The following is a 131,235-nucleotide window of genomic DNA, read 5'->3' as shown; positions in this document are numbered from 1 at the left end:
TTGTGTGGTTCATATTGTGTCACCTCATAAAAAATTACTTGTAGGACCGGTCATTCATAACATTTTATTTCGTATCGTAACTTTTATACTAAAAATTCGTAACTTTTCAACAATATGATTCGTAACTTTTTAGTAATAGATTTGTAACATTTTGGAATTCATAACATTTTGGTGTATTTTAAAAAGGGTGCACATGATACACACCCAAATAAGAGGTGTGTATTGTAGCACTTCCCAAACTTTCTAAGATCATTTGTTTTTACAAATGAAAAAAAAAAACCCCAAAAGCATCCAGTAGGGGCCTGTGCACTGGTTCCCGGCCATATGCCTCTGCCGCTATACTGAAGTATAGATCGTCTGTAAATAGCGCGCTATATGGTACCAACCTAAGATGTGTTAAAAAAAAAAAAAAAAACCTAAGATGTGTGAAGCCACGACGTTTTTAGAGAAAGAAAAAAAATAACTTTGTTAGATAAACAAAAAGAATTTGTGGGATATTTACTTGAGAAATGGGATGATATCGATCTGGAGGTCTACATTAGTCTCTCTAAAGGGTGATTGGCATCTTCTTCAACTTGAGAAGCCCTTTGAATGAGTACGTTCATATTAACGTCTTAGGAGAAGCCCTTTGAAACACGACTTTTTTTTTTTTTTGCTAAGAAAAAGAATACGGCTACTTCTTTTCTACTGCTACTCGTGCTTGTGGATGGATGGCTGTTTCTGAGTTAAACTTAGCAAAGATTTGTGGAGGTGGATGTAGTTATCTGGTTCTGAGAGCTTGTAATCTGTTTTTTGATCTCAGGATGTCATTATAAGGGTTGTCTCCTATCCAACTTCTGTTTTGGGTGTCGAGTGGCCTATGATTGTCACTGGGGTTGGTGTCAACCTAGTTGGGATTCTCTTTTGGCGATGTGATGCCTTTTGCTCTTCTCTATTTAATCTTTGTACTTCCTTCTAGAAATAAAAATCTCTTTATTTGGCTGTTCAAAAAAAAAAAAGAAAATTCTGTGATGACCAAATCTGGTTTTTTTTTGGTTCTTCAATGAATAACCCCAAAGCTTCCAATAGTTGCCCACACACAAACAACCATGTTTCTCTTTTCTAATAAGAAATTATTTCTTTGAAGATTGGTACAATACATGTCTCTTGGTCCATGAAACCGTTCATGAAAATAAATAAATGGTCTAGACTCACAATGATGTGAATTGAATCCGGACAATTCATTTCTTTTCATAGACATGCAATTTCATGGATCGGAAGTCATGTATCCAAACATTTTTCTATTTCTTTCAAGTAATAGGTTCACACGTGATCTACATCACTCTATGTGTTTTAGGTTCTTTTTGTGGTATAGTATAAACCAAAAAGTATTCCAATTTGATGAAGTTCATTAGCAAAACACAACTTTTGGACATAAAAATCAATAAAACGTATTTCAAAGATTACCTGAATGAGTTTCGTCGTTGGTGACAAGACTCGAACCTTGGTTACGTATTCAGCAGAATGGCTGCCACTGAATGAACAATTCGATAACCCTTGTGGTGAGGATCGAACATAAGTTGAAACAATCTGGTTTCTTCCAAAATTCTCGACGGACTCCACGAAAAAAATATGAGGAGCGTCACATGGGTCCTTGAATGACAGCTGATGGGTATTGAACAGGTAAAATGGTGGGTTCAAGCCCTTCCCCAAGGCCTAAATGTCTCCAGTGGCCTCTTCAAAATTGTTCTGGGGATAACCTGATGGGGAAAGTTTTCAAAATTCTCAAAGCTCTTTTAATATATAGTTTGTTTGATTTGCTATTCTCATCGGTACTTGTTGTTGACATGTAATTAATATAAGTTAACTTCTACAACACTAGTTTCCGCCCACAACGATTATTAATTAATATGGTGTACAATACGTGTAATTGTAAATGTCATTTTGACAATTGCATTAAAAGTGGAATATCCTTAATTATGACCCTAAAATTTGTAACAACATACCTTCTCGCAAATATGTGTAGAGTAGCCCCATGAGACAGAGAAGGACCAGTTGGTTGGCTTGTGGTAGCAGATGGTTTGTTGGAGTAGCCGCGACTGGTCCACTTTGGCAGATTTCATTAGGTGGTTCGCAGACTGAAAACGATCCATGGAGGGAAAGATTGGGTCCACCCTGTCAAAGTGGTGGAGGGACATCAATGGTGCTTGTGGATGAGATGATAGAAACCCTGATATGTCCCCCTTAAGATCTATCTGCATCCATTCAACAAATACTGTAATATCCGCAATTCGTTTTTCTTGAGAGATTTTTACGAAAGGATATATATTTTGTGCTTGTTTAAGAACAATTCTAGAATTTTACGAACGGATATTTTTAGGTTGGCCAAAAGGAATTTTTTTCAAAAGTACCTTGAAGTTTCACTCCAATGGCCCATAAACACATGAACTCATCGATTACAAGAATGTAAAAAAAAAAAAACTACATAGAAATATATTTTTTGGGGGATTTGAAAATGCACAGATTCCGGTATGGAACATTTAAAGTGGGACAGATGGAGTAATGAAAAGAAACAGGTAGACTAATTGACTAAGTACAAGGTCAAGCGGTCATGTATTATCATTTTGTGGTGTACTATTTTTTTTTTATTAGTAAAGAAAATTTTATTAATCAATGAACCAAAGTTACAATGATTAAAAGGAAACAGGATTTGTGGTGTACTAGTTGACTAAGTCAAGGTCAAGCGGTCATGTATTACCATTTTGTGGTGTGTTCTACTACTGATTTAACTAGCTAGCTATTAAAACGAAAAGAAGAGAAGCAAATTAAACAACTTAAGCGTAGTATAATTGGGGGTTTTATGTAGTAAATAGAATCTACCTAATAAAATACAAGGATGTGGGGGTCATACAAACACAAATTGAAAGAATGGTTGAGATTCATTTGATCTAAAAGCTGATGTATGCGCTCTAACTCTCTTAAAAAAATACCCACACTCTTACAAATATATTACAAAAATGCCATCAAATAATGGGTAGTGCCGTAGGCACGAATAAGCTCAAATAGTCTAATAAAACGAAAACCTGCTAAAGACATTTACGTACCTGATGAATGCCTCTCTCAGCAGAGAGAGGAACACCAAGCTCATCAACACAATACTGAGTCATCAAGTCAGCTGAAGTCAAGTTTGGATATCTCTTGAGACAACCTTCCAAATCTTTCACCATTGCTGAAACCAAAGGGTAACTCAATGCGAAACCAGCACCACCGAATCCCTGATCAAATGAGAACAAAAAGTTTGATCGAAGAGTCTCCGAATGCCCGCCAATGTATACGTACTTAGTGTGATTGTATTTTGCCAGAACATCCACCCAATTGTCAACAAAGAAGATTGAGTCATCGTCTCCCATCACATACCTGTTACAGAATATATATACAAGTAAGCTGATATAATCCAGTTCTACAGATTTGATGTGCTCATCAAATCGTGTGTGGTTGGTTGCGCGCGTGCACATCAACTATAGAATGATTCTGTTCGAACGCAAAACATTCGTCTCTCGACCAAATTTTTTATCTTTGCTTTCTCAATTACAATTATGCCCTTCAACGAAATTATTATATAAACCAGTAGAAGGTGGCGGCATGTGGGGAGTGGTGGTCGTGAGGGCGGCAAGTTTGGCCGGGGAAGTGGAGGGGTTAGAAGGTGGCGGGGACCTAGGACGGGGAAGACAATAGGTTGGAGGACATGAAAAGTTAATTTTGGTGTATTTGTGCATGTGTGTAGAGAAACATACAGGCAGAGAATATATTGCCAATGTACAGTAAAAAACCAACAATACCATCTCACTCCTTGATCTCCCTCTCTATAAATCTCCAAAATCGCGTGCACCATCCGAACCATGATAGGCGCCACATGTCCCGACTCTTGCACTAATTTGGAGATGTCATCGGAGACACGGAGCGGTGGAGATGCGGCCGACCAAGGGAGGAGCTCCTCCGTGGGGGCGGTGTCTAGGTATAGGTATCCGCGCGTCACGTTCAGGCGCCACCACGATTCTATGTAAGCCTTTCTGTGTCTCCATGCTTTGAGGGAACCCACCAGTCCAAAAACAAGGTGGCTAATGTTGGTGGCCGCCGGAGAATCATCATGGGGAGGAGGGGTAGTTTGGGAAGGTGCAAATACTTGTTGCAAGGGGGAGAAGAACTCCGAAGCTGACCAGTAGGATTGGGGGAAGAAGATTACGAAGGTTAAGTACAGAAATATCCCTGAGATTGCTAGGGTTTTGCCTAGACTTATCAGGCAATTAAGAGATGGACATCTGAGTCTGGGGTTCATGGTTAGAACTTCTGAAGGAAAATGTGGTGAGAAAACCTTATTGAACCATTTTATATATAAATAAATATATATAAATGTCAATACTAGCTCATTGTATTTATTTTAATGTAACGTGATTACTTGTACGTACGTGCTTGGATTTTTTGATGTTTTAATTTAATCAAGGACAGTATCATACCGCCTCCACTTCCGATTCTTGGTCATCTTTAAAAGGGAAAATTAGGCGTAAGTACGGTAAAATAGTTTTCATTTAGGGAAAGGAAGTGAGCAAAATAGTTTTCAGTGAAGATTCAACTTTTTGAGTTTTTTAACCATAAGGCCAAAACATGTTTAGGCATTTTCGTAGGGTTTTAGGATGCACTTTTCCTATTATAGAATTTTAGTTATTTAGATACTTTTATATGGTACCTTAGGGTTTTAGGCACTTTCATACGGTACCTTAGGGTTTTAGGCACGTTAATAAGTACATTTATCCTTATGTTTGATAGCAAAATATGCTTGTCCTTGAACTCAAAAAATATAAATATGATGAATTTTAAGCTAAGTCTCCCTTTTTAAAAGAGCATACTATAATCTTCAGAACTAAAGGTACGTAAATATGTTTATTTGTTCAACTGTGGAATTTTTGGCCCGACATGTTTGTTCTCTGTAAATCCCCCTCGGGTGGGATTCACGGCTGCCCGAGCGTTCAAATCAAGTTTGAACTCTAGTGTTCTATGAAAATCCTGTCCGGGTAGAAATCACGCGGTTTGACCGATTTTGGTTATATTTTTAACTTCTTATAGTTTGGTTTTGGACTCTGTATGCAAAGGAAATTAACATAATATTCCGGCAAGGATTCTGAATTTAAGAAACAGTGTGTGACTATTAAGATAATTTTGCTCTGATCTCATTAGGGTTTGGACTTCTTGAGTAAATTCCGTTGAGAGGCCCCTAGGTGGTCTCATCTGTAGAACCTTAGGGTTCGTGATGTAAGACGAGATTTGGACGTTTCTACATTTTATTTCTATTGCTTTAGAATAAGATTTTTACTAGGAGTATTTTCGTTTAGATTAGAATTATAGAAAATTTTCAAAAAATCTCCTAAACTTTCAAGAACTTTACAAAAAAATACCCGAATTTTAACTAATGACAAAAAGACACATAAACTTATCATTCCGTTAACAAAAAAGCCTCTACCATCCAATTCCGTCAATTTGTAACAGATGGAGTTAACAGAAGGCGTAAACCTCCTCCTTATTTTTTACTTTTTACTTTTAAAAATTACTTTTAACTCTTTCTTTTTTTAGTAGTAAATAAACAAGCAATAAAGTTCTTTTTTTCTTACTATTTATAAAAAATTACTTTAACTATATTTTTTACTATTTACTAAAATAACTTTAACCCTCCGTTAGCTCCATCCGTTACAAATTGACGGAATTGGACGGCGGGGGCTTTTTTGTTAACGGAGTAGTAAGTTTAGGTGTGTTTTTGTCATTAGTTAAAGTTTAGATTTTTTTTTGTAAAATTCTTAAAAGTTTAGGAATTTTTTTGAAATTTTCCCTAGAATTATTAACTTTCTCTATATGGTTTGATTTTGATTTCTAACTCTCTTCCAACTTTATAAGGATTCTTGACCTGCAAGAATTAGGATTTTATTTTAATTAATTAGAAATTATTTTTCTTTAATGCCACTTATTTTGGTATAAAAAGGGCCGTAACCAATTCAATTATTCAACTTTTACATCAATAATATTTCAGCTAGAATATGCACAGTAGCTTCCCGGTTATTGTTTGCTTAATTAGATATGCAAAATTCAACTTGCACACGGCTCTGCATGAAATTATTTACAATGAATTGATTAGAATTATTCACAATGAATTGATAATTTTTTAAATGATTCTCTTGCTAGTATATACTAACAGCTATTGTCAATTGACAAGAGCACATATATACCGAATTGAGGATGGTGTTGTGCAGTGGTGTGCATAACATTATGTTGTGCACCTCCGAACTATCGGATCGGATCTCATCTCGGTAATGAATGACTTATCGAATCAAATCTCATTTATGGCTCTCCATACCATAAATGATCATACAAATCATTATAATTGTTCTTCCTATTTTATCTTGCTGTGTGTACGCACTATAATGAAATTAATTAATATTGAGTCTCTCCGTTAATCCTACTTTATTTACTGTATCTTTTTTCATCTCTATCTTAGGTGTCACGCATTGGAATCTATTAATCGCATTTATTTTGCTCTTAATTTATAGTATGTCCTAATTAATAATCAATAATTAAAGTAGGTGGTGATGAAAAATTAAGAGTGTATATATACATACACAAAACTTTAAGTAATGGCGCCCTTATACCGTATTAAGTTAAGAACGTCCCTTTTCCAACCAATTTGCGATAATCCGAGCCACTCAATATGTTCAGAATATGATTTTAAGGGTAATCGCGAGAAATGAGCAAAAAAAAAAGACCGGAAAGAGTTTAATCCGAGCAGTTTTTGTTTGTATTTTATCGAACGGTTCAAATAAAAACTGCTCAAATCAAGCCCTTCCCGGTCATTTTTTTTGTTGAATTTTCACGAATACCCTTAAAATCACGTTCTGAACACATTGACCGACTCGAATCATTGAAATTTGATCGGGAAAGATGAGAAAAAGGGAACGTCCGTATTTTATTTAAAATGAGGGCTCGACTCTAACCTGAAGGGGACTCTCTCTCTCTCTTTATATATATATACACACACACTACCATTTTTTGTTGACGAGGAACGATCTGTGACTTTACAGAAAAGAAAGAGAACAAACGATTGTATTGCTGATAATTGAGATTGACTGGTTACAATGCTAACAAAAATTTAAATAGTGAAAAGTCTAGAAATCTATACCTAAAATAGAAGATTACAAAGAGACATTATTACGATATTATCACGATACGATTCTATGCCTAAAATACAAGATACGACGAGAGCACAATGCATAATACTTTCACACGATCTTCCCATTTATTTCATGAATTTAATTTCTTACTTGGCAATTGGCAGGTAATTAAGTTTTTTTTTTTTTTTTTTTTTTAACGGCAAAGACAATTTTTATTGATAGACAGGAAAAGTTCAATTGAATGGGCTTAGATAAAAAGCATCACAACGCGAAGGCAACATCAATCCCAACTATGTTTGTACCTTACCCCGCGACATTCTTTTTTTGGTCAAACGGAAAAGTGATGCATTAACCCCGCGACATTCATTTGCTACAAAGCCCACAAGTTTGATAAGAGTAAAGAGATTACTAAAAATGACGAGATACAAAATAAGTAGGGAGAAAATAACAACCCCATTAAAGTTTGTGTCAAGCCCTGATCATGTAACCCAAAGGACAGAGCTTTCTTGAATTTGAAGCTTCCAATAATTGAGAGTTATCCACTACCCCAGCTGATTAGTATTTGCCTGAAGAATGGAATGGCAGCAGCCAAATACTACCCTTTAGCAGCATCCAGTGACGCAGCATCAGACATCAGTTTTGATGTAACAAAACAGGCTAAACAGCTCCAAAAGATCCATATATGCATGAATTATAGCAAGACAGAAAGGAGTACAAACTGCAATGTTCCAATGAACAAGACCCAACAAATCACCTTTGACATAATACCCGATTTTACCAAAGATAAAATCAATTGTACAAGATACATAGACGATTTCCATCTATGAAGTCAGTTTACAATGTATCGCCTTTGACTACCGAAGATAAAATCACGCATGCTTAAAAAATTTCATGCTCAACCAATGAAAATATACGGCCACAACGAGAATAGGAAGTGTCAAGGGCACCAAGAAGCAGTAATACCTGTTGTAAAACATAAATTAAATCAGGCCAATATCTACAAGAACAATGGATTCCAATATGTTATTCCTACTAGAAATAATGAAATTTGGGTGAAGTGTGTGAACTGATCCATTCAAAGTTTGGTGACTTGAACCTAGGTCCACCTAACCCAAACCGAGCCACCTACCACAAGACCATCCACGTATCACATTTAAACTGAACATAAGGGAGTAAATTCGCGAGACCATTTCAGTCCACACTGGAGAACTTGGTCTCTCGGGCTAGGCTCTATTGGGCGGAGGCTCACCTTTCTTTACTAGAAGAATTACACGTCACATTCTGTATATCTTCTGCAAACTATTTTCCTTTTATACCAATGACGTAACAGATCATCTAGTTTCTAGGCTGAGCTATATAACGTAAATAGATGCTGTAAAAAGTCGTCTTTATTCTGCAATTCAAAGGCTCTTTCCATCTGCCAGGCAACTGGCTATGGAAAATCCCCTTGAGGTATGTCCCCTCCATGTGCACTGAAAGGTACAGGAGTTTACACATGGAGAAAAAATAAATATGAATAGTCATGCATGTAAGCTACCGAACATGGAGAGTGGTTGAGACGAATATGTTATTAATGACTCTTACAAACGTTTTATAATCAGTTATGCAAATAGAGATGGTTCCTATTGAACAGAAATTCCCTATAAGCTTTGGTACTCATAATAGTTAAGCAATCAGACATCCATATTCCATACTGAGCAACAGAGAGAGAGAAGCAATTGTTACACAATGGGAGTAAAATCTAAGGCAATGTCGTGTAAATGGGACTGACAAGAAATAGGATTCTCCTTCACCATCAGACACTATAAGGTATTGATGTCATGTTAAATATCACTTCCATTGTGTTTGATCATATACTGAATTCTTACAGAGATCAGGGAAGATAATAACAAATAAGCCCCCCCCCCCACCCCCCGATTGTCTTTGTCCCAACCCCCTTCAAAGTATATAACCCTCAATAACAAAAAAATTTTTTATCGGCACCCTCAAATAACATTTTGTTCCACGCATTTTAATCCACTTTAACAATGCTCACCTGGGCTAAAATTCGCAACTGCCGTTTCATGAAGCAAAGAGGCAGAGGGACAAATACACGTGTTCTTTCACTCAGTAGGCTTGTTCATCCAAATAGTCTAAAGGACGTATAAAAGATTCAACTTATACTTCCAAAGAAAAAAAATGTGCAAGAAAGCAATAATAGTTATATATCAAAACCCTTCTACAATTCTTTCGAATGTAAATGCACACTAATCATCCCACAGACAGGTAGAGTGACTGATGATATTTAGAGAAGAAACTATACACAGCTATATCAGTAGGTCAAGACTACTTAGCATTAAGCAACTGATGTCAATTTATTAGAGAAGTTGTAAACCAAAGACCATCCCGTGGAGGCCTAAAACATGACTTCAAATTGTCAATACTTTGGTGATATTTACAAGAGATGGAACATACTTACTGTCATACACCAAAAGGTTACCTGTCATTTTGTACGGCAGATATGAGAGCATTATCTGATGGTGGAAGAAACTTTGATATAATGGCAGCATAGAAGAACCCCAAGAAGGAAACACATCCAAATATGAGGAAAAACCAGCCCCGAAATTCTGTCCTTGGAGGCAACATACTGAGAGAAATTCTGCATTCTTTCACTGCATCAGTTCTTTGATCTAAACTCAATGACTGTTTTAACATAATTCTTGATCACAACACCATCCAGCAATCTTACGCTCTATATAACTGCCACAGAATTTACCAAAATAACTTAGCCACAGCATGAAATGAGTTTATTAGGTGAAAAGCTCACTGGGCTTCCTTGGCTATGTCTGAGACTTACATACCCAAGGAAGAACTCCAAGCATATACAATACACATCGTCCTACACTCACAAAGAGTGTTTCTACAGTTGTAAACTCTTTTCTGTTGAAATTATACCCATGGGCGGAGCCAGGAAAACTTGAGGGAGCTGAACTATTGTGCCCAGAAACTCACACAAGTACCCAAATAAACAGAGTCAGTCAGCAATTGCCTACTCCACGGGCAACACAATTCAACACTGAAGGGGAATTTTACAAAGGTTTTCGCTTACTGGAGACCAAAACAACAAAACCCACCCACCCTTTTCTGCTACAAGTTACAACTTGTGAGTTACAAGAAAAGGAGCTTCATAAAGGCAAAAGAGAATCACAAGTGAATCACCTATGTATCACGTGGATTCGCCAAAAGTCAACGAAGGAGGCACAATGAACCAGAGGCAATCCAAAACCAATCTTTTGGGATTTGCAGCAGCCATCAACACAATAAAAAATTTCGTAGGACAAGTTTCCAAAGTTAAAACTAGTCATTTGAGTTTTCATTTAATTTTGAGATATGTTTTCTATTATATCATCCAATGACACATAGTATCACTGTCCACCAGTGTTTGCTAACAACAATGCCGTATATCATACCAAACGTAACATTGGAGTTTGGACAATGGTTTAATTGCTTCAACGAAGATCAAATATTCTTATAGCAGTAGTTACAAACTATAATGGCAAATATCTCTATATTCATCCCAAACAATGAACCAGAAGTAGTTATTATTTTAAGAAATACTTTTTTTTTCCTTCATAATGCAGGTGTCTGGGTCAACTTACGTGCACCTCTACCAATTCCGGGCGACCAATCCTACCGTTCACTAGCAGCCCTTATTTGAGTTGATTGCAAGGTTTTTAAATCAGAATACATATCGTTTTTTTTCATTGTACTATTCGTATCGCGTATCGTACGATTTCAAAACCACCGGTTGATAGCACTTGGGAGGTTTTGGCCGGAGATGTAAGTCTAGGCCTTGACCACCAGGCGATCCCCTTGGGATCAAGAAATCCATTTGATATGATGAAAGCTATCCTAGTCTTAAGTACGCATCAAAAGAAATCCCCAAACAGCCTGTTTGGGAGAAGGAAATGGAAGGGGATATAGGGAGAACCCGGATATACATATCAGGGGTGCCTATATCCCTTGTTTGTTTACACTGTTGAAGCCGGATAAGTTTCTCCTGGGATTTCTATATCCCCCTGCAGTGGGATAACTTTTAACCCTCCAACCCCCCAGTTAAATCTTACCCCCTTCCCACATTACCAAATTACCCCTCTTCCTCTTCCCACATAACTTTGAACAGATTTCTGATCAGGCCAAATTTCAACAACTAGAAATATTTTTTTTCCAACAAATTACAACCAACAGATTTCTGATCAGACCAGTTCCGACCAGCCCAGTACTGAGTTCAAATCAGTGAAATTAGCCAGAAGCAGCCAAGCAAACTATGAAACCCAATGTACAGATTTATGAATGAAATTCCAAAACCATCTTCAAATCAGTGAAATCAGAAACCCAATTTACCTCATTCACGTACGGACCCACCGCCGCCCCCAGAACCGCAAACAGGAGAAGAGAGGAATTTCAAAACCCAGTATCGGCGAGGTTTTCAAACCCCATGCATCTTCATCTACATCTGTGTTTAAGCATCAGAATTAACCATGAAAAAAAGCGAACAGGAGAGAGAGAAACCTGTTGAGGAGGAGAGAGAATGGAGAAGTCTGATTTGAGGAGAGAGAAGCAGACCTTGGAGCTTCGAGGAGTTCTTTTCTTTTTCCCTTTTTCGTGGAGGAGTAGCCGACCGTGTTTAGTAAAGAACTCGCACTCCAGAGGCGCGAGGTTGAGGTTGTTCGGCGAAGACCTCGCATCTTAAACACGGGAGCTTAATAAAAACTACGACGTCCCGTTTTTCTTTGACTTCTCCTCTTGAACCTGAGAAGTCCATCAAAACGAAGTAATTGTTAAATTGCAAACTCATGCCTGATTATTTCTACAATCGAACTGTTCAAGTTTTAGATATTTGTCAATAATATAAACCTTGATATAAAAATTCTTAATTATTTACTAATTTAGACATAATCGAAGATGATTTGAGTGAATTTAATTTCACAAAAATAGGAACGGCCACACTTGATAAACGGCCAAACCCGTTCAAACGGCGACCTACCGAAACGATGTCTTAGTTCCAAGAACCATCAGACTGCAAGGACGTTTTCTACTGACATAAATTCATATTTCCATGATCTGAGACGTTCAGTTTGAAGATAATGTTAAACCATTTATCGTGTAAAAAATTCGTGTTGATTGGACTTAGATTATTACTTAATCTCGATGCATTTCTGTTTCTTAAAATGGGATTGGTTTCCACTGAATCAAAACCATCAAACACGTACAGGCCTTCTCAAAACAAAACCGTGGCTTTGCTCGCCCGAGAAATTACTAAAATCCCCCGTAATTTTTCGGTCTGGAATTTTTTTCCGTTATTGTTTTGTCATCATAATTTTTTAAAGCTTTTTGTCATGATATTGAGGATTAAGCATTCGTTTCAACTAGGGGAATCAGTAAAATATAAAAATGTGAATCGAAATTTAAAAAAGTTCATATAATGACAAAAATACAAAAAAAAAAAAGTTATTGAGTAATTTTTTTTGTCTTTTCTCTCCTCTCGTCAAGATGAATGATTAATCAAAAAAATTAAAAAGAATTCAACAAAAAAAATTAGAAAGACGAACAAATATAACAAAATCAAGGAGTGCCCCCCAAATTAATTCTCCAAACATTAAGTGATGATTCGTGAAAGTAAGCGTAAGCAACGAGTTAAAATTAGAATTAGGGAAAAAAAGAAACTAGATGAAGACTCAAATACAAATTCAACAAATGCAAAGTAGAACAAAATATTATATATAGTTGTTTATACCTATTTTTTGCCAAAAATTAGAAAATGAATTTATAGGTTTAAAGGTGGCCTTGAAGGTAGGGATGGCAATCTCGACCGAACCGATGGGTACCCGAACCGTAACCGCTTTTTTTCCCCGAATCATAACCGAAATTTTCCCCGTTGGTGCGGATATGGTGGAGGGTGGGAGATAACCGAACGGATTCGGTTCGGTTATGGTTCAGCTGATAACCGAACCGATACCCGAACCGAACCGAACCGATACTCGGACCGAACCGAAATAGTTTATTTACAAATATACCCCTATATATATATATATATATATACACACTTACGCCAGTTAGGTTTTCTCCTCAGACTTTAGTCATTTTCCTCCCCACTCCTCCACATCAGGTGAGACCAGACATCGCCAGAGAACCAAGAGGCGGCGATCGTGACTCCGTGAGAACTCTCTCTCTCTCTCTCTCATCGTCTTTGTAACTCTATCGACGGTCGACACTCTTCGGGGCCGATTTGAAGCAGACAAGCAGTCAGCTCTCATGGTCTCTGGTTTATCTCTCTCTCTCTCTCTCTATCCCTTACTGTGTGTGCGTGTGTTTTTGTCTCTGGTTCTCTCTCTCTCTGTGGCTGATTTATTTGAGATCTATGTTCGAAAATGGCGGTATATGTAGATAAATGTGCTCGAAAATGGCTAGAGGGTTTGAATCTGTATGCATCTGTTTGAATCAGTAGATGAATGTGTTTGAATCTGTAGATAAATGTGCTCAAAAATTGCAGAATTTGGTTCTCCTTTTTTCATCTGGTTCGATTAACTTCCACTGTGGCGATTTCTCTCTCCCCTGCTCTCTCCTCTCTCTCTCCGTCTTCGGTTACCCATTCGGTTCGGGGAATACCCGAAATCCGTTTGGTTCGGGTATGGGTAACCACTTCTCTTCCCGTTCGGTTATCGGGGCGGATTCGGGGTGGGTAATTATTTCGGGTATCGGGTACGGATATTCCCATATCCGCCCCGATTGCCCCAAATGCCATCCCTACTTGAAGGTCAGTCTTTGGCCTTGAAAAGCCTTACAATTAGTTGCCCACGAAATTAGGCCAGTTTAGAAGCCATTGACTGAATGAAATTTTGCGAAGGGCTTGGGTCAAATTGATATCTAAAATTTCGTTATCACAAGCCCAAGCCCAAGCCCAAGCTTGGCCAAAGACTTGAATTGACCCACTAAGCTTGAGCATTTTATCTAGGTCTGGCCTAGTTCTTAGAAGTAACATGGCCTACAAATAGGTCCAAATCAGTTAAAACTTGGGTTTTCTCACCAGGCTTGGGCTCAGAAGGCTTACAATGGACGAAAGCCCATGATTCACATTGAGTTTGGGCCTAAATAACAGATGGGCCTACTTCTTAAAGAAAACATCACCTATGGCTTTTAGTTGGCAGGGAAAAGGCCTTAAACTGCTCACAAGCAGCTCAAAAGCCTAGAATGTTCTTGTTGGGCAGATCTAGGTAAGCTGCTTACAAGCAACTCAAGGTCTGAGTCATTACTTTTTTTCAACATGAAGTAAGGCTTGAGACACATGACAGCTATGCATGAAGACATCCCAAACAGCTCACAAGCAACTTAGGCCTGCACAAGCAGCTCAAAGGCCTAGAAGGTTCTATCTAACATCACACAAGCTGCTCATAAGCAGCTCAACCAGGCCTGCGTTTTTGGCCTTGGTGGGCCCAAATATGGCTTTGTTATAAACATCCATGCTCATAAACAACTCAAAGGCCTCAAGCTGCGCACAAGCAGCTCAAAGGCCCATAATGTTCTTGCTTGGGAGACCTGGGTAAGCTGCTCACTAGCAGCTCAAGGTCTGAGTGGACCCCACCTTTCAACATGAAGCAAGGCCAAGAACAGGTGGCGTACATGCAGCCCTTGGAGCTGTTGGTGAATGACTCATACAGACCTAAGCAAGCTGCACAGAAGTTGTTCACTCAGGTCAGGTTAATCCTTTGTTTCTCGATTCTTCTTTCATAAGAAATCAAGTTTAGAGGAATTGAGGGTCCACAAGAGATAGAGGACCAATAAAATGATAGAAAGGCGTGGAGAAGTATTGGTCTTCAGCAGTGGTGGACCCAGAAGGAGTCCATTCAAGCAGTAACTTGAGTATTGAAGCAGCTCAAATGACCTGGATTTTGTAGGAGCTGAAATTCTTTTTGCCATTTTACAAAGTTTTATACAAGGAAGAAGGATTTCTCAGGCCTGCCGTTTTCTTGGAGTAAAAGGAACGTTTTGGTCAGGGAGCAACCCCTCATTGAAGCATATCGAAGCTACTCAAGCCTAGGTCTTTGCTAGAAGGCCACATGGCAGCCATGCATTGAAGCATTTGAAGCAATTGAGGGCCTGAAGCCCCTATAAATTACAGAGTTGAAGGCCTTGGCAAACGTCCCCGATCATCAAGCCCATGGCTTATGCAAATTTATTTTTCAATTATCTTCTATCTTAGGGTCCACGACCATCAAGCTAACGGCTTATCCAATTTATCTTTCAATTATCTTTACTTTCCCGTTCAATCTAGTCAAGCCTAGATTTTATTTCATTTCCTTGTAACCAGACTTTGTTAAACCGTTAATAAAGTCCTTTTAATTCTGTTTTAGGTCTTGTTCTACTTTTCTTTCCATTTTCTAACGGTTGGGAAATTCTTAGTCCTTATCCCAACAAGGCAAATCACAAACCTTCTCACGGTCTCCACCTTTAGGCAGTGCACTTTCGTCCAGTTAGAAGTCAGATTGAAGCTTCCAGGCCTTGATACAAATTCGGACAACAATCCTGTCCTGGCACGCCCATGATTCCAAGCCGATTTGGTTTTGACACTTTTTGTGGAGAAACAATAGTTTAAGCAGACTTTCGATATGACAAACCACTAAAAGGGTTATTTGGTTGCTATTGAATATTTTGACAATTGAATGAGATTGCGTTGAGTTTTGAAATTGTTTTTCCAGACAATGAGACTCATAATAGAAATAATACAAGAACAGAATATTCATAACTTTCATTGATTAAATTAGTTTCTTTAAAAATAATAATTTAAAGTTAATTTAACAATGTGGGTATATATGTGTTATAAAACCGAATATATATTGACCTTTCTAAAAATTATGGTCCCATTTCCCCCCTCATCTTCGTTATTGATATGACCTTTTTACTATTTTTTTTGGCGATGAAAGTGCTTGTTATGAGCTATTGAGTTTGAATGTTTTCGAGTTGGTGAGAACATTCTTTTCCGGGCCCCATTTGATAAACGGATTGGAGGTTAGGATTGGATTACTAAGGTGATGGATTCTAATCATTATCTTATCTCTCTTAAATTATTAATCTTATTTTTATCTCTATCTCTCGCCAATCATTACTCATATTTTTAATTATTACTTTATTTTTCTCTACACTCATTACCTACAAATCCAAATTTAAAATCCCAAAATGAACTGGGTCCGAAGGTTTCTCAACAACTAGTAATTTGTACACATCAAATCTTTTTCTTTCTTTTTTGGCTAAACATGTACTACTTGTATAACCTCAAATTAACGACTAATTATTCAACGTTTCCAGTTTGTGGTACTCCTAACAGTTTACGTAGCGACAAATTATACGGTAGAGAATAGTATAGTGACATTATTATTTACTGATTGAGAGACAAGAGGTGATCCATACGGTGTTGCGGCCAAATTTTGCATAAATTAGTCAAAGATACATAAAGAAAAACGGAACGTCTCCAATAAACCAATAAACAAAAGATCCTTGTATTCGTCCTACTCTTGCTACGTACATCATGATACAATCTTGTGTTGCTAACTTGCTATTATCAACAAATCTTCAATCTCGTAAATTGTCGACTATTTATTCTTGGGGCTTAGTTGTCAAGGGTTTGCAGGCTGCTCGTGCTCCATTGTGATACATCGCGCTTTGAATCCCTTTAATCTCTATAATTTGTTTCCAAAGATCGCATTGAAATTGGAATGCTGTTGATATAGTTTGCCAGTGGGCAGTAATGAGAATTAATGAGCTAAGGAAGAACTGGTTGAGGCGCTAAACTGCATTGAAGATTATCGATCGGGGCAAAATGCAAAGAAGCACGTATGGTTATAACCTTTCTCGATCGAATTTCAATCATTTGCACCTGCATAGACTTCAAGTCGAACCTTCAACCACCGGGCAGAGTAACTAGCTAGACTCAACACTAACGATTACCTCCCAAACCCAAATGGAAAAAGAATATATATATATATATATATATATATATATATATATATATATATACATACCCCAACCTTTTGTCGCAGTCCAACAATTGCCAATAATTCTCAATCCCGGAGCGAAGAAAGCGGGCTTTCGCCGCATCTACCGCTATCAAGTTACATACAGTTAAGAGTACATTCAACCAAGTATCTCATCATCCATGCAAGCCCTGTATTTGACCTCAGCTATGTTACTGTCACTCGCTTGTATAATGTCGCAACATTCACTTTGATCAATCTGTGAGAGAGAGAGAGAGAGAGAGAGAGAGAGAGAGAGAGAAGAAATAGAGACTTTCATAATTCAGATTCAATGCGCTATTAGAAATGGTAATTTGATTTTGACACCCTCTTTTATCCTCTGCATGTAGGCCACTTTTGGCATAATAATTCTCGAGTATTATTTTTCGTCTTTATTCAAATTTTTTTCTCATTTCTTACTTTTGCGTCAAATTTATAATCAGTTTGTACAGTGTGGTGCAGTATTCACACCCTTTGTTGGGACCTTTCTCACCTAATAACATAAGTTTTTCCAATGCAATTCATTTGCAGAACACAACTTTATGAAATAGGAAAAATAAAAAGAATTTCAAAGATTACCTGAACAAGTTTTGTCACTGGTGACAAGACTCGAACCATAGAGATGTAGTCAGCAGAATGGTTGCTGCTAGAACAATTTGGTGAAGAGGATCGAACATAGGTTGAAACAATTTGGTTCCTTCCAAAATTCTTGACCGACTCCATGAAGAAAACATGAGGAGCATTACATGGATCCTTGAATGGCGGCAACCGCGTGTTGAACATGTAAAATGGTGACGTCAAGCCATTCTTCCAAGGCCTAAATGTCTCCAGTGGTCTCTTCAAAATGCTTCTAGGAAGAACCTGTTATGGCAAAATTTATAAATTTCAAGAGATCTGTTAGTTTCAGTTTTGATGTTACAATATGCAAATATTGGTCGTTATATTAGGAAAGTAACACATTTATAAACTTTATCATCAAAAAAATAAGACAAGCATGGTAATCATGGCACTACTCCTGCCAAGAAAAAAAAATTCATGTCACTCCTCAATTTTTTAGGGATCGGATCGATCATCTCCGGTCCAAGTTTTGGGGAGAAATTAGTCTAAAATTTGGATCATATATTGGGATAATCACTGGGTTGGATTCGTTCAGAAAGTCTTCTCGGGAAGAGTCTTTGTACAAATCCGAACCATTGATTGTCAAAAAAGGACAGTCTAGATTTGGAATGTCTCCTCTAGCCCAAAACTTGGACACATGAGGATCCAATTGGAACTTTTTACTAACCTCTAGCAGACTCCTAATTTTTTTTTTCTTCATAATATGTGTACATTCCCCCCTAAACTTTTAAACATTCTTTTATCTTTCCTATATTTCTAAGTATTTTTTTCTTAAAAAATAAGTATGCCATCACTCCAGTACGTCTAATGATAGTTTGAATTATAAGGTAATTTTCAGAAAAAATAATGTATAAAAGAACTATATTAAAAGTGGAATATTGTTATTAGCAGAACTTTTGTAACAAAAACACCTTCTCATAAATATGTGCAGAGTAGCCCCACGAGACTGAATAGGACCAGTTGGTTGGCTTGTGGTAGCAGATGGTTTGTTGGAGTAGCCGGGATTGGTCCGCTTTGGCAGATTTCATTAGGTGCTTCGCGGACTGAAAACGATCCATGGAGGGAAAGATTGGGTCCACCTTGTCAAAGTGGTGGAGGGACATCAACGGTGCCTGTGGATGAGATGATAGCAACCCCGATATGTCCCCCTTTAAATCTATCTGCATCCATTCAACAAATATATACTGTCATACCCGTATTGAGTTATTCTTGAGAGAATTTACGAAAGGATATCTAAAATCTATTCTACAGCTATCACAGAGGATATATGTAAAATAGGAACCATTTTTTATTTTTTTTGAAATAGGAACCATTTAATTATCACTTTTTTTTTTAATCAATTTTGAAGTTTTAGACGAGGTCAATGGTGTTAACAATCTACCGGCTCTTAAGGGCTATCATCCATTATGAAAGTTTTACCAACATACCCTTGAAGTTTCATTTCTTAATTTGTCCCATAAACATTTGAACTCTTCGAAACCTCTATTTGATACCTAAAATTTTTTTTTAAACAACAAAAATAAATTTTATTAACTCATAACATGAGGTACCAAGATAATAGGAGTTTGGGTACATCGGTCTGACCACCTAAGATCCTCTTCTCCAAACCACACGGAGGAAACTGATTTAGGATCAACAGGCTGAGCCCACACAAGAAGGGAAAAAAAACCCTGAAAAAACCCGAAGGTTGTAAGGAACCAACTCAACCCAAAACAACACCTAAAAAGAAACCCTAATTCCTAACAATGTGCAACAGCCCCCAAAACCCAACGCCGCCGCTGCAACCCCTAAACCACCATTAGCAGCAAACCAAAACCCCGGCCAACACCCAACCGCCAACCAACAACCCCAAACCAACCACAAATCGCCATCATCAGCAGCCACCAAAGCCGAATGAAATGGATAACATGGCTTTGAATTATCGTGTCCCTTATTGGATTACAAGAATTAAAAATGCAGCACAATGATTTGGCACATATGTGATTGAGGTGGGCGCAGATCCAATTCCCTTTGGTCAAGTCTAGTCCAGTTTTGGGCCATTTGAAAGAAAAAGGACAAAACACAGACCGCTTCCAACAAAATTTCAGCTCGAATTGCCAAAAATGCTCCCCCTAGCTCTGGATCTCATACTGGCTAACAAAAAAATATTCTCCGATGAAGAAAAGCTGTCTATTTGGGGAAAATTTCCAATGGAGATGGAATAAACCAAACATCAAGCAAAATAAAAATGAGTCCTCTAATTTCTAGAAATGGTCTACGGCTCCCCAAAACCTGCAAAGTAAATTAAGTTTTTTTTCAACCGGAAAAAGGGACTTATTAATCTTTGAAGGGATTTGGGGCACGACTGCATCACAACGAGAAGTAAGCATTCCAAAAAAATGTTGCCACCCAAACTCTCGAAACTCACTCAATGAATTTCTTTTCCAATTGCAAAAAATATCATCGTTGATCTTTTACGATTAATGAAATTTTTATTCGTTGTTCAAAAAAAAAAAAAAAAAGTCTATGAACATGAAAACCTGCTACAGAACCTACAATGATAATTGGACCATTTCCTCGACACTTGTGTAGCTGCACTTCAGGAGCAGTGAAATTATGATAGTGAGTCGTCAGAAGACAACATACCTGATGAATTCCTCTCTCGGCGGAGAGAGAAACACCGAGCTCTTCAACGCAATACTGAGTAATAAGGTCAGCATAAATCAAGTTTGGATATCTCTTGATACAACCTTCCAGATCTTTCGCCATAGCCGAAGCCAAAGGGTAACTCAATGCGAATCCAGCTCCACCGAATCCCTGATCAAAGGAGATTTTAAAGTTTGACTGAATAGTCTCTGAATGCCCTCCAATGTATACATACTTAGTGTGATCGTATTTTGCTAGAACATCCACCCAATTGTCAACAAAGAAGATTGAGTCGTCGTCTCCCATCACGTACCTGTTGGTGAATTAAGTATAAGAAATATTCAAGTTCTAAATAGTTGTATAGTATATCATCGAAAGTGTTGTAATCTAGCAAGAATTTACACATATCTGTAGACAAGCAGTGCCGCCATCGATGACCACCACCAACCTAACTCGTCTCTTACCCTGTTCTCTTTCCTTGCTCTCTGTTTTTCAATGGTTTTCATAGATCTGGATCGAGTTGTTCGAGATTATGTTTAGGTTATTTCAGCATTTGATTCATTGACGCAATTCACTATTTCATTCGATAAGGTGATTACGACGGTTGCGACGTGGGGGAGCGGTGGTCGTGAGCTAAATCACATAATTTGCATGCGTGAGCGGGTGTGAAAGTGCGAGCGTGAGAGCGTCTGAGAAAAACAGCCTAACCTACTAAAGTTCGCGAGAGCGAGGATTAAGAGCGAAATCGCAAGACATACATTTTGAAGAATTATGTGTCTAAACTTGTGAGGGTGGCGAGTTTGGCCACAATTGAAGGGGCAAGAAGGTGAAGGTGCAGTGCGGCGGCCTACGACAGTGAAGGTTATACCTTGGTGCCTTGTAAACAAGAACATGATGAATATCTTGGTGTATCTATGAATGTGTAGAGAAATTTTTTTACGAGTAATTTCGTAGAGAGAAAAGATTAAGGTTCAAAAAGATTCACTTTGGAATATATAGGTAAACAATATATTTCGAAGTGTAATGTTACGGTGACCACATTAGTTGACCATGTTTAGGACCGGTTGAGCCCATTCCACCAATATAACAACTCACATAATATCCGAAACATGGTCACCAAACGTGATAACCGCAATTCTATTGTATATCGAACGTAAAGAAAAATTTCAACAATACCATCTCACTTCTGGATCTCCCTCTCTATAAACCTCCAAAATCGCGTGCACTATCCGAATCGGCACGTGTCTCGACTCTTCTACTGCTATTTTGGAGACGTCACCGGATACCCGGAAAGGGGGAGATGCGGCGGACCAAGGGAGGAACTCCTCCGTGGGGGCAGCGTCAAGGTATAGGTATCCACGCGTCATGTTCGGGCGCCACCACGATTCTATGTAAGCCTTTCTGTGTCTCCATGCTTTGAGGGAACCCACTAGTCCAAAAACAAGGTGGCTAACGTTGGTGGCGGGAGAATCATCACGGGGAGGAGGAGGGGTAGTTTGGGAAGGTGCAAATATGTGTTGCAAGGGGGAGAAGAGCTCAGAAGCTGGGCAGTAGGATTGGGTGAAGAAGAATACGAAGGCGAAGTACAGAAATATCCCTGAGATTGCCAGGGTTTTGCACAGACTTATCAGGCGATTAAGAGATGGAAATCTGAGTTTGGGGTTCATGGTTAGAACTTGTGAAAAGGAAAATGAATGAGTCAGTTCGTTATCAGAACAAAATGTGGCAAGAAAACCTCATTGAACCATTTTGTATATGAATAATAAATATGAAAATGTCAACGCTACCTCATTGTAATATTCTTGGTCATTTTAAAAGAGCATACTGTATTATTGAAGGATTTCTTTTAAAAATTTGTTTAGGTGGTTGTTCCCTCCTTCATGTGAGAAGGGGAGTTCAATTTGGACCATCAATTTGAACAAAACGAATGGATCTAGCTTGGCCATCAACCCAACTAATTTTCATTAATCCACTAATTGGACTTGATTTTTGATCCCAACGGTGCTACCGTGTACAAACCTCTTTTTTGTCCCGTTTTGAGTCTAAAAAAATGATCAGAACTACTCATTTTGTTTAAAATACTTTGTTTATGGCTCCTATGAAAATAAAGCTCAATCCGATATCGGTTAAAGTACCTACAAAACATTCAACTTTGTCTCAGAATTCAAACCTAAATTCTAGAGCAAAGTTTGGATGTTTCGTAAATGCTTTTACCGATATCAGATTGATATTATTTTTTGCAAGGAGCATAAGCAAAGTATTTTAAACTAAATGAGTAGCTCCGATTATTTTTTTTAGACCCAAAATGGGCCCAAAAATGGATTTGTACCCACTGGTACAGATTTAAAATCCGTACCATTAGACTTTCTGTTCTGATCCGGATAATTGTTACGGCCCACACGACACGTGTCAACTTCCTACAGGGCCTTGTGCCGAAATTAAGCGAGTGTCGAGTGTCAACAGCAGTTCAAAATATATGATTATAAATTTATAACTTATAATTGGTGTTAAAAACTTCTAAAAAATTATTTACAATATTGTTGTCTATATATGCTAGTGTTGTTTTAACCGAAAGTTGACGCGGCTCTGCATAAAATAAAAAATTCGCGATGGAGGGAGTACTACACGGTTTTAGTACAATATTCTTGCATGATTGTATTTGTTGTTGTTTTTTTTTTAATCAGAAAAGAAAGGGTTTTCATACCATAAATAATACAAAAGAGAAATTCTATAGTACTATAATACACCAGGGGGCATATATCAAATCGATCATTGTAATTGTTCTTCCAATTTTTTCTTCTTGTGTACGCTTGGAGTATAATGCAATTAATTAATGTCGAGTCTCTCTGTTTTTTTTTTTTGTTTTGATAAGCAAAAGAATTTTATCATCTCCGAATTTGAAAATTAGAAAAATAAAAGGACAAGGACAAATGAAAATGAAAATTACTTAATCTTCAAAAGCTACCCGAAACCCAAGTGTTGGTCAAGGACCAACAAAACCTTAAACAACCCCAAACCCGAACTCCTGTCCTAAACGTTGTGAAACCACAATCATGTTGTCGCCTTAACACCCTGAACCCTTAATAATATTATTTTGCCGATAAAAAAAAAAAAAAAAACACCCTGAACCTCAATCGATCAGGATCCGAAATGCCACGGCCGCCGTGAGGACCACCATGAACCCGACGTATGTCGTCGGTTCCAAAAACGCTCCGAGAGTACACGGTCACGCATTGGAATATATTAATTAATCTGTTAATCCAACTTTATTTATCTTTTTTTTTTCTTCTCTATCTCAGGAGTACACGGTCACGCATTGGAATATATTAATTGCATTTACTTTTCTCTTAATTTATAGTATGTCCTAATTAATTAAGAAAATCAGTAATCAAAGTAGGCGTGACCGTGTTTCATCCGTTATTTAATTTCGTTGACGAGGAACGATCGATCTTCCCATTTCATAACCCAAAAGGTGTTTCATCCTTTTCATTGAACGAGTCCTGTCTGTGTGTCCTGATCGAATGTTCGTTTGTGAGTTTAAACCTCTTTTGTGAATGCTTTCCTCCCTCCTTGAAGATGGCCGGCTACCCGTTCGACCGTTCTCAATGTATGATTTTTGTATCAATGAAAATATCTCAAAAGTTTGAAAAAAAAAAAAATTTGGTAAGCACCCCATCCCAGTTATATATTTAAAAAAAAAAAATTTAAATAGACATCGTATCAGAGTCATTGGATGGTTCTGCCTATTGTCTTGGTCAATGTCAATGTAAGCCCTTCATATTCCAATTGACTTGGGCATGCGTGACTTTGATCCAAAGACTCCGCACATACTTCTTGAAGTAGTAGTCTTTTCTGTCTTTTTCATTTTTGTCTTCCTAGCCTAATGTAAGTGTACAAGATCACTTTGCCTGTCTATTTTGGGCCCCATTTGTTTACTATTTTTCCCCCCATATACCAGGTAATCGCTAGGACTAAAACCAGTCATATATGCATCATTTTCAAAATGTATCTAGTCTTTGGGACCAATTAATTATAAAGCAGAAATTATGAGTGTATATCTACTTTATAATTAACCTCTTAATTTAGTTATTCTTTGAATTTGTAAATGAAAAGTATCTCATGTGAATCTAACTTTTGACCCCAGCAAACAAAATTCCTAGCTCCACCCGAAGGTGCAATGAATCTAATCTAATAGGCGACTCGTCGGCAGTGTCATTATTGTGAACTATTGCCCACTTAAAAACCCTTTTTTGCCCGAAGACAATTAGCCAAAAACTCATATCAAAACATTAGTTATTTAGGATTATAGCAAAGCATTTCCTTGTTTTTCAAAATGACTTTTTAATAAAGACATTTTACCTATACTTTTAAGAAATCAATTTTGTCATAGAACATAAACAAAATCAATAATTCTAATTCTAACGCAAAACCTACTATCACTTCTATCCCCACAAGTGTTATCAATTGAACCTCAAATGGTACTACGAAGAGAAACGTTATCATTACAGCCCACACTACGACAGTAACCAAAATGACATTCAAGGTTTATGAACTTATTGCTACCCTATGCGACCATCAGTAGGGGGAGGTCTCATAGCATAAGGTGGTGTATCATAATCCTTTCAGTGCAGGTTTAGGTAATGCTTCAGAATTGGAATGCTGTTGGGCAGATAGTTTGTCAATTTCTAGTGAGAGCCAATGGGCAGTACTGCGTTCTTGTAAACTTATAACTAGTTTGAAACTTATTTTGGTATTTTTTATTTTTCGTAACTTATTGTTTAGCTTTTCGTCGTAATTTTTGGAGTTAATTATTCATCTTGACTAGATGAATTGACCGATATTAAAAAAAATCAAATAAGATGACACTTTAGACAAATTAGACACCTGCTTGATATTTTTTTCGTCTTTAGTTAACTTTTTTTTTTTTTTCCTTTTGGTCAAAATTTTGTACTTTTTAAACCCTTTCCGCCGAGACGGATTGATTAATTCAAAAATTATCACTCGAATCTAACAAAAAATTTAGAAAAGATGAACAAAACACACAAAACGAAAAAAATAATTAAATTTACAAGAATGGAATTAATTTAGTAGTAATGAGTATTAATGAGCTAAGGAAGAACTGGTTGAGACGCGCGCCAGAGGCCAGGGGCAGCAGCGCCTGGGCGCCCTGGTTGCGACTCGCTGATCGGTTTTAGTCGATTTAGGCCTTAGAAAATTGTCACAAAGATTTCGATCAAACTACTGAAATGCATTGAAGATTATCGGGACAAAATGCAAAGAAGAACGCATGGTTATACCTCTGTCGATCGAATTTCAATCGTTTGCACGTGCATAGGCTTCAAGCCAAACCTTCAACCACCGGGCGGAGTAACTAGACTCAACACTGACGACTACCTCTCAAACCCAAATGGAAAAAGAATACATACAGACCCCAATCTTTTGTTGGAATCCAACAATTGCCAATAATACCAACAACTATCTATGAGAGTAATTGCTTTATTCTAAGTAACTTCTAAAAATATCAATTAAGTTACATACAGTTAAGAGTACATTCAACCAAGTATCTCATCATCCATGCAAGCTTTGTATTTGACCTCAGCTATGTTACTATCACTCGATTGTATAATATCGCAACATTCACTTCGATCAATCTGAGAGAGAGAGAGAGAGAGAGAGAGAGAGAGAGAGAGAGAGAGAGAGAGAGAGAGAGAGAGAGAGAGAGTTAAGTAACAAAGAGTTTCATAATTCAGATTCAATGCGCTACTAGAAATGGTAATTTGATTTTTGCACCCTCTTTTATCCTCAACATGACCTCTCTTTCGGCCTAATAATTCTTGAGGGGTATTTTTTTTTGTCTTTATTCAATTTTTTTTTCTCAGTTTTTAGTTTTACGTCAATTTTTTTTGGTGTGAATTATAATCAGTCTGTACAGTATGGTGCGGTATTCACACCTTTAGTTGGGACCTTTCCACCTAATAACATAAGCTTATGGGTTGAATTTAAAATTTCTATAGACTGTCTTGGGGATTTGTAAAATGAGTGGTGGGCAGAGATTCCCAAAATTTTCCAGTGAGTGATTGTTTATATTCTTCGATCAACTACTTGAGAAGCCCTTAAAAGGAGCTCAAAGGCAATTGGAGGATGATTAAATTATATAGTTTGGAGAATATTCCGTACTTTAAATCAAAGAAATGTTTCGAAATGGAAAACGATGTAACTAAAAATGCATTAAGTAATTCAGTCCAATGCAATTCATTTGCAGAAGCAGAAACACAGCTTTAGGAAATAAATACAAAGAAAAAAGTATTTCAAAGATTACCTGAACGAGTTTTGTCGTTGGTGACAAGACTCGAACTGTGGAGATGCAGTCGGCAGAATGGTTGCTGCTAGAACAAGTCGGTAACCCTCGCGGCGAGGATCGAACATAGGTTGAAACAGTTTGGTTTCCTCCGAAATTCTCGATGGACTCCATAAAGAAAACATGAGGAGCATTACATGGATCTTTGGATGGCGGCAACCGCGTGTTGAACATGTAATATGGTGGCCTCTGCGTTCTCCATGGCCTAAATGTCTCCAGTGGCCTCTTCAAAATGCTTCTGGGGAGAACCTGGTATGGTAAAATTTTCAAATATCCAGAGCTCTTTTAGTTTCAATTTTGATGTTACAATAAGCAATTGGTCCCTTTATTAGAAAGTAACACATTTATAAAATTTATCATCAAAGTAGACACGTAAATTTCCTTTTACTTCAGATTCAAATTCCAAATGCTATATGGTGTTCGGCCTTGTTCAGCTAAAAAAGCCACTATGGATTATTTTTTGTCCCTATTTGAAATTCTTTTTCATTTATTACTCCCTCCGTCCCTATTTAATTGTCCACTATGATTTTGCGTATATTTTCAACGACTTATATCTCTCAACGTATATTATGCTTTATGTTTTTGAAATCATTGTCTTATAGAAAAAATTGAGATCTATCAAACAAAATCTATATTGCATATTTTTAGCAATATACCTCGAAAGATATAAGCCGTTGAAAATGCACGCAAAACCGTAGTAGATAATTACATAGGAACGGAGGGAGTAATTTTTTTGTGGATTATTGCTTCGCCAGGATGGGAGAAATCTAAAAAGCAAAAAATTATGACCAAAACTCAAGGAGGTGTTCATGACTGGGACGATTTATATTTCTTCTCACAAACTTGAAGTTTTATTTTGGAAGTCAATTGGAAAAATCTGATTTTCTGTCACAATCTTACAAGTTAACTTTCCAATTGTGCTTTTATTATTTTTCTTCTGCCCAGTAAGGACAAAAGGAGCTTATTTCTTGTATTGGTTGAGTTATTTGGTTTTGGACTCTCACAATTGATGTAGTATCCAGGTTTGTATTTTGTACTTCATATATGATGATCTCTTCTATCGATTGACAAAAGAAAAAAGTCCAAGTTTATGGCTTCGTTTCAATGCACTATGGTTCATATGGCATCCGATACGCGTCACTGTGAACTTCATTTTTTGAATTTTTATCAGCAGAACTTGTGTAACAAAATACCTTCTCATGAATATGTGCAGAATAGCCCCATGATATTGAAATGGACCAGTTGTTTGGTCTATGGTAGCAAATGGTTTGTTGGAGTAGCCGTGATTGGTCCACTTCGGCAGATTTCATTAGGTGCTTCACGGACTGAAAACGATCCATGGAGGGAAAGATTGGGTCCACCCTGTCAAAGTGGTGGAGGGACATCAACGGTGCCTGTGGATGAGATGATAGAAACCCTGATATGTCCCCCTTCAGATCTATCTGCATCCATTCAACAAATATATATATTGTCATGCCCGTTTTGTGTTATTCTTGAGAGAATTTACAAAAGGAAATTTTGTGCGCGTTTACCAAAAATTTTAGGGGTCGATTTTGGGGCTAACTTTTTAAAAGAAATTATCAGTGTTCGTTAAAAATTCTTGTAAACTAGGAGTACAAAATGATGCAAATTAAATTTAAACATCCCCGTCGTAATTTAAACATCCCCTATCATTTTGCGTACATTTTCAAAAAAGAAAAAATATTTCCCCATATTATTTTTTTAATTTTCTTACACCAAATTAAAGTACTCAATGAGCACTTTAGAGAAACCTCCACTAGTGCAGTTGGTTGTCTACTTTTCCCCCTCCGTAGAGGCCTACTTTTCCCCCTCAGTGGAGGCCTTGATTCAAGCCCCGCGAGGGGCATGTTTTGGGGGCTAGGGCCATGAATAGCCTCTGGACCTCCTCTGTACTAACTCTAACACCTCCACTAACCCCCGCTAATGTATACAATATTGGCAATAAAATGTTGGACCCAAACTCTCGAAACTCTCACAATGAATTTATTTTCCTATTGTTAGATTTCATCGTTGATCTTTTATGATGAATGAAATTTTTATTCCTCGGTATATATGTGTATATCTCTATTATAAAACAGAAGGGTGTGGGGACAAGTTTGTTGGAACGGCTTAGATTCTTTTGATCCAAAGGCTGTAGTGCATCCTCCCATTTTCCGATTAAGTACCTATGATTTTCACTTAAATCACACAACTGCCATCCCATTCTAACTAGGATGCGTAGTGCCGCAGGCACGGGCTAACACTAGTATATATATATATATAGAGGAATTTTCAAGTGAGAGATCCCTCATTTTGTTAAAATGAGGGACTTTCATTTTCCGATCAAATTTTGAAAATACGAACATGAAAACCTGCTACAGAACCTAGATAATTGGACCAAAATTCCTTGACAGTTGGGTAGCTGCACTTAGGAGCAGTGAAATTAGAGTCATCAGAAGACATAGGTAAAATTATGATGGTGAGTCGTTAGAAGACATATATATACCTGATGAATGCCTCTCTCAGCAGAGAGAGAAACACCAAGCTCATCAACACAATACTGAGTAATAAGGTCATATGAAGGCAAGTTTGGATATCTCTTGAGACAGCCTTCCAAATCTTTCACCATAGCTGAAATCAGAGGATAACTCAATGCGATTCCACCTCCACCAAATCCTTGATCAAATGAGTTTTTAACGTTTGACTGAAGACTCTCTGATTGCCCTCCAATGTATATGTACTTAGTGTGATCGTATTTTGCCAGAACATCCACCCAATTGTCAACAAAGAAGATTGAATCATCGTCTCCCATCACGTACCTGTTGAAGAAATTAATTAAATTGGAATATTTAAGTTCTAAAGAGTTGTAGGATATTGTCGAAAGTTCTGTAATCTAGCAAGTACAGTTAGAACTTAAAAAGATTCATAAAACGAAGTTTACAGCTCTGCAAACTTTGAATTTACATTATACAACTGGCTCGCTTTAGTTTTTAAGCGATTTTCATTGTAAAAATGTGCGTATATTGCATCTTTTGTCATTCATATCAAAGTTGGCAATCATGTAAGCATCGGTACACGAACGAGATAAAGTTTTAGTAGAGTCTTATAGATAGAGTTGGTAAAATTTGCGGTGTGGCAAGATATGATAGGTCCATATTAGGGACTATCAAGATATCATACACACTACTCCATATCTTAATAGCCTATAATATGGACCACTGCAATCTAGCCAAGTCACAAACTTCACCAACTCTATCTAAAAGAATACTAAAACCAGATCCACATAATAGTTGGATTACATGATATTGCCGTATGGGATTTGTTAAATTTGTTGGAGACTTCCAACCTAAAATTAATTGGCTATAGGTTGAGTAGTTTCTAGATTATACTAACCAAATTTGCGCGACTTAGTTGAACGATGAGGGATGAAGTCTAACATGCCTCAACAGATGGTGTGCTTGGTTGTGAGCACGTGTTTGAATATACTAATATAGTTTGATTCTATTTCTTTGAACTCAAAATCCTTCCTCTTTTGACCTTTTCTTTTTTACTTTTTCAATTACAACTACGTCTTTTATTGAAATAAAAAATGCTAACCTCCGTCCATTAGGCGTGGTGCAGGATAATGGATTAAAAAGTGTATCGATATTCGAGAAAAGTATATTAATATCCGAACTTATGCATCATTATATACTTATTATCCTCTGTCTAGTGGGGAAAGGTTTACAAGACCGATTCAAATTACTGTTTACACATCCACATCCCTTATCACTGTTTAGCTTATTTCAGCACTATTACACATGCTCATTCCTTCAATCCTTGGTTTAAACTGAGTAAATGGAATGGTTGTGCACCTCAACTGATTAGCACCGTGAAATCTGTTAGTAATCAATATGGTTTTCATACATATTTCTGCATATTAATTGGTACGTTGATTACGACGTAAGGTGGCGGTGCCGGTGACCTACGACGGGGGAAGATATATAATAGGTTGGTGGGTGTGAAAGAATTTCAAAAGTTAATTTTGGTATATTTTTGGGTTTGTAGAGAAATTTTTATATTTTCTAACGGGTGTAGAAAGTAACTGCATGGGGCTAGACAGAAAAGATTAAAAAGGTTGAAATGTATTCACTTTTGAATATATATATCGGTAGAGAATATAGTTCAGAATGTAAAGAAGAAGTTCAACAATACCATCTCACTCCTTGATCTCGCTCTCTATGAACCTCCAAAATCGCGTGCAACATCCGAGCCTGGATAGGCGCCACGTGTCTCGACTCTTCTACTATTTTGGAGATGTCATCGAAGACGCGGTAAGGGGGAGACGCGGCGGACCAAGGGAGGAACTCGTTCGTGGGGGCGGCGTCGAGGTAGATGTATCCACGTGTCACGCTCGGGCGCCACCATGACTCTATGTAAGCCTTTCTATGTCTCCATGTCCTGAGGGAACCACTTAGTCCGAAAACAAGGTGGCTGATGTTGGTGGGAGAAGTACCATGGGGAGGAGGGGTAGTTTGGGAAGGTGCAAATATTTGTTGAAAGGGGGAGAAGAACTGGGAAGCTGGCCAGTAGGATTTGGTGAAGAAGAGTACGAAGGTTAAATACAGAAATACCCCTGAGATTGCTAGGGTTTTGCCTAGCCTTAATGATCTCAGGCAATTACTTGCTGGAAATCTGTGTTTGGGAAACTTCATTTGTGTTTGAACTTGTGAAGGAAAATGGATGAGTTATGATGAGTTCATGATCTCTCTCACAATAAAAATGAGGTTTTCTAACCTCATTGAACCATTTTTATACATAGCTGTTAATGTCGATGCTTACCTCATTGAGAATTTGTCATGTCATGTGATTACATGTATGTGCTTTGGAGTTTTTGATGTTTTAATTTAAAGTCAACCTTATGCTGGCATCAAAGAGAGTACTAAATCATCGGAACATAAAATAAATTTAAGCAGTTGTTTGTTGTAACGCCGAATGCAGACTATTGGCCCAATATCTTGATGATCTACAGCTTATATCACATGGCCCACGAGGTTTGTTATATACCCAACATCATCCATGTAAACTCCCGAGGTAGGACGGGATGTTACAATCTCTCCACCTTTAAGGTCTCACGAGGGGTTGAGCACTAAAATCACCAAACCAACAACCAAATCAAACCAAAGTCCAAGACACACATGGTGGTGTACACAGATTGCTCTGATCCACCTGCGATGCTCCAAGTAGACCATTAGCCCAATATCTTAATTTTGATCCACATGACTGAAAAGCTCAAGCCCAAGATATTAGTAGTAGCCTACAAAATTTGTTATATACCCGAGATCATCCATGTAAAGTTTCGATGTGGGACAAGCCCAAGATATTAGTAGTAGCCTACAAAATTTGTTATATACCCCAGATCATCCATGTAAAGTTTCGATGTGAGACGGGGTGTTATAGTTGTTCCCTACTTAAAGTGAGACGGGGGGATTTCAATTCGTCCCTTCCGGAAGGGATGGAGTACTGTTGTCAGGATATTTTACTGAGGCAGGATATTTTACTGAGGCGTGCCAGGATCATGACGTGGTCCAATTGTGAATAAGGGTTGATTATTTTTTCTTCAAAGCGGGAAAATGTGATGCAATAACCCTTGGGAAGATTGTGAAAGGGTTTTGTAATTGCCTTGCACGTTAAGAACTTACAGTAAAGAAAGCTACTAGAAATGGGAAATTTTTGGTTGAAAATTGGGTATAGTCCACGTGGTACCCAGCAATTCATCCGAGCCGTCCAATATGGCCCAAATTCGAGCAGAGAGAAAGAGGAGAGAGAGTGCTCGGATGAGCGCTGGGTACCACCACGTGGTACGTACCCAATTTGTATCCAAAAACTTCTCCAAAAGGGCAACGCGAACAGGATCACTAAACAGAACAAAAGCTAACTAATTCTAATATTAGAAGCTTGAACTAAAGGAAAATGAGTTGCTGGAATGGATAATTGTTTGAAATCTAAGAAGCTGTGACTGACTTGTTTGAAGGGATTTTTGGAGAAAGATTAATAGAGGTATGAAAGTAATAATCGGAGAGAAAAAACTAAAACTAATTGGGAACCGTGCAGGGGGGATTTTGGAAACCTAAATCGAACAAATGTTTAAATCTTGAGGCCCGAAGTTTTTGACCTGCCCTTTCTCAAGATCCTCTCATGTGATGCTTCCTCATGTGATCTTTCACGTGACATGAAAACGGGACCGATCACGGGTTTATTAGTAAGTGTCAATGTGTTCAAGGTCCATGTAAAATTACGTTCATGGGACATCGGTATCATTTTTGACAAATGATACCACGAGAAATAAACAGAGTCTAACCATTTATTTCTCTTCAAAAAAAATATGATTCAACCTAGCTTTTATCGATCTTCAATCAACTTGATTGCATTACATGAACTTTAAACACATCACGACCTACTAGAAGAACATCTCAGATTGTGAAAAATGGCAATAATGAGTTCCATTCCACGTCACATGAGGATTCACTTTAGGGATGATCATCACATGAGAGATCTTGACTCCACTCTATGGCAATAATGAACTGATCATCCCTTTATCGCATACTCAAATCCCTGTATCCTCCTCTCTTTCAACTCTTCGAAGTTTAAATTTAAAATTTCTCTTAGAAAGAAAGAAATGCATATTAGCTCAATGGAACAATTCGCAGGAATCGATCCAGATTTTGACTGTATAATTTCGAGCATTTTATTTTAGAAGGCTTTGATAACTATTGGCCGATGCATTGTATGACATTGTAAGTAGATATAAGTAAAGGGGTCAGATGGAAGACTAGCTTGATATAAGAATAGATTCATTTCTCAATCACCGAAGTCAATTCTTTCTCGATGTATCCTTTATCGAGTTTCTGATATATATATATATTTTTTTGGCCGATCAAAGAATAAAATGACCCCTCAGCTAACTATGTACGTGGAGCATAATACACACACTGGGAGGGAATAATATTTAATAAATAACTTGACAGGGATTGTTCACTGACTGAAAACCAGTTGAGTAAGTTGATGCAGTGCGTCTCAGCTGAGGTAGGTTGATCAGATGATCTGTACATGTCCTTCACTACTATTAGACGAGTATCCATCGGACCGTTTTTTTACCATCTCTCCTAAAACCACTTAGTGTTAGGGAGGATTTTAATTAAGTCTTTTATGACATTTGATATCGCACCCGCAAGTCTGTTTTTAGAGCTATCGCAGGGAGTAGCATTGTGTAACCAAATCCATTGAGGGACTCCGGGCCCAACGGTATCAAAGAAGCCACCTTGTGTTTGCAAATGTCATTATGTTTAATAAAATAGAACTTCCAACCCATTGCTAACAACGCATCTCGAACGAATTTTACGGGGTCTATCGAAGCCAATGGTTCCAGTATCGATGATTTAGTACTCAAGCTCAGGTTATGTCTTGTTATTTTATGTTATGTCTAGTTGAGCCCAACGTCTAACTAAGGATCATTCACGAGAGCCTTAGTCCACGTGTAGTACCCTCGTTACTTACTCCCAAAAAGATGGTACGTGATGGAGCCAGAATTTCAACCAAGTAGTGGCAAACACGTACACTAAAAACGAAAGGGAAAGATAAACTGCGCTAAAATTTATCGACTTGAAAAAGTCCATATAGAATAGTGAAATTACAGAATAAATGATGTATTCATAAGCAAGTAGAGTATTTAACTCAATCTATCTGCTAAATATTTAAATTGAGGCAGCTTAAAGTGTGCTCGACTCTCTTTTATGTCATCAAAAGCATCAATAATAGAATACCTGGATGAAGTATTTGTACCATTGGTTGAGAGGATGAGAGGGGTGAGGTGTCGCTTTGAAATAGAATTCAGGGTCAACATGTTAGAAGATGACAATGTTTCATTGTAACCATATGTGCCACAAAAGTGGATCCATGGAGGAGCAATTGCATTCACCTGGCGTTGCAAATCAAGTCTCAATCAAAGTTTCTTGCTAGGGCGATCAACGTCAAATGCGCGTTATTGGAGAACCAAACCAAGTACTTCAAAGCAACTGATATGCCAAAGAAACTCGTGTCCAAAACGTTCTTTCTCAACAGTAATTTCAAAACAACCTTTTTCATCTTGAAAAAGCTCCTTTAGCCATACACCTAGACGCATGTAATATTCATCTCTCTTTGACGAAGGGGACAGAAATAAATACCGATGATAGATCATGTCCAGGATTTCCAAGCCTTGTGCATTTTATTTGCGAGATATCTAACTCCATGAACAGCACCAACTGTCAGAAAACCAGAGACAGCTTGCCTGGCACTTGAAACCATAACCCTATGCCTCACAATCTTCCGCATGCATTCCGCTGCTTTCTCTCTTGAACCAATCACAAGTTCACGTGTGACTTGACCTGCTCCCATTTCGAGTCAACAAAGATCCAGATCCATAAGAGGGAAAGTATAATATTAGAAGTATGCCAACTAACCGATGCTTATTGTTTGGGAACTCATGGCTTGCAAAACCACCTATTTTATCAATGATTGCTGGATCAAATCTCCAAAGCTCAAAGATCATACCAGAATTACTCAGGGGTGTCTTATTCCCCAACTTTAATGCCATCTCGCTTCTGATAGCCGGAGGAAGACGAGAAACAAGGGAGGAAACTGCAGATAAACCACAATCCTGGTTTTGAGAGGTTAAAACATATCAGATATTTGGAGCGAAGTTGATAATGAACATGACATGCCACACACCATTGGAATACCGTAGGACCTAAATTGCATTGAGGATTACTCAGGACTCTTGCCTAGGTACTAAAAGACAAAAAAAACATCTGTCATTGACATGAAGAAGATAGTAGTGATACAAAACCGTCCTATAACACACTTGTTTGCCAAATTAATCAATTGCACAACGAGGTGATAAATGAAGTCAAAATAGCGTCAAGAGGCTTGAAAACTGTAAAAACCTGACACTAGTAACATTACATGCATTCTGAAGCAGCATGCTGTGAATGTGTCGGATCAGAACTTTATTTGTGGCTGTTCTAATACTCACCCTTGACGACAAGGGATAATTAGAATAACCGCTGCTTGTTTGGACCAAAACACATACTCACCATGGTCTAAAAGTGGACAAATTGTATCAATTAGTTTAGATTAATGTATCTTTACTGTATCATATCATGCATCATCACTATTCGACTTCAACATATATACTTCAACAAATGCACCCACAAATAGAGCACCTGCTGATCGGTGATCAAAGAAAACTATCGAGGACATGAGCTGGTAATAACTACGAAAAATCTCAACAATTCTCAGAACTTAAACAGGTTATCAATCAATCCAGAATGTTTCACAGCACCGGTCCCACACAGAGAGAGGGAGAGAGAGAGAGAGAGAGAGAGAGAGAGAGAGAGAGAGAGAGAGAGAGAGAGAGAGAGAGAGAGGAACTGAGAAACCCACATTAACAATGGTGGAATTAGTTGGCCTGTCACATAGAGAAGGCGGCAAAAGAGAATGAAAAGAAAAGTTTGGACAAGGCTACTAAGTAATCTATGAATCGCAGAAGTGGTTCAAGCAAAAACTGCATGCCTACACAATGCTTGTTTTCCACGGATTCCACACATCTTTAATTCAAAGCCATTAGGGGGTTGTGTTCACCTCTGAAGATTTGAAGGTAATGAGTTTCATTGACCGGTCAAGGTCATAATTAGTTTTATCCGATCGAACAAACCTTAGGTAAAACCATCTTCATAAATCCTGTAATATGGATGATGCTCATGCTAGTTACCAATGCTTCATGATTTTAATGGCTAGATTGGTAATTAGCTTCATGTTCATGCGTATAATATTAGCAATTCATGGCCAAGTTACAAGGGCAACAATATGGAAATGAGAAAAGAAGCTTTGCTTACAGATCTGGCCAGTACAAACCTGAGAAACGTTTGCTTGGTTACCAGCAGATGAAGTGAATCTCAACAAATTCTTGGCTGCAAATTCTTCAAGAATTGGTTTATACATTGATTGGAATAATGCAAATTGCCCTTGTACAATCTTGTTCACCTGTATTACAACCAAATAACTTTTGGCAAGGTAGACATGTTATCGGTATGACACCCACTTTATAGCACTTCACAAAGCAACCCTGCCTTCCATCCTATTCACCAACTTATACTCCAATCTCAGGAAGGTCTAAAAGTTAATCCCACTCCCTCGATCCATGGGTACAGAACTACAGATATCATACATTTTTTTCCTTCCCACTCAAAAGCCAATACTTACCTTATTCTTGTCCTCTGCAAATAACATTCGCAAGTCCCCCATGTACGAGAGACTACATATCCTGGCATATAAATCTTCCTGCATAATAAATCAAAGTTTCTTTAACCAATAACAAAATATATTGTAACTCTAATTTTGGAATGGAAAGAAGCAAACCTCTGAGAATTTAGATGGAGAAAGCAGCAGAGCAGCAGAGGTTGCCGCCCTCAAATTAACAGAGTTTATATTTCCTATATCCAAGTTATCCACAAGTACACAAACCTAGAGGGGAAATAGAGAAGAATAAAGAAGATGAAGAATAAGCTAGACATGACTACAATAAAGGACCCTACTACCACATTTGTGGAAACAGGAAACTATTAAAAGCAGAATAACACAGACAAAGTATGAAAGCGCACGAAAACTTTGGGGATAAGATAGCTTTTGTACCAGAAGGTTTTTTGTGTTTATCTCCGCACAAGGGTTACATCCCCTTGATGATCTTCAATAAAGTTGCTTGTTCAGAAAAATAAAAAAGAGATGCCAAAGAAGCAACTCGACTTCTCCAAATGAAAGAAGGGCAATGAAGAAATCCTCCACACCCCTACTGACATCTGCAAGGCTAAACCTATGAGTGATCTTCTAATGCTCACAATCAATTGTTACTATGCCACTTTGTATTTGCTGCTAATCAAACATATGCCAACTTAGCGGGTAAGATAGCAAAAAGGGTCAAGTAAGACTTCTATAGTTCTATTATCCTCATTCACGCCATATTTTTTACAATAAGATTAAAAAAAAAAAAAAGAAGAAGGAGAAATAGGAGTTCAGGGGAGACATACAGGTTTTTGTAAACGACCACTCAAATAGAACCTCTCCCAATTGAATATGTCTCGGATCAAGTCATCTATCCGAACCACTCCATACTTGAACATCTGTCAAATCATGCATAAACGTGAAATATCTCAAGGAGAAACCCACCATGCTAGGGTAGAAATGGTTGGATGGTCAGTACCTTGTCCTTCCTACTAACAAATGGGTTGAAGTGCACTCCAACACCAATTTTATCTGCAATGTCAGTCATCTGACATAACAAACCGAGAATGAAATCATTATCACTAGGTACTACATCCGTTAACTAGAAGAAGGAAAAAGGAAAAAAAGAAAGTGAGAGAGAGAGAGAGAGAGAGAGAGAGAGAGAGAGACCAGCTTTGCACCACCAAGGTGAACCATCCACGAGGCATAGTGATCTCGGTTAATTTTCAGATTCTGGGTTGTAAAAAAGGAACAAATATATTATCTATGCACGTTTCAGATGTTCTCTTGTATGCAAAAGAGTTCAAACACGAAACGTATGGGGGAAAAAGAGCAAAAAGAAAATGGAAGCAATTGCGATTCAACACTTGCCTCATTATGCCATTGCAAAGGATCTGCTACACCAAGAATATAATCTACCATTGATGACTAGAGAAAAAACCCACACGGACATTAGCAGTTGAAAAAAAAAAAGAAGCAACGCAATCTAAAGACATGATAAAAATGACTCTCTTTAAGAACTTAAACATGTATGAAAAGTTCAACCTTGTCACAATTGTTTGGATGGAGAGCTGAGCCATACACACAACAGAACTCTACAGGGGGAAGAACTTTGAGCAGTGCCGCAAGCTCAGGTTTCTTCTCAGTTTCCATTGCTACACTTGCATCCAAGCATGCTATATCACACTGAGAATTCGAGGGAGAAAGTTCTGCACAATAACTAGGATAGCTAAAAGCGCATTTTGCATAACAAAATTGCGAAATTTTGCAGCACAAATAATTACTAAACGGTAATTAAAAAAGATGAAATCACAAATTTGACAGCACACTGCACACACAAGCAAATTCAGAACTCTAGCAGCACCTTAATACTATGACAACTAAGATAATACTACCTCCGTCTCAAAGATAGCCCCGTCCACAAAACAAAAACTTAAAATTAACGCGTCTTTGTCGGGAAAAAAATTCTTACTTTTTGCCGGTATTACTAAATATCAATGAGTTCTTCCAACTTATCACACAAATTTTGAATTTTTTCGCCAAAATTGATACATTAGGGGTTAGAGGGGAATTTGAAATTTGTCGTGACTTTTTTTTTTTCTTTTAAGTTCTCGTTTTGTAGACCGGACAATCTTTCAGGACGGATGGGAGTAGCATCTAGGAACTAAAGAAGTAAGTGACAATAAGACTCCGAACTGATTTTCGAGTGATTGAATGAGTCCATCATAACCCACGTAATAAAAAGGCTCATAAAAACCAAATCATATCAAGAATCACAATGGGAAAGCTGCACAAAGGATCTACAGTCGACTTACAGCTAGGAAATCTCCAATTGTAATTCCCAGTTGGGAACAAATTCAAGCCCATAGCTATCAACGGGAAAACCTCATTGCAATCGGTGATATTCATCCATATATAAACATAGAGCGAGATAGAGACAGACCAGAGAATAGTGCATACCTGGTGCTGGAGGGGAGAGAGGAGGAGGAGGCGGGAAGGACGCTGCGAGTTGTGACGAGTCGACAACTCCGTTAGAAATTGGATTGAGAATTTTTGGCACCACCGTTAACTAGACTAGACTAGGGTGTACACCGGTCGGGTAGCCCGCTCAACCCATTCACTTTTTTAGGGCTAATGACGGGCCGGTACAGAAAATAGGAGTCCATTCGTTCCGGGTCCAGCCCAACTTCTAAAATTTTCCACCAAGGCACGCGCGCTTCACTTTGTACCAGAATTACCTGACTAATGGCGGATCAAGGAATTCTATATAGCGGAGCACCTATTATTCTTAATTTCTTAAAAAATATATCTCTATATGTATACCACTAAATTATCGCTCAACCATTAAATATTGATCACTTATTTTATTCCGCAACCGATTTTTGACAATCTTCATGGCTGAAAATACTCTTTCAACTGTCGCGGTAGCAACCGTAAGATTAATAGAAAGTAAATTAAAGAATTTAGTAATTTTATTTTCATAATATTTTGGATTGAGAGGAAAACACAAAAAAATAAGACGAAAATAGAGAAATAAATGAAAGAGGTAGAACAAAAATGGATAAATAAAGGAAAGAGATAGAACAAAAATAAATAAATAAAGAAAAGAGAGAACACAAATAGAGAAAAAAAAAAAACCAAGGATGGCATGCATGAGAACCAATCCCAAGTGCCTTGAACTTTGCCCAGCATATATAACCACACCACCATGCTAATGTATTGTACTATAATGTAGGGAACTTTTATGTATTTATATCAATGTTTTTTTTTTTTTAAAAAGAAGTGGGGGCACGTGACAAACCATTGACAGTCAGCAATTGCTTAGTGGATGTGGTAAATAGAATTACTCTCTTACTATTTTGTGTTAAAAAAAAAGACATCTATAGTCATCAACGGTCTTCTCTCTCTGTTCGTGCAATCGCGCAAGATGAAGAAACGTAAGCTATTAACACTCAAACTAGAACTGGTGAAGTAAATATTACCTCGATATAGTATGGTATACGGACTGGGGGAAGGTGTTGCTCAGCCCCGTGCTGTGCACGGCAAAACGCCGCCGCCCCGGTCTTGCTCCAACGATCGAAAACGTTCATTCTTCGAAGAGCTCGTCGAGTAGATAATCATGTTCAGATGAGACACTTAATGATATCCGATCGGGCTAATTTTTGGTGCACTTGTTCCACTCGATGAGTTCTACGAATATGCTGACTTTCGGGAGTTTTGGGGGATTAGGGTTTTGGTTTTTTTGGAAATTGAGGGTTCGGGTTTCTTCTTTTTTTGGGAAGTTTGGGGGGTTTGGGGGAATTTGTGGGTTTGTTGAAATTTGTATGAATCTGTGGGTTTGAAGGAAAAAGGAAGAGAGAAGTATGATAAGAAGAATAAACAGGAAAATTGTAAAAACAACCGTCCTTATAAAAATCAATACATGCAAAAGGCACTTTCAATCCATATTTGTATTCTGTTTTTGCTATCTTATACGGAGTAGTACTTCTTGTACTCATTTCTGATCATCTATTTTAGTGTCGGAAATGAAACATTGAGTGAGAACATTATACATACATGGGAATCAAAGACTCATCATTCGACTTCAAAACCACAAAAAATGCACAGCTGACCCACAAAATGCACCGCTGAATGTTCTCATCATCACCACCACCACCTCCACCCCTGGCACCAGCAAGTATAGTAGAGTGCAAGAATCCAGAGTTCCGGCCCATGCTCAATTCTCAACCGTAAAAACAACTTAGGAACGTATTTCTAGGCAAAATAACCGACCTCAGGTTGAAAGCCTGGCCGGCTGTTGGCCTTGATCAGGCTTCACGCCTAACAGGGTCTTTTGGTGCAATTTGGGCATCTTCCAATGGGTCAAATAAGTATTTTTTGTTTCCATGAAACATAAGTCGATCACGTTCTTAACCAAGCACATAATTTGTTTAATTACAACATTTAAAATACGGAGATTTGCTTTCCAGTCCACTATAGCTATTTACTAACCTCTCTAAAGATGTGTTTAGAAAGAGAAGAATAGAATAAAGATGTTTCGTTACATTATTGTATTCTTAAGATTGCATTTAACCAATTATCTCATCAACCTTGCAAGTCCTGTATTTGACCTCAGTGATGTTACTGTCACCCACTTGTACAACGTCACAGCATTCACTTCGATCAATCTATGAGAGAGAGAGAGAGAGAGTTAGCTAGTTTCGCACATAAAATTTTCTGTGAGGTTATGTAAGGTTACATGATCGATAATGATTTATAAAACGGATCGCAAAGAGTTAAGAGAATGCTTGGCTGGATTTTTGTACAAATATTGAGGTTAATACTACTAGAAAATAGTACTTGGAATTTTTACATTAATATTATACAATGTGAATATTTCCTGCTAAAGATGGAACACAAGTAGGTAAAAATATATTCAAAATATCTTTAATTTGATGTCAAAATCGCCGAAGTAAAAATGCATCATAAAAAATTGTTTATTTTCAGGTAATAGAGGCTCACATAGGATCCTCATTACTCAAAATTTTAATTTCTTTTTAATTGTGTAGTATTACCCAAAATATCATGCAACTCATTTGCGCAACACAACTTTTGGAAATAAGAACAAACAAAACATGTTTCAAAGCTTACCTGAATGAGTTTTGTTGATGGTGACAAGACTCGAACCTTGGAAATTTGATCAGCAGAATGGTTACCACTGAAAAAACAAGCTGGCAAGCCTCGTGGTGAGGATCGAGCATAGGTTGAAACAATTAGGTTCCCTCGGGAACTCTCCACGGTTTCTAAGAAAAAAACGTGAGGATCATCGCATGGATCTCCGAATGGCGGCCTCCGCGTGTTGAACATGTATAATGGCGCCGTCCCCTTCATCCACGCCCTGAATGTTTCTCGAGGCCTCTTCAAAATGCTTCTGGGGAGAATCTGTGAGTAAAAAACTTTAATTCCAAAGCTCTTTCAGTTTTACTTTAGCCGTTACAATATGCAATTGGCCATTATGTTTACACGCCCAGAAACCTTATTACCAACACTAGCCACACATAGCAAATTTTGTTTTTGATATAAACACATACACCTATGAATACCATTTTGCCATTGTCATTCTCATTTTTGAACAATGAATAGTGTGCCTCGCAATCATTCACGTCAGCCCTCTGATTTTTCTTTTAACCTTATTTTCCATTTCGAGCAATGATTTGACGTCATTTGGCAAAAATATTTATTTTGACTTTATTCTGAACTTGTTAGATTTGAATTGATTTTTTTTCTAATTTTTCTATTTGTCTGGACAAGAGTGTGATCGAAAAAGTATAAAAAATATAATCAAATGTTTAAAAAATTCACTAAATAAAAAAAATAAGTCAAAACGTTAAAAAAGTTGTTTTTATATTTTTTCAACTTTTTTCTAATTCAATCTATTTTCTTTTGGTTTTCTAACTTCAATCGTCAAGAAAATCTGACAATTCAAATGTTTTTTTTAAAGTTAAAAACAAAGCTCACTAACAACAATATACACCGACTGAAAAGAGAATAAGTTAAGATATAGTCCAGACTAAACCTTATTAATATTGTGTCCAATGTAATTAATTATAAATCTTGTTTTCGCAATTCCATTACAAATGTGGAATAATAGAGAGCATAATTAAAACAAATACCTTCTCATAAATATGTGCAGAGTAGCCCCATGAGATTGAGAAGGACCAATTGGTTGGCTTGTGGTAGCAAATGGTTTGTTGGAGTAGTCGCGATTGGTCAACTTTTGCGGATTTCATCAGGTGGTTCACAGACTGAAAACGGTCCATCGAGGGAAAGATTGGGTCTACCATGTCAAGGTGGTGGAGGGACATCAATGGTGATTGTGGGTGGGATGATAGAAACCCCGATATATCCCCCCTTAGATCTATCTGTATTCATTCAACAAGTATTATTGTGTGCACCCAAAACTGCAAGATATTCTACTGCAACCCAAAATCTTAATACATTAAAAATCTTAGCTTCGATTCACAGGAGTCTTCAACATCCTATTGTTTGCTTTGATTTTTGTTCCTCAATTGTTAAATGTGAATCTTCAACATCCTATTGTTTGCTTTGATTTTTGTTCCTCAAGGGTTAAATTCTTCAAGTTTGATATCGAAATCTCAAGTTTTTCTTAGTCGACCGTAGTCCTATTATTTTTTTGAATTTAGTTCATTATTTTTCTAAAATTTAGTTTTTACATATCTTGCTTAACTGAAATTGGAGATCACATTGGGGAAGAAGATGAGTAGATGAGTCTTGTGACGGGGGATGCGCTGGAAGATGATTCAGCTCGAGAAAATCATAATGAGGAGCTTTATAATGCTCATGAGGAAGGCAACTGGCCGGTTTGTCCTAGCAACTCTAATTCTCCTAAGAAGGTGCAGCATATATATGTATCAATAAGGATATTTACAAGATATTGGAAGTTGACTCTATGATTCATGATCCAACCACGAATGGAGTAGAGTTCGATACAGGCTTTTGGAATCTCTCAGAAGTTGGGTTTTTGAATCATGAGGATTGATGTGGCTGTGGACGATCTTAAGCCCAACCAGGTTAATTCTACTGAGGGCATTAAGTTAATTGTAGACCTCAACCCATCTAACGAGGCTAGCTAAGGATACAGGAAAAGGAAAATGGAAACAGAAGTCGATCTATGATATGTTGAGTTTTCTGAAGTCCAAGAAAAGGGGCAGAAGAAAGAAGCAAAAAAGTGTATTGTTTATATCTATTGTTGCAGCTGGCTGCTGCTGCTTTATCTTCTTCTTCTAATGGCTTTAAGAGGTTTCATCTTAATGAGTCTTAGGCGGTTTGGTCTTTAAATAAAATCATGGGTATCAGTTATCAAGGTGATGATAAGGAAGTTATAAGTAAAATCATGATTATGCATTGAAGCTGAAAATGAGAAAAAGGGCAAAAGTTCAGGTTCTCCAACATGATGATTTGATAGATCTTTAGTTGTTTCTTAATTGAGAATTTTTTTTTTTTTGGCTGTTTTGGTTCAATTTATTCATGGCTCAGATTTATTCATGTAATTCAATCAATTCATGAGATCATGGCTCGATTCACGGTTTGAGGACTCTTTTGGTTCAATTTATTCATGGCTCAGATTTATTCATGTTTTGGTTTGATTCATGGTTTATTCATGTTTTTTTGATTAAATTATAGTGTAATTCTAAATTCATCGTGTATTCCCTTTGGTTCATGAGATCGTGGTGTATTCATGAGATCATGACTCATATTTGTATTTTTTAAATAAATTATGGTGGATTCATAAATCGTAATTGTTTTGGTCCAATTCAAGTTGAAATATAAAAGTAGGCAATCATAGTTTAAATTTACATGAAATCATGAATTATGATTAAATTACTATGAAATCGTCAATTATGATTGTTTTGGTTTGATTCAATTTGAAATATAAAAGTAATAGGATAAAAAATATAAAATTAATCAATTATTTTTTTTTGAACAACAAAAGTAATCAATTATATTTAAATTAGGAAAACAATAATATTAAAATCCCATTGAATTAGAAAAATAATCCAATCTAATCCCACTAAATTAGGAAAATAATCTAATCTAATCTCACTAAATTAGGAAAATAATACAACATAATATTTGTATATCATAGTGAAAAGGGTAAAAGATGCAATTCACACACTAAGAAAATGGAAACATAAGCACGAAAAGTGAATGGGATGAAAACTTACGTGGCATGACTGATGAGGATGAATATTTAAAAACTCCTTTGGTTTTCTAGCTACAAGATGCAGTTATCAAACTCAATAATAGTAAAAAAAAACATAATTACCTGATGAATACCTCTCTCAACAGAGAGAGAAACACCAAGCTCGTCCACACAATACTGAGTTATAAGGTCAGCTGAATTCAAGTGTGGATATCTCTTGAGACACCCTTCCAAATCTTTCACCATAGCTGAAGCCAAAGGATAACTCAATGCAAATCCAGCTCCACCAAATCCCTGATCAAAGGAGAAGTGAAAGTTTGACAAAAGAGTCTCTGAATGCCCTCCAATGTATATATACTTAGTGTGATCGTATTTTGCTAGAACATCCACCCAATTGTCAACAAAGAAGATTGAGTCATCGTCTCCCATCACATACCTGTTGGAGGAATTACGTAAATTGAAATATTCAAGTACCTAACACCCTTTAGTAAATTGATGTTCAGGTAAGCATAGGTATAAGAACAAATGTTTTCCATAGTTTCATAGCATATTTTGGTACCATCTGTTGTTGCACCATTGATTATAATTTTAGATTAACTACATGTTTCGTATGAGACTTGTCAAATGGTGCGAAATTGGCTGCACGAATGTGAGCTGTTGTCTAAATAAATAGGTCAAGGATATATTTTGAATATTGTACAGAAAAAAAAAGTCAACAATTAATACCATCTCACTCCTTGATCTCCCTCTCTATAAACCTCCAAAATCGCGTGCACCATCCGAACCATGATAGGCGCCATATGTCCTGACTCTTGCACTAATTTGGAGATGTCCTCGGAGACACGGAGCGGTGGAGATGCGGCGGACCAAGGGAGGAGCTCCTCCGTGGGGGTGGTGTCGAGGTATAGGTATCCGCATGTCATGTTCGGGCGCCACCACGATTCTATGTAAGCCTTTCTGTGTCTCCATGCCTTGAGGGAACCTACTAGTCCAAAAACAAGGTGGTTAATGTTGGTGGGAGAATTATGATCAAGGGGAGGAGGAGGGGTGGTTTGGGAAGGTGAAAGTATGCTTTGCAATGGGGAGAAGAAGAACTCTGAAGCTGGGTAGTAGGGTTGGGTAAAGAATGCTACTGCATAGATTGCTAGGGTTATGCATAGGCTTGTGTGCAGGCAATTAAATTTAGGCATCATTTTAAGAATAAAATGAGGTGAGAAAACCTTGTTGGGACCTATTTATAAATTTTCTACTTGAGTTTAGGTCTCTTAGTACTTTTTCCTTTTAAAAGAATCATGTTCTCAATTAGTACTTCAATGACAATAAAAGGGAACAGGTCAAATGGAAAACTTAGAAACATACAAGCATACCATAAGCCATGTGTTGGAAATTCGGATGAATAAAATCGAGGCATTCGGAGGGTCTCTTGAGGCAATCGATAGGCCTCTATTTGGTTCAACGAATCTAGGTAGATGAGACTCTTGAAGCTCCATCAGTTTCAAGTGGTTAATACCCCCATGAAGAGAGGGTAATATCAGAATTCAATCTGGCAGTTACGAGAATTCATTACAGGAGTGCAGCTCATGTGTCATTCTATTGCATATATAATGTTGTATCCTGTTTTTGTACAACACACCAGAAATTCCTATTGTTCCAAAGACTCTGTAATACATTATTTGTGTGAGAGAGAGACAGGTAGTAGTCGGTTTGCCAAGGCAGTCAACGGTGATGTTCCGGAGGCTTGTGGTCTAGTTGACCCAACCCCGGGAGGAAGACGCCAACGAATCCTGCAACACCCTCGGTAGGTGGTGATTTTTTTTTCTTAAGGAGACTGTGGTATCACACAGGACTCCATTCCAATCCTTTTGTCTATTAAAAAAAAAAAACAAAAACATTAGGCCTGCAAAGTTTGATTTCGCTGACCTTTGCCTCGAATCCCTTTTCTTGATCATGTGGATGGACCAACCATGGGATATGTTGCATTTTCCTATCAACATACCATGCACGTAATTCAAAGTTTAATGGCAAGATGTATTGTATTATTGAATATCTCCACACTATTACTTTTAGGCCCCGTTGCTCTAATGCTCTTATTTTTTATGTACTTATTTTTTATTTTACGAGACATGTCATTTTTTCACAATACGTCACTTTTAATTCAAAAAATAAGCATTACTTATTTTCCTTAACGGAACGAGGCCTTCATTAGAATTGTAAAAAAAAAGTATTAAGAGAGTTTCAAAGAGTACACAAAACTCTCCCAGTCATGCTACTCGCAAAAATCTCAAACTTCCCCCTCCGCCTCTTTTTTTTTTATATAATTGAACAACCACAGCGTACTCAACACAGCCAAAAAAAAAAAAAATGGAGTAGTTGCGAAGGTGCTAACCAGAAAACAAAATAAATACTTGAAACTCAAAACACACAAATACTCTTAAACAAATAATTTTTATAATCAGCAATATTTGCAATGTGTATACATGAATTTAGAAAAGACAAAAAATAGAGTGTAGATGTTACGTAAAGATCACATTTAACCCAATTATCTCATCATCCTTGCAAGTCATGTATTTGACCTCAGCTATGTTACTGTTATCCACTTGCACAATGTCGCCGCATTCACTTCGATCAATCTAAGAGAGAGAGAGAGAGAGTAACAACGAATTTTGTACTTCAAATTCCAAGCGTTATGAGAAATGTGAATTGATTTTCGCACTCTTCTTTATATCATCCCACTTCTTTTTGTGTAGTAATTCATATACAAGTTTTAGTATGGTAAAACATGTTCAAAGCTTACCTGGATGTGTTTTGTTGGTGGTGACAAGACTCGAACCTTGGAGAGGTTCTTAGTAGAATGGTTGCCACTGGAAGAACAAGTTGGTACGTAACGCCTGCGGTTTGGATCGAGCATAGGTTGAAACAATATGATTCCCTCCGGCATTTGATGAGTGCTTAAATGCACCTATTTAATCTCCTTAACCTATACTATGCTTGCCAATTTATAAAGTTACTTGGTACTTTTTATGCGATTTCCATGATTGCAGGTCACTCAGATCGTTTGTGTAGAATTTGGCTTTAAATTAGAGATATAGAGATTTGAAGATGTGACTGGATTGCGATTCGGGAAAGCCCAACATATTATTTGGAGGCTTAACGCGCTAATGGGCTTTACATAAGTTTGATTAGCACAAAAGTGGGTGATACTAGAAATACTCTTGGTCTTTATGAAAGCTGTGCACGTGGGAGCAAGGCTAGAAGCCATTGGTAGTGGGCCAGATCAATGAATTGCAATTGAAAGTTAATAATTCTTTGGGGGAATTTTAGGGCTGCCAAGTATAATTTGTAGCATTATAAAAAGAGAGAGAGGGCTGCGCCATCTGGGATTTACATACGGGGCTGCCGAGATCACTGTTTTACCACGGACAGAACTTTTTCCCACGGAGAAAGGACGGACGGGGCTGCGCGGCACATATTGTTTAGTATTTTGTTTCCTTTCAAGTTTTGAAGCTTTGTTTATTTACTCGCACTCCGGTAATTCATTTTAATTAAAGTTATTCGCTGGTATTTGATTAGTTTATATTTCTTGTTTATTTTCCATCTTGAGTAATAGAAGCATGTTTCAAAATATGGTTTCTTTTGTTTCTTGCATGTGCAATGATTAGTGAGTAGTCGTATAGGTGGGGTCGTGGGGTGATTAACACACTGTGATCAGTTCGGGCACTGCTCTTATTTTCAAACAGTAAAGAAAAGGCAATTTTAGGTTAGTAAAGAACATTCGTTAGACGAACTCGGGCATTATCAGAGCCCATGTGAACGGGAGAATGGGGGACCAAAACTTATTCTTCGCTGCGCATGGGTAAACGACGACCATAAAGGTTCGCATCTCTTGGGGTATCTTTTTCTCTCTAAAAGCATTCTCCACGGTTTCTAAGAAGAAAACGTGAGGAGCATCACATCATGAATTGTTGAATAGCAGCCACCGCGTGTTGAACATAAATGGTGGCGACGCCCCCTACACCCGCTCCCCGAATGTCTCTAGTGGCCCATTCAAAATGCTTCTAGGGAGAATCTGTTAGATGGTAGCATATCAAATTTGTATGCAACTCAAAAAAAAAAAAAATTATCGATCAAGGGTTGATTGGTTTATTTTTAGCTAGGTTGTTAGCTAGGTTTGCATTACTTCTTGATTAATTTTACTTGTTTTCAATATTCGTGGAGAAATACTCAAAAGAAAGACATAAATAGAATCATCTCTTTTTGAAAACCCTAATTCCGAAAATCCTTCGAGCCCAATAGTTGAAATATAGTTCAGAAACTTTATCGATAAAAACCTGTTTCTGCTTTGAGACCTATAGCACTTGGGGTCGTTTAGTGATATACTTCGATCGTAAGGACCTGCGTGTGTTCATGATATATTCTATGTCTGTCTATGATTTTGTAGCCTTTATGCAAGGGTATCTTGTGCAATTCTATCTAGAAAATTTTCATCAACAAGATAATAAAAACATCGATCGGGACAATTTAATTTATGTTTCTTTGGGCAAAATTGAGATTATATTTCAGAGCCGTTGATGTCCAATCCACAGGAAGATTTTATAGGTATTCTTAACCTTATTTTCCATTAATTTCGAGCAGTGATTTCACGTCATTTGGCTAGCTAGAATTATTTGTTTTGACTTTTCTTTTCCTTTTTTTTGAACTTATGTTAGATTCGATTTTATTTTTTGGTTTTTCTTTGACAAGAGTAATCGAAAAAGTAAAACAAATTATGACCAAAAGTTGAGAAATTTCACGAAAGACAAAAATAAGTCAAAACGCTATTTTTTATTTTTTCTCAACTTTTTTTTTCCTAATTCAATCTATTTTCTTTTAGTTATCTAATTTTAATGGTCAAGAAAATCTTACAATACGAGTGTTTTTATCAAAGTTATACAACAAGGTCATGACTTACAACAAAATAAACCAACTAAAAAATATTAAGACAGTCCAGACTCAACCTTATCATCGTGTCCCAAATTAAAAATAAATAAAAATTTGTTGTTAAAAATAACTTATTTATGAATCTTGTTTTGGCAATTCCATTAAACATGTATTAGCGCATAACTGAAACAAATGAAAGTGAATGTAAAACTAATCCAATATTTCTGTAGCACATCGCTTTAATTCATTGGCAAGTACATGCATGAATATCCAAATTAAAGACGGTGTGGGCACGCGCCCCGGAAATCGCTTGATTGGTAAAATCGGGTGTGGCCCCTTTTCGAAAAAGCGCAACGAGACGCTTCGATTCAGAGTCGCCACTCGGGTTTTAGCGGTGAAAACACCCAAGGAACCGAACTCGAAAACGTTTGCCACGTTTGTTTAATTTGAAAAAGGCTTGTAGACCGGTTCGTCGTCACCTTCGATATCTGAGGTTCGGGAGCCAGGTTACGAGAGGGAAGGGTTTTATGGCACCCCTCTCGCCCAATCCGGAGATCGGTCTCTACTCGGGCATTTTTATAAAACTTTTGCATTTTTCTCTCATTTGATCATCTTTTTTAGCCAGTTAGGACGGGGGAGCAGTTAATAAAGATTAAAACGGTAACAAGTTGCAATTTATGTGACAAAATGCTTTATGGATGATTTGCTTGCAATTATAATCATAGATTGAGAACAAGTACCGAGAGCAGTTTGAGTAAGGTGGAGTATGCTGCTCTGAAGGGATGTGAGCAGGTATCGCACCAGTATGCACCGGCCAAGCCACTGCATACTAACGCAACCTGTGCACGCCACCTCATCGCTGGCGTACTCCACTTACCATGAACTCACAGTCTTTGTTTGCAACCCTCTGGGCTCTGGAAAAGGACCAGCGCACACCCAGAACAAACCACACAGTTTAATAGAGCAGAGCACATATATTTACAGACAGGTGAGATGGCTTCAAGCCATGAAAGACAATAGAATGCCCCCAAAACAGTGTGGGGACAGAAATGAAGCCAAGACAAAGCTAAGATGCAAGGGCCAACCACTGGATCCTGGGCAACACTGCCGTACGCCAGTCATAGAAAATCGTACGCCAGGCCGTCCTTAATCTAGTGCTTGGCTTTGCATCATCTGGGCTCTGGAACATGACCAGACGGATCCCAGATGGCCTCTTAAAGCAGATGAAAGCAAATATTGAATGCTATAGCTAAACAGTTTTAGGATACAGAAAGCTGTAAAACTAGTTATTAGCATGCTATAAGGTGATGAGAGAAAGTATAAGTAAGAAATGGATGATCAATGATCCCCACGCCAGTAGTGCGCATACCGCCAGGACTGGCGTACGGCTCGATATTACTGGCGTGCGCCATTGTTCACTCCTTACGATCCTTGAAATTAGGCCAACTTTAGGGCCAGGACTGGTATTGATTACCAGCCTTGACCCTGCTAGCCCCCCTCAGGGGTCAGAACAGAACGTAAGCAAAAAAGGTGGTATACCTCTTTGGATTGGGTTTTGATGATGGATTTGAGCTTTGAACTTGAGTGTTGATGGATGGGAGATGGAAGAATGGCTGTGTAATGGTGTGTGAGAGAGGTGTTTGCTTGCTCTTTCAACTAGTGTGAGAAGAGAGCAAGAAGAAGAGAGGGAGAGAGCTTGAGAGCTTCTTGAGTGTAGCCCTTTTTTTTTGAACCCTTTGCAAGAGTGAGAGAGGGGTGTATATATAGAGGAGAGGGGGACTGAAAAGAAACTGAGATCAGTTGGGGCTAAGGGCTGTTTGGCCTTGAGTGGGAGCCTCCCATGCATTAAATGCATGGGACTTGCCTTGATGGGGGGTGTAGGAGAGAAGGGGAACGGGCCTGGACGATATAATCATCAGGGAGACTGTAGCCGACGTCAGGGTGGCACAAAAGTCTCGTCCATGTGGCTGAATAAAGTTGATTTGACTGGGCTTGACTGGCGTGCGCCATATATTGACTGGCGTGCGCCAGTGATAACTGAGTCAACGGTCGATGACCGACACGTGGCAGCTAACTGGCGTACGTCATAAACGTACTGGCGTAAGCCAGTTGGGTTTTGCTGGGGCTGTTTGGCTCTGGTTTGAAGGGTTTGAAAGGGGTTTGAAAGAGGTTCGGGACGCTCAAAGCTCAAACACACCATTATCCTCAGACTGTTCTCGACCAAAATCATCATCGGGGCAATAAAAGATCGACAAATAACGTTATTCGATGTCTACAGACGGCCTAAATTCAAACACAAGCATGGAACTAGTTTTACGTACTTTTTCAAACCCACAGGGCATTATTTGTGTTTTCGGGCCAAACTGCATGCATGGTTAACTAGACCACATCCATTCAATCGTTTCTCAAGTGAAAAAAAGTTGTTTCCAAACAAACCAACTACAACTTCATACATGCACAACACGGTGCACGTATAGCACGAACAAGAGAAAATAAAACGGACATGATATAGCTAGCTAGCCAAGTAGCTAGGAAAGCACTAATCGTAGTTAATTAATTTCCAAGGGTGTGTAAACAGTTAGATTCTCTTGCCGGCCATAATCCACAATACCCATATCTTGTTTTTTAAAAATAAAACCTAAACCATATGAAGTGGCTGGTTTCTTACGGTAAGCAATGTTGTCAGTACGTAAGATATTAGGTTTACCAACTAACTACCTAAGCTATTTGTCGCATTTAGCAAGAGAAATCAAAGAAACTGAATTTGGAAATTTGGAAAAATGCCCGGTAAAGGCTATATATATATATTTGGTGTAGTATATATACTGTTTGATTGTCTACTACTACATGTTGAAACAGTTGCTTTTATGTGCACAATGATTAATATACCTGCTTAATTTGATGTGAATCTACGAGTTGATTCTTAAATTTCCGTAATATTTTCTATGAGAAATTAAGCTAACATTTTCCAATAAGTTGACATACTCCTTTTTTGAAATTCTGTAATGTTTATCTATCTTTTTTCCGATTTGCTAAATTAGTACTAGCTAGTGATCGAGGTTGTCAATCTCTGATGCTACCAACGTCCTCAGCTCTTTAGAGTTGTCCAGGTGCAAAATGCTTGACTCCATTCTGGAGAGAGGGGCACAGTTGAAAACCTTGTTGGAAGTAGTATGAGCAGATTCTGGAATAGAGTTTTTTTTTTTCTTTTTTATAAATATAATTCTTCTTTTTCGGAAACGAGGACTTCATTCAAGGTAGAATCATTTTCTTGGACCAACACCTGATGCAGAGTCCCCTCTTGGCGCTCTTCTACTAAAAATACAATGTTCTTATTTCATTGCCAAATGAAGCATGACAGCACATAAGAAAATACTTTTAATTTCTTGAACCTTAATGAGCGATCAAATTAGGCGATAGAAAGATAAAATCTAATAAATTCCTCTACGATCCAAGTAGTCATTGTGAAACAGATTTTTTTGGACATCGTAGCTAAGCAGGATCCAGGGAGGGTTTAGAGAACCAAATAGAAAAGCTCCCAATATAACATGAAGCATTTGGCTGCGTTGGTGGCTAATGGAAAAGAATGAGGTCTAGGATGTGTTGAGAATGAGGGTATTTTATTTTATTTTAGAACTAAAAGAGGAAGTCTTTTTATTTATTTATTTTTTCCAATAATGCAATTATTCGATTTGGGCCAAACCCACCATAAATTTGCGGAAAATCTTATTTCATCACCCCATTTTGTGGAAACGGTCTTCTTCAGTTAGAATACGGGACCATTGCTAAGGTTGTGAGCAATTAGAGGTCACATTTGAACCAACTGGGACTAGCTTCTTGTTACTCCTGCTAGGAGATCAACGGTCAACTAATGTGCTAAAAACTCTCAGTGCAGACTACGGCCTCCAATATACCCACACACCAAAAAAAAAAAAAAAAAAGGAAAAGAAAATAGAGGTCACTTCCGAGAAAACATCAATTGAGACAACAATAAAATATTGAACAAACAGGTTATGTATCGAAACTGGGACAAGTTAAACAGTTACCATTGTTACGGTTACTGCCATGGAAAGGTCATTGGCAGGAAATCCCAGAATTGCTAGCATTAGTCCACGAAATCAATACACTTTTAGGTAATTATGCGAGGGTAATGTTAACCCTTACCAAGCGAAGGTGAACATAACCACACTTGGCATTCTGACAACGTTGTTTTGGCGTGTGGCTTATGTTTTCCCTTGAGGCCATGTAGCATGCTTATGAATTCAAAAGACAAATCACTAATACAACGGAAACAGTGTTGGTAAAGGCCACCCAAACAATGACCCAACTTGGGTATTTCCATAGTCAAAACCCATTATATAATTAAGCTACGATCGAGAATGTTGTAGTAGTAGTAATATTTCAAAAGCATAATCACGTCACACAATAGTCAACACAACAAATTAACCGGTCCCGACATGCACTGTTGCATGTCAACATAAGTTTCAAAACCAGTGTTTTGCTGATGAACAATACAAATCACCTTCGAGGGTCATGTCCTCGCCATAACAATCACCTTCGCTAGTCACGTCCATGCCCCGGCCCCGTAAAGAGAGGATAACATACATAAGTCACCAAGACCAAAATCAAAAACAAGCAAAAGGATCACTAAACGTATTCCACATATTACAACCACACCACTATACAACTATACTCTCTCAACTGACAAATTTTTCAATGTCGGGTGGGCATCACGTGGCACAACCACTCTTGGTGCCCGTCAGCGCATCCGAACCGTCCAAACGTGTTTCCACCAAATTTGTTGCGTTAAATTTACCTCCAAAAATTTACGAAAATGCCACCGAATTACCCCAACAGGGGCCCAGATCTGTTGCGTTAAATTTACCTCCAAAAATTTATGAAAATACCACCGAATTACCCCAACAAGGGCCGTCCAGACGGCACTGAAAAATTTTCCCTCTCAAAGCTCAAAAAATTTCTCCCTAAACAGTCACACATTGATAAGTATATTCTCACTTTGCAACTGTTGGGGTGCTGGAAAAAGGTTATATGTATGAGGTAGTAGATGTTTAGAAGATGAGGGATGGGTGTTGTAATAAAGGAGGCTTTTTTGTATTGCTTTTCAAATTGTAGTACAAGAAAGTTACAAATGAAGCTCTATTTATAGAGCTAGGTTCCACCGACTCTTACTATTCTAGAATAGTCTTCTTAATTACACAAATCTCTCACAACTTCTAGACTTTTTTAGTTTTAGCCCATGTGCCTAAATTACAAATATCTTCTTTCTTTATTACATTCCACACTATTCTAAATATATTTTATATTAGATATTTTAGTACAAAAGTCTACATGTTTGTAGAAATTAAAAGATTACAAATTACTTTTTCTTTTAACAGCAACAACATTGGTAAACGAAAACATAATTTCTCCTAAAGCAATCACACAGTTCAGTTCAGTTCAAAGAATTTTAAGAGTTCGTGTAAACTCTAAATGGCAACACTAGTTGGCCCCATGGCAATTAATTTTGATGAGGGGTTTTGAATATGATACAAACTTCGTTGATACATACACTCATGGAGAATGATATGAACACGGTAACAACGGCAATGTCTTCAAAACACAATAGTAGATCTTGAGAAAAAAGGTCTAAAGAAAAACTATGCCCGAGGTAAAAATCTAGTTGAGATATAGTCATAAAACCATCGGAGCAATCCAACGTTTAAAAGAAGAAAATCTAAATAACCAAAGTACCTCCTCCAGCATGCAAAAGTTGATCAAAGTCTCGTCGGGAACAGATACCACATAAATTTGAAAATTCTTGGGAGAAGCAACCGAAGTATCCTCAGCCTGGAAAGAGATGATACGGCCAATTGCCTTGCCATCCTTGTGGAAATATACCTTGCAGAGTTTGGTGAACTGGTACGATGTGTGCTACATTTTAACAAAGACGGTAAGCCCACAAACAAAGAAAGATGAGTTAATTAAAGAGTAAGAAAAAGAAAGAATCTAATGAAACAAAAGCGGACACCACATACGTACATGTTTGCAGTTGTACTTTTTAATACCAATCTTTGACATATCCTCGTACAGCTTTGGAGCAGGATAGAGAGAACTTTCAGACCAACATGGTTCAAATGCTTTGTCGCCATATGGTACTATGGGAGGAATGTCCATAAAATCAAACCCCTGAACATAGACAAAGTTAAGACTTGAGATGTATATTGCCGAGATTGATTCAATGAACCAAATATGATCTCGCTCGCCCCCTCTCTCTCTCTCTCTCTCCCTTCCCTCGCACTCGGACATAAGACATTGGAGTAATGCATGTAGGATAGACAAACATACACGTCGCTCCTCGATGCGCCTCTCTTCTTCCCTCAGCAGCTGCTGCCTCTCCTCCTGCTGCTGAATGAATGTGGAATGGACTAGGTCTGAAAGAGTTTTTGTCTGTTTACGATCACCATCCGGTGCCGCCACGTCCAAACCCTAGATGAAAAGCGGACAATACAACAACAAATTGCCACTCTAATTAATGAAACCATAAATAAACACTACAATCAGGTCAGGTCATCAACAAAAACAGGCAGTAAAAGCTATTGGTTGATTTGCGGAGGAGGGGCTATCTTCTGTTTTTATCATTCTCCTCCACGAATACCAACCTCGCAACCCTTGGATGAAAACTGGACAATACCTGAAACATTGTACTTTTATCATTCTCCTCCACAAATACCAACTAAAAAAAATGGAATTGTGTTTAAGAGTGAAATCTTAAAATTGAATTTGAAGATCCGCTACAAAACGAACATGTTTATTTTGTCATATGATTCATATCCAATTATGTCATGATTCATATCCAACTATGTCAAGAAAAGGAACTTTTTTTCTCTCTCTAAACTAATACAATCAGCTCATCAACTGAAAAAGTTACGGAAAAGAAAAGCTTACTAGTACTAGCATGCTGATCGATGGTCTTCTTCTGTTTATTATTGTATCTACCACCAAACCGTAGATGATCGTGTATATATATACACACAGATGAATGAAAGCATAAATAACTTCGACGTGGATCCTCTCAAAGTCATCGACTACTATAACAGGTGGTAAAAAAACAGCAGAAGCAAAATCCAAGATAAATTAAAAAACTTGAGCCAGATAAGTCAAAGGCTTAGGATTGAAATCGGAAAAACCTCGGGGGAACAAAAAAGGAGGAACCGCTTGGAGTTAGAGACAACCAAAATTAACACTTCAGATGTATATTGCAAAAAAGGAGGAACCACTTGAGCCAGATAAGTATGAATGTATGATGAGTATGAACCAAACAGGGTTCACATCCACACACTCAACAGATAAACACAAATTTTATGAAATATTGCTGAAGACCACTGCATATTTAATTTGGTTATTCTTATGTAAAAAATTGAATGAACTTGACAAACATAACGATAGAACTGAAATGCATGGAGGTGAGCAACTCGAATGATTCATGCAATCAAACTCACTTAAACATAATTGGCAAGTTTATAAGGAACTGAAATATGACAAGAATAACAAAGCAAATAGAAGACCAAAGTGATTGTGCTTAGCAGTCGACACATTGTAACTAAAATATGTGACGTAATCAAGACCTTCGACGAATTATACGAACACAAAAATCGGTACAGAATGTGATCCGAACCGTTCAATCAGTACACCCCAAATCTCAATCTCATAGTTTCCAATCTAATTTTTTATGATCCGAACTGTTCAATGTGTGCAGAATGTGATTTTAAGGGTGCCCGCGAGAAATTAGCAAAAATATGACCGAAAAATGCTTGTTTTGAGTAGTTTTTAATTAAACCGTTCATCAAATCTAAGTTAAAAACTAAAAATTGCTCAGATCAAGCCTTTTCCGGTCTTTTGTTTTGCTGATTTCTAACCAGTACCCTTAAAATCACGTTCTGATTACATTGAGCGGCTAGGATCATTAAAATTTGATCGAAAATTATGAGGTATTGTTTTAGGTCTCTAATTAGTTGTTTCCGAAACCGTCTCATATATATATATATATATATATAGCGAAAGCAGAAGCCAGCGTGGTTTGAAGCCCACTATATGCAAAAGTTCTTAATTTCGTGCCAAATTAACAAAAACTCAACGAAAAATGAGAAGAATGTATTCTACTAGGACTGCAGCACAAGTATTTGCCCTCACTGCGTGCCCTCTCATCGATTTCAGAGACTCTTTCAAATTTGTCATTACGTATATCTTGACGTCATCAGGTTGGAAGACCTAGAGAATATTAATTATAGACTGCTCTAATGTGAAGTTACTCTACACAAATAGATCATCTTTACAATATTTATTTATCGGGGCGGTTCCGGGGATCCTTAAAAAAATTCCTCCAAGTTTTCGATCGAATTTTGATGATCCAAGCCGCTCAATGTAAATTAGAACGTGATTTTAAGGGTGGCTGTGAGAAATCAGCAAAAAAAATGACCGGGAAGGGCTTCATCCGAACAGTTTTTTATTGAACTTTATTGAACGGTTCAATAAAAAACTACTCAAATCAAGTCCTTCTGATTTTTTTTTTTTTTTGCCAATTTCACGCAAGCACCCTTAAAATCACGTTCTGAACACATTGAGCGGCTCGGATCATCAAAATTTGATCGAAAATTATGAGATTAAGATTTGGAGGGTTTTTTTAGAGGGTTTTTTTAGGGTCTCCAGAACCGTCCCGTTTATTTAATGGGAATAAATTTAGTTAATATAGTTTCTCTATCTCTACAGGCTTATACCGTCAATAGTGCTGAGGTGGTTTTCAACAAAAAACAAAAAAACAAAAAAAAGACCACAAAACCGGTAGTTTAAAGGGTCCAAAAATTATTGCACTTGTGATATAAGCTTCCAAGAACCTTACATCCATTGCTCTCTAGGATGCAAGGTTTTTTCTTATTTAAATAATTTTTGCATTTAAAGTGCAAAAATCATTACGCTACAATAATATCCCTTGTGAAATATAAACTACAAGCATATGAGCAAATTATCAATCGTAAAGGCTTCTGAATAGAATTACGCCAAAATTATTTCTTGAAACGTACAGAACTATTCTAATTGAAGTCCATTCTTGAATTTTGCATACTATAATGTGCATAGCTCATTAATCATGTTTGCCTTCAATATAAACTGATAGTATTTGAAAAGAATTTTGTTCTATAGAAAAGTATTAATCCGAAAATAGGACTTATAGATAAACAAAAATCATGCCACAAGCTCTATTCATGTTGGTACATTTCATTCAAACAAGATTGGTTCGTCCTATAGACACGTTATACCTAAACATATTGTGAACATTCTCCCTCTACCTCCCTCTCTCTCTCTCTCACACACACATAAAGACATTGGAGTAAACATTCACTACTTCACACATTGATGGAGAACTCGACTGTAAACAAGCTATGGTAGTACAAGAGCTGTGCCAAGTCTCTTGTACGTGAACTGCAAATTGGAGGCTGCTCGCTCATGGAGAAAAATATGAACATGGTAACAACGGCAATGTCTTCAAAGCTGCAAATTGGAGGCTGCTCACTCATTGAGAAAAATATGAAAATGGTAACAACAGCAGTGTCTTCAAAGCACGATAGCAGATCTTGAGCGAGGAAAGCACATATCTATTCCCATGCAAAAGGAATGTCTGTGCTTCCTTGTGACACAATGTAGAAACGTGAACTCAGCAGATTGCAGGAGCCTAGGAAACAAACAAGAAATGCAAATGTATGTGCAGCCTTGTGACAATGTAGAAACGAGTCACAGAACCCAGGAAACAAACAAGAAACACAATAGCTTGCTAACCACGCCTTAAGCAAAAAAAAAATTAAAAAGATTACAGAAGGCAAAAATATTTCAAGTTAAGCTTAACACTGGAAACTATAACCATTATTAAAAGTTGACTCAGAAAAACATAGCCCAATTAGACTTGTATAGACTCCTAAATTACCAACTAAAACAGCAAACATGGACCTCAGTTCAAACCGGTCCAAGTATCTTGAAATCGGCATTACACATTCTAGAATGGATGGGGGAACATGAATATTATCTAACAGTCGAATCTAATAAGGTTTTGACACCGGCCAGTCCCCAAATGGACAGAAATTGCAGGTTTGTGAGAATGGAGCTTGAAATTCTGAATACTTTAAAGCAGGGCCAGCTCGCGTAGTTAAGGATGTGACTTGGAATGTGTTAGAAGAAAGAAGTTGAAGTTTCGCTTCTCACTCTTCGCTACAAGCAGAGTACTGGACATGCTACGAAGAAAAAAGCTGACATTTCTTCAAGTCAAAGTCAAAGACCATGGAGAGACACTAGAGGACGGTGCATAAAAGTTTCTTACTTATTGTCACCTAACATACTTACATAATTACATATTTTCTTTACAAAAATATCAGTGCATTGTTCCCATATTTTCCTCTACTCTTAATAGGGTTTTCAAGCATTTTCTATAACCAAAAGAAAAAAAAAATACAAAGTTAAACATTTCTTGACCGAACATCAAGGTTAAGTAGGTTGACCTTCTCGCTAATTTTGATGATAATTCTTGAATCATTCCCACAACTGCATGTTGTCTTGCAAAACTTAACTATTTGAGTTTATAAGAAGCAATTCAAAAGAATTGTTCATAGCCAAATATTAGTATACCATTAGAAGTTTGACAAAAATCTTAAGAAGTTAAAAAAACAAAGGAATTATGCACCAAAACAATTAACATTGGAGGGATCATACGGATTTTTCATGTGAGACACCAATATGTATCTTGAATAATACCACAATTGTCTTATCACAATCAATGTACTTTAAAGATGAGGATCGACAATAACACAGAATACTATCCACCTGCGCAAATTGAAAAGGGAATGGAATATAATGTGTAGTTATGAATCCAAGATATACGAGGGTGAGCACACATAACGTAGTTATATACCTTCTCCAGTTTGCAAAAGGGGACCACAGTGACGTCACCAAAAGAACCAGCTTTAGCTTCAAAATTCTTGGTTGAAGACTCATCAACAGCCTGGAAAGTGATGTGGTAAGCAGCATATATAAGCTTCTTCAAGGAATATACTCTGAGGATTTTGGTGAACTGGTACAATGTATCCTACAATATTAAACAAAAGCAAAGATGGAGTTAATTACAGAAGCGTTAGTTAAAGAGTAGTACGGAAAAAAACCACCACATACATTTTGGCAGTTGTAAGTCCGAAGACCAATCTTTGCCATATCCTCGTATGGTTGGTAAGGAATGACTACATTTTCAACAACTCAACAAAACAAGCTTGGGAAGTGGGAGAGGTAGTTAAAACTCGGGTTGCGATGTGGATGAAGGCAAAATTTGATATCAAGGTCTACACCGTAGAGGAGTTCAAGGTTTTTTTAGATGGTATCCGAAAACTGAGATTGTAAGGATCGTAGTTTTTTGGTGTGCCATTCAACTATTTGTTGGATGCGTGTGTATGTATTAGTGTATCTTTTGGTGTATCAAAGCTCTTGTGAGTTTTGAGTCTTTCCTCGATGTACCCCCTTCGAGTAATATAAAAATGTTTCGTTTACCGAGCAAAAAAAAAATGTCCCCAGCATCAAACCCCTAGACATAGACGACAAAGTTAGATCGAGAACCAAAATTAAGACTTGAGATATATATTGCGAGATAGATTAATTGAAGGCTTTGAAGCAGACAAGTATATATGATGAGTATGAACCAAACAGGGTTCACACTCACACGCGTGCGCGCAAACCCAAACACACACATAAATACATTGGAGTAGCGTATGTAGGATAGGCAAAACATACAGGGAACTCCTGGATGCGCCTATTTTCTTCCTCCTCCAGCTGCTGCTGCTTGGATGCGGAACGGGTCATTCTACGGTCCGAAAGTTCTAGTCTCATCTCCTTCTGTTTACCATTTCCATCATTTAGGGCAGATCTCTTCATCTTATCAAAACTGTCAACTCCAATGAACATCATATTGGGAAAAAAAAAAACTCTAATAAACGAAACCGTACATAAACACTACAATCAGGTCAGGTCATCAACAAAAACAGGCAGTAAAAGCTACTCGTCGGTTGAGGAGGAGGGGCTATCTTCTTTTTTTATCATTCTCCCCCACGAACACCAACCTCGTTGTTGGTGGGAATAAGAGAATTGCACATAAACAAACAACTCTCTAATTTATACTAATAATCTTTAGCAATAATACAAACCCACAAAATAATCGACTCTCTCACTCACTACACTCTCACAGAACATATTATTGGGGAGGAGGCCCCTGAGGGGCTCCCTACGGTTCTCTCTCTCTGCTATCTTTTTCTCTTTGTTTCCCACACAAGTCATAAACACACACATATTTACTTATACACAATTGTAGACCTACTCTCTTAACTCCCCACGAGTCATAAACACATACACATTTACTTATACACAATTGTAGACCTCCTAGTAATAGGGTACAAGCATGCGGGTGGTCTTCTTCTTATATTTTACTCCTCTGCCACCCAAACCCCAGATGATCGTAAATTAATATAAATATACAACCCTGGATGATCGTAAATTATTAATAAAAAAAAGAATGTAATTGTACAGATGAATAAAAGCGTTAATAAATTTAACATGGAACCTCTCCAGGTTATCAACTGCTAAAACAGGTTGTAAAAAAAAAACAGCAGAAGCAAAATCCGAGATAAACAATCAAACTTGAGCCAGATAAATCAAAGGCTTACGAATGAAATCGGAAAATCCCAATGGGAACAAAAGAGGAGGAACCGCTTGGTGTTGCCGTCGTGATTTTCGCGCGGTTGCAGCCACCTTAGTCATCTTCTTCCTTTTAGACAGAGGGAAAAAAAAAGGGAAAATGACGGCCGTGTTTGATAATTAATACCCTCCAAGGACATTTTCAGCATTAACAAATGTACTCAAATGTTCTCAGCATGTCCTTGGCGGGTATTAATTATCAAAACACGTCCTGGGCCGTCATTTTTCCAAAAAAAAACACCCACTCTCGATCAAGCACAGCCCACTCTTGATCAAGTTGGCCACTTACGCGTATTAGGGTAACAGCCGGTCAATAGTAAGATATATGGAGCGGGAAACTTTCCAAAATACCCCCAACCGGATTAAGTTGGTCAGCCCAATGACCTACCTGGGTTCGGCAGAGGCCCAATATGAGCCGAATTAAAGCTAGGGTGGCAAATTGAATCCAACCCACTAAGAAATCTAAATCCATTTATTAAAAAATAAATCTAACTCAACTCATTTATTAGTTGGGTTAGAATGAGTTCAAAGTCATCTAACCCTTTTATTTTTGGCTCTTAATTGAGCCTCAATTGAGTCAACTTAAATGCCTAATGGGTCATGAACATTACCCAACAAAAAATGCACGGAGGCTACGGTTTGTGGGGTGTCTGACTTGTAGGGCGATAAGGAATGGATTTGGGTTTTCTTCGGAGCTAGTCATTTTTCAGTCAAGGCCAGTACTTCCCCCACCCCACCCACCCCCCCCCCCCCCCCCCCCCCAATTGAATGAGACCCTATAGATGTTTATTGTACAATTTTCGCTTCTGTTTCATTTTTTTTCCAATTAACAGCTAGGGTTTTTTCCCATTGTTTAAGCCTTAAGGGCTCCAAATGGGGCATAAAAAAAGATAAGTTAACGCCTCGTCGAGGTACTGCAAAATTGGGTCCAATTTATCGTAATCGATTAGTTAATATATTGGTTAGCTGATTTTCACACAACTATAGCATGATCGAACAACATGTTCCATCGAGCCACATTCTTTTAGATGGGAAAAAATCGATGAAAAGAAAGATAGATTTTTTTTCGGTCAATCGGGATAGTTTGGTAATATAGTGTGTCATTTTAATGTATTGCAGTAATATGACCATTTTAATGAATATGGTAATCAAGTGTACAGGTGTAATATGGGGTGATTTGGATTGAAAAATCGCACAATAACTTCTTCTTTTTGTTGTTTTTATTCAAAAAAAATTCGCATTTGTTAGTCTTGCATCAAACTTTTGTGACTTATTGATTTTCTCGATGAAAGAAATCAAAAAAGTAAAAAAAATTTGATCGAAACTAATAAATTTTTTAAAAAAGACAAATAAGTAAAAAAAAGTTGTCTTATTGACTTATTTTTGTCTTTATTCAAAAAATTATGAATTTCGATCAAAATTTTTTACTTTTCCAATTCATCTCGTTGAGATGAGTCAATAAGTCACAAAAGTTTGACGCAAAACAAACAAATGCAAAAAAAAAAATTGAATAAGGACAAAAAAATAAGTCACTCAATTTTTTTGTGTGCTTTATAAAATTATTATTGGTATATCTGAATTCTACATTTTTATCTAAGATAAACAAAAAAGAACAAAAAAAAGTAAAACTGTAATTGGGTTAGTGGGCAAGTCGGGTTTGATTTTAAATAAATGGGTCGGGTTGGGTATGGATATGGGTAGTTGAACTCATAATTAATGGGTCTAAATAGGTCAATGACCCATTAAAGACCCAATCCACTTACAACTTACCTAATTTAGTCCAAACCCACCCATTTGCCACTCTTAATTAAAACCTAACAAGTGGTAATTGAGGGGAAATCAAAATCATTATTTTCCCCCTGGACACTAAAAAATATAAGCGTATTATTTGAAATTGTGATCGGTAACCGGCAATGAAGAATATGGTTTTGATATAGCAATAATTTTTCTAATTTTATTCTGCATCACTTTTCTTGCTTTTATTTCGTAAGTACTTAGTGGAGTTTTTTTTTGGTACACCAGTTAATGAAAAAACAACTAATTAAACTCTTTCAAAAGCCACTCCTCTCATGTCTGCCTCCAAGAGTGAGATTAAGTCGTACGGCAGAATGATGTGGAATACCATTTTATCTTCTTGATCAACTCCCATGTCAGCAAGTCCATCCGTGACTTTTTGGTCTATCAGTGGTTGCCACTATTAAAAAGTGGGAATTCAATTTGAAATTCCATTTGACTATGCATTTTTTTTTTCTTGTTGTTCCTATTAGTATTTGTTCAATGAAGAATTGATTAAATGTATTCTCGATATCATATAGTTTTGGTTGCCACTATGATTTTATTTTATTTTTTTAGAGATGTTGAGTTTGTTTGTTGGGGCATATATGGTGCAAAATGTGTTTCATTCGTACATAAATAAAGGTGCAGACAATTAAAATGTACTCAAGTCCTCCCATTGTGATGGATCGCAACATTTATGCTTGCTTTCTCTCTCTTTTTCGTTGGTTTGGTTAGTTGTTAGGCGAGCGAGATGTTACATGGGTGTGTTATGAGCACCGGTGATTGGGCACTCCCAATGAGAATGGTCAATAGTAGAGAACGATAATTCATTAATTTTAGTTGTTTCAAAGGATTCAAAAACTTGATGTAAGAAATCTACGTAATTTTCTTTTTCAGAATTCATGTAATTGACTAATTGATAAATGTATATACGCGCGAGAATTAGAAAGCGTAGCCCGCACCGTTGTGGTAAACGAAGAGAGTCAAGCTAAGACCCTAAAACAAAATAGCAACTAGTAATAAGTAATACCTCCTTTATTCAGGTTCATGATCAACATCATGATCAAAATAGCAACTCTCTCTCTCTCTCTCTCTCTCTCTCTCTCTCTCTCTCTCTCTCTCTATATATATATATATATATATATATATATATATATACTAGCGAATGCCCGTGCCTGAAGGCACGGCGCAACACATTTTGAAAAAACTAAAGCTACTGGTCGAACAATGAGCAAAGGGACGACATGTTGAAAAAAAAATGGGTACGAACAAACTAAACTTTGGTGTATGTGCAGGACAAATCGAGGTGCAAATAATATTCAAGTTTTACACAAATTTTCAAGATCCATAAATCACCCAACATACGTAATAAAAATTAATTACTGTCAAACCAAATATACTTTTGTAAAACTTTACCTAATGAATAAAATGTCATTATAAAATTTCCAATGTCTTAGAAATACATGTCACATAGCCTCCTATTTTGAGTGATTAGGTGGTGGTCACATGGGGTAAGTTCCATGCAAGTGTATATCCCATGTAAGAAGACGCTATAGATATATTAAATAAAATTTTGATAAGTCAGTTTCTAAGTACATTGAAAATCGAAATACATGCACATATTGGATCATGCTCACATTCAAGCGGACCGTACCAATTTTATTATAATAACACACCCCGCATGACCACGAGGCTAGCAGAATCCCTCAAATGTGATCAATTTTTCATATCGGATAAAAATTGTACACTATGCCAACACACTCTTCAAGTGAAAAATAGGGATAGCATTAATACCTGTTATGTAATCGTAAGAAAAGTAGATTTTTTAGCTATGAACCTAGCAAAAGAAAAATAGGGATAGCATTAGTACCCGATATGATATCCCATCTTCAAAATCGGACATGAAAGTTTCTTTTTAACCGGTTTCGAATTAGTGAGTTCTCCCATTTTCCTTAATTTATTCTTCTTCGTTTCGGATCAAAATAAAATTTCCAAACCAAGTAAAATAAAAGGGTGCACTTATGTATATCAGATACTAAAACTGTAACTCTTGAATGAATCTTAAAAGCATTGATCTTAATATGAAAATTAATACCTTGTGTTTTGCCCCATAGCCTCATAATCTTTGAAGATGATTCAATCATCAATGTAGCAGTAGAGTGTACCCTAAATAAAGGAGCACATTCACGAAACAATTTTGCAGCAACACCACAATAAAATAATGCACTTTTGCAAGCCCCTCTTTCCTTGAGCCATGGCCAGTTTTACTAAGATCAACTTGCACCCACTCTAACCATTGTTATCCTTTAATTTCAAAGCGAAAAAACATGAGAGTGGCCATCAGCAACCACAATAAGCGTTAAAATCAATTTCGAAAATCGGCCCCATTAATTTAGAATTGTGTTAGGCCAATTTAGAACTCAAAAAATCCAAATTCGGTACCCCAACTTGTAGCTTATACTATAAAGAGAATGAATTGACCGAAACTACCTTCTAAAGCACGGTACTCACGGGAATGGCCTTAATGGTTTAGATTTTAGCATCACAATAGCTGCAAAAAAATAAAATAGAAAACCCATAAAATCAGAACTTAAAACCAACATAACTTAAAAGTAGGATATTACAGTAAAAGATATAAAAAATTATAGATTGAGCTAAAGAAAGCTAAAGATAAACTCGATTGTGATTTCGTATTTACACTACTAATTTGAAACACCAAAGGAATCCATTTTCATAGTAGCATATACAAAATCACATCCGCTAGATAACCTTACATATCCGCACAACATGCACTACAAGAAAAAGTATGTTTAGTGACGAAAAAGTGGCGACAAAATTTAATTTGGTCGCTAAATGAGTATATTTGGCGACAAAAAAATAAATTCGTCACTGTTTTGATAACTTCCTTGACAAAATTATTTTGTCACCAATTATAACTATTTAGTGACGAAAAAAATATTTTTGTCACCAAAGGCTCCTATTTGGCGACGAAATAAAATTTTTCGTCACCAAAAGAGTAAAAAAGGAGACGAAATTATTTTTTGTCACCAAAGATAACTATTCGGTGACGGAAAAAATATTTTGTCGCCAAATGAACCAATTTGGTGACGAAAAATATTTTCGTCTTCTTTTAACGTTTTCAGTGACGAAAAATTTATTCTTTAGTGACGAAATTTATGAATTACGCTTTGTCACCAAGTATATTTCGGGCATAACTCTTTGCTCAGAACTCCGATTGAAATAATCTAAATTGGGTTTGAACAATAACATAAAGAGCTACGACTTTCATGTTTATTAAAATTGCTAAGTTTAATGTTTCATAGTTCAAAATGGCGTTCAAAATATATTTTAATGTTCAATGTATGTGTTATATATTAGATATTTCAAACATATGCTGAAAAGTTTGTGTGGTGTAGTTGGTTAAAGCATGTGTGCAAAACGTAGGAGACTCGGGTTCGAAACCCCGCAGGAGCAAGAAAGTGAGATTTTTTTCACATATAAGAATGTCTTTCGTGACGAAAAATTTCGTCACTAATGGGTCATCTTTGACGAGCCAAAGGGAATAATTTGTGACGAAATTTTTTGTCATCAAAAAAGCACAATAGGTGACGAAGAAAATTTCGTCACCAAGTCATTTTTCCGTGACGAAATTTTTCGTCACCAAAAGGCACTATAGGTGACGAAAAATAGATTTCGTCAACAGGTAGGAATCCTCGACAACCTTTAGTCGACAAATTTTTTTTCGTCACCTATATTATTTGTGACGAAAAACATACAATTTGCGACGATTTTCATTCGTCACCCAATGCAATTTTTCTTGTAGTGATGATACTACACTTTTGTAAAACCTGACCATGACCATTAAACCAATAATAATAACAATACACAAAAAAATAACTCTAGATTCTCATTCCCAATTTGAGTTCATAATTTCTAGAAAACTCAAAAGACCCGAAATCCAAACTTGCAGATTGAATCATGAAGGGAGTGAATTGATTTAAAATACCTAAATCTGGAAGCTCGTAGAAGTGACTCAATTGGCCTTTATGATTCCAGTAAGAACTTAAAAACATACTACCTAAGGGGAAACAAATTAAAGCAACAAAGTTACACCAATACAAAAAAAAGGAGCTATCTGTTGAAAGGGAAAAACTTCTAAAGAAATAGTAAAATAAACTCAAACCTGCAACCACAATAAAATTTTCAGCTGTTGAGAGATCTCAAAACACCTAAACATTGGAAAAACAAACATGAAAACGATAAGAAAATTGTGTTGATTACCAAAATAACAACATGAATAATCGATAATATGGCTATGCTATAGGGCAATACTTCTTTATGAGCTTTCAAAAGTTATCATTTTTTAGGAGAATTGAAGGAGGAAATTCAAATTGTAGGCTAAATTTTGGGATCAATTATTGAACATTTGTCTCCATTACCATATTGCTCTATTTAAAGCAATTCCTAATTAGGAGTATATTTTAAGATCAATGCGCAAAATTTTTATCTATAATCTATTTCCTACATTTGCAATGGCCAATTTGGATATAAAATCCTTTTAAGGAAAGAGGTGAAAATTCATGAATTCTATTTACTATATAATATCGTTGACCCCGCCTTTAGAATGTAAGGAATGCTTCGTAATTTTTTGTTGAATAAGGTAACAAATAAGATACGTTAAACATGATTCTCCGCGTTAATGGCAGTTCAGCCAGCGGTCTTGATTTATGATTCTACCGTATTAGGAGATGGTTCCTTTCTATTTACTTTATCTCCTTAACGATTTTACTGTACTAATGTCAATTCAGCTGACCTTCTTGTTCTTTAGTAATACAAATCCTAGAAATTTAGGATTCTAAAAATAAGGAAAGAAAAATATGCTTGATTGGTTTCTTAATGGCAACGATTATGGCAGATATTGTTTTCTTCTTACATCCATGATATATATTATTTAATTCTTAAAAGTAAAAAAAATTCATGAAATAGGAAGGTTTCTCAACCGTAGGATTTATGTATATAAATCCAAGGATTCAAAATAATCAATTGAAAAGGGAAGGGGGATATGTTCAGTCTTCTCCCATGTAGGAAACATGTAAAACTTATAAAACCTAAAAGGAATGTAGAATGAAGGATCCAGATTTATGCACAAAAAGGAATAAATCTAGAGCGTTGGTTGTCTTTTGAATTCAAACACAGCTCTGTTTTATTATATAAATATATATATATATATACACACACTAGTGTTATTTACCTTGTTCTTAACAAAGAAGATTGAATCATCGTCTCTCATCACATACCTGTTGATGAAATTAAGTAAATATAAAATATCCAAATAAGAATGACCAACAATATTCCAAAGTGTTGCATGTAATCTCTTAGAATCTGTCCATATACTAAATAATATCATGATTATATTGTGATATTGATATTGTGATTTAATTGTAATTGATTACGATATCATTATAATTGGGATGATTCCCTTTCATGGTTAGGCTCCTTCTTCTTGTATAAATAAAGGCCTCATTGTACAGTTTCATTATCGAATTCAATAAAATATTTCTTCGCTCATATTTTACATAATCTAGCAAATTATTATACTACAAAAGCAAAATGAGCTACTACCCAAAATAAAAATATATCCATTTTAAGCATAGGTATAAGAACAAATGTTTTCCACAGTTTCATTGCATATTTTCGTACCATCTGTTGTTGCACCATTGATTATAATTAGACTAGTACATTGTCCGTGCCTGAGGGCACGACTCGAACAATAAGCTCAGGAAAATATGCTACTGGATTCACGTGCAAATATCAACTCATTGCCCAACAATTCCAACTATGCGAAAACAATAATCCAAGCCTATTCATTGACCTAGTTAACTTGAATCAGGAAATAAAAAAGAAAAACAACTTACCGATCTCCAACTTGTGCGCATGCACAAACTCAATGGAAAAAAATATGATACGCAACTAAGAGAATGTGTGCCATGAGGAGATATATAAAAAGAACACACAAAAACATGTTATATTCACAAAAAGCGTCATTCCAATGTTAGCACAGATTCTACGATTAAAAACTGTACACTAATGTATCATATCTTTTGATTTAAGGTTTCAAAACTGAACATTGAACCTATACCTAAAGGTACTATTTCAGAAGCATTGACCCAAAATAATGTAGAATTTTCTTGCACCATCAACACTAAAATTGCTTGCTCTCAATCAAAGACAATATTCAAAGAATCAAGCAAACCCAATTTTTTTCTGGATAAATTAAAAAAAGATATGGTCAATAGCAAGAAATTAGTTTTAGAAGCAAGAGATAGGTCCTTCAAGCATCACAAAAAGATATGGTCACTAGCAAGAAATTAGTTTTAGAAGCATGAGATAGGTCCTTCAAGTTTTTACAGTCAGTTTTATAGTATTACATCTGCAAAGCTAGGAATGATAAAAAAATTAAATTAGCCACTAAAAAAATAATTGTAAACATTAATAAAGACAAAGAATCACACCACCACAATAATAAGAGATTTGATTAATTGCCCGACATTCAGGATAAAAGATGAATGTATTTCAAACATTGATTTTGTTTTTTTGTGTTGGAGTCGAGTAACAAAAAAAACTCTACTGTGTGTCACTATTTTTATAAATGCATACCATTTGGAGGGTCAATTTTAACACTTTTTTCTTCATTTGCCTCATGAGCATTCACGGGAGGCACATTTATTTCTTCATCTATTTATACAAACAAAAGAAATTCCGTATTGTTAGCAGATTGAAAAGCGCAGTTTATATGCTCAACTTCCATATTTTGCTCTTCAAAATATACTTGAGCATCCTCATGTGTCTCGACTATTTCAGTCACTGGAAGCATATTAATTACATTCTCACTATTCATCCAGTAAACGGGATACCAATTTTACACCTTTCAAGAGAAGACCATAAAAACTCAAATTTTACACCTTCCAATGTCTTTCTTACCAAAATTTATGGTTTTACTTCAATGATGACTCATGATTGCAATTTAGCACCTTTTTAATTTAGCATACCTTCCATGTTTAAGTTTCAAAAAACTTCACAAAATTATGCCTTCGGTATTTAGTAACACAACAATAGTAACAAAAGCAAAACGTATTAATTCCATGAGAAGGATTAATTCAATTAATTTTACAGAAATAAAGGCACCTAAACACAAATGAATCATAGATAGTTGATGAAATTAGATGGTTGGATGGTGACACCCCACGGTCAACACAAATAGAGCTAACTAATTAATAAGAAGTTTTGTGCATGTTCAAGAGGACACCAACAAAGAAAAGAAAAACTCTACTGTAAAAAAGAACTCAACTGTAAAAAAGAACTCAACTGTAAAAAAAATTATGGATCAACTCACCTCAAAAAAAATGATAGTAGTTTCGAAGCAGATTTAGGTGTTGTGGTGAGAGAGGTGGAGAAAGTAAAGAAGAAGAATAACAGAAGTTGCTATAGAATTTAGGTGATTTCCATGACTGAATTTAGAAATAGGAAAATGGTTTATTACCTTTTTGAGCTCCAACCTATGAAAATCACAGAAGAATTCAGTATCAGTTGTATAAAAATTATTGCATGGGAAGAATTAATTATAGAAAGTAAAGGGATCATTACCTTTTTCTTTGGATAACCAATATTAGTGAGATTGATTATTGATTTGGCCCTCTCCACTTACCTCTTTCCTTATTGGGCATGCACTAAATTTTTTAAAAGGTATGTTGCTTAATTATAAATCAATCTCGCCCTTTAGATAACAAATATTACCTTTTGAGCACAACTGAAAGTCAGCCAAAGATTTGTCTCAATCACGGCATTAGCAATCACAATTTTAGGTTTGCTTTCATCCTTCTTCCAAATATTCATCATTTACATTAGGAAACTTTCATTCCTTTGATCCAACGGCTATAACCTTATTACTAAGTACGAACGAATGACTGTAGATGTATTTATATTTGTATGCGTAGATATTTTGGTGGAAAACGTACCGCTCTGTTTTATAATATTGATTAACTACTTGTTCCGTTAGAAACTCAAAAAATGAACAAATTGACCCCCAGTTAATTAGATGGATTTCTTCCTCATTCAATTTGAGACTTTGTCAAATGGTGCGAAATTGGTAGAGGTATCCGATTTGGGGTTTCTGAAGAAAGTTGTGACCCGGGTGAATTTAGGTTTAAGGAAATTCATTTGGTCATCTTAAGTAGGTCTCATCAATTTACGCTACTAGTTAACACAGGCAGAATAAGTTTTTTGATTTTGTCTTTATTCAAATTTTTTTGCGTTAGTTTTACGCCAGATTTTTATGTGATATGGGTAAGTAAGGATGAGACGAATCGAAAAAGCAAAAAAAAATTTGATTTTTACACAAGTAATTTGAAAAATATCCAAGAAAAACTCCAAAAGTTGACTTTTTCAATTTTTCGTTCAATATTTTTCAAAATATTTGTGGAAAAGTCAAATTTTTTTACTTTTTCGATTCATCTCATGGTTACTCACCATATCATATAAAGTTCGGCGTAAAATTAACAAACGCAAAAAAAAATTGAATAAGGACAAAATCAAAAAGTTGTGGTGCATAAGTTAATCACTAGCGTGAACGGGACCGCATCGAATTACATTTTGCCGCATCGAATTATTCTTGGCCGCATCAAATTGCATTTGGCCGCTTTAAATTACACTTAGCCGCATTGAATTACTCTTGGCCGCATTAAATTGCACTTGGCCGCATCTAATTGCAAGCCGCTTCAAATTACACTTGGCCTCATTAAATAGCAATTCGATACGGCCAAGTGCAGTTTAATGCGGCTAAGAGTAATTCCATGCAGCCAAGTGTAATTTGAAGCGGCTAAATGCAATTCGATGCGGCCAAGTGTAATTAGAAGCGTCCAAGTGCAATTTGATGCGGCCAAGAGTAATTCTATGCGGCTAAATGTAATTCAAAGCGGCCAAGTGCAATTCGATGCGGCCAAGAGTAATTTGATACGGCCAAATGCAATTTGATGCGGCCAAGACTAATTCGATGCAACCAAGAGTATTTCGATGCGACAGAGTGCAATTCGATGCGGTCTCATTCACGCTAATGAATAACTTATGCACCACCTTTGGTCCATCCCGAAAATGAAGTTGTTGAAGATACTTTGGACTCAAAATTGTGCCGTGACATTTTTCCTCGGGTCGTTGAGGGTAACGAGTATAGGGGAGGTGACCTTAGTTTGGACAAAGAAGATGATGATACATGTTTTAGTCAGAGTTTCAGCAGCTGCCTTTTAAAAAGGAATTCACATTTGGAGGAGACAGAGAGAGATTTTGTCCCATTATTGGGCCCAGTGGTTATTGGATCCCAAAATAATTTGAGAGCATCCCAGTTGGAAGGAATCGATCTCTTGGTAGATTTAAACCCGAAGGACACCAGGAGAAGAATAAGAAGTCAATCGTATAAGGATAGCATAAATTCTGAGGATAAGGAAACTAGCATCTCTAATGCAATTCAATTACAACTTTCTGCTGGTATTCGTTTGGGAATAGACTTTGGGGAAAGCGATGTAAAAATTATGAAGAAAATGATCGAGAGTGAAGCTAAAGAGTATGCCTTATTACAGAGAAACAAGTATGTCGTATGACAGAGAAAGACCGTTGCTTGCTAAGATTCTTAGCTGTGTGTGTTTGTGTGGAATATGTTTGGGTGAGAGAGTGTTTTGTTGGGATAGGTGAGTGATCTCTTTAAGAGAGGGTATTTTTTTTTTTTTTGCCACAGCGATATACATCAGCGGGGGTTAGTGGGGGGTGTTAGAGTTAGCACAGAAAAACCAGAAGCTATCTATAACCCTGGCCCCCTAAAGCGTCTGCCCCTGTGGGGCCCGAACCCAAGACCTTTTACAAAAAGGAGGCAAAGACTTACCAACTGCACTAAGCAGTGGTTTGTCAACTTTAAGAGAGCTGTTTGAGTGAGTGCTCTTGTGTTGCTTCAGTTTTTTCCGGAGGTCTTGGGATCGTGGAGTCTTTTGTGGTTTTTTTAAGAGTTTTGTCTATGTAGGGGCAGGCGTGAGGGTGTGGGGAATATATTTTGGGTTTTGCAAGCTCTCTGGTTGTCTTTTGGGGTGGTTGTTTTTTGGGTTTGGTTTCCTTTCGGTGTTTCGTCCAATCTTTTATTGGACGTTCGATGCATCATTTGTTGAGTTTTAATAAAATATTTTTGCTGATAAAAAAAAAAAAACCCCCAAAATTGAAGGAAAAATTTTATAGAATTGCTATAAGACTAGTGATGCTTTATGGGATAGAATGTTGGCCTATTAAGAAACAACAGGTGAGTAAAATGAGTATACCGGAGATGAGAATATTGAGGTGGATGTGTGGTAAAACTAGACGAGGCAAGATTATAAATGAAACGGTTCGTGAGATGGTAGATGTAATACCTATAGAGAAGAACTTGAGGGAAAATATAGGTTCATGTGGTTTTGGCATGTCTACCGTAGACCAGGAGATGCAGTAGTTAAGATAGCGGATAGAATAGCGTTGGATAACAATGGTACGAGGAGAGGTAGACCTAAATTGACATTAAAAGCTGTTGTGCACAAAGATATGAGTATAATGGGTTTATGTGAACAAGTGACCTTTTACATAGCTCCATGGAGGAAAAATGATTCATATAGGCGACCCCAAATGATTGGTGGGACATAAGGCTCGGTTTGGTTAATTGACGAATACTTGTGATTCAGTCCCCCCATATCAAGAATCATGCGTCCGCCACTGTTAGTGATGCTGAAAAATGCCAGTAATTTTTTTTTTTTAAAAAGGCCGTTAAAGGTAAGACGTTTTTAGGGGCATTTTTACAAATGCCGGTAATAGTGCAACTAAGCGCTTTTATAAATGTCGGTAATAGTGCCACATCATTAGGGAGAAAAATGCCACGTGGCATCCACATGTACGCGGCCACATGGCACCCACGTGGCGGCTTGATAATATTTTGAGTTGTGTTGTCAAGAATCGAACGCTCAACCTCTCGGACAAGACCCAACAACTTAACCGTTTGGGCTACAGTGAATTTGGTGTAAAAATGAAGATTTTTTGTTTTATCATATATAGAAATTTTGCCACAGTTTCTAGAAAATGCCAGTAATAGTACTTTTTAGTGGCTTTTGTTAAATGCCAGTAAAAGACACTATTTCCGGTAGTTGTAATAAATGCCGGTAATTTTCTGACCGGCGATAATAAAAATGCCTGTAAAGGCTATATATATTTGGCGTAGTATACTGTTTGATTGTCTACTACATGCTCATGTTGAAACAGTTGCTTTTATGTGCTCAATGATTAATCTCTTCTATGAGAAAAGCTAACATTTTCCAATAAGTTGACATACTCCTTTTTGAAATTCTGTAATGTTTATCTATCTTTTTTTTCCGATTTGCTCAATTAGAACTCCTAGCTAGTGAGGTTGTTAATCTCTGATGCTACCAGCGTCCTCTTTAAAGTGGTCCAGGTGCAAAATGTTTGCCTCCATTCTGGAGAGAGGGGATCAGTTGAAAACCTTATTGGAAGTAGTATGAGCAGAATCTGGAATAGAGTTTTTATTTTATTTTATAAATTTAATTCTTCTTTTTTGGTAACGAGGACTTCATTCAAGGTAGAATCATTTTCTTGGACCTACACCTGATGCAGAGTCCGCTCTTGGCGCTCTTCTACTAAAAATACAATGTTCTTATTTCACCGCCAAATGAAGCATGACAACACATAAGAAAATACTTTTAGTTTCTTGAACCTTAATGAGCGATCAAATTAGGCAATAGAAAGATTTTCTAATAAATTCCTCTGCAATCCAAGTAGTCGTTGTGAAACAGATTTTTTTTGGACATTGTAGCTAAGCAGAATCCGGGGAGGGTTTAGAGAACCAAATAGAAAAGCTCCCAATATAACATGAAGCATTTGGCTGCGTTGGTGGCTGATGGAAAAGAATGAGGTTTAAGATGTGTTAAGAATGAGGGTATTTTATTTTAGAACTAAAAGTGGAAGTCTTTTTATTTATTTTTATTTTTTGGACATTGTAGCTAAACAGGTTATGTATCGAAACTCGGACAAGTTAAACAGTTACCATTGTTACGGTTACTGCCATGGAAAGGTCATTGGCAGGAAATCCCAGAATTGCTAGCATTAGTCCACGAAATCAATACACTTTTTGGTAATTATGCGAGGATAATATTAACCCTTACCAAGTGAGGGTGAACATAATCACACTTGGCATTCCGACAACGTTGTTTTGGTGCGTGGCTTATGTTTTCCCTGAAGGCCATGTAGCATGCTTATGAATTCAAAAGACAAATCACTAATAGTACAACGGAAACAGTGTTGGTAAGGGCCACCCAAACAATGACCCAACTTAGGTATCTCCACAGGCAAAACCAATTATATAATTAAGCTAAGATCGATAATGTTGTAGTCGTAATATTTCAAAAGCATAATCACGTCACACAATAATCAACACAACAAATTAACCGGTCCCGACATGCACTGTTCAACATAAGTTTCAAAACCAGTATTTTGCTGATGAACAATAACAATCACCTTCGAGGGTCATGTCGTTGCCAAACCAATCACCTTCGCTGGTCAAGTCCACGCCCCGGCCCCAGCCCTGTAAAGTGAGGATAACATAGTCACCAAGACCAAAAACAAAAACAAACAAAAGGATCACTAAACGTATTCCACAGATTACAACCACACCACTATACAACTACTCTCTCAACTGAGAAATTTTTCAATGCCGGGTGGGCATCACGTGGCACAACCACTCTTGGTGTCCGTCAGCACATCTGAACCGTCCAAACGTGTTTCCACCAGATTTGTTGCGTTAAATTTACTTCCCAAAATTTACGAAAATGCCACCGAATTACCCCAACAGGGGCCCAGATTTGTTGCGTTAAATTTACCTCCAAAAATTTATGAAAATACCACCGAATTACCCCAACAAGGGCCGTCCAAATGCGCCGACGGCACTGAAAAATTTTCCCTCTCAAAGCTCAAAAATTTTCTCCCTAAACAGTCACACATTGATAAGTATATTCTCACTTTGCAACAACATTGGTAAACGAAAACATAATTTCTCCTAAAGCAATCAAACTGTTGAGTTCAGTTCAGTTCAGTTCAAAGAATTTTAAGAGTTCGTGTAAACTCGAAATGGCAACACTAGTTGGCCCCATGGCAATTAATTTTGATGAGGGGTTTTGAATATGATACAAACTTCGATGATACATACACTCATGGAGAATTATATGAACACAGTAACAACGGCAATGTCTTCAAAACACAATAGTAGATCTTGAGAAAAAAGGTCTAAAGAAAAACTATGCACGAGGTAAAAATCTAGTTGAGATATAGTCATAACACCATCAGAGCAATCCAACGTTTAAAAGAAGAAAATCTAAATAACCAAAGTACCTCCTCCAGCATGCAAAAGTTGATCAAAGTCTCGTCGGGAACAGATACCACATAAATTTGGAAATTCTTGGGAGAAGCAACCGAAGTATCCTCAGCCTGGAAAGAGATGATACGGCTAATTGCCTTGCCATCCTTGTGGAAATATACCCTGCGGAGTTTGGTGAACTGGTACGATGTGTGCTACATTTTAACAAAGAAGGTAAGCTCACAAACAAAGAAAGATGAGTTAATTAAAGAGTAAGAAAAAGAAAGAATCTAATGAAACAAAAGCGGACACCACATACATACATGTTTGCAGTTGTACTTTTTAATACCAATCTTTGACATATCCTCGTACAGCTTTGGAGCAGGATAGAGAGAACTTTCAGACCAACATGGTTCAAATGCTCTGTCGCCACGTGGTATGGGAGGAATGTCCATAAAATCAAACCCCTGAACATAGACAAAGTTACTTGAGATGTATATTGCCGAGATTGATTCAATGAAGCAAATATGATCTCGCTCGCCCCCTCTCTCTCTCCCTTCCCTCGCACTCAGACATAAGACATTGGAGTAATGCATGTAGGATAGACAAACATACACGTCGCTCCTCGATGCGCCTATCTTCTTCCCTCAGCAGCTGCTGCCTCTCCTCCTGCTGCTGAATGAATGCGGAATGGACTAGGTCTGAAAGAGTTTTTGTCTGTTTACGATCACCATCCGGCGCCGCCACGTCCAAACCCTAGATGAAAAGTGGACAATACAACAACAAATTGCCACTCTAATTAATGAAACCACCATAAATAAACACTACAATCAGGTCAGGTCATCAACAAAAACAGGCAGTAAAAGCTATTGGTTGGTTTGCGGAGGAGGGGCTATCTTCTGTTTTTATCATTCTCCTCCACGAATACCAACCTCGCAACCCTTGGATGAAAATTGGACAGTACCTGAAACATTGTACTTTTATCATTCTCCTCCACGAATACCAACTAAAAAAAATGGAATTGTGTTTAAGAGTGAAATCTTAAAATTGAATTTGAAGATCCACTACAAAACGAACACGTTTATTTTGCCATATGATTCATATCCAACTACGTCAAGAAAAGGAACTTTTTTTTCTCTCTAAACTAATACAATCAGCTCATCAACGGATAAAGTTACGGAAAAGAAAAGCTTACTAGTACTAGGCTACTAGCATGCTGATCGAAGGTCTTCTTCTGTTTATCACTGTACTACTCCTCTACCACCAAACCGTAGATGATCGTGTATATATACACACACACACAGATGAATGAAAGCATAAATAACTTCGACGTGGATCCTCCCAAGGTCATCGACTACTAAAACAGGTGGTAAAAAAACAGCAGAAGCAAAATCCGAGATAAATTAAAAAACTTGAGCCAGATAAGTCAAAGGCTTAGGATTGAAATCGGAAAATCCCAAGGGGAACAAAAAAGGAGGAACCGCTTGGAGTTAGAGACAACCAAAATTAACACTTCAGATGTATATTGCGAAATAGATTAAATGAAGCAGGGTAAGTATGAATGTATGATGAGTATGAACCAACAGGGTTCACATCCACACACTCAACAGATACACACAAATTTTATGAAATATTGCTGAAGCCCACTGCATATTTAATTTGGTTATTCTTATGTAAAAAATTGAATGAACTTGACAAACATAACGATAAAACTGAAATGCATGGGGGTGAGCAACTCTAATGATTCAAGCAATCAAACTCACTTAAACATAATTGGCAAGTTTATAAGGAACAGAAATATGACAAGAATAACAAAGCAAATAGAAGACCAAATTGATAGTGCTTAGCAGTCGACACATTGTAACTAAAATATGTGACGTAATCAAGACCTTCGACGAATTATACGAACGCAAAAATCGGTACAGAATGTGATCCGAACCGCTCAATCTGTACACCCCAAATCTCAATCTCATAGTTCCCAATCTAATTTTTTATGATCCGAACTGTTCAATGTGTGCAGAATGTGATTTTAAGGATGCCCGCGAGAAATTAGCAAAAAATATGACCAAAAAATGCTTGTTTTGAGCAGTTTTTAATTGAACCGTTCATCAAATCTAAACTAAAAACTAAAAACTGCTCAGATCAAGCCCTTCCCGGTCTTTTGTTTTGCTGATTTCTCGCGGGTACCCTTAAAATCACGTTCTGATCACATTGAGCAGCTCAGATCATTAAAATTTGATCGAAAACTATGAGGTTTTTTTAGGTCTCTAATTAATTGTTTCCAGAACCGCCCCATATATATATATATATATACATATATATATATATATATATATGTATATATATATATATATATATATATATATATATATATGCGAAAGCAGAAGCCAGCATGGTTTGAAGCCCATTATATGCAAAAGTTCTTCATTTCGGGCCAAATTAACAAAAACTCAACGAAAAATGAGAAGAATGTATTCTGCTTGGACTGCAGCACAAGTATTTGCCCTCACTGCGTGCCCTCTCATCGATTTCAGAGACTCTTTCAAATTCGTCATTACGTATATCTTGACGTCATCAGGTTGGAAGACCTAGAGAATATTAATTATAGACTCCTCTAATGTGCAGTTACTCTACACAAATAGATCATCTTTACAATATTTATTTATCGGGGCGGTTCCGGGGACCCTTAAAAAAATCCCTCCAAGTTCCCGATTGAATTTTGATGATCCAAGCCGCTCAATGTAAATCAGAATATGATTTTAAGGGTGCTTGTGAGAAATCAACAAAAAAAATGACCGGGAAGGGCTTCATCCGAACTGTTTTTTATTGAACTTTATTGAATGGTTCAATAAAAAACTATTCAAATCAAGTCCTTCCCAGTTTTTTTTTTTTTTTGCCAATTTCACGCGAACACCCTTAAAATCACATTCTGAACACATTGAGCGGCTCGGATCATTAAAATTTGATCGGGAACTATGAGATTAAGATTTGAAGGGTTTTTTTAGAGATTTTTTTAAGGGTCTCCGGAACCGTCCCATTTATTTAATGGGAATAAATTTAGTTAATATAGTTTCTCTATCTCTACAGGCTTATACAGTCAACAGTGCTGAGGTGGTTTTCAACCAAAAAAAAAAAAAAAAAAAAGACCACAAAACCGGTAGTTTAAAGGGTCCGAAAATTATTGCACTTGTGATATAAGCTTCCAAGAACCTTACATCCATTGCTCTCTAGGATGCAAGGTTTTTTCTTATTTAAATAATTTTAGCATTTAAAGTGCAAAAATCATTACGCTACAATAATATCCCTTGTGAAATATAAACTACAAGCATATGAGCAAATTATCAATCGTAAGGGCTTCTGAATAGAATTACGCCAAAATTATTTCTTGAAACGTACAGAACTATTCTAATTGAAGTCCATTCTTGAATTTTGCATACTATAATGTGCATAGCTCATTAATCATGTTTGCCTTCAATATAAACTGATATTTGAAAAGAATTTTGTTCTATAGAAAAGTATTAATCCAAAAATAGGACTTATAGATAAACAAAAATCATGCCACAAGCTCTATTCATGTTGGTACATTTCATTCAAACAAGATTGGTTCGTCCTATAGACACGCTATACCTAAACATTCAACCTATAGACACGCTATACCTAAACATAATGTGAACATTCTCCCTCTACCTCCCTCTCTCTCTCTCTCTCTCACACGCACATAAAGACATTGGAGTAAACATTTACTACTTCACACATTGATGGAGAACTCGACTGTAAACAAGCTATGGTAGTACAAGAGCTGTGCCAAGTCTCTTGTACGTGAACTGCAAATTGGAGGCTGCTCGCTCATGGAGAAAAATATGAACATGGTAACAATGGCAATGTCTTCAAAGCTGCAAATTGGTGGCTGCTCACTCATGGAGAAAAATATGAACATGGTAACAACGGCAGTGTCTTCAAAGCACGATAGCAGATCTTGAGCGAGGAAAACACATATCTATTCCCATGCAAAAGGAATGATTGTGCTTCCTTGTGACACAATGTAGAAACGTGAACTCAGCAGATTGCAGGAGCCCGGGAAACAAACAAGAAATGCAAATGTACGTGCAGCCTTGTGACAATGTAGAAACGAGTCACAGAACCCAGGAAACAAACAAAAACACAATAGCTTGCTAACCACGCCTTAAGCAAAAAAAATTTTAAAAAGATTACAGAAGGCAAAAATATTTCAAGTTAAGCTCAACACTGGAAACTATAACCATTATTAAAAGTTGACTCAGAAAAACATAGCCCAATTAGACTTGTATAGACTCCTAAATTACCAACTAAAAAAGCAAATATGGACCTCAGTTCAAACCGGTCCAAGTATCTTGAAATCGGCATTACACATTCTAGAATGGATGGGGGAACATGAATATCATCTAACAGTCGAATCTAATAAGGTTTTGACACCGGCCAGTCCCCAAATGGACAGAAATTGCAGGTTTGTGAGAATGGAGCTTGAAATTCTGAATACTTTAAAGCAGGGCCAGCCCGCGTAGTTAAGGATGTGGCTCGGAATATGTTAGAAGAAAGAAGTTGAAGTTTCGCTTTTCACTCTTCGCTACAAGCAGAGTACTGGGCATGCTACGAAGAAAAAAGCTGACATTTCTTCAAGTCAAAGTCAAAGACCATAGAGAGACACTAGAGGACGGTGCATAAAAGTTTCTGACTTATTGTTTGACGTCACCATGCTAACATTGTCACCTAACATACTTACATAATTACATATACTTTACAAAAATATCAGTGCATTGTTCCCATATTTTCCACTACTCTTAATAGGGTTTTTAAGCATTTTCTATAACCAAAAGAAAAAAAAATACAAAGTTAAACATTTCTTGACCTTCTCACTAATTTTGATGATAATTCTTGAATCATTCCCACAACTGCATGTAGTCTTGCAAAATATAACTGTTTGAGTTTATAAGAAGCAATTCAAAAGAATTGTTCATAACCAAATATTAGTATACCATTAGAAGTTTGACAAAAATCTTAAGAATTTCAAAAAACAAAGGAATTATGCACCAAAACAATTAACATTGGAGGGATCATACGGATTTTTCATGTGAGACACCAATATGTATCCTGAATAATAGCACAATTGTCTTATCACAATAAATGTACTTTAAAAATGAGGACCGACAATAACACAGAATATTATCCACCTGCGCAAATTGAAAAGGGAATGGAATATAATGTGTAGTTACGAATCCAAGATATAGGAGTGTGAGCACGCACACATAACGTAGTTATGTACCTTCTCCATTTTGCAAAAGGAGACCACAGTGACTCCACGAAAAGAACCAGCTTTAGCTTCAAAATTCTTGGTTGAAAACTCATCAACAGCCTGGAAAGTGATGTGGTAAGCCGCATATATAAGCTTCTTCAAGGAAGCTACCCTTAGGATTTTGGTGAACTGATACAAGGTATCCTACAATATTAAACAAAAGCAAAGATGGAGTTAATTACAGAAGAGTTAGTTAAAGAGTAGTACGAAAAACAACAACCACATACATTTTGGCAGTTGTAAGTCCCAAGACCAATCTTTGCCATATCCTCATATTCCTTCGGTGCAGGATACGGAGAGTTTTCAGTCCAACAAGATTCAAATTCAAGTTCACCGAAAACCTTGGGATGAATGTCCCCAACATCAAACCCCTAGACATAGACGACAAAGTTAGATCGAGAACCAAAATTAAGACTTGAGATATATATTGCGAGATAGATTAATCGAAGGCTTTGAAGCAGACAAGTATATATGATGAGTATGAACCAAACAGGGTTCACACCCACACACACGTAAACACAAACACACACACACACATAAATACATTGGAGTAGTGTATTTAGGATAGACAAACATACAGGGAACTCCTGGATGCGCCTATTTTCTTCCTCCTCCAGCTGCTGCAGCTTGGATGCGGAACGGGTCATTCTACGGTCCGAAAGTTTTAGTCTCATCTCCTTCTGTTTACCATTTCCATCATTTAGGGCAGATCTCTTCATCTTATTTAAACTGTCAACTCTAATGAACGTCATATTGGGAAAAAAAAACTGTAATAAACGAAAGCGTAGATAAACACTACAATCAGGTCAGGTCATAACCAAAAACAGGCAGTAAAAGCTACTCGTCGGTTGCGGAGGAGGGGCTATCTTCTTTTTTTATCACTCTCCTCCACGAACACCAACCTCGCTGTTGGTGGGAATAAGAGAATTGCACACAAACAAACAACTCTCTAATTTATACAAATAATCTTTAGCAATAATACAAACCCACAAATTAATCGACTCTCTCACTCACTACACTCTCACAGAACATATTATTGGGGGAGGAGGAGGCCCCTGAGGGGCTCCCTACGGTTCTCTCTCTCTCTCTGCTATCTTTTTCTGTTTGTTTCCCACACAAGTCATAAACACACACATATTTACTTATACACAATTGTAGACCTACTCTCTTAACTCCCCACGAGTCATAAACACATATACATTTACTTATACACAATTGTAGACCTCCTAGTAATAGGGCACTAGCATGCGGGTGGTCTTCTTCTTATATTTTACTCCTCTGCCCCCAAACCCTAGATGATCGTAAATTAATATAAATATTCAACCTTAGATGATCGTAAATTATTAATAAATAAATAAAAAGAATGTAATTGTACAGATGAATAAAAGCGCTAATAAATTTAACATGGAACCTATCCAAGTTATCAACTGCTAAAACAGGTTGGAAAAAAGAAAAAAAAAACAGCAGAAGCAAAATCAGAGATAAACAATCAAACTTGAGCCAGATAAATCAAAGGCTTGTGAATGAAATCGGAAAATCCCAATGGGAACAAAAAAGGAGGAGGAACCGATTGGCGTTGCCGTCCTGATCTTCGCGCGGTTGCAGCCACCTCAGTCATCTTCTTCCTTATCTTCTTCCTTTTAGAGAGACGGAAAAAAAAAAACCACTCTTGATCAAGTTGGCCACTTACGCAAAATTAGGGTAACAGCCGGTCAATAGTAAGATATATGGGGCCGTGGTTTAGAATCTTATTAGGGATAATGACAGGCGGGTTCTATTTTTCAGTTTTATGGCGGGAAATCAAAATCATTTTCCCCCCGACACTGAATGATATAAGCATATTATTTGACGATCAGAAATGCTACTGGTACCGCAGTTGGGACACAGACAGAATGTACAGTGCACGTTTGGGCCCGTCTCGGGTCCAACAAAATTAATCGGAGCCGCTCATTTTGTTTAATATATTTTGGTAAAGGTTCCTGCAAAAAATCAGCTCCATTCGACAACGAAAAAAGCGTTTACGAAAAGTCCAAAATTGGTTAAGAAAATTTCTAAAGCGATTTTGGACGCTTCGTAAATGCCTTTATCGTTGTCGAATGAAGCTGATTTTTTACAGGGACCTTAAGCAAAATATATTGAACAAAATGAATGGCTCCAATTATCATTGTTGGACCCGAGACGGGCCCAAACGCACGTTGTACGCACTGTTTGTGCCCAAGTTGCTGTACTAGTAGCAGCATCTCGGATTTCAATAAAATTGGCTACATATGATGTGAGCTCATTTAAATTGTGACCGGTAACAGGCAATGAAGAATATGGTTTTGATATAGCAATAGTTTTTCTATTTTTATTCCACATCACTTTTCTTGCTTTTATTTCGTAAGTAATTGGTCTATCAGTGGAGTTTTTTTTTTTTTTTGGTACACCAGCTAATGAAAAAATAACTAAACTCTTTCAAAAGCCACTCATCTCGAGTCTGCCTCCAAGAGTGGGATTAAGTCGTAGGGCGAAATGATGTGAAACACCATTTTTTCTTCTTGATCAACTCCCATGTTAGCAAGCCCATCCGCGACTTTTTGTTCTATCAGTGATTGCCACTATTAAAGTGGGAATTCGATTTGAAATTTCATTTGACCATTTGACTAAGCATTTTTTTTTCTTGTTGTTCCTATTAGTATTTGTTCAGTGAAGAATTGATTAAATGTATCCTCGAGATCAGATAGTTTTGGTTTGATTGGTTGTTATTCGTTTAATACTACTATAATTTGGTTCTAAATTTGTTACGTGAACTCTTTCTGAAGCTCATATGATTTTTTTTTTTTTAAAGAAGCTGAGTTTATTTGTTGGGTTACGGTGCAAAATGTGTTTCATTCGTACATAAAGGTGCAGACAATTGAAATGTACTAGCTAGAGTCCTCCCACTGTGATGGATCGCAACATTTATGCTTGCTTTCTCTCTTTTTTCGTTTGGTTTGGTGAGTTGTTGGGCGAGCGAGATGTTACATGGGTGTGATATGAGCACCGGTGATTGGCCACTCCCAATGAGAGTGGTCAATAGTAGAGAACAATAATTCAGTTTAGTTGTTTCTCGGAAAAACATAGCTTCGTTAGTTGTTTCTAAAGATTCAAAAACTTGATGTAAGAAATCTACGTAATTTTCTTTTTCAGAATTCATGTAATTGACTAATTGTATATATGAGAATTAGAAAGAGTAGCCCGCACCGTGGTGGTAAACGAAGAGAGTCAAGCTAAGACCCTAAAACAAAATAGCAACTAATAGGTAATACCTCCTTTATTCAGGTTCATGATCAACATCATTTGAATTTCCACAACCCTCGTTCTTTTTACTATATATATACACACACACACTAGTGTTATTTACCTTGCGCTTAACAAAGAAGATTGAATCATCGTCTCTCATCACATACCTGTTGGTGAAATTAAGTAAATATAAAATATCCAAATAAGTATGACCAACAATATCTATTCCAAAGTGTTGCATGTAATCTGTTAGAATCCGTGTATATACTAAATAATATCATGATTATATTGTTATATTGATATTGTGATTTGATTGTAATTGATTATGATATCATTATAATTGGAATGATTCACTTTCATGGTTAGGCTCCTTCTTCTTGTATAAATAAAGACCCTCATTGTACAATTTCATTATCGAATTCAATAAAATATTTCTTCGCTCATAGTTTACATAATCTAGCAAATTATTATACTACAAAAGCAAAATGAGCTACTACCCAAAATAAAAATATATCCATTTTAAGCATAGGTATAAGAACAAATGTTTTCCACAGTTTCATCGCATATTTTGGTACCATCTGTTGTTGCACCATTGATTATAGTAACTAGATTAACTACTTGTTTCGTTAGAAACTCAAAAAATGAACAAATTGACCCCCAGTTAATTAGATGGATTTCTTCCTCATTCAATTTGAGACTTTGTCAAATGGTGCGAAATTGGTATAGGTATCCGATTTGGTGTTTCTGAAGAAAGCTGTGACCCGGGTGAATTTAGGTTTAAGGAAATTCATTTGGTCATCTTAAATAGGTCTCATCAATTTACGCTACTAGTTAACACATGCAGAAGATGTTTTTGATTTTGTCTTTATTCAAATTTTTTTGCGTTTGTTAGTTTTACGCCAGACTTTTATGTTATATGGGTAAGTAAGGATGAGACGAATCGGAAAAACAAAAAAATTTGATTTTTACACAAGTAATTTGAAAAATATCCAAGAAAAACTCCAAAAGTTAACTTTTTGAGTTTTTCGTTGGATATTTCCCAAAATATTTGTGTTCAGTTCATCTCGTCGTTACTCACCATATCATATAAAGTTTGGCGTAAAATTAACAAACACAAAAAAAATTGAATAAGGATAAAATCAAAAAGTTATGGTGCATAAGTTAATCACTAGCGTGAATGGGACTGCATCGAATTGCACTTTGCCGCATCGAAATACTCTTAGCTGCATCAAATTGTACTTGGCCGCATTGAATTGTACTTGGCCACTTTAAATTACACTTAGCCACATCGAATTACTCTTGGTCCCATTAAATTGCACTTGGCCGCATCTAATTGCAATGCGATGCGGCCAAGTGTAATTCAACGCGGCCAAGTGCAATTTAATGCGACCAAGTGTAATTAAAAGCGTCCAAGTGCAATTCAATGCGGCAAAGAGTAATTCAATTCGGCTAAGTATAATTCAAAGCGACCAAGTGCAATTCGATGCGGCCAAGATTAATTTGATGTGGCCAAGAATAATTTGATACGGCCAAGTGCAATTTCATGTGGCCAAGACTAATTCGATGCAACCAAGAGCATTTCAATGCGACAGAGTGCAATTCGATGATGTCTCGTTCACGCTAATGAATAACTTATACACCACCTGCGGTCCATCCCGAAAATGAAGTTGTTGAAGATACTTTGGACTCAAAATTGTGCCGTAACATTATTCCTCGGGCCGATGAGGGTAACGAGTATAGGAGTGGTGACCTTAATTAGTTTGGACAAAGAAGATGATGATACATGTTTTAGTCAGTTTCAGCAGCTGCCTATAAAAAGGAATTCACATTTGGAGGAGACACAGAGAGATTTTGTCCCATTATTGGGCCCAGTGGTTATTGGATCCCAAAATAATTTGAGAGCATCCCAGTTGGAAGCAATCGATCTCTTGGTAGATTTAAACCCGAAGGACACCAGGAGAAGAATAAGAAGTCAATCGTACGAGGATAGCATAAATTCTGAGGATAAGGAAACTAGCATCTCTAATGAAATTCAATTACAACTTTCTGCTGGTGTTCGTTTGGGATAGACTTTGGGGAAAGTGATGTAAAAATTATGAAGAAAATGATCGAGAGTGAAGCTAAAGAGTATGCCTTGTTACAGAGTAACAAGTATGTCGTACTACGGAGAACAATACCAATCACCTTCGCTGGTCATGTCCTCACCAGACCAATCACCTTCTCTGGATGTAACCAGTGTTCCACTGATGAACAATACATATCAATTTCAATGGTCATGTCGTTGCCAAACCAATCACCTTCGCTGGTGAAGTCCAAGCCCCGGCCCCAGCCCTGTAAAGAGAGGATAACATACATAAGTCACCAAGACCAAAAACAAAAACAAACGAAAGGATCACTAAACGTATTCCACAGAAACAACCACACCACTTTACAAAAAATTTCAATGCCGGGTGGGCATCACGTGGCACAGCCACTCTTGGTGCCTGTCGGCGCATCCGAACCGTCCAAACGGTGTTTCCACCAGATCTGTTGAGCTAAATTTACCTCCAAAAATTTACGAAAATGCCACAGAATTACCCCAACAGGGGCCCAGATTTGTTGCATTAAATTTACCTCCAAAAATTTATGACAATACCGCCGAATTACCCCAACAGGGGCCATCCAAATGCGCCGACGGGCATCAAGTGGTGTCCACCCAGCACTGAAAAATTTTCCTTCTCAAAGCTCAAAATTTTCTCCCTAAACAGTCACACATTGATCGGTATATTCTCACTTTGCAACAACATTGGTAAACGAAAACATAATTTCTCCAAAAGCAATCACACTGTTCAGTTCAAAGAATTTTAAGAGTTCAAGTGTAAACTCTAAATGGCAACACTAGTTGGCCCCATGGCAATTAATTTTGATGAGGGGTTTTGAATATGATACAAACTTTGTTGATACATACACTTATGGAGAATGATATGAACACGGTAACAACGGCAGTGTCTCCAAAACACAATAGTAGATCTTGAGAAAAAAAGGTCTAAAGAAAAACTATGCACGCGGTAAAAACCTAGTTGAGATATAGTCATAACACCATCGGAGCAATCCAACGTTTAAAAGAAGAAAATCTAAATAACCAAAGTACCTCCTCCAGCATGCACCAGTTGATCATAGTCTCATTGGGAACAGATACCACACGAATTAGGAAATTCTTGTGAGAAGCAACCGAAGTATCCTCAGCCTGGAAAGAGATGATACGGCCAATTTTCTTGCCATCCTTGCGGAAATAGACCCTGCGGAGTTTGGTGAACTGATACGATTTGTGCTACATTTTAACAAAGACAGTAAACCCACATAAAAAGAAAGATGAGTTAATTAAAGAGTACGAAAAAGAAAGAATCTAATGAAACAAAAGCGGACACCACATACGTACATGTTCGCAGTTGTATCTTTTAATACCAATCTTTGACATATCCTCGTACAGCTTTGGAGCAGGATAGAGAGAACTTTCAGACCAGCATGGTTCAAATGCGCCATCTAGTACAAAGGGAGGAATGTCCATAAAATCAAACCCCTGAACAAAGACAAAGTTAAGACTTGAGATGTATATTACCAACTCTCACTCACACACACACACACAAGACATTGGAGTAAAGCATGTAGGATAGACAAACATACACGTCGCTCCTCGATGCGACTATCTTCTTCCCTCAGCAGCTGCTGCCTCTCCTCCTGCTGCTGAATGAATGCGGAACGGACAAGGTCTGAAAGAGTTTCTGTCTGTTTACGATCACCATCCGACGCCGCCACGTCCAAACCCTAGATGAAAAGTGGACAATACAACAACAAATTGCCACTCTAATTAATGAAACCATAAATAAACACTACAATTAGGTCAGGTTATCAACAAAAACAGGCAGTAAAAGCTATTGGTTGGTTTGCGGAGGAGGGGCTATCTTCTGTTTTTATCATTCTCCTCCACGAATACCAACCTCGCAACCCTTGGATGAAAACTGGACAATACCTGAAACATTGTACTTTTTATCATTCTCCTCCACGAATACCAACTAAAAAAAAAAGGAATTGTGTTTAAGAGTTAAATCTTAAAATTGAATTTGAAGATCCGCTACAAAACAAACACGTTTATTTTGTCATATGATTCATATCCAATTATGTCATGATTCCTATCCAACTATGTCAAGAAAAGGAACTTTTTTTTCTCTCTAAACAAATACAATCAGCTCATCAACTGAAAAAGTTACGGAAAAGAAAAGCTTACTGGTACTAGCATGCTGATCGATGGTCTTCTTCTGTTTATTATTGTACTACTCTACCACCAAACCGTAGATGATCGTGTGTATATATACACACACAGATGAATGAAAGCATACATAACTTCGACGTGGATCCTCTCAAGGTCATCGACTACTAAAACAGGTGGTAAAAAAACAGCGGAAGCAAAATCCAAGATAAATTAAAAAACTTGAGCCAGGTAAGTCAAAGGCTTAGGATTGAAATCGGAAAATCCCAGGGGGAACAAAAAGGGAGGAACCGCTTGGAATTAGAGACAACCAAAATTAACACTTAAGATGTATATTGCGAAATAGATTAAATGAAGCAGGGTAAGTATGAATTTATGATGAGTATTAACTCACATCCACACACTCAACAGATATACATAAGTTTTATGATATATTGCTGAAGCCCACTGCATATTTAATTTGGTTATTCTTATGTAAAAAATTGAATGAACTTGACAAACATAATGATAAAACTGATATGCATGGAGGTGAGCAACTCAAATGATTCAAGCAATCAAACTCACTTAAACATAATTGGCAAGTTCATAAGGAACTGAAATATGACAAGAATAACAAAGCAAATAGTAGAGCAAATTGATAGTGCTTAGCAATCGACACATTGTAACTAAAATATGTGACATAATCAAGACGAACGACGAATTATACGAACACAAAAATTGGTCGGATAAATATAATTTCTTTAGTGGTGCGTGACTAACTAAAAAGTTTCATGAAATCATGTTCACCCTTGCACTTTCTATGGCATGTTCCTTGATCACTTCTGCTGTATAAAGATATAATCTAACAATTTGCATAGATTTTCTATTTAGTTTGTTTTTTCCTTTCTAACATAAATTAGCTGCCTCCATAATTTAGTTCAAATTAATTGGCATCCTCATTGGGTATTTGCCTTTAATGGAATATATACACACACACACACACACACACACACACACAATCATTTTTAAATGAGAAGGTCCAAAATAAGGACCTCTCCATTTCTCCCATTTTCCGTTCGAATTACGATGATCCGAGCCACTCAATATGTTCAGAACGTGATTTTAAGAGTACCTGCGAGGAATCAGCAAAAAAATTGACTGGAAAAGGCTTCATCCGAGCAGTTTTTATTTGAACCGTTTGATAAAAAACAAACAAAAACTGCTCAGATGAAACCTTTCCGGTCATTTTTTTTTCTGATTTCTTGAGAGTACCCTTAAAATCACGTTCTGAACACATTGAGCGGCTCGGATCATCGAAATTCAATCGGGAAAGGGGAGGTCCGCACTTTGCTTGGATGCGGAGGTCCGCATTAGAAGCTTACTCTATATATAGATACACACACACACACATACACACATACATACATACATAACCCTTCAGCTGCGCGTCACCTTAGCCAAGGAAAATGCGGACTTCAATTCCTAGCTGTTGGATCTCATCCAACGGCTGTGATAAAAGAAAGTAGCTCGCAGATAAAATGGCCTCAGGGTCGGGTAAAATGATAACCGGGTCATGGTTTATCACCACGCGGATCCCCAGTCACTGTACGCTTCCAGAGTACGCTCTCTCTCTCTCTCTCTCAAAAGATGAATCGAAGACGACGAAGGACGAATTGAAGACGACAACAAGATCAACTTCGAACAAGGTTTCTCTCTCTCTCTCTCTCTGGCTCGTTGATATCTCAGAAGTTAGGGCTTTTCGCAGATCGATGAAGAAGACTTCGACAAAGATCAAAACGAAGAAGAAGAGAACAACGAAAGGTCTCTCTCTCTCTCTCTCTCTCTCTCTCTCTCTCTCTCTCTCTCTCTCTCTCTCTCTCTCTCTCTCTCTCTCTCTCTCTCTCTCTCTCTAGCTTTGAATCTCTTTTTTTCCTGAAATTTAAAATCTGTCCATTTGATAAAACATGACCCGGTTATCATTTTACCCGACCCTATGGCCATTTTACCCACGAGCTACTTTCTTTTATCACAGACGTTGGATGAGATCCAACAGATAGGAATATATATATATATATATAGCGAATGCAAAAGCCAGCATGGTTTGAAGCCCACTATATGCAAAAGTACTTCATTTCGTGCCAAATGAACAAAAACTCATCGAAAAATGAGAAGAATGTATTTTGCTTGAACTCCAGCACAAGTATTTGCCCTCACTACATGCCCTCTCATCGATTTCAGAGACTCTTTCAAATTCGTCATTACTTGTATCTTGACGTCATCCAGTTGGAAGACCTAGAGAATATTAATTATAGACTGCTCTAATGTGTAGTTACTCTACACAAATAGATCATCTTTACAATATTTATTTAATGAGAATAAATTTAGTTAATGTAGTTTCTCTATCTCTACAGGCTTATACTATCAATAGTGCCGAGGTGGTTTTCAACCAAAAAAAAAAAAGACCACAAAACAGGTAGTTTAAAGGGTCCGAAAATTATTGCACTTGTGATATAAGCTTCCAAGACCCTTACATCAATTGCTCTCTAGGATGCAAGGCTTTTTCTTATTTAAATATTTTTTGCATTTAAAGTGCAAATATCATTACGCCAAAATTATTTCTTGAAACGTACAGAACTATTCTAATTGAAGTCCATTCTTGAATTTTGCATACTATAATGTGCATAGCTCATTAATCATGTTTGCTTTCAATATAAACTGATATTTGAAAAGAATTTTGTTCTATAGAAAAGTATTAATCCGAAAATAGGACTTATAGATAAACAAAAATCATGCCACAAGCTCTATTCATGTTGGTACATTTCATTCAAAAAAGATTGGGTCGTCCTATAGACACGCTATTCCTAAACATAATGTGAACATTTCTCCCTCTACCTCCCTCCCTCTCTCGCACACACACACATAAAGACATTGGAGTAAACATTCACACATTGATGGAGAACTCGACCGTAAACAAGTTTTGGTAGTACTAGAGCTGTGCCAAGTCTCTTGTACGTGAACTGCAAATTGGAGGCTGCTCACTCACGGAGAAAAATATGAACATGGTAACAACCGCAGTGTCTTCAAAACACGATAGCAGATCTTGAGCGAGGAAAGCACATATCTATTCCCATGCAAAAGGAATGTCTGTGCTTCCTCGTGACACAATGCAGAAACGTGAACTCAGCAGATTACAGGAGCCCAGGAAACAAACAAGAAATGCAAATGTACGTGCAGCCTTGTGACAATGTAGAAACGAGGACATGAGCAAAGTCACAGAACCCAGGAAACAAACAAGAAACACAACAGCTTGCTAAAAATGCCTTAAGCAAAAAAAAAATTTTAAAAGATTGCCAAAGGCAAAAATATTTCAAGTTAAGCTCAACACTGGAAACTATAACCATTATTAAAAGTTGACTCAGAAAAACATAGCCCAATTAGACTTGTATAGACTCCTAAATTACCAACTAAAACAGAAAATATGGACCTCAGTTCAAACCGGTCCAAGTATCTTGAAATCGGTATTACTCATTCTAGAATGGATGGGGGAACATGAATATTATCTAACAGTCGGATCTAATAAGGTTTTGACACCGGCCAGTCCCCAAATGGACAGAAATTGCAGGTTTGTGTGACTGGAGCTTGAAATTCTGAATAGTTTAAAGCAGGGCCAGCCCACGTAATTAAGGATGTGGCTGGGAATGTGTTAGAAGAAGGAAGTTGAAGTTTCGCTTTTCACTCTGCGCTACAAGCAGAGTACTGGGCATGCTACGAAGGAAAAAGCTGACATTTTTTCAAGCCAAAGTCAAAGACCGTAGAGAGACACTAGAGGACGGTGCATAAAAGTTTCTAACTTATTGTTTGACGTCACCATGCTAACATTGTCACCTAACATACTTACATAATTACATATACTTTACAAAAATATCAGTGCATTGTTCACATATTTTCCACTACTCTTAATAGGGTTTTTAAGCATTTTCTATAACCAAAAGAAAAAAAATACAAAGTTAAACATTTCTTGACCGAACATCAAGGTTAAGTAGGTTGACCTTCTCGCTAATTTTGATGATAATTCTAGAATCATTCCCACAACTGCATGTAGTCTTGCAAAACTTAACTGTTTGAGTTTATAAGAAGCAATTCAAAAGAATTGTTCATAACCAAACGTTAGTATACCATTAGAAGTTTGACAAAAATCTTAACAAGTTAAAAAAACAAAGGAATTATGCACCAAAACAATTAACATTGGAGGGATCATACAGATTTTTCATGTGAGACACCAATATGTATCCTGAATAATACCACAATTGTCTTATCACAATCAATGTACTTTAAAAATGAGGACCAACAATAACACAAAATTTTATCCACCTGCGCAAATTGAAAAGGGAATGGAATATAATGTGCAGTTATGAATCCAAGATGTAGGAGGGTGAGCACATATAATGTAGTTATGTACCTTCTCCAGCTTGCAAAAGGGGACCACAGTGACGTCACGAAAAGAACCAGCTTTAGCTTCAAAATTCTTGGTTGAAGACTCATCATCAGCCTGGAAAGTGATGTGGTAAGCAGCATATATACGCTTCCTCAAGGAATATACCCCGAGGATTTTGGTGAACTGGTACAATGTTTCCTACAATATTAAACAAAAGCAAAGATGGAGTTAATTACAGAAGAGTTAGTTAAAGAGGAGTACGAAAAGAAACAACCACATACATGTTGGCAGTTGTAAGTCTCAAGACCAATCTTTGCCATATCCTCATATTCCTTCGGTGCAGGATACGGAGAGTTTTCAGTCCAACATGATTTAAATTGAAGTTTACCAAAAACATTGGGAGGAATGTCCCCAATATCAAACCCCTAGACATAGACGACAAAGTTAGATCGAGAACCAAAATTAAGACTTGAGATATATATTGCGAGATAGATTAATTGAAGGCTTTGAAGCAGACAAGTATATATGATGAGTATGAACCAAACAGGGTTCACACCCACACGCGCACGCGCAAACACAAACACACACATAAATACATTGGAGTAGATAGACAAACATACAGGGAACTCCTGGATGCGCTTATTTTCTTCCTCCTCCAGCTGCTTCTGCTTCAATGCGGAACGGGTCATTCTACGGTCCGAAAGTTCTGGTCTAATCTCCTTCTGTTTAAAATTTCCATCATTTAGGGCAGATCTCTTCATCTTATTAAAATTGTCAACTCTAATGAACGTCATATTGGAAAGAAAAAAAAAAACCTCTAATAAACGAAAGCGTACATAAACACTACAATCAGGTCAGGTCATCAACAAAAACAGGCAGTAAAAGCTACTCGTCGGTTGCAGAGTAGGTGTTATCTTCTTCTTTTTATCATTCTCCTCCACGAACGCCAACCTCACTGTTGGTGGGAATAAGAGAATTGCACACAAACAAACAACTCTCTAATTTATAATAATCTTTAGCAATAATACAAACCCACAAATTAATCGACTCTTTCACTTCTCACAGAACATATTATTGGGGGGAGGAGGCCCCTGAGGGGCTCCCTACGGTTCTCTCTCTCTCTCTCTCTGCTATCTTTTTCTCTTTGTTTCCCACACAAGTCATAAACACACACATATTTACTTATACACAATTGTAGACCTACTCTCTTAACTCCCCACGAGTCATAAACACATATACATTTACTTATACACAATTATAGACCTCCTCGTAATAGGGTACAAGCATGCGGGTGGCCTTCTTATATTTTACTCCTCTGCCCCCAAACCCTAGATGATCGTAAATTAATACTATAAATATACAACCCTAGATGATCGTAAATTATTAATAAAAAAAAGAATGTAATTGTACAGATGAATAAAAGCGTTAATAAATTTGACATGGAACCTCTCCAGGTTATCAACTGCTAAAACAGGTTGTAAAAAAAACAGCAGAAGCAAAATCCGAGATAAACAATCAAACTTGAGCCAGATAAATCAAAGGCTTATGAATGAAATCGGAAAATCCCAATGGGAACAAAAAAGGAGGAGGAACCGCTTGGTGTTGCCGTCCTGATCTTCGCGCGGTTGCAGCCACCTTAGTCATCTTCTTCGTTTTAGAGAGAGGGGGGAAAAAAAAACCACTCTCGATCAAGCACAGCCCACTCTTGATCAAGTTGGCCACTTACGCAAAATTAGGGTAACAGCCGGTCAATAGTAAGATATATGGGGCCGTGGTTTAGAATCTTACTCCGTATTAGGGAGAATGACAGGCGGGTCCTATTTTTCAGTTTTATGGCGGGAAATCAAAATCATTTTCCCCCTGGACACTGAATGATATAAGCACATTATTTGACGATCAGAAATGCTACTGGTACCGCAGTTGGGACACAGACAGAATGTACAGTGTGTGTTTGGGTCCGTCTCGGGTCCACCAAAATTAATCGGAGTCGCTCATTTTGTTTAATATATTTTGCTCAAGGTTCCTGCAAAAAATCGGCTCCATTCGACAACGAAAAAAGCATTTACGAAACGTCCAAAATTGCTTAAGAAAATTTCTAAAGCGATTTTGGACGCTTTATAATTGCCCTTATCGTTGTTGGATGGAGCTGATTTTTTACAAAGACCTTAAGCAAAATATATTGAACAAAATGAGTGGCTCCAATTATCTTTGATTGACTCGAGACGGGTCCAAACGCACGTTGTACGCAGTGTCTGTGCCCAAGTTGCTGTACCAGTAGCAGCATCTCGGATTTTCAATAAAATTGGCTACATATGATGTGAGCTCATTTAAATTGTGACCGGTAACAGGCAATGAAGAATATGGTTTTGATATAGCAATAGTTTTTCTAATTTTATTCCACATCACTTTTCTTGCTTTTATTTCGTAAGTAATTGGTCTATCAGTGGAGTTTTTTTTTTTTGGTACACCAGCCAATGAAAAAATAACTAAACTCTTTCAAAAGCCACTCATCTCGTGTCTGCCTCCAAGAGTGGGATTAAGTCGTAGGGCGAAATGATGTGGAACACCATTTTATCTTCTTGATCAACTCCCATATTAGCAAGCCCATCCGCGACTTTTTGGTCTATCAGTGATTGCCACTATTAAAGTGGGAATTCGATTTGAAATTCCATTTGACTATGCATTTTTTTTTCTTGTTGTTCCTATTAGTATTTGTTCAATGAAGAATTAATTAAATGTATTCTCAAGATCAGATAGTTTTGGTTTGATTGGTTGTTATTCATTTAATACTACTATAATTTGATTCTAAATTTGTTACGTGAACTCTTTCTGAAGCTCATATGATTTTTATTTTTTTTTTAGAGAACCTGAGTTTGTTTGTTGGGGTACGGTGCAAAATGTGTTTCATTCGTACATAAAGGTGCAGACAATTGAAATGTACTAGAGTCCTCCCACTGTGATGGATCGCAACATTTATGCTTGCTTTCTCTCTTTTTTCCTTTGGTTTGGTTAGTTGTTGGGCGAGCGAGATGTTACATGGGTGTGATTTGAACACCGGTGATTGGCCACTCCCAATGAGAGTGGTCAATAGTAGAGAACGATAATTCATTTTAGTTGTTTCTCAGAAAAACATAGCTTCGTTAGTTGTTTCTAAGGATTCAAAAACTTGATGTAAGAAATCTACGTAATTTTCTTTTTCAGAATTCATGTAATTGACTAATTGTATATATAAGAATTAGAAAGCGTATCCCGCACCGTGGTGGTAAACGAAGAGAGTCAAGCTAAGACCCTAAAACAAAATAGCAACTAATAAGTAATAGTACCTCCTTTATTCAGGTTCAACACCATTCCTTTCTCTATCTATTTAACTTCGTGAATTCAATCGATGAATATTACTATCTAGATTGTTATTCTACCAGAAAAATCCTATCGCGTATATTTTTTCTCCAACAGGGAGCAAATCCCGTTTTTGACGTGGTTAATATTCCGGGCAAGCTATAGAAAATAAACGGTTCCGACTATTGTTGTGGGCCTGAAAATGGTCCACAAATGACCTGAAACTGGACCGGACTGGACCATAAGAGACTGGACAGGGTCTGCCCCCTTGATGGGGAGAGCAGACAGAGATACCCACCAAATGGGTTGGTGATTCATGGCAATAGTGTTATTGTGTAAATTGCAAAGCTCTCCGACCAACATCTTGGTCTGTAAATTTCAAATTTTGGTTATTATTAATCAGCTGGAATTGTAGGCAGACTGCTACAAACATATTAGTAGTTATTACTCATCAAAAAGTGGAATAATCATCCGTATTTCATCAAGACAAATATCAATATCATCGACTAACGCGAGTATAGATCCATAAGCTGGCCGGTTCTGTACTTTTTGTAACACCAACTCGAGGGAATTTGTACGTTAATAAAGAAAAACTTGAGGGAATTTATGTGGCATAGACTGGTAGCCATGCATTGCTTTATCCATGTTTACCTTGTGCTCATATTAGATAGTATCGAAATTATCAATGAAAATCTGATACAGAAGGGCTGTGGCAAAATGAAAACAGAAACTATAAACACTGTCACGCCCTCGATTTTCAACATAAATTAACAATACCATTTGAAATACAAAGTCCTCACAATCGTACGTACAATACCCCAAAATACAATACAGTTTCCGATTCCATAAATTGGTCTACAAATACAATCTTTCAAAGTAGGAATTTCATAACAAAGTCGTTTGTTAAACAAGAAAAATAAAGTGCTCTCCAAAATAGCTTTAATCGATAATGTCAGCATGCACTCCAAGTACTCCATGACCATGACCATGACCTGCAATGAACCTGAAATGGTAGGTTGAGCAAACACGTGCCCAGTAGAGAAATCTACACAACTATTATATACGAATGGGATGACAGGTGGAATGAATAACAAAAGCAAGGTACGGTATCTCAAATGATGAAACGAAACACAACTAGTAATTTTCCCAAGGTCGAAGACATAAATGAAGTACCGTGACTACACACCAAAACTCTAATTCAACCACGAGGACTTACTATCTATATGATTTTCTCATGACTGCCACTGTCCCTCATATCACTTCGAATCACCAATCCGATATCTTGACTTATGAAACTATCGTAATCAAAGAACCGCAACACCAATGTCTTTCGTATCACTTACTTACACTTTCACAATGATAGCCCATTTCCATTCACATCGTGTCACAATTTCCTCATCATTCTGTATCATGAGCAAAAGCTCCTGCCAGGCCAATTAAGAAATCCCGATACTCCCCACTAGTTTCGTCCTCACTGATGGAACTAATTCAAGTCACACATCAAAGGTCACCATACCACAATTCCTTCGATACACTTTACAATTTAGCCATTCATTCCAGTCACATATAATGAATTCACAACGAAAACTTATTCACATAAAAGTAGTACAGATAATTTCATCTCAATCAACTCGCAATCGTTACGTTAGTAATTTCTCATCACCATACAAGCACTCACACATCAAAAGATAAACTCTCATAGCGAGTTCATGGACTTCCACCTTGCAACTCGCAAAATCGTATAAGTTACGCAAGAGGTGTACCACATATCAAACACAAGGAAATGTCTCGGGTATCCATGCTTAGCATTGTTTAACTCAAGAAGAATTCTATGTGTTCGTTTTTCACTTCGCATGTCAACACATACAACATTTGGCCACATATACTCCTTATATTCTCTAAACCCTCGTTTCGGTGTCAAACGACTCATACGGAACCCAACGACCACTACCAAGCATTTAGTATACTACTAGCCTCGTCAAACCATTCAACTAGTACTCAGGGGAACCTAAGAACACCCATGTTTCACCCAAACGATTCTAAGGAAAAAGGATTTCCCAACGTATACGAATATATCTATCTTATTTTGGCTGCCAAATCTTATCGGTTAAGAATTGGGAGATGAGACCACCACCATTGGAAAGTACATTTTCGGTACATGAATTTTGATATAAAATTTGCCCAAAACAGAGTTCGGATGAAAAAGTTATGCCCGTTCGAAGTTTTGCCAAAATGCTGAATTTTTCATTTCCTACCGGTAGGACACATTTTCCTACCGGTAGGAGACCACAATTTCACGAAAATGACATTACTGGACAGCTTTTGTACCGGTAGGGCCAAAACTCCTACCGGTAGGACATGGGTTTTCACTGCATGATTTTCAGACTCCACCAGAACATTTTTAACAACGAAAACAACGATCTAGGGCACGATTCAAACACCAAATCAACACATACACACATAATAGAAGTGAGAAATCCCTACCTCATGGGTTTTGAGCAAAATCCGAGCCTTTGACCGAGTCAACCAAGCTCTAACGAGGTCCGATCATGAATTTTCTTGGATATGTGGAAAGCTCGTGCTCCGTATAACAACTTTAATTCTCTGGCCTTGTCCGGAATCACACCCTAAGTAGATGAAATCGAAGAGAGAAGAGAAGAGGGAGTTTTTCGGAGGAGAGGAGGAGAGAGAGATAGCCGAGAGAGAAAAAGAGAGAAAAAAAAAAAATGGGAGAAATGATTCTCCTGGGGAAATTATTGGCATGGGGATTAATCCCATGCTCCCACCCCCCACACACACATGTGCACCTCTCGCACAATTACCGTTATATCCTCCCACGAAGATGTCACACCGAATATCCGCACCGTCTATCTCAACGAGCCGTACGATTGCAAAAGAAAAAATATAGTCTCAAAAATACGGGTCTCTACAAACACAATGAAAGAAATGTTTCCAGAAGCGCAGCCTCTTTAAATGAAAGAACGGCCTGTATATCAAATGGACAACAGGGTCCCCGAATTCAACTGTTAAATAAGCTTTAAATAGCTGTTCAAATAAAAAATTTAAAAAAAAAGCTTTACATAACCTGGAGAAGAAACAAACTTACTAATATCCAGTTTTAGTTGGCTGTATCCAGAAGCCTAGTTCCACTCATAACTAACCCGAACAATTCCATCCAGGCATCCATAATTCGTAGCTGAGCATCCCAAAACTCTCACTAGTAGGAGTCTTTCGAGCGATCTTACGGGCCTCCGGTTGAACTTGGACAGAACAGAGTTACAGATGCAATCTCGGTACAATTGAATTGAACACACAGACACAAGATGGTCCCATAGTAAAGGATGACAACTTCTTTACTCCTTTCCTTTCTTTTTTTTCCTTTTTAACTTACTATTTAATAAATTCTTGTGATGATGTGTATCTTAAATGTACTTAAAAGAGAAACAATTAGGTATGAATATTGACGTGTCCACTTTCCCGATCGAGCTCAATGAATCAGTTATTTTAAAACTGGGTTGTAGAAGAAGGTAACCTACTTATATCCAGTTTAGTTAAGTGTAATTCCACTCCTTGAGGAATTACTCCCGAACAATTTTACCACCCATGTGCCTATACATGTCGCAGTGGACACCTCCTGGTTCGCCCCCAAAATATGCAGCGTTGGACCTATGCTGCTATGCAGTGAGTGAGTCCCCTGAATTAGATGCGTGGATCTACTAAAGTACGGTGGGTGTGTATCCGTAACCAAATATCCAGCAAAGAGGCGAAACCTACAACATTCATTCATACTTTATATGTAAATGGGATCTCAAGAGTTTGCATTACCAAATGCATCCTTCCCTTTACCGCAAAGACAGCTTACACTAAGGCATTAGTAAGTGCTTATTTCTGGCACCAAATTAAAGGCTAATTAACTAAAAAAATGGTTCAGCAGTCCTACAGGCTACAACACTTAAAACTGTTAGGTAAGTCTAGCTGCGTGAATGTGATGTGATTTATGCTACCCTGTTACTACCTACCACTGCATTCTTATAACCTCTTAGATGCTGAAATCAAAGATTAGCACCCTGGCCCATGACGATTTCAATAGTAGTTAGCATTAAGATTAATGATTTCCCATCAAAGAAGAATCCTTGAAAGTTCTTCCAACAATGTAAGCACATTTCGAGCAATTCATGTTCATATACAAATTTCCATATAATTTGCTCGATAAACTCCTATTATGGTTGGTCTTATATTCAACTGGATTAGCAAGCCAAGCTTCTTAGTCGGCAAGTGAAATTAAAGCAGTAACAATAACATCTTACTTGAATTGACGTATCCATATTCCTGAGCATTGAAAATAATTAATGGAAAAACTGGGTTCCTGAGCATTGAAAATAATTAATGGAAAAACTGGGTTGCAAAAGAAACAAACTTACTAGTAATATCCAGTTCAGTTGGCCGTAATCCCAAAGCCTAGTTCCGCTCGTTTAGAAACTAACCCGAACAATTCCATCCAGGCATCCATGATTCGTAGTCGAGCATGCTATATCTCACCAGAAGGGACTCGCTACCGCCCATGTTACTATGAACAATGTCACTTAGGAACTAACTGATTTGGTCTGTTTTTTTTTATGTTTCAGTTCGGCATACTAGTTTTTCGTTCACCCCGACTTTTTCCTATGACTGGGCTGTGATTCTGGGCATTAGAATTCCCCTCAACCACACACGCCACGACAAAACATTTCCCTGTTCCAGCCTTCGAGTCATTTCCTATCGTTGGATTATCTTCTCTATTTTAGCTACATTCATATTCTTCGAGTGCAAAGAATTCCATCTTCTACAGCATGAAGTTTTCAACAAATTCTAACAGGCAGGTATTTCGTAAGAATCTCCATTTGAGGATCGTGAAATTTACACCATTAGGAAGAGCTGAATTCACCTCAACCTCATAACGACCTTTTTTTTTGTTGGCTACTTCATTGCATATAATACAAATTGTTCCACGGGAAAGACAGAATAAGCAAGTAGCAAACAACAGAAAATTCCCAAAATAAACTGAATGTGGTCATCATAGGTTGAATACAAGGGTGGAAAAAGTCAAGATGTTAAAATGTATGCAGTTTCCTGGTCGAGGACTCAAGCAGGCCGTGAATACTTGAAAGCTTCGGTGAAACAGGTTATGGATAAAAATTCAAGAGTCAAACATCTTCAACCCTAATGGTGAAAGAGATCAAGAAGCTTAAAGTGTAGCCAATATCCTAAAGGGCTCATGAATCTTTGGAAACTTCCATCAAACAAGCATTGGATGAAGACTTTTAAAGTTGAATTTTGAACAAGGTAAAAACTGCAAGTTAATACAATCAACAACACTAGATATATTAGTGCCAAAGTCACGACGTCAAACAAGGACGAAAAGAAGTAAAAAAAAAAAAACAGCCAAATATCACACCCCATAGAAAGAAGTAGAAAAGGATAGTTAAGGCACAAGATCAGTTTTATTACCCAAAATATTGTCACAAAAACCAAATATCCACCAAATAAGCGAAGCATCCCTTAATTTTAAAATTCGCATAGGTTCAGGAGTTTGCATTACCGATTGCATCCTTTTATGATCAGATAACTTGCACTAACTGTAACTTCTTATTAAACACGACACAAATTAAATGATTCTTACATACAATCGATGGTTCCTGCAACAGTCAACTGTTTGGTTACTATAGAATAGTGAATGTCATCTGTGCAACTCTGTTACTACCAGTACCGTATATGAAAAGAATCAAGATATCCAACAACCACAAGATCAAGCAGAATCCTTCAAAATTCTTCTAACAATGTAGGCATATTTAGAACAATCATATACTAATTTTCATCACTGTCCTATATGGTTAGTCTTATATTCAACTGTTAGTCTTATATTCAACTGTCTAGCATTGCAGGCGAAAATATGGTTAGTCTTATATTCAACTGTCTAGCATTGCAGGCGAAGCTTCTTTGTAGGTAAGTGGAAGTAACAACAACAGCAAGTAAAGCCATATCCAACATAGGGTTGATGTCCTACGCCAAATATCAACCCATCAGGGCCCGTCGCAGCGATGACCCAGTCAAACTCATGTCCTACCGGGGCCACTAGCATCCCGAGCCAACAAGTTGCGTCGGATGCTCGTCATGTTCGTCCCGGCACTCCGGCGTTGATGTTCTGCACCAAGTCCGCTGGAGGTTGGCGATGAAATTGTAGCAATGACCTCCTCATCTTGGTGAAGCGTTGATGTTCTGCACCAAGTCCGCTTGAGGTTGGCGATGAAATTGTAACAACCTTGATCGCCTCAGTTCGAGAGAATCAGAGCGGGCTTTGACCTCATCTTGGTGAAGCGTTGATGTTCTGCACCAAGTCCGCTGGAGGTTGGCGATGAAATTGTAACAACAACCTCATCTTGGTGAAGCATTGATGTTCTGCACCAAGTCCGCTGGAGGTTGGCGATGAAATTGTAACAACCTCGATCACCTCAGTTCGAGAGAATCAGAGCGGGCTTTGACCTCATCTTGGTGGCTTGTAAGTGGTGAGTCATCCAATTGTATATTAAGGTCCAACTCTTTTTCTATTTATCCGATGTGGGACTCAATCTTTCACACATGTTCCCAACAATCTCCCCCCCCCCCCCCCCCCCATGTGTGAACCATCCATTGGGCCTAGCTCTCCCCCTCATGTGTGAACCATCTATTGGGCCTAGCTCCCCTCGATTTGATCCTCTTGACTCTCTTGACTCCCCCTTGATCCATGATCTTTATTCTCCAACACCGATTTAACCCAAGACTTCACCGCACCTACTCCATCGATCGAGAGCCAACCCCTTAACTCCATCGAGAGCCTCCATGCAGCGCTCCGCCTGCATCCTTGCTCCATCGAGAGCCACCTTGGATTTTTCTCGCTCCACCGAGAGTCCCCATGCAAGTCCACCAAATCGATTTGAGTCTGTCCAAAGATCGTCAGCCATCGGCTCTGATACCAGTTGTTGGAGATTCGAACGTCCAAACCCACAAGCAAACGCACACAATCGAAGAACAAACCAAGAACAGAAAACAATATAAAGCAAGAAAAGAACAAGACACAGAGATTATTGCTTAATCATACGTCCACGGGGTGCTGGGGTGTTTCACTATGATGAAAATATGTCAGAGTTACAAAAGGAGGCAGCCCTAGCTTTGCTTTTATATATGCAAGCAAGTTAATACTAGAAAACCCTAAAAAACGCTAAAACCTGCGTTGGGCGGGACCCAAAACCTTCCGGATCATTTTTACTGCAACTCTAAAATTGTCTCACATCTCAACAAAGGGGTGGTTTGGGAAGGTGAAAGTATGCTTTGCAAGGGGGAGAAGAAGAACTCTGAAGCAGGGTAATAGGGTTGTAAAAAATGTTCTAAAATAGGAACACTTAAGATCATTTCGGCATGTCCGAAAAGGACCCACGGGGGATGTATGAGCCCAAAGCTATATACATATATGGTAGGTCTCCTTACAAGTTTTTTTTTTATATAAATCATGGTCTCTTAGAACTTCAATGAATATAAGTGAACAGGTCGGCTGGGTTTGTTAATAACATTGGGATGATCTGGTTTGCTCGAAAAAAAAAAGTGAACAGGTCAAATGAAAAACTTATTTGTCCCCTAAAAAATTGCACACTTGTATATATGAATGTGCGCGTATCGCTGGTGACAATAACGATATGCCACATGCTGATATGGAAGAATCTAAAAATGAATATGTTTTATGTATATATATGGAATAATGGAACTTGGTGGCGACGATATGCAGTGGTTATTTAAGGAAGATCATTCTGTAGATGACAACTCTAATCAGGACAAGTAACCTTGGAAATCCCGTTGGTCACACCCACAAAGGGAAGCAACACTAGCGATGTCTTCTTATCTTTTCTCCAAAAAAAAAAATTTAAATAAATTTGTTTCTTCTAATTCAGAAAATGACCTTTAATTGAAGCAAATTTCTTACTTGCCAGTTGGCAGTTGAAGTTGTTGAATGGCATTCTTGGAAGAACCAAACAAATCAAAACGGAACAGTTTCGATTTTCGACCAACCTAAAAAAATGAATGGTTTTGCACTTTTATAACATTTCTTTTTTTTGGTACATAAGTTTTCAGTTTTCCATGGCTTTACACTTTTAATGTTCTTCTTCACACTTTTACATACAACATGAAACTCCATAGGTAGATCCTCATCAAACAGTTAGCGGCACTCCCGTGTCCAAATCCTCGCTCCTCCATTGAACCACTTGATCGTACATACCATTTCGTAAGATTTCGGTCGTAACATTCTATGAAGACAAAAGAGAACTAGATTGCTTAAAAAGTGTTTCTATATGCAAAATGAACCGTATATTTAAACAGTCTACGTAAATCTCTTTTCTTGATGCGGGTAGACCAACCTAATTAACATATCAACATATCATGCGACACCTAGTTAACTAGTTCTCTTACTACTAACTCGTAGTGGTTAATCAAGTTGCCTCAGTGGGGCTTACCATCCTAAGATTGATTCCCCTCGATAGCAATTTGTCCTTAGGCCACCTCACCTCAGCTATTCCCCTCATTGAAGCCAATTATTGACCACTTGCATGCCAGTAATAGGTTTTCCACTGACCAAGCTACGCCCTCTAGCTCAAAAATCCAGGATAGGATATATATTTATCAAAGTTACTGCATATGCATGAAACTTACAAGGGATTGTACCAACAATCATAACAATTTTCAAACCAAATCAGCTTCAGTTCTGTGTTTCAGTTTCTTCGTAACATTATAAAGACAGAATAAGAGATTCATATTGAGAGAGAGAGAGAGAGAGAGAGAGAGAGAGAGAGAGAGAGAGAGAGAGAGAGAGAGAGAGCATATATTGAAGGGAAGAAGGATGTAGTTTATACACTGAAGAGTATGAGTCTCTTTTATCTATATCTATTATCCTGAGATAAAAACAACACTACTCTTTCCTACATACACAGCCTTGACCTTCAGCAGAACAACACAATATGCATGAAAAACTCTCCTTATTGGGGATGTAATAAACAAATACAATTATCAATACGAATTACATAGAGAGAGAGAGAGAGAGAGAGAGAGAGAGAGAGAGACAGTTACCAAACAGAATTCTATTTCCTTCAGCTGAAGACCAGATTGTGGAGAAAAAACAGAAACGTTACGGATCAGAGGGCCCATCAAAAGATTGTGTCTTCCTCAAATTCCAATGGAGCCCGTCGTGGATGCTTCGCAAGAAATCACTGGTGGAATCGGATTGACATGCTGTAGGGACAGGCCATGGAGCCATGCTGCAGACAAGCGCATCTCCAGGTGCTAACCTTTTCCTGTCTTTCCCGTCGAATGAGGCCCAAGCATGGCTTCTGCTGTTGAAAGGTACCTGTACTCTGAGTGTTACGTGCTCAGGTAGTATCAGAGGACGGAAGGACAAAGAGTGAGGGCAAATTGGTGTGAAAAGGATGCCCGGAACCTGCAATTTGGCGGAGTTATATAAGTTAGGGGTAAATGTATCAAGAATTTTTTTTTTTTTTAAATTGCAAAATACTTCATTTTCGAGGAATTTTTCCTATATATCAATCAGCATTCACACCTGACATGAATGGTTCATTCATGGATGAGACTAGTAGGCATGCGTCTAAATGAAAGAGACATACATGTATGTATGTGAGGTCTGAGGGGTCATGGACGTGGTTGTTCATGTGCATGGCTAGCAGTCTATTTCCTTCCGTGCTCTAGAGATGTTTAGAGGATGGCCAGGAGAGACAGAGAGCGGTGCCAAGAGAGGAGAGATAAAGAGGGAAGAAAGAGAAGGGAGTGGAGCGACGGAACTACTCTGATAATACTTAAGTGTAATGAAACCTACTGAAGCATTTAGCCCATCACAAAATTTCCAGCAGGGAAAATATGCCAAAAACTCAATATTGGATCTCAAAAACATTGGCAACATACTGTGATTTTATATTATTCTGAACCAACATTCATTTAAGGCTCTGTTCAATTGCCAACAACTTGATGCGAGAAAATTATTTGCAGGGAAAGTAAAAACAACAAAGTGAAGTGAAAGGAGAAGGAGAAGGAGAAGGATGTCTAATTTCAAGACTGTTCATTTACAAAGGAATTCCGCAAGAAAAGTGGACGATGATCATTGAATTGCAGATGGATGCAGTTTTTGTAGCATACGTTTTGAGGGAAAAGTAAAACTAATCCTACTAGAAAAGTTAAAGAAATAGTCTTCACAAGTCCAACTTCCCTGGAAAGTGAAAAAAAATGCACGAAACATAGTTTTTCCTGTATTTCTCTTCCGTCTCTGGAAACTAAACAGATCCTTAATTCCTTACTACAAGAAAGAAAATAAAGGGTTATGCGATGGGACATAACTTCAAAACTTACTACCACCATTCAAAAGATCGAGGGTACTCAGGTGATTCCCATAGAGAAGCTCATCAGGAAAACAACCAACCAAAGGGGAAAAAAACAAATAATTGTCACTTCAACTTAACGACATGACACGAAATGTAATAGAGATGAACTGACACAAACAGTAAATCAGATCTTTTATCAGCTCCAACTTTATCCTGACCCAACTTTCAGAATACTAGAAGGCAGGCAGAAAATGGATATGTGCCTCACCTGACTGTTATGTTTCCCAGGTGCCATAGTTTCGAATTCATTCTCATGTAACTTACAACATATGAGATATCAGCTACTCTCTAATATCAACAGTTTCAGCTCTCAAAGCAGACAGACTAAAACCGCTCCCCATAGAACAGCTTCTCAAACAATGTCCTATAATAGACGGGCTGAATCCCAACAAAAATGACAGATAACAAAACCTTTCCCATTGGTCTCCTACTTTTTCTGCACTTTTCATAAAACTACAATCTGAGGCTTATTACAAATTCAAAACTCCAAGGCCTCGTTTGTTTGTTTGGATATCCTACTTTTGGTTGCGGTGAGATTTTTTTTGCAGAAGTTATCCCACAAAATATGAAATACACAGCACCCTCAAACAATAATTCCAGGGGATGACTTACCCTATGGCATAATATGTACTTGGATTAAAGCATAGGATTGGACTACAAATCCAAGGGGGTCCATCTATGCTCTGTTTGGTTAGAATTTATCCTGACAGGATTAAGATAACCTTTGGATATTAGATCCCACAAATCATAGCATATTTAATATGGCAAGATGTATGGTACTATTGATCTTCCCACTATTCGGCTAATTGAATTCCAAATCCAATCGGATTAATGATTATATCCCCTTTCACCATGCGGCCCAACAAACACGGCCTATAGATAATATATTTCAATCACGTACTGATATAAACTAACTTAACTTCTCTCCTTGCCGATAAAAAAAAAACTTACTTTCTCTCCGTTTGATATTTAAAAAAAACATTTATGGCACATGGACTCCACTAAAGTGGGAAAACACAATATCTTTTACACTTTAGACTGGGATTATAGATAGTTGCACTATTAGTCCGATAAAACAAAGACTCTTACCAATAAAACCAACTTCCATTTTTCTCTTCGTTTGATATCTAAATCTCATGTATGGCACATGGACTCCACTAATGGGGCAAATACCTTGTCTTTTATAAATTAGGCCACAAATACCATGATCCATGCATTGCGCAAACATACCTGTGGATGGACCATTGATCCTCCAGCAGCTAAGGAATACGCAGTGCTCCCAGAGGTTGTTGACAAGATCAAGCCATCTCCTTGAACGCAAGTGACAAAGGAGTTGTCGCAATAGCATTCCAAATTCGTAAGGAATGATGAAATCCCACGGTCAATTGTAACCTCATTCAAAACAATAACAGATTCTTCGGTGTCATATTCATTTTTAGCAGCATCTCGAATAACATGGCACAGCAACCGATGTCGTAATGTGATACTGATGGGACCCCGAAGGATAGAGTCGAGGCATTCTCTGTAATGTTCACTATCTGAATAATGTTAAGCACAACTTACAGATAAGAAAAAGTATCCAGCACAAATAGTAGCTAGTGTCTTTCAAAGTGTAATTTGCCTTCGAAAAAAGGGAAATGATAAATCCCTTTTTTTATCCTCTTTATTCATTTGAATCTTATTAATTCCCAAGTACTTTCTTACTCATGGAAGGGCAATTTGTATTTTACGTGAATATGGACCAAAAAAATGTTCACGTGCAAAAAAAAGGGAGTGCTAAAATTAATTCCTGACAAAAAATCCCTTTTGAGTATTGAGCAAAGCTTTCTGGCATAGAAACAAATACAGCCAGCTGAGAGCTGGTGTGGTTCAAATGTAACTGCAGTTGAATCAGAAAATAAGGATTGAAACACCCTTCCAATTGTTACTGAAGTTGACTAAACACAAAAGAAAATTCTTGCTAAACAAAGATGGAGGATACGGAATGGGGTCATAAAGCCCAAAGAACCTAAAGAAAACGGGACAACTGGAGGAACTGGCCCTTTGAACATCGATGCTGCCTGCATATAAAAAGCAAAGAAACAAAAGCAACCTAGGTTTTAGTTCAAAGAAATGTAACAAAAGCAAAATAGTCGAAAAGGGAAGGAAGAAAACCAAATTTCACTAAAAAACAAGAAGGTAGCCTCTCTTCTGTTTTTTCTCATGTCCTAGAAGGAAAGGATATCCTCCACCAGTCCGCCTTTTACCCTCTCATAATACTAAGTTGTACACTATCTCATACCATAAATTACTCTATAGATGAAATATAAAATCTCTTTCAGTATCACTGAAACAAAAAAACAAAAAAACACAAATATACCAGATTCTAGACATGAAATGAATGCATCAGTAATGAGATTTGATGCCGATTAAAAAAAAACAATAATGAGATTTGATTATATTGCTCCAGATGACTTAATATGCCGCAATTCTGAGATATATGAAATCCTACTGAAAATAAAAACATACCCAAAGTACAGTTCCATCCCCACCAAGAGTTACAACAAGGTCAACTTTCATGTGTAGGAGCACAATTTCCTTATCTGCTAAAGCACAAATGATGACAGAAAGATTTATCATGTTACTAATCAATCTTAATACATATGGTGGAAAAGAAACATAAAAGATTCATCCAATCAATCTATGAATTCAATATGGGCTCCATTCAAGAAGCAGAAAATCAAAGTCTTCAAAAGAACGGGAAGGCATCATATACCTAAAGCACCTTGATTTGGTAACTAAACCCTTAATTGTTAGTAATAGAGTACAATTGATGACCCATACCGCCAATGATTGGGGACTAGATGGATTCAATTGTTGTTGTTGTTGTTGAACCCCCATACAAAGACAATATGATTCAATAGCTGAATCATTTAGGATAGAATCAGAGATGAATCATACCATTCGTGGTCCCAAGCTCGATTCACAATTCATTTCCCAATCAAAGATTCATGTTATTCTTGAAACTATCGCATCCAGAGAACTCATAATCCATTTTTCCTCTCCCTTTGCGAGAAAATAAGAATATGATTCTGTACACCGCTAAGTACAAACAATATTCAATACCAATGCATAATTTGTTCAACATTAAAATGTTAAAAGAATTAAGAGGATCCAGACCAAAGCCTTAAACCAATTTCTTTTTCATTTTTTCCTCAAAAATGTCTAAAATACATCTAAATAATTTTAAGGCTAAGGTAACATGTACTCATGTATATCTTACTGCCATTTGAGGAAAGAAATACTATATTAAATATGATACAAGGAAAATTAGGACTCAACTTTTATGAGCAATTTCTTTATTTTATGTTAACAATAATTATTTAAGAAGTTTGAATCCTTCTGGCATAGAAATACATATTCCCGAAGTTTATAGTTCAAATTCTTATTTTTGCTATTCATCTATCATAGATCGATGGGCACCCAAATATTTTGCCATACAACCAAGCCTCTTACCTGTTAAACTACATGATCACCATACAAACAAACTCATCATTGTGTTAATCCAAGATTTCTCACATATTTATGTTGCGGTATAATTTATCTTTAACATCAAAATGACTTAATGGATGTTCTACAAAGTTCGAAGATGTTAACTGAATCTAGTTCAATTCAAATCACGATACAGAGAAAAGCAATTCTCATTCAGATTTGCCTAGTCTGACTAAATTACATAGCATCTTACAACCACAATACAAATAAAGCTGTTGAACACTTGCAGATAACAGACATTACCCAGCCAATGCTGATTCTTTTGTGAAACAGTAAGAAACAAAGCAAGAAACGGTGATTAGCACCTCCACATCTTCAGAAATTTCCAAATTTCAAGCACAGGAATACAAATTGATTACGCCTGTAACAGTGACGTCAATAGAATACATCTGGCCACGACTTCATAGTTGATACTAATATCCATCAACTAATCATTCAGGTTATCAAGCTATAATTTTGCAGCTATGGCTTTTACAACACTGACAAGCAGCAGTTATCTCTACCTTTGTCCATTGGTGTTTTTAAAAGGTAAATGAGCAATGCAAGGCATTTTATCCCTCATGAGACGATGCGTAAGCATTTAGAAATTTCAATTAAATACATAATAACAAATAGTTTTATAAAAAAGAGAGAGACAACAACGTAAAGGAACAGTTACAAAACCTCCTCTAAACCTAGAAATTTTATATGAACATAAGTGTTTAAGTAAAGCACATACACCCTATCAATCCAAAGTTATGCCTATATGTCAACTCTGTTTTGTACACCAGTTTTTATTACAAAAAAAATCCTATAGTTCCGTACTATATTGCAGTGATGACTTTAGCAATTCTCTCTCTCATAGGGTATTCTATCAGTGATCAAATAGGTAGTCTATCTCTTGCTTCGAGCAAAAATTGAGAGGTTGAGAAAGATGGTTAAGAGTGTAAAGATCTATAGGCCATATATTCCAAACAAATATAAGCCTCAGATGAATTGCGTTAACATGCGCAAAAGAAGCATTTTGTGCGAATGCTGCACGGGCAAGGCATAGGCTTTTGGAGGGAAGGTACAAATTTGAAGGCCTCGAGAAGTTTGTCAATAGCATAGCCCTGATGGGATCCCAGAGCCGAACCTCAGCTTAGCCTTTGAAACCATTTTTTAGTTGCTTAGTACAGCAAATACCTCTAAAAAGTTAACAGAGAGAACCAATCATTTTTCTCTCATCTCTACAGGAAGAGGAATGGATATTTTCAGCTGATGTCACATATTTAATTCTGGCTGCTACAATAACTTCTGCCAAATCTGAGAAGAGGAACCCTAATGAGCGATGATGTAGGTTTAGTCACAAGAAACACCAAAGAGAGAACTTATTAATAATATTGCACTAATTGTATGATGTAAAAGAGGTGCTTAAACTAGCATTAACAAAGACATGAACAAGTTATTAACTTATTATAACTGGTGATGGGTTTATAGCATTCAGTTAAACATTTCAATTTCTAGAGTAAAGTTGTGCCAAAGCTCACCATCTTGCCAAGTTTGTACGAAGTTGTAGTATGAAGACTCTGTTAGAAGTTCTATCCTCACTCGTGGTTCAACAAAAATGTTCAACTTTTTCTTCTCTTTCAACCATCTGGGAAAGAAACAAGAGGAATGAGGCATCTCCTATGGTATGACCCAAGATTCATCTGATCCAGCTACAAAGGTTAGAAAACCATAACAAATGCAAATAAATAAATCTCGCACTGTAAGCTCCAAGCCATTTAAACATATACCAAAAAAAGAGACAATAATGGAGATATAAAAAAATTGACAGAACCTATAGATATAATGCACATAGAAAAATATTCCAAAGGGGAGATTCTGTCAGCACACACTATTTTCATGCTGAATAGCCAATGCAAAATTGGTTAGCCAGCAATAAGATGTTCCAGACTGAACAGCATAACTTTAGCATCACAAAGTCCATTTAATGACTAAAACCTATAGCCTTCAACCTCAATGCTTCTTTTGATACAGAGGCTAAGTTGAGGAGAAGGAGAAGAGAGTCAAATTTGTAGAGACAAATTCTGATTTTTCACTTAGTGCATTGGTTAAGAAGGAATGGGAGGTGGAGAGTCGGGTTTGATGATGGATGCTCTTGTGGCCGATGGGTTGAGGTGATGCCTACGCCTGGTAAACGATGCAACACATGCTACTAGAAGACCCCAGTCCATGAATCTCGGGTGACCATGGCTCTTATAAAATCCAAGATAATCAATTGTCCAAAAGCTTAAGTTGTTAGGAAATGGGTTTAACAACCGATACTAAGCTATCTCATAGCAACAAGAGGGTGCAACAAAAAAGTCAAAAAGTTATTACACCGTCATAGGGAGATGTGAAATTTCAGAAGGCTCAACGCTAGCATAACTATTAAAAGAATTATAGAAAATTATGATTCCAGAATTGTATTGTGTGAATACCAAGGAACCTTAACGTCCATACCTGACCATTTCTGCACATAGAATATGAACAGAAGTTGAATTTGGTTTTGTCAAAATAAGTACAGTCTGTGGCTGAGATTCCCACTTCAACGATATCTGACATTGAAATTTGAGTGTTCAACTAAGCACTATATGGAATAGAGATGTTAAGACCAACAAACTGTGAGAATTTCTTACTTTATGCAAAGAAAGATTCTTGGGTATTACAATGTAGGCACTAATACAATTCAGAATTTTGTATAGAAAACAGCAGTTATACCTGCTTACTGCTACGTTCAGCAGTCGTTATATTTCCCCTCTCAAAAGAAACAATGTCGTGTTTTTGTTGATCACTATTATCGCCATTGCAACACCAAGATAATTTAAATGATGCCTGTGACAGAGAGCCAAGTTTCAATAGCATTTCAAACTCAGTATCCAATTAACCCACAAAAGTCCTTTCTTTCAGAGCCAAGTTTCAACCATTACCAATGGAATGAGCAATGCTCTGTTGCAGATCATCGAAAATAAATTCAACATCAAAGACACTGCAGTTTTATTAGACAATAACTCTGTTATTTAGCAGCCGCAAAAGAAACTACCTTTCTAGTCATCCTATTCTGAACAACATTGCAATCAGAATCAGGGTCCCCATCCCGAAGCACCTCATGGGAACAAAGTCCATGCTTCCCACAACACACCTCTGATTGCTTGTAGGTCTGACTCGACAGCACAGGTTGGTCTGCAGAGCTATCTGCCCTCTCACCATTAACATCACCATTACTCTCCCCTGATGACAGCACTGTAATACATATCAGAAATCTCATAGTAAGATGATAATTGTTGAAATTACAAAATTGATGACGACAAAGTTCCACTGCAGATAGCAGCTGAATGAATGAACCAGAACCAAGCATAATCAGAGATGCAAAGAACATAGATACGCTGTATTATGGCGAAGGATGAAACAGAACCAAGGGTAGTCTAATAGAAGCTGTAATCAGAATTGGTTCTCCGCTCAATTCATTCTAAACGAACTACAGATTTGGCAAAGGAACCACTGCAGAGAACCGTAGCTCCCAAACCAGCTAGGTCATGAAGATTCGGGTACGGTATCAACTATCTCACCCTGCAGCGCTTACCAATCCCTTCATAGCTGTATGCCGGAAGACTAGCAAAAGCCGTCCCTTGTACCATAATCATTTGTTTTAAGTTGATTAAGTTGGAACTTGGAGGTGAGATTGTGAGAGAAGGCATGCCAGAGTTAGTATCAGCATAAAAGCCATAAAATAAGTTCAAATTGAACATCAGGGCAGCATCTGCAGAACTAGGCACTGAGAGCTCAACTCTCGATCCTGGGGGGAGCTAATTCCCCAAGCTTACATGGGGCATGAGTGTGGGGACAAAAGCATTCACTCTGGAGATAAGTCTCATATTCAAGTGTGAAAAAGTCCGTTACAAGGCAAATAGATGGACCATTTAGACTTAGACCTGAATAGCACGATTAATTAATGTCCCGACTTTGAGCAGTCGGGATGGTGTCTAGATGAATCCCACAAAAAGAGAAAATTTAAGTCACATGCAAAATGCTTGAAATAGAATCAAAACTAATATCATATTCACTATGTTAAATCCATGAGTTATGAATAGTTAATACATGCTTTTTGCTCATTACAACCTTTGTGCTCCAACGTAAGATTCCGTGCCCTCTCCAATTCATATTTACGTTTCCATTCAACTGCCTCAGCTTGAGCAGAAGCCTTCCCTTCAGCAGCTCGTCTTAATGCCTTCGCAACAGCTAAAAATGATAGGGAAAGTATACAAATAAGTATCAGCATCAAGTTGGAGACCAGATTCATCGGTAAAGACAATAGCTCCCCTAAAGATATGCACGGTTAGAGGGATCCAAAAAATAATCGTACTTCTCATTGCCTCTGAGAACTCTATCAGATTATCCTCAATTCCCTGCATAAGTGGTTGCTGAATAATTTCCTGGACTGCCTTCTCAGAGTTCAAGATTGACAGTGAATCGGGAAAACCGTTATCCTGGAGGGAAGCACTTGCATTTCCCTGTTTACAATAAAGGAGATTTTAGGCATATGAGTAATAAGTATGGTAAGTTGCTCAACGTGAACAAGAAACGAGTTTGCTGCTCTTGTGAATAAAAGTTGCGAATGCTACTACCCACTCCAAATAACGAGACATTGTTAAAGTTTGATAAAAGAATAAACAACAGACACATTTAATGACATAATAAAAGCATACTCCCTTAGGAACTTCATCTTTTTTCACTTATCAAAAAAAAAAAAGGAACTTCGTCTTTTTTCAATCAAAAACATGTAATCTTTACTTGGGAAAAATAAAGTTAGCCATAAGCGCATAGTAACATATTAAATAGTAATCGTTTTAAGAGAATTGACGTTACTTAAACTTTAAAAAAAGAGGCCCTTGGAAGTAAACAATGGTTGGAGTGGATAATGTAATGCATTCACCCACCAAACCTTGTTTAAGAGATTCTTACAAATGTTATCAAACCCACAGATGGAAAAGATTGTAGAGGTTCTCGCATGTCGAATAGGGAAGAGTTTCCCATACCAGCAAAGCCCATTAGTTTTCAGTTTATCTCTCCTTTGTTACTATTTTGTTACTATCTAGCTTTTGGACTTCATCTAGCATGATTAAGCATCTTCAAGACTGAAGATAATTCAAGGAGTTTTTGGAAAATATTACTTGAAAATCTTTTTATGGTGAGATTATAAGAAAGTTAATAGAAGATGGACAAAAACAAACATCAGCTGGCATGTCTCTGATGCAAGAGAATAACCAATTCATGTTCATCAATGATGGAATAGTGTCATTGGGATGATTTGAAAATCAGAGTCAAAGCCTAAACTGCATTGACTTTAAGAAGATCGCATGGTTGCATATATGTCCGTGAAAAAAAAAAAAAAAAGAAGTCATATGTGAAACTCGAAATGAAAAATATTCAAGACAATAGACCTGGTAATTGAGGTACCCCAAAAAGCCTTATGCATAGATGTTTGTAAGATAGCGTGGATATTGAGAACCTATATTGCATAAGGAGTAAGTAGTTACTCCTTCCGATTGAGTTAAGAGTTTTGGAATTGCCAATTAATGATAGAGATCCAGTGAGTTGTTCAGAATCTACCATAAATACAAGACGCCACCAACTTTCAGCAATTACCATTGTAGATCTTGGACTGATCTTGTACATTCATAACAAGCTTAGGACTCATTTTAAGTGTTCCTAATGACAGGGGTGCATATTTTACACAAGAACTGCTTTCCTCTTTCCTAAGATCAGTTGATATTTGATATTATCTAAGTAGAGAAAAATCATCACCTGCAAAACCCATACAAGGGATCTGCACTAATATACCCTTAAGATTGGTTATAAATGGTAAACTCTAAACACAATATACATTATGCACATAACTACACAAACTTATAACGCAAATTGAACCAGCACACCTTTCAAGTTGTTTGAGTCGCACTTCAACCAAAGTCATAAATAGAAGTAACGGATTTCTAGAGTGTCTGGGTACTTTTTAGCTTGTTTTTGTCCTACCCCACCTTGACACTTTGCCAATAGTTTCATTTGTAATCTCCCAAACACGTGCATTATTTGGTCATATTCTTTAATGAAAATCCATAGCTACCTTTGACCATCCCATCTTCCATAATCACTGGAGATAAACTGAATGTAAAGTCTCTTAAACGTCTGACCACGTGAGGACACTGAGACCATCTAAACTAGACCCTTCATTAAAGAGAAACCCATCATCCTTGAGTGGCTGAAGCACCATAAATCCAGTAAATAAACCTACAAAAATGGCATTTAACTAGTTCTCTAAGGAGGAGTAAACCAAAGAATACTGATTGGCCAGATTCTCAAACTAATTAAACCCTAAATAACAATTGCACCAAATCTCCTGAAAAGGAACCAAACTGCTCTCAACAAAGCCTTCACTGAACCTTCTCCACCAAACCCAAAAAACAACGCAACATTTTTTCTCATGCACATCAGGAAAACCCCCAGCAAGGAGGAGATTTAAGCCAGAATCCAAGATTACTTATAGGACCTCTTGAGGATCAGAGATATGGGGGTTTCGAGGGGAATGTTTAGGCATGTTCCAGAACGCCAAATACATTACTTCCCCAAGTAACACATTCGGTAGACCCAATACAGATGCTAAAACATACAAATAAATAGGCTTCGGTAAAGCAAGTCTTACACTGTGTTTCAGAGTTCTTAACCTGTCACTACATATCAAGCTCCATTTTATTTGGATTACTCCCACAACTGGGTTCTATTCATACGGAATTTAGTCGAGACAGTGGTTTAGATATCATTACAACCTGAAAGTGAACTGTCAATAGCAGGCTTCCATGCAAATCTCTTCAAAATTAACAATTCTAAATTTCACAATTTCTTGCTAACACATTACAGAGTTCAACCAAGTGACCACAGTTCTAAATTTAGCATGAACAACAAAATTCTAGACAACCTTTGATTCTTCCATGCGGAGCTTTGCTCCAGCTTTAAATGAGCTCTCCGCAAGTGGCCAGGTGGAACTAGGCCCCAGGATTAATCGAGGTTCGCATATGCTCACCCGGACACCTGAGTTATAAAAAAAAAACATTTGATTCTTTCATGGGTTCACTAAAAGTTTCCCACAATATCTACCCATCACATGTCAATTAAAGTTTTGCATAATTGGTGACAAAACCTAGACAAGGTTGTGATCAACTGAGTATTAGTTGAAGCCAGAAAATAAACCCAAATTGTTGTTACAAAGGTATAGCCATATTCAGAAATACATGATTGGCATTGAACAACAGCTTCTGACTGATTAAACATATAGACCAATAGTGCAAAAATCGAAATCTCTAAACAACTTGAGTTAAGATAAAGTGATTAATCCAACCACAAGTTGTTGTACAACAACAAAATCCAAATTTGAGAGAGAGAGAGAGAGAGAGATCATACGTTAGAGTCCAGCTGGCTAGGAGACATGGCTCTGATGTAGAGAGAGAGAGAGAGAGAGATTACTGAAATCCCCTCACAACAACAGTGATAGAAATTGGGCAATCGAGGAGAGAATGTATATATGTGGAGACATGAACTATGTAGGTTAGCAAGAACTTGGGGAGAGAGAGAGAGAGAGAGGGAGAGAGAGAGAGAGAGAGAGAGAGAGAGAGAGTCCAACGGAAACGCGTGGCGGGTGATGGAGATACAGATTCATGTACGTATAGGTCAATTGGACAGAAGAGAAGAGACACTTGACGAGTCGCGTTGAAAAAAAATCAGGAGCGGTGCGGGGCACGGTGGTCCTCTGACGACGTCATGGATGACCCGCGTATCAACTCCGGGCTTTTAGCGGTCAATCCCAATTGGTGGGTGGTGGATAACGTGCGCAGGTCAAACATGGAGGGCAGTCGAGCATTAGGTAATGGTGGGCCACTACTGGGCCTGGAAACGAACCAAGTCGCTCGCGATCAATGGCTCAACTTGTTAAGACAAAGCAAGCTTACTTGGCTCGACTCAATTCAACTTAGCTCGAAAAAGTTCAACTCGTTTTACAGGCTTAATCCATTAATAGCTCAGCTTGTTTCTCAAATTTTAAGCTCATATCGTATCGTTTAATAAGCGAGCCGAATTTAAATACTAATAAAACTCGGCTCGACTGATTCGCTGGGATACACAAAGGAGCCATACAAAGAAAAGTTTAAGAAAAGTTTTGAAAACATGGTGAGAGGTTAGTTCTCCTATTTTATCCTCCATTAATGACATAATTTGATACTTTCCCTTCCGGATCTGATTCTATCCCTTTTTTGGATTCTATATTTATGATGAGATGAGATGATTTGATTTGATTCGATTTGATTCTCTCTCCCTCCCCGGATTTCCCATTACTCATCGAAAAAACCCACCATCAAATTTCAAGCACATCTGCCAGTGGCCTGACAAGCTGAGAGTTGAGGTGCATGCGAAGTTACATGGAATGGCGTGGTTTGATTTGTATGATCTAATTATCTAACTTATCGGGCATTAAGGATGATGGAACCTGTGAGATATATATAGTAGTATCTCACTGGCTATTAATGTATCTCTCCTGATTTTGTGTTTTGTATCTCACGCATACGTTTATAGGTTAGGATTAGGAAATGTTCTCTTGTAGTATCTTGTAAAAAATGAATTCATAGCTAGGATGGACAGACGATTATAATTTTGACATTAAAATATGATCCAACAGCTATTCTTGTTTGTATGTGTAGATATCTTTCTATCTGTTTTATAATATTACTATCGGATGCTCATAGTTAAAGGCACGTCGGAATATATCATAGTCTTAACTTAAATAAATTGTCTGTACTACGTCTACGGGATAGTTGTAGTCTTCACAAAGTGTCATTATATAACCATTTTGAGATATTTTCATATTTGATCGCAACATTACTTTTGTATGTATACATATTTTCCCAATTGTTTTATAATATTATATAAGAACATATATTATGAAATATTCGATCTCTTGTTTGTTGCTAAAAAAGAATTGATCAAATGTACGGCTATGAATTCAACTTTAAAATATGATCGAACAAATGGAGAGATATATGCTCTGCTTATATGTGTAGACATTTTTTGTTCTATTTTTTAATGTAGGTATTTTTTCGATCTGTTGAATTCAAAGCCTATCCATCTCAAGACAAAATGCGTTGTGATCATGTGTTATTTGATATCAGATAAACACGATTTCTAGTAAATATCCTCGAGAATCTCTACAATATAAACATTTTCAATCATATCATTGAACTGTAATCCAGAATTGAGGAAGGAGTGTGAGATAGCTCTCAATTGGGTTAGCAGGGTTGCCAATGGACTAGCACATGTTGTGGCTTCCAAGGCGATCAGAGATTTACTTCCTTGTAACTGGGTGGCTAGTCCACCTCCTTCAGTTTTTTCTGTACTAGCTTCTGAATTCTCCATTTTTGTGTAGCCCTGTGGGCAAGATTTTGACTGTCAAAAAAAAAAAAAAAAACTGTAATCCAGAAAAGAAAAAAATCCAAATTAAGGTGTCTCCAAACTAGAGTACTCGTCTAGTCTTACAATGAAACTAATGAGGATCCTTAATAAAACAGGTCCATATGTATCGAACATTAAAAAAAAAAATGGGGGCCTGTTTGCTTCTTGTTCTTATTTGCTTGTTACTCGTAAATATAAGTAATAACCAAAATCAATAATAAGCCAAATAACTCCTTATCCACCTTGCACAATTATAAGAGAGAATTTTGAGCAACGCCTCTTCTTCTTCTTCTTCTTTTTTGTCAACAGAAGAAGAATATCCATTTAATCAAGTCATACGGCATCAATTAGACCATACAACAATTATGAAGGGAAAGAGACGCACGCCCAAGCGGGCTCTCTCTCTCTCTCTCTCTCTCTCTCTCTCTCTCTCTCTCTCTCTCATCTTTTCGTCTTCACCACACAGTCTCGCCACCGGGGGGAGGCGCCTCCTCCCCCAGGCTTCCGTCCTCCTTCTCTCTCTACCTCTCTCCCACCGTAACCCTCCCTCTCCGATTCCTTTTATTTCTCTTCTTTGTTATTCACAAAACGATCGGCTAGGTAGCGAGATGGCCGCAGCGACGGTCCTCGGTGGGTCTCTGGGTTTGCTTCCTCTTGCTAGTTTTGAGAGCCATTCCGGCAGATGGTGGCAGTGGGTGGCAGTGCTCTGCAGGATTTTGGTCGATGCTTGTGACTGACTATGGGTGGGCTTCTCCAGATCAGTCTTGTGTGTGCTGATTTCGGCTAGCGGGTCAACATTGGGGTTTCTCGGTCGCCGGTGAGTGGTATTGGTAAAATCCGATTTTCCTCCGTCTCGATCCTCCCTTCCCTTTGCGGCTCGCATCAAGGGTTCCGATCCAGTTCCAGCTCTGGTATGCCCTCGTTTCCTTCTTCTTCTCCATCTCCAATCTATTTTTTCCCGACCCCCTACCCTCTTGTATTTAGTCTACCCGTGGTTTCCAATTGAAGTTTGCTGTTGGGCTATCTGATTTTTGCTTAACGGCTAAGGGTCTTTGGGTTTGGATGGAGCATCCAGCATTGGCTCCCGTTGTGGCCATCCCAGTTCTCACCTAATGGCTTGGTGCAACGTCCGCGGCAGTTTTTTGGTTACTCTGGGTTTCGGTTTTCACTGTCGTGGGTGGCTTGTGGTGGCTTGGTGAAAGTCGGTGGTGATTTTCTAGCGGCAGTGGCGATGGTTCTGTCTGATACGGTGGGCGGCGACAGTGTAGGGTTAGGTTTTGAGGTTTTTTTGGGTTGTGCTTCTATTGTTGTATTTGGACTTATTGGCCTTTTGGGGTTTGTGTTGTTATTGCTTTATCTGGCCACTTTTGACCCTTAGGTGTTGTATTGGATTTTGTAACTTTACTGTGTTTCTAACTTTTGGTTGGAAACTTTCCCTCTTTTCCCTAATAAATTGCTATTTCGCCGTTCAAAAAAAAGGCCATACGACAATTACAGATTTCCATCCGACTAGAGAGATATAGAAACACAGCCAAATTCTAAAACTAACGAAAAGAGACAAAGTCAACCTAAGCAAGAGTCATCGCTCATTCCACGCCATAATCAATAAGAATTGGCTTAAGTGGAGCTAGTATCAAAATGCCAGACGCCTCAGGATAGAAGCAATGCCAATATCAAACAAGTTTATTTACTCATTGCGTGAAAGCTAGTAAAGCTTAAAAAGTCTTGTTTGACAATACCCAAATAGGGTGATTCTCGCGAGAAGTTTTTGGGTGTCAAGTCCGCGATCCGGAGTTCAGATTGTCCAAACGTGTTTCGGACGGTTCAAATTTATTCCCTCTCTCTTTTCTCGCCCCATCACTCTCTCTTCCTCTTCTTCTTTCTCTAAAGTTTGCACAGTTCGAAATACTGCCAGGGCACCACGTGATGCCCTACCGACACCCAAAAATTTCTTTTTTCTCGTAGGGAAGGCAGGCCTTGGGTGGGTACCATAAAAAATTCTCTCTTTACATTTGAGGTCAACAGAAAGGCCAACACACCCAATCGAAAGAAAAAATAGGTCAACACAAAAATTCAACAACGGCGATGCAATAACCCCAAGGAAAATGGCCGGGTGTCAAAGAAGCTAGGAAGTCTAGCTTTTTTCTAAGAGATCTCGGGTTGAAACTCTTCAGGTTCTATCAATTCTTTTAATTAGGGTAAGTCTGTACAGAGTTTTGTTTGGGCTTCCGACGGTGGAATTGGACTTCTCAAATTAGTTGAATGTGCGAAAGCTGGCTCTGCACGCATGAGTTACTGAAAACCAACTGCCATGCAATAAGATTGGGAGCAACATAAAATATGCTTGCGTACAACTTTATATACTTGTCAAAGTGAGGTGCTGAATGCCAATACACTTCCACGAGGTTTCCCACAAGTAAACAATTGGGTTTATTCTACTGGTGGTATAAGAGACAAACTTATTTACGGGGCCGCTGCAAAGCGGCTCTTTACGGAACTGAGCGATTTCAGTCGTCCGTTTCGGCAATCAACGTTGAAATATGTTTTTAATCTTTGACCTATAAGAAATATTTTTTACCGATAAAAGATTAACTTTAATCTGGATCGTCCAAAACACTTTTGGACGGCCGAGATTGCGCGTCTATTTACGGCACTCCATAAATAAGTTTTCCTCCTGGTATAAACCAAATTAGAGACAATATTTAAGCTCATACGGAATATAGATTAGCTTCCATATGGGTAACGTCCCGATAATTTAGTGAAGAGTGAAGGCCCATCAATAATTCATCAAATGAAATGTCGGTCCGTCAAAATTGTGTCACTTCAAAAATACAGGAAATAATGTTTCTTTTCCATTTCTATATTTGGCAGTCATTTTCTCTCTCTCGGGAGAAGTTTTTGGGTGCAAACCCAACGCCCATCCGAGCAGACTCGGGGGCTCTGCGGTGCCAAAGGCACAGCAGTCCCTACCCACACCATCAAAACGTTGCCGTTTTGGTTTTAAAAAAAATACTTACCATCGATTTGCAATCCTATAAAGCAGAAACTGAATTATGGGAGTCTTAAAGACAAAATTTGACTATATCTCTTCAGAATAATATGATCAGAATAAAAAGATTTTCATACCAGTTCAAACGGATTAAAAATTGAAGTACTTAATTTTTTAACCATGTTTTTTAATATATAAATGGTCTCAAAGAATTAAATACTCAAAATTTCACTCCGTTTAAATCAGTACAAAGATTTTGTTATTCTTATCATAGTATTCTAAACGGTCATAATTAATTTTTGTTTGTAGAGCTCTCATAATCACATTTTTGCTCCATAAGATCCTAAATAAAGAACATATACTTAATATGAGAGCCCTAGAGATAAAAATGAATTACGACCCTTTAGAATAATATGATAAGAATAACAAGATTTTTACACCGATTCAAACGGAGTGAAAACTTGAGCACTTAATTTTTTAGACCGTTTATATATTAAAAAATTAAGTGCTCTAATTTTTAATCCGTTTGAACGGATGTGAAGATCTTATTATTCTGATCATATTATTCTAAAGAAGAATCAAATTTTGTCTCTAAAGCTCTCATAATCACGTTTCTGCTCTATAAGATTGCAAATTGATGGTAAGTATTTTTTTTTAACCAAAACGTTGCCGTTTTAGTGGTGTGGGTAGGGGCTGATGTGCCCTTTGGACAGTAGAGCCCCCGAGTCCCATCCGAGCAATCCAAACGTGTTTTGAACGGTCCAAATCGGAGCACTCTCTCTCTCCTCTTTCCCTCTACTCTGATCTGAACCATTCAAAACACATTTGGAAGAATCGGATGCGCTACTGGATACCACGAGGACCCAAAATAATTTACAAGTTCTTGTAAGTTGTTAAACTTCGAATATTTAACAGGAATTGAAAAACTATTTAATGTCTATTTGTTGGACAACACCGAAAACAAAGCGTAGATAGATTTAATTTATTATTTTAACAGCAATATCAAGGTACCATTTATTAATCTTTCAAACAAGTTACACAGATTAAAGGGATCGGAGACAAATGCATCGCAACAAATGTTAGCTAGCGTTCCAACTAAAAGTTGACACTCTAAGAGCATCCACATTGTAATAAGCAAATTGATATGGATAAGCAAACTTAACAACAATGCTAAAAAAACACCTCACATTGTAATAATAAGCAAAGTTACAAGTCTTTTAGCAAATAACCAAATTTCATTCATTCCATAACCAAACTTAAGAGCATCCGCAACGGGAATAATCAAAATCAATAACCAAAATGTGCCACGTCAGCATTTGATTATCTATTTAGTTCATAATCAAACTTAATAAACTTTACCACCACATTGGTTATTTTTGCATCTCTATAAAAAAAACTCTCACAATACGTAATGTACCTATGTCCAATTACAAACGAGTTCTAATCACGCACCCGATCACACCAAATTATTCTTCTCGATGAGACGATTCTAATGTGGAGTGTTTTTTAGTTTTTTAGTTTTGAATTTGGTTATTGGGTTTGATTATTGAGTTTTGGTTATTGGTAAAAGTTGTTAAATTTGGTTATGGAATGGGTGGAATTTGGTTATTTGCTAAAAGACTTGTAACTTTACCTATTATAATGTGAGGTGTTTTTTTAGCATTGTTGTTAAATTTGCTTATCTATACCAATTTGCTTATTACAATGTGGATGCTCTAACAACTTTTACCAATAACCAAAACTCAATAATCAAACCCAATTACCAAATTCAAAACTAAAAAACTAAAAAACACCCCACATTAGAATCGTCTCATTGAGAAGAATAATTTGGTGTGGTCTTGTGCGTGATTAGAACTCGTTTGTAATTGGACATAAGTGCATTACGTATTGTGGGGTTTTTTTTATAGGGATGCAAAAATAACCAATGTGGAGGTAAAGTTTGTTAAGTTTGATTATGAACTAAATGAATAATCAAATGCTGACGTGGCACATTTTGGTTGTTGATTTTGATTATTCCCATTGCGGATGCTTTAAGCTGACGACCATCATGTGTTGCATTCCCCGGACCCAATTAAGAGCGCCGAGAAAGATCGATAAGAAGTCAACCAAATAAGGGTACAAGCAAGAACAAAACGTAACCCAAATTCAATGACAATTGGGTTTATTCTACTGGTGGTATAAGAGACAAACTTATTTACTGGGCCACTGCAAAGCGGCTCTTTACGGAACTGAGCGATTTCAGTCGTTCGTTTCGTCAATCAACGGTTGAGATATGTTTTTAATCTTTGACCTGTAAGAAATATTTCTTACCGGTAAAAGATTAATTTTAATCCGGATCGTCCAAAACACTTTTGGACGGCCGAGATTGCGCGTCTATTTATGGCACTCCATACATAAGTTTTCCTCCTGGTATAAACCAAATTAAAGACAATATTTAAGCTCATACGGAATATAGATTAGCTTCCATATGGGTAACGTCCCGATAATTTAGTGAAGAGTGAAGGCCCATCAATAATTCATCAAATGAAATATCACTGGTCCGTCAAAATTGTGTCAATTCAAAAATACAGGAAATAATGTTTCTTTTCCATTTCTATATTTGGCAGTCATTTTCTCTCTCACGGGAGAAGTATTTGGGTGCAAACCCAAATCCCATCCGAGCAATCCAAACGTGTTTTGAACGGTTCAAATCGGAGCACTCTCTCTCCTCTTTCCCACTATTCGGATTTGGATCGTCCAAAACACGTTTAGAAGAGTCGGATGGGCTATTGGTCAGATACCACGTGGACCCAAAATAATTTACAAGTTCTTGTAAGTTGTTAAACTTCGAATATTTAACAGGAATTGAAAAGCTATTTAATGTCTATTTGTTGGACAACACCTAAAACAAAAGCGTAGATAGATTTAATTTATTATTTTAACAGCAATATCAAGGTACCATATATTAATCTTTGAAATAAGTTACACAGATTAAAGGGATCGGAGACAAAAGCATCGCAACGAAAGTTAGCTAGCGTTCCAACTAAAAGTTGACACCCTAAGCTTACGACCATCATGTGTTGCATTCTCGGGACCCAATTAAGAGCGCCGAAAATGATCGACAATAAGTCAACCAAATAAGGGTACAAGCAAGAACAAAACGTAACCCAAATTCAATGACAAAAGAAAAACCTAATCAATCCATCTCAGCATTCAAACAGAAGAGGTTGATAGATAATATTAATTAAGCAACAACCGGTTATTTTTTAATTGGGACGTTCATAGAACAAGCAAGTACTCCTAACTTTTATGCCTTGGTAACGTTGGTTGATAAAATCATAAGAGCAATTCCCATAGATTGGAAATCATTTTTGATGATAGAGGAGTTCTTAACAAGGATTGAGAATTCTTCTAGTTGGACATAATGTATATACGTTACTTGATGATAGTGACTTCTTTTCTGAGTCGGGAGATGGTGTTGTGCACATTCGAACCATCCGTCTCGGCAATTATTGGTCCGGATTGCTCGGTGTTGGGCGTAATCTCGATCAGCCGTTCAACCGGCTCGGCAATCCTTACCATTGATTGCCGAGACGGATGATCTAATGTGAACAGCACCATCCCTTAGTCGATTAACTGGTGTGTTTATTCCCTTCTGGTCAATTTGTTCTTGCATACTCAAACGGGAAGAGAAAAATAATAAGTTAAGCAGTTTTATCCAATCGTACATTATTTATTATTATTATAAAAAGGAATGGTCAATGAATATATAATACTCCTATTAGCTAAAATCGTAGTACAAGGCAATCCTATCAGTTTTTTTTTTTTTTTCAAATTCTTAATTAGAGTGTGAATATCAATTCCCTAACTTATGGAGTGTTTTCGGTGGTGAAAAATTTGTAGCTTTTTATTTGTGGTTGAGAAGTTTTTCGGTGTTTCTGGCAGTGAATAAGTTGTTGATAGGTTTGTAAGCAGAGCTACTGTAGCAAAAATAGTTTTTTGTTGACAATTTTTTTGTTGGTGGAAACAAGATGGTAAAATGCTGAATTTTTTTTGTTAATAAAAACGATATAATAAAATATGTTAAATTTTTAGTGTTTTTTTTTTTTTAGTGAAAACGGGACCATAGTAGTGTTTTGTTTATTTTCCTTTTTTTTTTTTGGGCTAGTCTTTTAAACGTGGTAATAATAATACGAACGTTTCAGCTCTAGTAATAGCCCATAAAAAAACCCCACCTACCTCAAGGAGTCAGGCTCAAGGAAGTGGGCTCTTCCAAAAGCCCCCATCGACTTCCGCCTGCCTTATCTGGGCTCCATGGCATATATAATTCCTTATTATAAGTAATATCTGGGCTCCATGGCATATATAATTCCTTATTATAAGTAATAATAAACTTCTCTCTCTCTCATACGAAAAAAATTTCAGTGCGGGGTGGGTACCACGTGATGTTCGCTCGGCGAATTCAAGCCGTTCATTGCTTTTGTTGACAATTTGGATTTAGAGAAAGAAAAAGGAAAGAGAAAGTTTCAATCCGAGCCGTCCAAAAGTGTATTAGATGGTTCAGATGTGCCAAACGGGTGCTATGTGGGATTATACCCACCCGGCACTGGAAAATTTACCCTCCCATACATGTATGTTTGCTAATTTGACACAAAACTAATAAATGCGAATTTTTTTGAATAAGAACAAAAAAAAACTTAGCTAAACTTAGCTAAGGCCTTGTTTCGCTAAGATTTTTATTTTTAAAAAGTACTTATTTTTTCGTTTTACGAAACAGATCATTTTCTCACGATACATCACGTTACTTCTTTGGAAAACAAATTGTTCCAGTAAGTAAAAACAATGAGAAGAGAGAAATGAAAAAAGGCGGTGTAGAAAAAAGAAGTTGAAGAGGTGGGGTGAGCTTTAAATTTTATTGTTTGGCAGTAGCAGTGGAGAGAGAAGTGATGGACAGAGACGTACATGTTTTGAAATTCGTAAGACCTAGTGAACCTTAAAACCAAACCAAACCAAACCAAACCAACCAACTACTCACTCACTCACTCAGCATTTAACGCCAGAATTTAAGACGGCTGCAAACACCCACCTACGCATGCCTACGGTTGGGTAAGGGCATTCAATTTTCCTTCACCCACTCCCATCCTTTTTGCCACCAAGGCCCCTCTAATCGGCCGGATTGAGAGATCCTGTCAGGCATCCTGCCGAGAGCATCCGGACCGTTCAAAAGTGTTTTCAACGGTTCGAAATTAAAAATAATGAACTTTTTTTCATTCGGACCATTGATTGTTGATATGAACAGTTCGGATACGTTCGACAAGCGCTTCGCAGGAACTTGCTTGGCAGAGTCCCCAAGTCAAGGATTAGAGTCCTTTGGTCCAATTGTGGGCTTACCAAGAACTCTGATCCTTGACTTTCAAAAGGGAGGTCTGGGGTTCAAGTCGATGAAGAGATATCGAATCTTTTAGTTAACTCACTATTTTTCGCTAACCCTCCACTTATGTATACAAAATTGGCAAAAAAAATAAAAAATTGAAGAAGAAGTAGGACTCTGATCGATATTGTTCACCTCGTAAGCCTTGCAAGTCGATGAAAAGTTAACTTGTCGGTAATTATATACTAACAAGTCACATTTGAAAAACACAAAAATAGACAATAATGCAATTTCCAAATCTGCGCCGTCCATTTTCTCTTTCACAAATGCTAACTATTGGTATATAAGTATAATGTCGGGCTAATTTTCGTATAACAACGTATTTATGTGCAAGCCTTACGATTTGAACGACTTCCAAAACTACTGAATATCCTTCAGCATGTTTTTCAATAAATTTTATTTCCACTTATTGCGCTCGTCTCTCTATATATCTCTGTGCACTTATTATCTCAAAAAACCTCCTCAAAACATTTACCACACAACCTCTCTAATTCTCCATCTTCTTTCAATTTTCAAGATTTGTCATTTGTGAGCTCCTACAAAAATAATTCCAATT

At 37.4% G+C, this 131,235-nt stretch overlaps 7 protein-coding genes and 1 long non-coding RNA gene across 32 annotated transcripts; all 8 read right to left on the bottom strand.

Moving 5' to 3' along the window:
- Positions 1–1,676: 1,676 nt before the first annotated feature.
- On the bottom strand, positions 1,677–4,331 carry LOC131314129 (uncharacterized). The gene is made up of 4 exons (XM_058342623.1): positions 3,819–4,331; positions 3,084–3,396; positions 1,986–2,234; positions 1,677–1,739 (listed from the first exon to the last, which is right to left on the bottom strand). The coding sequence occupies exons 1-4, from the start codon at positions 4,313–4,315 to the stop codon at positions 1,677–1,679; spliced, it is 1,122 nt and encodes a 373-aa protein (XP_058198606.1). The 5' UTR covers positions 4,316–4,331.
- Positions 4,332–7,922: 3,591 nt separating this feature from the next.
- LOC131314567 (uncharacterized) lies at positions 7,923–11,814 on the bottom strand. 3 transcript variants are annotated; one of them, XR_009196450.1, is made up of 3 exons: positions 11,574–11,814; positions 9,670–9,929; positions 7,923–8,153 (listed from the first exon to the last, which is right to left on the bottom strand). XR_009196450.1 is itself a non-coding variant. In XM_058343314.1 (3 exons), the coding sequence occupies exons 1-3, from the start codon at positions 11,576–11,578 to the stop codon at positions 8,060–8,062; spliced, it is 258 nt and encodes an 85-aa protein (XP_058199297.1). In that variant the 5' UTR covers positions 11,579–11,814; the 3' UTR covers positions 7,923–8,059. The 3 variants fall into 3 exon arrangements, 2 of the variants coding, with proteins under 2 accessions (XP_058199297.1, XP_058199296.1); XM_058343314.1 differs by having other exon boundaries at positions 9,670–9,828; XM_058343313.1 differs by lacking the exon at positions 11,574–11,814.
- Positions 11,815–17,249: 5,435 nt separating this feature from the next.
- Positions 17,250–22,269, bottom strand: LOC131314564 (uncharacterized). Its single transcript, XM_058343310.1, has 5 exons — positions 21,656–22,269; positions 20,480–20,792; positions 18,766–19,014; positions 17,816–18,097; positions 17,250–17,456 (listed from the first exon to the last, which is right to left on the bottom strand). Exons 1-5 carry the CDS (start codon positions 22,144–22,146, stop codon positions 17,358–17,360), a joined length of 1,434 nt encoding a protein of 477 aa, XP_058199293.1. The 5' UTR covers positions 22,147–22,269; the 3' UTR covers positions 17,250–17,357.
- A 3,441-nt stretch (positions 22,270–25,710) lies between these two features.
- Positions 25,711–40,221, bottom strand: LOC131314562 (uncharacterized). Of its 7 annotated transcripts, XM_058343307.1 has the most exons (11): positions 39,594–40,221; positions 38,679–38,842; positions 38,304–38,561; positions 38,113–38,181; positions 37,940–38,032; positions 37,275–37,379; positions 37,119–37,196; positions 36,771–36,899; positions 35,409–35,514; positions 35,042–35,242; positions 34,444–34,794 (listed from the first exon to the last, which is right to left on the bottom strand). In XM_058343307.1, the coding sequence occupies exons 3-10, from the start codon at positions 38,328–38,330 to the stop codon at positions 35,052–35,054; spliced, it is 798 nt and encodes a 265-aa protein (XP_058199290.1). In that variant the 5' UTR covers positions 38,331–38,561; positions 38,679–38,842; positions 39,594–40,221; the 3' UTR covers positions 34,444–34,794; positions 35,042–35,051. The 7 variants fall into 7 exon arrangements, with proteins under 7 accessions (XP_058199285.1, XP_058199284.1, XP_058199287.1 ...); XM_058343306.1 differs by having other exon boundaries at positions 34,444–35,242; XM_058343304.1 differs by lacking the exons at positions 36,771–36,899; positions 37,119–37,196; positions 37,275–37,379; ... (3 more) ...; positions 38,679–38,842; positions 39,594–40,221 and adding exons at positions 26,227–27,086; positions 28,031–28,279; positions 29,344–29,656; positions 36,498–36,596 and having other exon boundaries at positions 34,640–34,794.
- A 1,270-nt stretch (positions 40,222–41,491) lies between these two features.
- On the bottom strand, positions 41,492–46,589 carry LOC131314565 (uncharacterized). Its single transcript, XM_058343311.1, has 5 exons — positions 46,063–46,589; positions 45,460–45,772; positions 43,286–43,534; positions 42,264–42,554; positions 41,492–41,800 (listed from the first exon to the last, which is right to left on the bottom strand). The coding sequence occupies exons 1-5, from the start codon at positions 46,527–46,529 to the stop codon at positions 41,702–41,704; spliced, it is 1,419 nt and encodes a 472-aa protein (XP_058199294.1). The 5' UTR covers positions 46,530–46,589; the 3' UTR covers positions 41,492–41,701.
- Positions 46,590–54,507: 7,918 nt separating this feature from the next.
- On the bottom strand, positions 54,508–97,190 carry LOC131314559 (uncharacterized). 12 transcript variants are annotated; one of them, XM_058343290.1, is made up of 9 exons: positions 97,067–97,189; positions 96,094–96,195; positions 95,755–95,898; positions 95,498–95,671; positions 90,477–90,617; positions 90,232–90,372; positions 89,944–90,123; positions 88,998–89,144; positions 54,508–54,775 (listed from the first exon to the last, which is right to left on the bottom strand). In XM_058343290.1, exons 1-8 carry the CDS (start codon positions 97,115–97,117, stop codon positions 89,007–89,009), a joined length of 1,071 nt encoding a protein of 356 aa, XP_058199273.1. In that variant the 5' UTR covers positions 97,118–97,189; the 3' UTR covers positions 54,508–54,775; positions 88,998–89,006. The 12 variants fall into 12 exon arrangements, with proteins under 12 accessions (XP_058199273.1, XP_058199282.1, XP_058199275.1 ...); XM_058343288.1 differs by lacking the exons at positions 54,508–54,775; positions 88,998–89,144; positions 89,944–90,123; ... (3 more) ...; positions 95,755–95,898; positions 96,094–96,195 and adding exons at positions 77,213–77,455; positions 78,259–78,438; positions 78,547–78,690; ... (3 more) ...; positions 84,131–84,232; positions 85,120–85,177 and having other exon boundaries at positions 97,068–97,190; XM_058343289.1 differs by lacking the exons at positions 54,508–54,775; positions 88,998–89,144; positions 89,944–90,123; ... (3 more) ...; positions 95,755–95,898; positions 96,094–96,195 and adding exons at positions 77,213–77,455; positions 78,259–78,438; positions 78,547–78,690; ... (3 more) ...; positions 84,131–84,229; positions 85,120–85,177 and having other exon boundaries at positions 97,068–97,190.
- On the bottom strand, positions 61,844–63,074 carry LOC131314561 (uncharacterized). The gene is made up of 3 exons (XR_009196449.1): positions 63,040–63,074; positions 62,071–62,221; positions 61,844–61,864 (listed from the first exon to the last, which is right to left on the bottom strand). It is a non-coding gene; the product is annotated as an uncharacterized LOC131314561 (long non-coding RNA).
- Positions 97,191–107,487: 10,297 nt separating the features above from the next.
- LOC131314557 (NAD(H) kinase 1) lies at positions 107,488–120,498 on the bottom strand. Of its 6 annotated transcripts, none has more exons than XR_009196446.1 (12): positions 120,244–120,498; positions 117,155–117,302; positions 116,911–117,030; positions 115,835–116,034; positions 115,513–115,626; positions 115,255–115,349; positions 114,297–114,403; positions 111,766–111,842; positions 111,239–111,317; positions 110,488–110,795; positions 107,939–108,305; positions 107,488–107,503 (listed from the first exon to the last, which is right to left on the bottom strand). XR_009196446.1 is itself a non-coding variant. In XM_058343285.1 (12 exons), exons 2-12 carry the CDS (start codon positions 119,774–119,776, stop codon positions 107,997–107,999), a joined length of 1,572 nt encoding a protein of 523 aa, XP_058199268.1. In that variant the 5' UTR covers positions 119,777–119,874; positions 120,244–120,442; the 3' UTR covers positions 107,673–107,996. The 6 variants fall into 6 exon arrangements, 4 of the variants coding, with proteins under 4 accessions (XP_058199268.1, XP_058199266.1, XP_058199267.1 ...); XR_009196445.1 differs by lacking the exon at positions 107,488–107,503 and adding an exon at positions 107,673–107,763 and having other exon boundaries at positions 107,799–108,305; XM_058343285.1 differs by lacking the exon at positions 107,488–107,503 and adding an exon at positions 119,762–119,874 and having other exon boundaries at positions 107,673–108,305; positions 120,244–120,442.
- Positions 120,499–131,235: the final 10,737 nt, after the last annotated feature.

Source organism: Rhododendron vialii, chromosome 13a (genome assembly GCF_030253575.1).
Source record: "Rhododendron vialii isolate Sample 1 chromosome 13a, ASM3025357v1".
In the NCBI taxonomy this organism is placed as follows: Eukaryota; Viridiplantae; Streptophyta; class Magnoliopsida; order Ericales; family Ericaceae; genus Rhododendron; species Rhododendron vialii.
The sequence above is the reverse complement of the archived record's forward strand: the minus strand, read 5'-3'. Positions and strand labels throughout refer to the sequence as shown.

Bases quoted from the DNA above. Each gene is read 5' to 3' on its own strand.
- LOC131314129 (XM_058342623.1), bottom strand. From the start codon at position 4,315: ATGAACCCCAGACTCAGATGTCCATCTCTTAATTGCCTGATAAGTCTA. The intron at 2,235-3,083 runs GTACGTAAATGT...GAATGGATGCAG, and splicing joins CTGAGAGAGGCATTCATCAG to ATAGATCTTAAGGGGGACAT. The intron at 1,740-1,985 runs GTATGTTGTTAC...TTTCCCCATCAG, and splicing joins CTACACATATTTGCGAGAAG to GTTATCCCCAGAACAATTTT.
- LOC131314567 (XM_058343313.1), bottom strand. From the start codon at position 9,884: ATGTTAAAACAGTCATTGAGTTTAGATCAAAGAACTGATGCAGTGAAA. The intron at 8,154-9,669 runs GTAACCTTTTGG...GTTTTACAACAG, and splicing joins TCTGCCGTACAAAATGACAG to GTATTACTGCTTCTTGGTGC.
- LOC131314564 (XM_058343310.1), bottom strand. From the start codon at position 22,146: ATGAACCCCAAACTCAGATTTCCATCTCTTAATCGCCTGATAAGTCTG. The intron at 19,015-20,479 runs GTATGTTGTCTT...GAATGGATGCAG, and splicing joins CCGAGAGAGGAATTCATCAG to ATAGATTTAAAGGGGGACAT. The intron at 17,457-17,815 runs GTAATCTTTGAA...TCTCTCTCACAG, and splicing joins CAGTGACAAAACTTGTTCAG to ATTGATCAAAGTGAATGTTG.
- LOC131314562 (XM_058343301.1), bottom strand. From the start codon at position 31,531: ATGAAGTTTCCCAAACACAGATTTCCAGCAAGTAATTGCCTGAGATCA. The intron at 29,657-31,031 runs GTATTGTTGAAC...TTTCTTCAACAG, and splicing joins CGAGATCAAGGAGTGAGATG to GTACGTGATGGGAGACGATG. The intron at 27,087-28,030 runs GTATTTTGTTAC...TTACCATACCAG, and splicing joins CTGCACATATTCATGAGAAG to GTTCTCCCCAGAAGCATTTT.
- LOC131314565 (XM_058343311.1), bottom strand. From the start codon at position 46,529: ATGATGCCTAAATTTAATTGCCTGCACACAAGCCTATGCATAACCCTA. The intron at 45,773-46,062 runs GTATTAATTGTT...TTCCTCCAACAG, and splicing joins GGAGATCAAGGAGTGAGATG to GTATGTGATGGGAGACGATG. The intron at 41,801-42,263 runs GTAAGCTTTGAA...TCTCTCTCATAG, and splicing joins CATCAACAAAACTCATTCAG to ATTGATCGAAGTGAATGCTG.
- LOC131314559 (XM_058343288.1), bottom strand. From the start codon at position 97,117: ATGACTAAGGTGGCTGCAACCGCGCGAAGATCAGGACGGCAACACCAA. The intron at 84,233-85,119 runs GTTCCTCCTCCT...AATGGTAAACAG, and splicing joins CAGGACGGCAACGCCAATCG to AAGGAGATGAGACTAAAACT. The intron at 78,691-78,838 runs GTATGTTTGTCT...GTCTATGTTCAG, and splicing joins GGCGCATCGAGGAGCGACGT to GGGTTTGATTTTATGGACAT.
- LOC131314557 (XM_058343283.1), bottom strand. From the start codon at position 120,270: ATGTCTCCTAGCCAGCTGGACTCTAAC. The intron at 117,031-117,154 runs GTACGATTATTT...TATCATTTTTAG, and splicing joins GTTCTCAGAGGCAATGAGAA to CTGTTGCGAAGGCATTAAGA. The intron at 108,306-110,487 runs GTATGTTTGCGC...GCCAAATTGCAG, and splicing joins GATCAATGGTCCATCCACAG to GTTCCGGGCATCCTTTTCAC.